This window comes from Ornithorhynchus anatinus, chromosome 12, assembly GCF_004115215.2.
Source record: "Ornithorhynchus anatinus isolate Pmale09 chromosome 12, mOrnAna1.pri.v4, whole genome shotgun sequence".
In the NCBI taxonomy this organism is placed as follows: domain Eukaryota; kingdom Metazoa; phylum Chordata; class Mammalia; order Monotremata; family Ornithorhynchidae; genus Ornithorhynchus; species Ornithorhynchus anatinus.
In genome coordinates this window covers 23,701,458-23,805,535 of record NC_041739.1, presented here as the reverse complement: position 1 = coordinate 23,805,535, position 104,078 = coordinate 23,701,458, and the positions used below count along the sequence as shown (strand labels likewise).

The window sequence follows — 104,078 nt, the reverse complement described above, 5'->3', positions numbered from 1 at the left end:
TCCCAGATGCTCTCTCTGCCTAGAAAAAGTATCTCAATATCTCTCCTGAACTTCTTTTCCCACCTCCATTTTTTTTCTCATATTTCCTTCTTTTCTTGGATTCTCTCAGTCTTTCCCCTAAGGTCTCTTCTCCCAATAACCATTCCTTCCCTCCTTACCTATAAAAGCCCCTACTTCCATTAAACTACCTCTCCCCCACAATTATCCCATTCCCAGAGACCTCTTCCTACCAGACCCCAACTCCCATAAGACCAATGCTCATGTACCAGTGATAGGTGAGTGTATGCGTGGATCTGTGAATTTCTGAGGACCTCAGTATGGGGGTGAGTGTGAATGACCAAGAAGTGGGGAAATTGAGTATGTGAAAAATGACATCATAATATAGACAAGGAAAGAGGAAAATTCAACCTGGTGAAAAACTGGGTATTTCTGTATTTATTTGATTTTAATATTAAGGAAAATGCCATAGCATTTATAATGATTTATAATGGTCTCTTCCCCGATGATGAGTGGTTCACAATTGCAATAGAGGCAATTCTCTCTTAATTGCTTCCCCAGACAGCAAACGAGACATTCCCACAAAAATAAATGTGAGTGGATTTTGCCTATTCCCACGGCAAGTCTTTAGAAGTTAATAAATGTTGGGAATGGCACATTTCAATGGGGTCCCGCTTCAACTTATCTAACAGCATCCACTTTGCCTTTGGAGTCAAGCTTTTTTAGTGCTACTTTTCAGACTAATAACAGAGTTGGCTACAGATTTCTGATACAGCATGATTCATTGCTAGGCCCAAATCTGAATGGAAACCCAAGAGTCCTAGTATTTGGGGCACAAAGAAGACTCTCAGATTGGTGTAACTCGGAAGGGATGGATGGGTGGGACTGTTGCGCTGTCCAACATTTGATGGCACAAAAATTTAAACAAGGTGACTGTAAAAGTACCAGAGTTTCAATATTTTAAAAAGTGTTACATTGAGTTGGTGGAATGTGCCCAATCCGGACTATCTGTACTGAAAATCTTTTCAGGGTTATCACGGGAAGCGTCAAATTTCAGAACCCCGTAACCATCTGACACAATGCTGACCTATTTGACGATCCTCTGCTAAATGTTTTCCCTTCCAGTGATGTGATTTGAACATATCTCCCCAGCTCTCCCAAGGCCACTGAATCAGGCAGCGGCTCCTGGCTGTGTCAGGAATATGCTGACGTGAGAATGTATTCTTTAGGAAGATGGGTGTCACCCTCTCCCACTGAATCACCTTAGCCTAACGTAACTGCTTAGCGACCAGCTTGACTCTCTAATCTTGCTACTGGTTGCTCGGAAGTGTAATTTTAAAGTATTGAAATCCTAAAGCAGACATGACAGGATGAAGACACTGTCCTACTCCCACAGGGACGCACCAAGCATTAATATCCAAAACTTTTTCCTTTCCCTCATAAGGGCTCTCCAAAGAAAGGATCCGGCTGGTTGTATTCTAGATCCACCCAGCCAGGACAGAGAGCAGATGGCAAACCTTAGGGCAGCCTGTGTGCTTATTTCTGTTCATTTTCATCTCCCTGGAATGCATATCTGTCTAGAGAGGGAATGAGAGAAAGAGCAAAAAGGCCAGCAAAGTCTGGTCTGTTAAGAAGTACAAATAGCATTTATTATAATATTTATTTAGGGCTTACAAGGTGCCTAACACAGGGATAAGTATACAAAATAATCAGGGAAGACAGTCCTTCCCCCAGTAGGTGCGCAGTTTAAGGTGGCAAGAGAGCAAGTGTTTCACAAGCACTTAGTACAGTGCTGTGCACATAGTAAGCACTCAATAAATACTATTGAATGAATCCCCTTTTACAAATGAGGAAACTGAGGCATGGAGAAGCGAAGTGACTTGCCCAGCATCACATAGCAGGAAAATGCAGAACCTAACTCTCAGTGATACATGGCTCACTGGAATCAAGAAAGGAGGACCTCTTTTGTAGGGAAACTTCACAAAGATCATGAGTTGGAGAGGTAAAAGTGGAAACAGTACCAGATGCTGGAAACAACAAACATGAAAACACACAAAGGTTGAGTACTTACTGTGTGCAGAACACTGTACTACCAGAGTGGATAGATACATTCCCCGCCCACAATGAGTTTACAGAAGGAGATACAGTTTGTATGTGCCCAATATGGTCAGGATTGGGGTTTTGCATTAGCCTTTTTAGTCACTCAGGCTTTCATCGCTGAATTTTACCATCAGTAGCATCTTCAAGTAGGAAAGAGAATTTTGTGGCAAATAAACGGATGAGAGGGCTTGGTTTAGTGGAGAATCCAAAAGGGAGTCAGGAGATCCTGGTTATAGCACCAGCTCTGCCACTGGCCTCCTGGGTAACTTCAGGTAAAAGTAACAACTTTCCTGGACCTCAGTTTTCTTATCTGTAAAATGGGGATAAATGACGAGCTCTCCCTCTCAGATTCTAAGACGAGGACTCGTGAACCATCTGATTATCTCTGTCTAGTGTTTAGCACTTAGTCTATGCTTAATAAATTCCATAGGTACAACAATTTTTTTAGTTATGATCATCTTTTGGTGTTGATGCTCCAATGTGATGTTGCCTTTTTTTTAAAATCAACTGAGAGTTGGGAAAATACGTGGCAGCCCAGTGGTAGATAATACCCGTACCCTGAAGTCAGTTCCATTTACCATCAGCCAGAGCCCAAGTTCCAGGAAACATTAGAACATGAGAGAGAAAGGGGGCTCTGCTGGATTGCCCGGGACAGAGTTCACATCGCTCCTTATTCTGCTTGAATTTAACTCGCTTGTGAGATCAGTGACTTGCCGGGCTGCCTAACTAGTGGAATCTCCAGGGTAAAAGGAGTCATCAAGTTCAAGAAGGATATTTTTATAGTCCCCTTTTTTAACTCAAAGATTCGGCTGAAACGTTGTAGACAGGAGGGAACGTGCCTCCAAACTGTGATATATTGTCCTCGCTCAAGTTCTTATTCATTCATTCATTCATTCATTCATTCATTCATTCAATCGTATTTATTGAGCGCTTACTGTGTGCAGAGCACTCTACTGAGTGCTTGGAAAGTACAATTCGGCAACAGATAGAGATAACCCCTATCCACCAGTGGGCTCACAGTCTAGAAGGGGGAGATAAACAAAACAAAACAAGTAGACAGGCATCTTAGTACAGTGCTCTGAACACAGTAGCACTCAAACATCATTATTGAAATGTATAGGGATCAATGAACACTAATAGCGAGTATTATTATAAGTAAAAAAAATAACTAGGCACGTCATGTTTGCAAGATTCTACCATCCATCTTCAATCCTCTCTACCCCTCCAAACCTCTCTTTCTTTCAGTCTGGAGGTCAGTTTTTCAAAACATGAAACACCAGATGCTGGGTACATCACTCCAGAGGGGTGCCTTGTGACTTTCTATTCAACATACTCCTCATTTGGTTAGTAATTAAGATTTTTTTTTAATTTCACCCTCTTAAACCAGTGTCCCATTCCCATATAAATCATAAGAATCATCCCAGAGTCCTGAAACCCTATTAAACTCAAGAAGTGTTTGATGAGATTTTTGATTTCTTGTTCCCAGTTTACATTGTCAACTAATCAAATAAAGCAAAACTCAAGAAGGACACCCAATCTACTTATTAGCTGTTCTCATATTTTTGTACAGGAATGTTCTCTGATGTTCCTTTCTTCACTGAACCTTTTGTGCTCTATAGGAATAATAACAATCCTAATGATATTTATTAATAATTATGGTCTTCAAAGTACTTCCTATGAGCCACAGCACAGTGCTTCTCCCCACAATAACTCGAGCTTCTGCCCCTTCCTCCCCATCCAAACTGTCCCCACTTTAATCCAAGCACTTGTCACATCCCTCCTTGACTGCTTGCTCACTTCCCTGCTTCCAGTCTTTCTCCATTCCAATTCACAGATAAACCAGAGACTTCAGTCTCCAAAGCCATTCATCTGATACATCTGGGAGCAATAAATGTGACTATGAAAATGAAGAAAAGTACATAAATAAAGTACATAAATAAGCAGAGTACATAAATAAAATGTACGATTTCTTTTGATTTACTTAAAACAAAAATATTTACTCATGGATAAAGTAAAATTGAGAATTTTTTTGAAAAAAGAGAAAAAGTCTCCATGCATGCAAAAGTAACTATTCAGGAAAAGGTCTTTCTGAAGAAATAACACGAGGGTCAGTTAGTCACCAGCCTGGAATTACACACAACGCTGAGGCGTGAGTGATATTGAGTGGTCAAAATAATCAATCCATTCATTCATTCATTCATTCAATCACTTTCAGTGAGCACTTATTATGTGTATGGCACTGTCCTAAGCATTTGGGAGAGTACAATACAACAAAATTAGCAGAAACGTCCCCTGCCCATAATGAGCTGACAGTCTAGAGTCAACAAAGATCAGTCTCTTCCAGCTCATTCCAGGGGATCTGCTCTTACAGGATACTTTTGTGGCTGGATTCCTTCCTAATCCAGGAAAAATCTGAAAGAACATTTTAACTCGGAGAAAGATGCAATGAGAAAGCCTTATTAAGTCACTTCTAAGCTGTTTCCGGTCATTTCTAGTGGTCAGTGAGGATGGGGACTTAAATGCCCACAGACAAAAGGAATACATGGTATCTGTAATTATGGGACATTCATCTGGGGAAGGGTTTTGTGGAGTTGTGTTACTTTTGCTTTCAAGAACTATAAGGAGGAAAGGAATATAACTAATTTGAGGCACCAGGCCAGCAACTGTGCAATCAGCATTAACAGCCACTCTTTGCTCTGATTCCAAATAGTTTCTGATGTAATTGCTCAGGAAATTTGGCCTAGAGGCCATCATCATTCTCCCCCTAGTTTAACGGAACAAATTACTTGAGGCCCCTCTAGACCCACCAAATTCTATCTTAAAAGAAAATCTCCCGAAGGAAAAAAGAGAATATGCTTTGAATGGTGTTTACTGAGTTTAGTAGGTTTGTCTCCCAAAGTGATGCTGGTGATGAGAAAAGGAAGCTGGAAATGGCAACAGAGCAGCTGTTTGCCCACAGGACTCCTTTATGAAATTTTGAGGCAGATCAGGTTGCCTTAGGATACACTCTTGATCTTATGTACTTGATGCACTTATGTACATAAGATCAGCACTTAACGCACACAACACATATACACAACTGTAATTTATTTATATTAATGTCTGTCACCCCTCTGTAAGACTGTATAAGACTGTATAAGACTGTATAAGACTGTATAAGACTGTAAGCTTATTGTGGGTAGGGAATGTCTGTCTACTGTTGTACTGTAAGCTCCCCAGCACTTAGTTCAGTGTTCTGCAGACGGTACGTGCTCAATAAATATGACTGACTGACAACACCTTCGGGTCCAATTGGATCTGGGACTCACTCATCTTCCCTTAGGCCAGTGAACAGATCCAACCCCAAGGAGATGGGGAGGAGCCCCCAGGACCAACCTGACTTCCCGCCTCCTTCCCATCAGCTCTAAGGATTCCCAAACTGGCCTGGACCCCAGAGTCTATTGCCTGGGGGCTGCTCTCTTCCAGAGGGAGCACCAGACCACATAGAACCCGAACCGCATTTGACTGGTGCTTTCCCTCTCCTGGTGGGAAAACAATTCAGAAGGGAGCATTTGTGGCCAAGACTGAAAGGGACAACATATTTTTAAAAATGATCTTTCCAGTGGAAAAATCTATTTTTGATTTGGATGTGCATGGGGCAAGCTTAACCCTCCATCCTGAGGGTTACCAGGGCTCGTGCCAAGCAGATAGGATAATGGATTTGCAGCCACATCGCCCTAGCTGCACCTAAGGCCTCTCCCTTGGGGTCAGCACATTTCTAACTGACGGATAATATTTCAGACTCTTCCACACACTCCCAGGGCCGTTACCTTACCCCACTGCCACCCTGAAAATCCTCTGGATAGTTTTGGAGTTTGTGCAGGCAGGTTCGCAGTGGGATAGGGTTTGGTAAAACTTTGGTCCTGGACAGCTAGATTGAGAGAAGGGAAGACTACAGGCTGGAGCACATTGCTCTAACTGCTACTTTGGCTTTGGCTTTTTGTTCGGGTACAAAAAAAGCGGGATTGCGGGGAGAGCTGTTCTTTTTGAGCATGAAGCTTCCCTTAGCGTTTTGCCCTCTCCCCGCAAAGGCTTGCAACAGAGACCAAAACTCTAAATCGAAAGTCCTGTACAGACTACAGTAAAAGGATCAGCAGTTGTCAAGCTTTCAGATGTTCCGGACAATCCGGAACTGTTCCAGAGGCATAATCTTGGAAAAAAAATATAGGAGCCAACCACCAGATGCCAGCTCTTCCTTTATAGCTTCACAAAAGAAGCATTATGGCAGTTGCGAATTTTTTTTTTAAAGGCATTTGTTTGTTGAAAATGGGACTGCAGATATTTGGCTTAATGGGAAACATGCAGATTCAGCAGTTAATTTTTAAACAATGATTTTATCCGTTGCCAACTGGACCCCTGGGTCTGATTCTGTCCGGCCTCAAACTCGACCATCACGCTGGTCAAAGAAAAGGGAAATGGGTGAGGCTAGGATTCATTCATTCATTCAATTGTATTGAGTGCTACCTGGGTGCAAAGTACTGTACTAAGCATTTGGAAGAGTGCCATGTATATCAGTGGGGTGTCCATCTACTTGGGTTTCACCCAAATGTTTAGGGAGTTTGGGAGGTCCTTAGAAGTACCCGTTATACAACATTAAGAACATGTCTGGTTGACCTGTTTTTGGCCACGGCGATTATTCAGGCCTCAAATCAGGACTACTCTGTGAGATATTAACTAGAACAAAAGTGGTGACCCAACTGCTATACATGTTACTTGCACACTCTTTTGAGGTGTGGGAGGGATGGAGCAAGCCCATCAAAGAAATCCCACGAGGAGGTGGGGAGAGAAAAGTCGTACAGTCCTAAGAGGGGGAAAAAAACTCTACTTATCTCCCCAAAACATTAGTAATTGCTAAACACCAAAGTCAGGACTTTTCTGAAAGCCAATTACATGATTTCTGAATTGTATTAAGGAGATTTACGCTTTTGGAAAATATTTTATTATCTATCAAGTCCACAAGGATTTTCTCAACCGAAAGAAATAAAGCACTAAGGCAATTTAAGAGGAAACCCTCAAAACATAACTACCGATTTCTGGAAAGACCTCAGGCAATTTCTGAAATGTAGGTAATTTAAGATCAAATATTCTTTTAATGGGAAATGCACCAGCCGGCACTCAGAGTTTGCTAGTTTTGTGGGAACGGAACAGTTTGGCAGGATCCCAGTCCATAAGGGCCTGAGAGTGGCGTGCCAGGAAACTCAGGAGGCTCGAAAAGCCGGCTTCGAATATTGAAGAGCTTTCTGTCTTGAGAGGCCCAGTTCAGGGGATTCTGTCTGTTCCACAGATTTTTCTCTGCTGAGAAGTTCAGGAGCAGATTCTGGGCAAACTACCACACTGCGACTATGTAAACTGGACCTACCTCAACAAGGGCTTTTCTTCTGCTGCTGCTTTCCATTCTCCATTAAACTCTCCTTTTAATTAGTAACCCCAAAGCACACTTGGAAATGTCTTCATTAGGCAATATTATCCTCTAGTGTTTCCTGGCATCAGTGTGTGTGTGTGTATGTGTGTGTCTCTGTGTTGCACGCACGTGACTTTGTCCTCATATGGCTTTGTGCTTTTCTATGCTTCTGTATCAAAAAATGGACTGCGAACTCTTTATAATTGTCTTCGGTGCTGACTGGCTTAGATTTAATCATACACACAAGCTGTTGCAATAATTTTAGCTAAATAAATCCATGTGTGGATAAAAGGAAAATCTCAGGCATGGTCAGAAAACAAAGGCCTTTGTATTTTTCTTGCCTTTGTTTCAGCAGTTCCTGGAGCCTGGGACAAGGAAAGTCTTAGGTTGAGAATCAGCCATGATTCCCTCAATGTGTATTCGTATTTTTCATCAGGCCTCCAAGCCCCGAAATTCCAGTGTTCCTATACGTACATTTACATGTATAGTCGGGGCTCATTAAGAGTCTCTCACGGGCGAAGAAGAGAAGCTGATTATTTCCCAACAGGCGGCAGGGCACTAATGCGGCAAGAAAGAAAGTAGAGTTAACCATTTTGATCAGAAATGTGGCACAGAATCAGCACAGTCTCATGAAGAAACTCTGAAGACTTTTAATAAAGGACCCTCACTCAGAAGGCTGCCTTAGATGTGTGTTTCTCGAAGGATGAAACTATGATTTAAAGCTGAACAAAAGTGGTGACCCAACTTCTATACAAGTTACTTGCACACTCTTTTTAGGTGTGAGAGGGATTGAGCTATCCCATCAAAGAAATCCCACGGCGGGGGTGGGGGCGGGGGAGGGAGAGAAAAGTCGTACAGTCCTAAGAGAGGGAAAAAACTCTACTTATCCCCCTAAAACATAGTAATTGCTAAACGCCAAAGCCAGGACTTCTTAACCTTCTTAGCATCTTTATTTCAAAGCTTCCCCTTTCCTCAACCCACTACACAGGGTGGGAAGCGAAGGGAGTGAGTGCTCTAGGCCGGGTCTCTCTCCGGTCCAAGGCAACCACAGCTGCCTGAAGACCTCCTCTCTACCCAGAGCGGTGTCTGTTCAGGGCCGCCACCATCTTCACACTGCCACTGCCCACGGAGGCCATTCCCAGATGGGCTAAGGTCAACGGGCGGCAGTGACCGAGACTTCTGCCCTCTACTCGGAGTGATCTGTGGAGCCACGGAGGTATGGAGTGAGGAGACGGCCCTACGCTTGGGCCGCAGGACGAGAGCCCCTGAAGTGGAGCCCACAGGCCAGGGCTGGGCCTCTGCTGGGGGTAAGGAGCCTGAGGCCTCCTCCAGGCCCAGAGCGGTGCCGCTAAACATCTCCACACCCCACCCTCTGTGCGGGCTTCTTTAGTGCTGGCCGGAGGCCGCAGCGACACCGTTTCAGGGGACCGTTGACTTCCCAACCTCCCATACCCATCCCAGGTCCTGCCCCTGTGCCCCGGAATCTGCAGTTTTGCCACTCAGCTTGGCCTTTGGGAAGCAGAGCGGTGGCTGTGGACTTGACATCTGAAAGACCGTAGGGACCGGTATGGAAAAGTGACAGGTTTTTACCCCCTCACATCCAGAGGCGTTTAATCTACACAAGTCTTCCTTCCTTTCTTTTTGGCTGAAGCTGCCCCGATTCCTGTATCGGTAGGCCTGCCAATCAAGTGTAGCTGCCTGAGTTGGGGGAAAGTAGAAAGAGGCCACACCCAGGTCCTGGGGGAATTAAGCAAAGCCTCTTCCCACAGATTCACATCTTTTCCCAGCTCTAGTTTTCACAATCTCTGGAGCCCTTTAACCATTTCCTCTGACTTCCCAGCAACTCTGCTTCTATTCCCTTACCACATAATGAGGAAAGATAGCCAGCTTGCATTCAGGAAATCCAAGGTTTTTATGGGTTCTTTATTACATTATTTTGATAAAGAAGCCTAATGTACTTTAAAAAAAAAATGTTTGAATAAATTTTGGTGAGAAATGAAACAAATATAGCTTAACGATGAAGCCCCAAACTCGATTTTACACGTACAGCCTAGGGCTGGGGTATTTAAGTAACTGAGCTTTAGCTAACTATTTATATATTCATTTTTTATAGTATTTGTGAAGCTCTGACTATGTATCAAACACTGTTTTAAGTGCTGTAAGAGAAAGGGAAATTTGAAGTCACTCGAGAAGCAGCGTGGCTCAGTGGAAAGAGCACGGGCTTTGGAGTCAGAGATCATGAGTTCGAATCCCAGCTCTGCCACTTGTCAGCTGTGTGACTGTGGGCAAGTCACGTCACTTCTCTGTGCCTCAGTTACCTCATCTGTAAAATGGGGATTAAGACTGTGAGCCCCACATGGGACAACCTGATTCCCCTATGTCTACCCCAGCGCTTAGAACAGTGCTCGGCACATAGTAAGCGCTTAACAAATACCAACATTATTATTCGCTGCATTTAACTAAGCCCCAGAAATGAATTTTTAAATTATTTTGTCATTATCTGTTCACCCCCCACAACAAACACATCTTCAACTTGCTCTTCATATTCTCTTTTCCCCTTCCTTTTAATTTTTTTCTCTTTCTAATTGTTAGCCATCCTCATGTCATATGATTTTGTTTTTTCAGAATGAAGAATAATTCTACAGCTTTTCCCATCATAATCTGTGAAATCATAAAAGTTAGCATGTACCCCACATTATACTTTAATGCCCCTACTGCCTCAAATAACAGAAAGACGGGGTTAAAATATCTTTACTTAAGGTCTCTTATGGGCTATAACACTAAGTAGTTGGATCCCAATTTTGTGTAAGGGGCAGTTTCATCAGTTTCTAAATCTGGTACCGAAACATCAATCTCATCCACACCCGTGTGACAACTGGACCATGGTTCTTTAAATTTTCTCTTTGTTCTAAGTTTCTGCTTGCACTCTCATTTTGTCATTTTGAAGTGCAGAGGTAAAAACAGGGTTTGGTTTTTATGAGGGGTGCTCGGTAGAGAAGGCCTGCTCCAAGGAGATTTTTTTAATGGTATCTGTTAAACGCTTACTATGTGCCAGGCACTGTTCTAAGCGCTAGAGTAGACAAAATAGCTAATGTCCCACCTGGGACTCACAGTCTTAATCCCTATTTTACATCTGAGGTAACTGTGTCACAGAGAAATGAAGTGAATTGCCCAAGGTCACACAGCAGACAAGTGGCAACGTCGGGATTAGAACCCAGGGCCTTCTGCCTCCCAGGCCCATGCTCTACCACTCAACCGTGCTCTTCTTTTTAGCCCCATTTGGAAACACTTGGCTCTTTTCAGCTCTGCCCACGTCTACTCAAGAGACCGGGATGAGCAAGGCTGAGCCAGGGCACAGGAGATGAAGCCTTGTGAAGTCGCCATCACAGAAGCCCCTCGGCTAGCAGTATAGTTTGGAGGACGCTTGCTCTTTCATTTCTCCCGTAACGCTGTCTCTTTTTTTTTTTACACCTACCAGGGATCGGCGTAACTTGGACCAATTGAGTTATTAAGACAATAATTCTTGGCTCCATATCCTATGAACTGTACACAGAACTTGGTTGAACTTCAAAGGGAGCATCCCGGGTGGGAGCAGAGGAAGAGCAAGAGAAATGGGCCTCACGAGCCAAACGTTGCCCCCGGGGTACTGACATTCAATTCTCACTGGGATTTGACGGGGCTGGTTTTGGCCCTCCGTGGCTCTAGGTAACATTTCCCATAACCCTTGATTCATAAATATTGACATTTGGACAAAAGAGAAAACAACTTTAGACCAAAGCTTTTTTTTTTAATGCGTTGAAATTTTTAGATCGCTACAGCAGACCGATAGGTATCCTGAGGGCATTGGTATACTTTTGCCTAGATTGTAGGAATTCTTTTGCCTAGATTGTAGGAGTTCTCGCTCTCTCTCTACCATAAAGGGCAGGAAACAAAATTTATTTTGCACTGACCTAGGGTGGTATGGGTGGCCTCTTATTTTGAAGGTCACGAAAAATACCGCCCACATCTAGATTTAGCTTCTGCTGGGAGTGACCTTCTCTCAAAATAAGCTTCAATCTGTAGCAGAATCGACGTTAATTAAAATCGTTTTTCTTTGGCCTGTGAATGTCTGAATTCTCTATTCCCTTTGAAAAGTATAAAGAAACGAGTTCGAAGAATACAGGGTTACCAGGACCGCCGAGAACCACACAGTGCATTCTGTGCATTTCGTTCCCACTTGTAGAACTTCAGTGCAACCAAGCGGTAGTAATTATTATTGCCACTCGGGCGTTGCTCTTGAAGAATCCATTCCTTGCATTAAATAGATCTGATTTACAGTTTCTCCCCTTTCTGCTGCTGGTCAAGGTGCAGCGAGGCCTAGTGGAAAGAGCACGGGCCTGGATGTCAGAGGGCCTGGCTTCATTCATTCATTCAATAGTATTTATTGAGCGCTTACTATGTGCAGAGCACTGGACTAAGCGTTTGGAATGGACAGTTCGGCAACAGACAGACCATCCCTGCCCACTGACGGGCTCACAGTCTAATCGGGGGACTCAGACGGACAAAAACAAGACCACTTAATCACGATAAATAGAGTCAAGGGGATGTACACCTCATTAACAAAATTAATAGGGTAATAAAAATATATACAAATGAGCACAGTGCTGTGGGGAGGGGAAGGGAGGGGGGAGGAGCAGAGGGAAAGGGGGGAAAGGGGGCTTAGCTGAGGGAAGGTGGAGGGGAGAAGGGGGAGGGAGAAGAGGAGATGCCAGCTCCGCTACCTGTCTAACGTTTGTGACTTTGGGCAAGCAGCGTGGCGCAGGGGATAGGCACGGGCCTGGGAGTAGGAAGGTCATGGGTTCTAATCCCGCCTCTGCCTCTGCCACCTGTCTGCTGTGTGACTGGGCAAGACCTCTGGGCCTCAGTTCCCTCAGCTGTAAAATGGGGATTGAGACTGTGAGCCCCACGTGGGACAGGGACTGTGCCCAACCCGATCTGCTAGTATCCACCCCAGCACATAGTACAGTGCCTGCACTTAGTTAAGCGTTGAACAAATACCATAATTATTTTTATTAAGTCATTTAACTTTTCTGTGCCTCAGCTTTCTCATCTGTAAAATGGGGATTCAATACCTGCTCTCCCTCCTACTTAGACTGTGAGCTCCACGTGGGCTAGGGATCGGGTCCGACCTAATTAATCCGTGTACGCGTTAATGCTGAGGGTGGATGGCAAGAGTCCGGGCTTGGGGATCAGAGGACGTGGGTTCTAATCCGCACTCTGCCACCTGTCTGCTGTGTGACCGTGGGCAGGTCACAACTTCTCTGTGTCTCAGCTGGGCATTCATAAAACACCACACTTCCAGACTGGCACGCAGAGCCGAGAAGGAGACTTTTGTGGTTTTACAAGGCTAAGAATCTCCTACCTAAATATGAAAAGAACTTCTAAGGTTCTTCATGAGGCCTAGAGGGTGAGGGAGGGAAGAGATAAGGCGAAGGACAGGCTGAGGGCGATGCCAGAGGAGACGGGGCAGGGAAGTACAGTCATGTGGACTCACTGATGGCAGCTCTGGCTCTGGGGCGGGCAAAGTAGGAGTGGTGCCAAGAGAAGAGGTTGGTGGACCCAAGGAGCCCTACAAATTGCAGGGATGGGACTGTTGTCCCACTTTTCTGGACCCTTAAGGACAACCTTAATTTCACCCTTTTCAGGACCCACTGACACTTTCAGTCGGTCCATCGGTCAATCAATCACATTTATTGAGCGCTTACTGTATGCAGCACGCTGTTCTAAGTATTTGGGAGACTACAATACAACAATATAACAGACACTTTCCCCGCCCATAACGATCTTACAGTCTAGAGGGGGAGACAGACATTAAAATAAATAAATTAATAAAATTACAGCTTTGCATTTAAGTACTGTGGGGCTGGGATGGGGGACGAATAGTAGGTCAAGGCAACGTAGAAGGGAGTGGGAGAAGAGGAAAGGAGGGTCAGGGAAGACCTCTTGGAGGAGATGTGCCTTCAATAAGGCTTTGAAGGTGGGGAGAGTCATTGTCTGTCAGATATGAAGAGGAAAGGCGTTCCAGGCCAGAGGCAGGATGTGAGCGAAGGGTTGGCGGTGAGATAGGTTCTACCCCCTTCCCCTCCTCATAACACTTGTGTATATTTGTATATATCATGTATTACTCTATCCATTTTATTAATGATGTGTATATAACTATGATTCTATTTATCTTGATGGGATTGATGCCTGACTACTCATTTTGTTTTGCTGTCTGTCTCCGCCTTTTAGACTGTGAGCCCGTCGTTGGGCAGGGATTGTCTCTATCTGTTGTCGAATTGTACATTCCAAGCGTTTAGTACAGTGCTCCGCGCACAGTAAGCGCTCAATAAATACTACTGAACGAATGGATGAATAGGTGAGATCTTGCCCCATCATTAGGAGGGAGGAGTTGCCATCCCATCGGGATTGAACTGGAGGGAATCTTGGCCAACTGGACTCTGTTCTAGTCTTAGCCATTATTTACTCTTCACTCTAAGGCTTTGGATGAGAAAAAAGGGGGGAAAATCCTAAATCCCAAAAGTAAATCTTTACATCCCGGGCCTATTTTACCACAGTTATTCGTTAAACAGACTGTCCACATGCCAAAGAGAGCAGAGAGCCTAGAAAGGTCAGCAGAGAGAGGTGTAGACTATCAGTCCTCAATGATAAGAGCTTAATTCCACTCCAGAGGTAAACATACATTCTAATAGTTTTTTCTGTTTCCCAACCTGCTCTTTCCCTTACCCGCTCTGATTAGAGTTTGAAAGCACATGGCCTTTACCCAAAAGATTAGCTGTGACACAGCCATCTATCGAGCAATTTAATTGCTATCAATGTTTTTCTTATTCTTTGAGTGTATTTTGACATTCATTATAGGATCCCCATCCTTTGTCACTTGGAAAATATGAGTTTTAAATGAAAATGTTTAACTACCTGGTATCTCATTAGTTAATAATAATGTTGGTATTTGTTAAGCGCTTACTAAGCGCTGTTCTAAGCGCTGGGGTAGATACAGGGTAATCAGGTTGTCCCATGTGAGGCTCACAGTCTTCATCCCCATTTTACAGAAGAGGTAACTGAGGCACAGAGAAGTGCAGTGACTTGTCCACAGTCACACAGCTGACAAGTGGCAGAGCAGGGACTCGAACCCATGACCTCCGACTCCCAAGTCCATGCTCTTTCCACTGAGCTACGCTGAATTCTCAATAACAATTGATGAAAATGATAATAATGATAGTTAATAAAAATAAAGCACCTCTTGAGAGAGTATTTATTATTCATTATGCTGATTCTCCACCTATCTTTGGCAGCGTGCCCTTCGATTGTGAAAGATAACCCACCTCTTAATTCAGTTAAGAAATGATACAGTCTGGAGTACTGGAAATAAGACAGAATTGACCATAAATCAGTTCCAGCAGAAGGAAAAGGTCCTCGAAGAGCCCCTGCCTGGCCCATCTGACGCCAACTCGAGGCTCTGGGTTTCCTCTGGAGGCCGGTCATACCATCGGCAAGGTGGAAGAGGATCAAAGAAGACTGAGCAGACCCCAGATTTCAAACTCCAGATGCAGGCTGAACAACCCCTTACCTTGTCTCCCACTCCTCTTGCTGCTGCTTGCTTCCCAGCATGGCGTCTTCGATAGAGCCCGGGCCTGGAAGTCAGAAGGTCGCGGGTTCGAATCCCCGGGCTCGTCCACTTGTCTGCTGTGTGACCTTGGGCAAGTCACTTTACTTCTTTGTGCCTCAGTGACCTCATCTGTAAAATGATGATTAAGACTGTGAGCCCCATGTGCGACAACCTGATTACCTTGTATCTATCCCAGCGCTCAGAACAGTGCTTGGCACATAGTAAGGGCTTAACAAATACCATAATAATCGTTATCATTCTCTGTGCCTCAGTTACCTCATCTGTAACACGGGGATTGAGACTGTGAGTCCATGTGGGATATGGACTGTCAAAAACAGCATTCTAAGCATAGCCGCTCCCATCTAAACGACTCTGTTTTTTGACTCAGGAAGTCCCCCATTTCAGGTGGGATGTACATCACATCCGCAAATTCCAAATTCCGGGGGACAGGAGATTGCTTCTTACCCAAAACAGATAAGGCCTGCTTGAAGAGTCTCTTTTGTCATTGAAGAAACCTCTCCTGCCTTCTCTCTTTCTACCGCCCACCCCGCACGCTCCGCTCCTCCGCCGCCCACCTCCTCACCGTCCCACGGTCTCGCCCATCCCGCCGTCGACCCCCGGGCCACGTCCTCCCGCGGTCCCGGAACGCCCTCCCTCCTCACCTCCGCCAAACCGATTCTCTTCCCCTCTTCAAAACCCTACTTACAGCTCACCTCCTCCAAGAGGCCTTCCCAGACTGAGCTCCCCTTCTTCCTCTACTCCCTCTACCGTCCCCCTTCACCTCTCCGCAGCTAAACCCTCTCTTCCCCCCCTTTCCCTCTGCTCCTCCCCCCTCCCTTCCCATCCCCTCAGCACTGTGCTCGTCCGTTCAACTGTATATATCTGCATTACCCTATTTATTTTAATGAAATGTACATCGCCTGGATTCTATTTATTTGCTATTGTTTTAATGAGATGTTCATCCCCTCGATTCTATTTATTGCCATCGTTCTCGTCTGTCCGTCTCCCCCGATTAGACCGTAAGCCCGTCAAAGGGCAGGGACTGTCTCTATCTGTTACCGATTTGTTCTTTCCCAGCGTTTGCACATAGTAAGCGCTCAATAAATACTACTGACTGAATGAATGAACTTGTCCTTTTCTTTTGTGATTGGCTAGTTCTCCTATATGTTGTAAATAAAGGCCCAGCGAAACTGGAGAGGGGGGCCGTTGTGTCACTGGTACCTCTCCGGAGGTGAACGGGCACGCGGCCATATTCCTGCCTTTTCTGATCTATCCAGCACTGTCTCCGAGTGTTACTTTTCCTGGCTCGCGTCACCACCTTGGGTTCGAATCCTCACTGCTTTTTTAGCTCCCTTCTCTTTTCGAGCACAGGGACTCAATTTGCTTGCACCCACCCCACTGCTTAGTACAGTGCCTGGCACATAGTAAGCGCTTAACAAAATAGCATTTTTATTCTCTGCACCTCAGTTATCTCCTCTGTAACACGGGGACTGAGACTGTGAGCCCCAAATGGGCCAGGGATCGTGTCCAACCCAATTTGCTTGCACCCACCCCACTGCTTAGTACAGTGCCTGGCACATAGTAAGCGCTTAACAAAATAGCATTTTTATTCTCTGCACCTCAGTTATCTCCTCTGTAACACGGGGACTGAGACTGTGAGCCCCAAATGGGCCAGGGATCGTGTCCAACCCAATTTGCTTGTACCCACCCCACTGCTTAGTACAGTGGCTGGCACATAGTAAGCGCTTAACAAATAGGATTTATTCTTCTTCTTCTCTGCGCCTCAGTTATCTCATGTGTAACACGGGGACTGAGACTGTGAGCCCCAAGTGGGCCAGGGATCGTGTCCAACCCAGTTTGCTTGTACCCACCCCATTGCTTAGTACAGTGCCTGGCACATAGTGAGCGCTTAACAAATACCATAATCATTATCCCCCGCTCCCGCATTTCTCATGGCCTTGGCTGACACCTAGTCCCTTCGCAGCTGCCAGCATCCCAGTTGGAAGTTTTGTTTTTTGTTGTTTTTTTTTTACTTTCCCCACTATGTAAGCATTTCCCAGTCTTAAACAGAGTAACGTCACTGAGAGGCCTCTCGGCAGGGCTCTGTTAAACCATTTCTGGCTGGGAGTCAGCATGCTCCCAGTCTTCCACAGCCTCCCACCCTACGCCCAGGCACCGAGTGCGAATGTCACAGAGAGGGGGAGTTTGCTCAATCATAGGAGAACTCCTACTGGGTGAAGAGCGCTGTACTAAGCGCCTGGGAGAGGACACTAGAACATCAGACACATTCCCCGCCCACGACGACCTCTCAGTCTTATTTTGTCCTTCTTGACTGAGGAAGGATAGTGGAAAAAAAACCCAATAACCTTACGAATCAATCAGTGGTATTTATTGAACGGTTACCGGGAGCGCTGTATTGAGTGCCCGGGAGAGTTCACTGTAACATCAGACCCATTCCCCGCCCAGAACGAGCTCACAGTCTTATTCTGTCATTCTTGAATGATAGAAAAACACCAAAACCTTACAGATCAATCAGTGGTGTTTATTGAGTGCTTACTGGGTGCAGAGCGCTGTACTGAGTGCCTGGGAGAGTACACTGTAACATCAGACACATTCCCTGCCCACAACGAGCTCACAGTCTAATTTTGTCCTTCCTGAATGAGGAAGGATAGCGGGGGGAAAAAACCAACACCTTACAAATCAATCAGTGGTATTTATTGAGCGTCTACTGGGTGCAAAGCGCTGTACTAAGCACCTGGGAGAGTACACTGTAACAGACACATTCCCCGCCCGTAATGAGCTCACAGTCTTATTTTGTCCTTCTTGAATGAGGAAGGTTAGCGGAAAAAAACCAATAACCTTACGAATCAATCAGTGGTATTTATTGAGCGGTTACCAGGAGCACTGTATTGAGTGCCTGGGAGAGTACACTGTAACATCAGACATTTTCCCCACCCAGAACGAGCTCACAGTCTTATTCTGTCATTCTTGAATGAGGAATGATAGAAAAAATCCAAAACCTTACGAATCAATCGGTGGTATTTATCGTGTGGTTACCGGGAGCGCTGTATCGAGTGCCCGGGAAGGCTCAGTGGAAACAGCCCGGGCTTTGGAGTCAGAGGTCATGGGTTCAAATTCTGCCTCTGCCACTTGTCAGCTGTGTGACTGTGGGCAAGTCACTTCACTTCTCTGTGCCTCAGTTCCCTCATCTGTAAAATGGGGATTAAGACTGTGAGCCCCACGTGGGACAACCCGATGACCCTGCATCTCCCCCAGCGCACAGAACAGTGCTCAGCACATAGTAAGCGCTTAACAAATACCAACATTCTTATTATTACTCTCTGGGCCTCAGTGACCTCATCTGAAAAATGGGCATGAAGACTGTGAGCCTCAAGTGGGATAACCTGATGACCCTGCATCTCCCCCAGTGCTTAGAACAGTGCTCTGCACCTAGTAAGCGCTTAACCAATACCAACATTCTTATTATTCTCTGGGCCTCAGTGCCCTCATCTGTCCAATGGGGATGAAGACTTGGAGCCTCACGGGGGACAACCTGATGACCCTGGATCTCCCCCAGTGCTTACAACAGTGCCCTGCACCTAGTAAGCGCTTAACAAATACCAACATTCTTCTTATTATTCTCTGGGCCTCAGTGCCCTCATTTGTCCAATGGGCATGAAGCCTGTGAGCCCCACGTGGGACAACCTGATGACCCTGCATCTCCCCCAGTGCTCAGAACAGTGCTCTGCACGTAGTAAGCGCTTAACCAATACCAACATGATTATTCTTATTATTCTCTGGGCCTCAGTGCCCTCATCTGTCCAATGGGGATGAAGATTTGGAGCCTCACGGGGGACAACCTGATGACCCTGCATCTCCCCCAGTGCTCAGAACAGTGCTCGGCACCTAGTAAGCCCTTAACCAATACCAACATTCTTCTTATTATTCTCTGGGCCCCAGTGCCTTCATCTGTCCAATGGGGATGAAGACTTGGAGCCTCACGGGGGACCACCTGATGACCCTGCATCTCCCCCAGCGCTCAGAACAGTGCTCTGCACCTAGTAAGCGCTTAACCAATACCAACATTCTCCTTATTATTCTCTGGGCCTCAGTGCCTTCATCTGTCCAATGGGGATGAAGACTTGGAGCCTCACGGGGCACCACCTGATGACCCTGCATCTCCCCCAGCGCTCAGAACAGTGCTCTGCACCTAGGAAGCGCTTAACCAATACCCACATGATTATTCTTATTCTCTGGGCCTCAGTGACCTCATCTGTGCAATGGGGATGAAGACTGGGACCCCGTCTCTCCCCCAGCGCTTAGAACAGTGCTCTGCACCTAGGAAGCGCTTAAGAAGTACCATCGCTATCCTTATGATCGCCTTGTAATAGTGGGTGGCACATCCTAAGGGCTAAACACCCGCCCAGACGAAGAGCCCGGGCTCGGTCAGGGCCAAACTGTCCTCTGGCAGCGCTTAGCACAGCGCGCCGCGCCCCCTAGCGCTCCCTAATGGTTGCAACGAGCGCATTCGAGGGCGGGAGGGCGGGCAGGGGGTGAGTGACGTGGCGACGGGCGAATCGGGATCGGCGGAGGCCGGAAGGGGCGGGGCCGGCGCGGCGGCGGCGGGCGGAAGCGGAAGTGGCGGCGGGAGCTTTTTGGCGCCGGGCCGGGCGCGATGAACCGTCCCGCCGCCCGCCCGCCCTGCAGCCGCCGCCGCCGCCGCCGCCGCCGGACCCGGACGGGGAGAAGAGGACCGGGACCAGGACGAGGAGGAGGAGGAAGCGGCCGCTGAGCGCCCGGGGGCTCCTCCTGCGCCCTGTGCACCGTGAGGGGCCTGCGTGCTGAGCGTTCTGCAGAGTGTCCTGTGCATCCTGAGGCTCCTGCGTGCTGAGCGTTCTGCTCAGTGTCCTGTGCATCCTGAGGGTCCTGCTGAGTATCCTGCACACCCTGTGCACCCTGAGGGACCTGCGTGCTGAGCGTTCTGCAGAGTGTCCTGTGCATCCTGAGGCTCCTGCGTGCTGAGCGTCCTGCTCAGTGTCCTGTGCATCCTGAGGGTCCTGCTGAGTATCCTGCACACCCTGTGCACCCTGAGGGACCTGCGTGCTGAGCGTTCTGCAGAGTGTCCTGTGCATCCTGAGGCTCCTGCGTGCTGAGCGTCCTGCTCAGTGTCCTGTGCATCCTGAGGGTCCTGCTGAGTATCCTGCACACCCTGTGCACCCTGAGGGACCTGCGTGCTGAGCGTTCTGCAGAGTGTCCTGTGCATCCTGAGGCTCCTGCGTGCTGAGCGTTCTGCTCAGTGTCCTGTGCACCCTGAGGGTCCTGCGTGCTGAGCGTTCTGCTCAGTGTCCTGTGCACCCTGAGGGTCCTGCGTGCTGAGCGTTCTGCTCAGTGTCCTGTGCACCGTAAGAGGCCTGCGTGCTGAGCGTTCTGCTCAGTGTCCTGTGCACCCTGAGGGACCTGCGTGCTGAGCGTTCTGCCCAGCGTCTTGTGCATCCTGAGGGTCCTGCGTGCTGAGCGTTCTGCTCAGTGTCCTGTGCACCCTGAGGGACCTGCGTGCTGAGTGTCCTGCTGAGTGTCCTGCTGCGCCCTGTGCCCTGAGTGTCCCGTGCCCCCTGTGCGCTGAGTGTTGTGTGTGTGCCCAGTGCCCTGTGTGCTGAGTGTTGTGTGCCCCGAGTGGCCTGCGCCCCCTGTGTGCTCAGCGCCCAGTGCGCCTCGAGTGCCCCGCGTGTCCTGTGCACCCCGTGTGCCCATTGCCCTGTGCGCGCAGAGTGCCCTGCGTGCCCCGTGCCCTGAGTGTCCTGTGGGCCCTTTATGCTCAGTGCCCCGTGCACCCTGTGTGCTGAGTGTCCTGTGTATCCCGAGTGCCCTGTCCCCCCCCGTGCCCCGAGTGTCCTGGGTGCCCCGTGCGCCCTGCGTGTCCTGGGCGCCCCGTGTGCCCTGTGATCTGTGTGCTGTACACCCTGGGAGCCCCAGGTGCCCCTTGCCCCGAGTGTCCTGGGTGCCCCATGCGCCCTGTGTCCCGAGCGTCCCCTGCGCGCCCTGTGCCCCGTGTGCCGTACGCCCCGTGCCCTGAGTGTCCCGTGCGCCCCGGGCGCCCTGCCTCGGCGGGCGGTCGGCCGCGGGCCAACATGCCTTGCACGTGCAGCAATTGGAGGCGGTGGATCCGGCCCCTGGTGGTGCTCCTCTACCTGCTCGTCCTGCTGGTGGCCGTGCCCCTCTGCGGGTGGGAGCTGCAGAAGTTAGAGGTGAGCCCGTCCCGGACCCGCCGCCTCCTCCTCTCCGAGGGGCCCGGGCCCCGTCCCCTGCTTCTCGTTCATTCGGGGGTGTCGACCGAGCGCCCGCTCCGCGCGGAGCGCCGCGCCGGGCGCTGGGGACGCACGGTTGGGCGACGGAGAGGGACGATCCCCGCCCCACGACGGGCTCCCGGTCTAGAAGGGGGTGACGGAAAACGAGAGAGAACGAGACCGTCGCGGGCGGCGTGGCTCGGTGGCAAGAGCCCGGGTTGGGGAGTCGGAGGTTGTGGGTCCCGATCCCGGCTCCGCCGCTCGTCTGGTGCGTCACCTGGGGCGAGCCGCTTCTCGGTGCCTCGGTGACCTCATCTGGAAAATGGGGAAAAAGACTGAGAGGCCCACGTGGGACCACCTCATTACCTTGGGATAATAATAATGTTGGTGTTTGTTAAGCGCTTACTATGAGCACTGTTCTAAGCGCTGGGGTAGACACGGGGGAATCAGGATGTCCCACGTGGGGCTCGCAGTCTTCATCCCCATTTTACAGATGAGGGAACTGAGGCCCAGAGAAGTGAAGTGACTCGCCCACAGTCACCCAGCTGACAAGGGGCAGAGCTGGGATTCGAACTCTTGACCTCTGACTCCAAAGCCCGCGCTCTTTCCACTGAGCCACGCTGCTTCTCCCAAGCCCGGCGCTTAGAACGGTGCTTGGCGCATAGTAAGGGCTTAGAATAGGGCGAGGCGCATAGTAAGTGCTTAATAAATACCAACGTTATCATTATTATTATAATCGTGTTGAGCGCTTACGGGGTGCAGAGCGCTGTATCGAGCGCCTGGGAGCGGACACTATAACATCGGACACATTCCCCGCCCACAGCGAGCTCACAGTCTTGTCCTTCTTGAATGAGGAATGATAGCAGGAAGAAACATAACCTTACGAATCAAGCAGCGGTATTTATTGAGCGCCTGCTGGGTGCAGAGCGCTGTACTAAGCGCTTGGGAGAGTACACTGTGGCATCAGACACATTCCCCTCCCACAACGAGCTCACAGTCTTATTTTGTCCTTCTTCAGTGAGGAGGGATAGCAGAAAAAAACAAAACCTTACGAATCAATCAGCGGTATCTATTGAGCGCTTACTGGGTAAAGAGCACCGTTCTAAGCGCCTAATAATCACAGTGGTATTTATTAAGCACTGATATGCTAGCATTGTACTCAGCGCTGGGGCAAATCCGAGATAATCGGGGCTCACGGGCGGAGTAGGAGGGAGGACAGATATTGGATCCCCATTTTGCTGGTGAGGGAACTGAGGCACAGAGAAGTCAAGTGACTTGCCCGGTGTCCCACTGCAGACGTGGCAGAAATGGGATTAGAACCCAGGTCTCTGACGCCCGGGCCCGTCCTCGCTCCAGTAAGACCGCGCTCCTTCTTTAGGAGAACGATGAAACAGTCGGTAGACACGCTCCCTGCCCACACCGAGCTTAGAATCGTATTTTCTTCTCAATTTCAGACTTCCTTTAAAAGTCAAGTGAACTCAGATCGGCAATTATTATCCGATTGTCAGGTTTCAGAAGTAGGAGGCTTGATGTGAGGTCATCTCATCCGAAAAGATGTAATAATAATATTAACGATGGCATTTGTTGAGCGCTTTCTGCGTGCCAAGCTCCGTTCTAAGCGCTGGGGAGGCTATAAGGTGATCAGGTTGTCCCACGTGGGGCTCACAGGCTTCATCCCCATTTGACAGTCGAGGGAACTGAGGCACAGAGAAGCGAAGCGACTCGCCCACAGTCACACAGCTGGCGAGCGGCGGAGCTGGGATTCGAACCCATGACCTCTGACTCCCAAGCCCGGGCCCTTTCCCCTGAGCCCCGCTGCTTCTATTTGTTAAGCGCTTACTATGTGCCAAGCACGATACTAAGCACTGGGGGAGGTACAAGGTAATCGGGTTGTCCCACACGGGGCTCACAGTTTAGTCCCCATTTTACAGATGAGGTAACGGAGGCACAGAGAAGTGGAGTGACTTGCCCAAGGTCACACAGCAGACAGATGGAGGTGGTCGTGCCCGCTGTTGTCGAGTTTCCACGTAGTGCGGTCCGCTGTAGTAGACGTTTGGGAAGTACACAGGAAAGAAGCGGCAAATTTCCCACCCTCAGAGAGCTTTCACGCTAATGGAAAAGATGCACGTAAAAGCGTTCGCGACAGGAGTGGGCAAAGCAAATGATTGAATAATTGCGTGGGTGCTGGGGATGGCGTTATTACATTAATAGTAATAATGTTGGTATTTGTTAAGCGCTTACTATGTGCCGAGCACTGTTCTAAGCGCTGGGGGAGATACAGGGTCATCAGGTGGTCCCACGTGGGGCTCACAGTGAATCCCCATTTTACAGATGAGGTCGCTGAGGCCCAGAGAAGTGAATAATAATAAGGTTGGTATCTAAGCGCTTACTATGTGCCGAGCACTGTTCTAAGCGCTGGGGTAGATACAGGGTCATCGGGTTGTCCCACGTGAGGCTCACGATCTTAATGCCCATTTTACAGATAAGGTCGCTGAGGCCCAGAGAAGTGAATAATAATAATGTTGGTATTTAAGCGCTTACTATATGCCGAGCACTGTTCTAAGCGCTGGGGTAGATACAGGGTCATCAGGTTGCCCCACGTGAGGCTCACAGTGAGTCCCCATTTTCCAGATGAGGTCGCTGAGGCCCAGAGAAGTGAAGTGACTTGCCCACAGTCACCCAGCTGACAAGGGGAAGAGTCGGGATTCGAACCCGTGACCTCTGACTCCCAAGCCCGGGCTCTCTCCACTGAGACTTGCCCACAGTCACCCAGCTGACAAGGGGCAGAGCCGGGATTCGAACCCGTGACCTCTGACTCCCAAGCCCGCGCTCTTTCCACTGAGCCACATTAGGAGGCATTACAGGTGACCAAAGGGCTGAGATGGCAAAGGAAGGATTGTTGGAGGTGGTGGGATTTTAGGATGGCTTTGAATGTGGGGGGAGAGAGAGAGAATCGCAAGCCAGGGGGACTGCGCGCGCGAGGGAATTCCTTCGGTCGTGTTTCTGGGGCGCTTCCCGTGTACCGGGCACTGTACGAAGACCTCGGGAAAGAACAATATAACGCTAAGCACCCGTTCCCTGCCCGCGGTGGGCTTACAGAGGGTGGGAACGGAGTCTGAAAGGGAGATAGAACATCGACTTGGAAAGATTGAGGGCAGCAGGTTGGGAAATAGCCGGGGGAGAGCGGACGGGTAAGGGGTCGTCAGACGGTAAAGAGCCTGGAAAGTCTCTTGGGAGGAGTTTGTCCTCGAGAGCAGGGATCGCGCTCGACGGGAGAGACACGGAAGCCGATAGAGGCTCTTGAGGAGGGGAGAGATGTGGGCGGGATGATCATAATAATAATAATGTTGGTATTTGTTAAGCGCTTACTATGTGCAGAGCACTGTTCTAAGCGCTGGGGAAGATACAGGGTCATCAGGTTGTCCCCCGTGAGGCTCCCAGTCTTCATCCCCATTTGACAGATGAGGGAACTGAGGCACAGAGAAGTGAATAATAATGTCGGTATTTAATGTTGGTATTTGTTAAGCGCTTACTATGTGCCGAGCACTGTTCTAAGCGCTGGGGTAGACATAGGGGAATCAGTTTGTCCCACGTGGGGCTCAGTCTTAATCCCCATTTTACAGATGACGGAACTGAGGCACAGAGAAGTGAAGTGACTCGCCCACAGTCACACAGCCGACAAGTGGCAGAGCTGGGATTCGAACTCATGAGCCCCGACTCCAAAGCCCATGCTCTTTCCACTTAGCCACGCATTTAAGCGCTTACTATGTGCCGAGCACTGTTCTAAGCGCTGGGGGAGATCCAGGCTCATCAGGTTGGCCCCCGTGAGGCTCACAGTTAATCCCCATTTTACAGATGAGGGAACTGAGGCACCGAGAAGTGAAGTGACTCGCCCACAGTCACGCAGCTGACAAGTGGCAGAGCTGGGAGTCGAACCCAAGACCTCTGACTCCGAAGCCCAGGCTCTTTCCACTGAGCCATGATCATCTGGATTGGCGTGTAATAAGAATGTTGGTATTTGTTAAGCGCTTACTATGTGCCGAGCACTGTTGTAAGCGCTGAGGGCGATACAGGATCATCAGGTTGTCCCCCGTGGGGCTCACGGTCTTCATCCCCATTGGACAGATGAAGTCACTGAGGCCCAGAGAATAATAATGTTGGTATTTGTTAAGCACTTACTATGTGCAGAGCACTGTTGTAAGCGCTGGGGGAGATCCAGGGTCATCAGGTTGTCCCCCGTGAGGCTCACGGTCTGCATCCCCATTTTACAGATGAGGTCACTGAAGCCCAGAGAAGTGAAGTGACTTGCCCGCAGTCACACAGCTGCCAAGTGGCAGAGCCGGGATTCGAGCCCATGACCTCTAGAGAGGCCGGGAGACCGGCGAGGAAGCTAATGCCATAATTTAGCCATTGCGAGTCCAGAGTTTGTACCAGGGTGGTCGCGGTGCGGGTGGAGCGGAAAGAGCGGGACCGGGAGGAGCTGTGCGGGAATTAATTGACGTCGGTATTTGTTAAGCGCTTACTACGTGCAGGGCACTGTTCTAAGCGCTGGGGGAGATACAGGGTCATCAGGTGAGGCTTACAGGTTTCATCCCCATTTGACAGATGAGGGAACTGAGGCACAGAGAAGTGAAGTGACTCGCCCACGGTCCCCCAGCTGACGAGCGGCAGAGCCGGGATTCGAACCCGTGACCTCCGACTCCCAAGCCGGGGCTCCTTCCCCCGAGCCACGCTGCTTCGTGGCAGGACTTGGCAGCGGACTGTGAAAGTTGAACGTGGTGAGGAGGCACCAAAACCGTGGACTTCTGAGGCAGGGAGGATCGCGACTTTATCCGCTGAGATAGGAGAGAGAAGGAGAGGGGCGAGTTGGTGGGGGGAGAGGCGAGGAGCCGTTTTAGGCAAGTTGAATTTGAGGTGCCGGCGGAGTGTCCAGGTGGAGAGGTGGTGGAAGTAAGAGAAGGGATCAAGGATTCCAGTTTGTAAGGAAGGTCAAGGCTAGAGAGAGAGATTTGGGAGTCATCCGTGGAACGCCCTCCCTCCTCACCTCCGCCAAACTCACTCTCTTCCCCTCTTCAAAGCCCTACTGAGAGCTCACCTCCTCCGAGAGGCCTTCCCACACTGACCTTCCCCTTTTCCCTCTGCTCCCTCCCTGCCCCCCACATCACCTCCCCTCAGCTAAGCCCCCTTTCCCTCCGCTCCTCTCCCTTCCCCTCAGCACTGTGCTCATTTCTATATATTATTCATTGTGCTCATTTGTATATATTATTACCCTATTTCTTTTGTTAATGAGGTGTCCATCCTCTTGATTCTATTTATCGTGATTCTGTTGTCTTGTTTTTGTCCATCTGCCTCCCCCGATTAGACCGGGAGCCCGTCATTGGGCGGGGATGGTCTCTATCTGTTGCCGAATCGTCCATTCCAAGCGCTTAGGCCAGTGCTCTGCACATAGTAAGCGCTCAGTAAATACTATTGAGTGAATGAGTGAATGAATACGCATTTAGGGGGGTGACCGAAGCCATGTGAGTGGACGAGGTCACGGAGAGAGGGGGAAATAGTGGATTTAGAGAAGCTTTGGGGAGGGGTCACATAGGAAGAGGATAATAATAATAATGTTGGTATTTGTTAAGCGCTTACTATGTGCAGAGCACTGTTCTGAGCGCTGGGGGAGATACAGGGTGAGGCAGATGAGCCAGTGACAAAAACGGAGAAGAAGCAATCGGAATGATAAGAGGGGTCGGCAGACGGACTCCTGATAATGTTTCGAGGAAGAGTGGTCCGCGGTATCGACAGCGGCAGAGGGGTCGGGGAGGGTCAGGGTGGAGTCGTGTCCTTTGGAGTTGGCCGTGACGAGGTCGTCGGAGACCTTGGAGAAAGCAGCCTCGGAGGAGCGAAGGACCTGACGGCCAAAATGCAAAGGGTCAAGAGGAGGTGTGTTGGAAGGGAAATTAAAGCAGTGGATGCACGTGGCCCATATGCAGAAGTAAATACCTCTTTTTTCTCGTAATCATCTGGTTTTGTTTCTACTTGACTAAGTGGTGAGATGAAAATTAAAATACCTTGCTCACGGTGCGAGGAGTTTTATTGCCGTTTCATTGTATTAAGGGATTTCAGCTGGTTTGTTTTTATTTTGTGCTCTTTTCCTTTGCACTTGCGATACGGAATGGTTTATTAGGCTCTAAGTATCCACGGGTGTGTTTTGCAGAAATTGCTCTGTGATCCTGTACAAGCTTTGATATCACCTTGCTATAAGAAACTACATGAACTTCTTAAAAATCAATTTTTTAAATGTAAAGTCAGGATCTTGTAATCCGGTCGTGGAGTAGTAACACTAAGCTTTCCAGATAATGGTGTTGAAGTTTACTTTAGCCTTAGTCAATATTTTTTGCATCAAGATCTGGACAAGAATGAAAATAGTGCAAAACACTACTATCATCAGCTTTATAATCAGTGATACTGAAAAGTCATTTAGAAACATCTGTAAGGCAGTAAATTTTTCACGTCTGTAGTGTTTCTATAATATGTGCCAAATATGCCTTATCAATGATACTGAAAAGTCATTTAGAAACACCTGTAAGACAAAACAGTAAATTTTTCACGTCTGTTGTGTTTCTATAATATGTGCCAAATATGCCTTATCAATGATACTGAAAAGTCATTTAGAAACACCTGTAAGACAAGACAGTAAATTTTTCACGTCGGTACAGTAAATTTTTCACGTCGGTAGTGTTTCTATAATATGTGCCAAATATGTCTTACTCTTCTGGGTCAGTAATGTTAAAGGTCATAATAGCAGTTATTTAAAAATCAAGATGGAAATCAAGGCAAGCAGGTATCGACTTTGTGGTAATTCAGTTGTATGGCCAGGTTATATATCGTTAGGAGAGTTTGAAGCCGTTACGTAAACGTGGCCCAACCAGTGCATCCGAACGTACTGGAATAAAATATGTTAGAGAATTTTGTTGATCACATTCGTTAGCGGAGCCTTGGTAGGTGGGAGATGATGGTATCTCGATTAGACAGAACAGAAGAGGTAGGAAAAGGTCCAACTGAATTCCAGGAGGCTAAGCAACAAATTGAAATTTGAAGTTCCTGGCGCAGCATTAGCTGAGGCCTGTTTTTCAACAGCTCTTTAATTATATGCTATAAATGATTTATATTGTCTTTGTACCTTTAGACTGTAAGCTCATTGTGGTTAGGAAATGTGTCTGCCAACTCATATCGTACTCTCCCAAGCGCTCAGTTTGGTGCTCTGCACATCGTAAGGACTCGAGAAATACCACCGACGATGATGATGATGAATTGCAGTGATAGAAATAACCCTCTTTCAGCCTACCTACTCCCATCCAGTAAGAAAGACACAAGGTGTGGGAATAGAATTCAGGTTTTACGGCTAGGAACAAGCTTACAGTATGAAAAGTAGATATCATTTGGCTTACAGAACTGTACACGAGCTAGGAGGTGTACTTTTGAAATATGCGTGAAAATTTGAAGCCACGTAATGATGTCTCATATATATGATGGCTGGGTAATGGTGCAAAATAATGGCGAAGCAGCACGGCCTAGCGGGTAAGAGCCCGGGCCTGGGAGTCAGAAGGGCCTGGGTTTTCACCCCAGCCCTGCCACTTGTCTCCTTTGTGACCTTGAGCAAGTCATTTCACTCTTGGTGCCTCAATTTCCTCATCTGTAAAATGGGGATTAAGACTTTGACCCCCGCCCCCAACCATGTGAGACGGGGACTGTGTCCTTCCTGGTTATCGTGTATCTACCCCAGTGCTCAGTAAAGTGTCTGTCACATAGTAAGCGCCTAACAAATGCTGCAGTTATTATTGTTGTTGCTATTATTATTCTCTGCCTCAGTTACCTCATCTGTAAAGTGAGGATCGTCTGAGAGCCCTACGGGGGATATGGACAGAGTCCCACCTGATTAACTTGTATTCACCCCAGTGCGTAGTAGAGTGCCTGACATAGTAAGCGCTTAATAAATACCATTAAAAAATGGTAAAGTCATTCCCGGCTCTATAAAACATATTGGACCGTACTGCGCCACTTGAAATTTTTATTCACCACTGAGAGTTTAAAGTTAAACCATGTAGGGAAAGACAAACGCTTGGCCCTTGCCGCCTTCCCTCCCTGACTGCCTCTTTCCCCACTGCCTTCAAACATGCCCACGTGTCCCCTCTCCTAAAAAGGAATTTTTAAAAAACTCCCCCTCTCTTGATCCCCCGGCTCCCTCCAGTTGTCGAGCCATCTCCCTCTACTTCAGTTTTCTCTCTGACCGCCTTCAGTTGGCCTCTCTAAGGCCTCCACTGATCTCCTCCTTAGGAAATCCAACAACGTCTACTCCGTCTTAATCCTCCACGCTGTCTTCTACATTACTGTCTTCTTGTTCTCCCATCTCTCTGGCTGCTCCATCTCAGTCTCTTTCACAGGCTCTTCATCTCCCTCCAACCTTCCAACTGTGGAGGTCCCTCAAGGCTCAGTTCAAGGTCTCCTTCTATTCCCCATCGATCCCCAGTCCCTTGAAGAACTCCTTGGCTCCCCGCAGCTTCGACTACCTTCTCTGTGTGGATGATTCCTGAATCTACCTCTCCCGTGGCTCAGTGGAAAGAGCCCGGGCTTCGGAGTCAGAGGTCATGGGTTCGACTCCCGGCTCTGCCACTTGTCAGCTGTGGGACTGTGGGCAAGTCACTTCTCTGTGCCTCAGTGACCTCATCTGTAAAATGGGGATTAACTGTGAGCCTCACGGGGGACGACCTGATGACTCTGTACCTACCCCAGCGCTTAGAGCAGTGCTGTGCACATAGTAAGCGCTTAACAAATACCAACATTATTATTATTATCATCCTGGACCTCTCTCCTTCATCTGCTGTCTCTCATTTCCTCCTGCCTATAGGATCTCTCTACTCAGCTGCCTCGTACTTAACGTGTCTCTCATCTGTCTCGCTGTGGACGCCTTGCCCATGTCCTTCCTCTGACCTGGAACTCTCTCCCCCTACGTACCTGACGACGACCCCTCTCCCGCCCCACCTTCAAGGCCTTATTAAAATCCCATCTCCTCCAAGAGCCTTCCCCTACTAAATTCTAATTCCCCTGCAGATTCTTGGATCTGTATCTTTGGGCACGTGAAATTTGCCCTGCGTGGCTCAGTGGAAAGAGCACGGGCTTTGGAGTCAGAGGTCATGGGTTCGAGTCCCGGCTCTGCCACTTGTCAGCTGTGTGACTGTGGGCGAGTCACTTAACTTCTCTGTGTCTCAGTTACCTCATCTGCAAAATGGGGATTAAGACTGTGAGGTCCATGTGGGACAACCTGATTCCCCTGTGTCTACCCCGGCGCTTAGAACAGTGCTGTGTACATAGTAAGCGTTTAACAAATACCAGCATTATTATTATATCCATTATCTATACTTTCAGTGTCTCTATCCTCCTTAAACGGTAAGGTCCTTGAAGGCAGGGATCATGACTATCCATCGCTAGTGTTTTTTGAGCGTTTATCTTGGGCTGAGGACTGTACTACGACTATCGACTCGATATCGTACTCTCCCAAGCGCTTAGAACAGTGCTCTGCTCACAGTAAGTGCTCAATAAATACTTTGGATTGACTAGTGTTCTGAATTTGGAGGTCTGATTGATATTGGACTAGTATTTGCACTAAGTTGCTCCTTTACATTTTAAGGTTGGAGTGCACACCAAGGCATGGTTTATTGCTGGGATCTTTTTGCTGATGACAGTACCAATATCTCTCTGGGGGATATTACAACACTTAGTGCATTATACACAACCTGAGCTACAAAAACCAATAATAAGGTAATGCCACTTCTGTTCTATCCGGTAATTCCCTGACGATTTTTCCCAGGCGCGGAAAGCGATGTTTTAATGTATTGCTCTGCTTTCCAAATAGGATACTGTGGATGGTGCCGATATACAGTTTAGATAGCGTAAGTAAATCTCCTTCTCGTATTTGTTTGTCTAATAATTTCTGTATTGTAATCCTAACTGCTTAGGTTGCTCCAGGGTAATCTAAATCTCAATACATAATATGCTCTGGTTGACTTAGCACTAAGGCAAGGTTAGTACGTGTGTTATTAACCCAATGTTTTGTATTGCATTGGTCTCGATCGTAGATATGGCTTGGTTTTCATGAAAATTAACCACGGACCGAATTGTAACTGCAGTGAAGTTAACCCCAATTTGCTAGTTAAAATGCGTGACTTTATTGTTTCTCTTTTGTTAATCGATTGCAGTGAACAAGATAAGTGGTACGCTAAAATTTTTCCAAGACGCAGTTAATTATTTTCCTTTAAAATAGGGAAAAAAATTCTTACTAATTCAGGTCGGAAAGCTGCAGGCACAAGTGGTCCTATGCCTTATATAGTGAACTGGAATGATATTCCCTGTTAGCTGGAGTCTTTGAGCCCTTTTCAGTTCTATTAAAAAAGTGTCCTATTTTGACCATTCTGCTCTAACTCCCTTTCTCCCCCAGTCCCTCATTACTGTGAAATCAAAATAGGCCATGATAGACCAAATAACAGATTAACCATAAATTTAATAATGGGGAAGTTTTATGACCTCCCTTTAAGGTCTGAGAGTTTAAAAGGCTCATATTTTAGGATGCTTGATTTACTCTCATGTATGTATTTAATCTTAAATAGTACTCAAGATGTAATGGAAAATAGCAGATGCAGAGTAAAATGCAATTTAAATGACAGAGTATTGATTAGAATATCAGTGACAACAATCGTTCCGATAACATATACTGGACTGAACATTGATGTTGTAAGCTCTTCTGTACCCATTTAATATACTAGGGCACATTAGGGTTTTAAAGAAGATGGAATTTTAAAATTTCTCCACTGATTTGAGGCCCAGGCGATAATTCTACTTTCAAGGAATGCAGGCCTATAAAGGTGAAATCCATGGATCAAACCCAGGGAAAACAACATCAACCTGTTGGCTAATCTGTGTTGGGTGTAAACGAGGGGAAATTGAAATTTAACTTCGGATGAATTCACTTGCAGTAGCTGGGATGTTTTTAAAAAGTTGAAAGGAGGGGTGGAATAAACAGAGCTGACTCAAATCTCAAGCATATGTATTCATTTTTGTCATACCTCTTTCTGTTCCCTAAATTTCGTAGCACAGTGAGGACCGAAATAGTATTTTTTAATGCCAAGAGACATACTACTAAAAACAAAATGCCGAATTTTTTCTCCCTTCGTCCCCACTCATTCATTACAACCCGTCAGTTCATCTATTCTGATTTCTGTGCTTCACTTAAGTGAATTTCTGTGCAGCACCGTTCAGTTCATCTTTGGGTATTTTAAGGCAGTTTGTAATAGTAATGTGGTCAATATGTGAATGGGCAAGACACAACGGAGCAGGCTTGTTGGCCGCGGTAACTTTGATATTTGTCTTTCATTGTAGTGGGTAGCTCTGAAATATCCCAGCATTGCAATATATGTGGATACTTGCAGAGAGTGCTATGAAGCATATGTCATATACAATTTTATGGTGTTCCTTTCTAATTATTTAACAAACCGATATCCAAATCTGGTATTAATCATCGAGGCCAAAGACCAGCAGAGACATTTACCTCCGTTTTGCTGTTGTCCGTCATGGGCTATGGGAGAGTAAGTATGTTCATTCTTATTGTTTAATGCCAGGTACTTTCATAAAAGGCAGGGCTTTACAAAACCAATCTAAAATTTTAAACTGTAAGTCATGTCAAAATTGTTTTTCTAGTCACCAGAAAATGACCGGTGATCTTTGTATTCATATGATTGTATTCCACTTAATGTATTTGCATAGTCTCCTTAATCCTTATAATTATCCATGAATGATACCAAGGGCTCAAATAATATTCACATTTTACAAATGGGAGGGTGGAGGCAGAAAGTTAAAAAGCTAAATTTCCTGAATCATCAGTTTTACAAATGTCAGTCAATAGTATTCCTAAGAATAAGAATAATTGTTGTATTAATAATAATAATAATAATGTTGGTATTTGTTAAGCGCTTACTATGTGCAGAGCACTCTTCTAAGCGCTGGGGTAGATACAGGGTGATCAGGTTTTCCCACGTGGGGCTCACAGTTTTAATCCCCATTTTACAGATGAGGTAACTGAGGCACAGAGAAGTTAAGTGACTTGCCCACAGTCACACAGCTGACAAGTGGCAGAGCTGGGATTCGAACCCATGATCTCTGACTCCCAAGCCCGTGCTCTTTCCACTGAGCCATGCTGCAGTGTGCCAAGCACTGTACTAATCACTGGAGTAGGTACAAGGGTAATCAGATCGGATACGGCCACGTGGATGTCTGTTTGGTGCAGGAAAATCAGTGGTTGAGAAATAGTCAGAAGGTCATGTGTTCTACTCTTGGCCCCACCACAGGTCTGCTGTGTGACCTAGGACAAGCCGCTTCACTTCTCTGTGCCTCAGTTGCCTCATCTGTAAAATGGAGATTGAGACTGTGAGCCCCAACAGGGGACCGGGACTGTGTCCAGCCTGATGTGCTCGTATCCACCCCAGTGCTTAGTACAATGTTTGGCACGTAGTAAGCACTTAAATTCTAAGTGGTGGTTTTAGTAAGAATTAGGAAACTTGAGAAATGTGTGCAGATTAATAATAATAATGTCAGATTAATAATAATAATGTCAGTATTTGTTAAGCGCTTACTATGTGCAGAGCACTGTTCTAAGCGCTGGGGTAGACGCAGGGTAATCAGGTTGTCCCCCACGAGGCTTACAGTCTTAATCCCCATTTTACAGATGAGGGAACTGAGGCACAGAGAAATGAAGTGACCTGCCCACAATCACACAGCTGACAAGTGGCAGAGCCGGGATTTGAACCCATGACCTCTGACTCCCAAGCCCGGGCTCTTGCCACTGAGCCACGCTGCTTCCCCATTAGTTTTCAGTAATTAAAAGCCAACATCTTTGCATTTCTTTTGCAGAGTATTGTTGTTTAGGTGCAAACTAGGTGTTCTGCAGTACACGGTTGTCAGGCCATTCACCACTATCATTGCTCTGTAAGTATGCTAACTTAGGTTCTTTATTTTGATTTTATCTCTGTTGGAAAAGTTTAAGGCATTGCCATGTTTCTGTTTCTAGAGTCTTACAGAGGCAGAATCCGTCCCATTTTCTCAATTTTTATGGTGCAACTGGTATTAACAGACCACCCAAAGAATGCTCACCTTTGGTTCGGATCCATTTTCTCCGGGGCTACGGATTCCTTTCAGACAAATGAGGCCTTGGTTAAGCGATAGAAATTTCCAAAAAGCCAGCTTCCCAAGTCTCACAGAGCATTAAATACTAGAAGATGCATTTCACGCTAGGTAGCGTTCGTCCATCACAGTCAACTAGAAGACGTAACCGACACCCTGTGCGCTGTGGGAGCAGACCAGACGCTCCAAGAGGAATCTGTCCTGCCCGCTTGCGTGTTAACCACATTGGTGCCATTTCCCTTCCTTGGCACGGCTCTGTCCTCCAGATTCCAGGACTCTCTTTACTCCTGCTTGTTGCTCCTGGTGGTTTTGTGAAGTTCTTAACTTTTACCCCCTTGAGGCTCTTTGCATTTTACTCTGCCGTGGGTTTGGAAGTCATCAGAGCATCGGGTATATAACGGAATGCGTAAGCTTGGAATTCCTGTTATTAATTTACATTAACTAGACTTCCACATTTTTGAATGAATTGGTTTCTAAAATAGCTTTTCTTTTGACATTTAGTCATATCGAGTGCTTATTTCATAATTCACAGACAAAACTTTCCCTTTTTAAGTTACCTTCTAAAAAAACAAATTATTTACCATTATCGATGCTTGTGTATTTTTACTTTACAGGTTGGGTTCGTATAAATGAGATTTTCTTCGTATTATGCGTTTTTAATTTTGACGCTTACATTTTGAGTCAGTTATTAAAGGCCAGATGCAGAATCTGTGCAGAGCCTCATAGACTGTTCAGTATTTGCTTAAACTGAATTTCATGGGAAGTAGGTTAGCCGCCTAGCCATTTCTGTGGTAAAGTACATTCTATGCTGATTTGCTAAAACTCTTTTTAACCCTCTAGAATCTGTGAGCTGGTTGGTGTATACGACGAAGGAAACTTTAGCTTTAAAAATGCTTGGACTTACTTGGTTATATTCAACAATGTGTCACAGCTGGTAAGTAAAATAACGATGTTATTTGTGTAATGGTAATGCTAGCTTTAAAAATGGATTCTGATTCAAGATCCTGAATTTAGTCTTGTTGATGAAAATTTCTGATTTGAAATAAAGGTTCCACTGTGTCTTATCTCAAGAGATTAACTTTTAAATTGCTTACTGGATGTGGAATCTTGGTTTTCTACCTTTGAATGGTACTGCCCTTCCCAGTGCCAATTCAGGTGGTTTGAATCCAAGAAAAGCCATATTTGGCTTGTGAGCCACAGGTTCTGGTCCCCAAACTGGAGCTTTCTCACCCAGTGAGTGACCGTAGGTGTTTCAAGCTGAAATATTAAAACTTGGTGCTCAGGATGGTTCTCATGAGAACCTTAAGATGTGGTTTACTTTTGTGAAGAACTGTGCAATCGTAAATGGTTGCAAATCAGAATTAGAGTATTTAAGGCGGTCGAGACAACCCAGGAAAAGTTTTGCCGAAGCATCTGTATTTGCTAGTCCTGTTCCGCAATCCCGTAGTTCAAGTTTATAGCTGAAGATGTTCCCTATTAACCCAAATTTGTCATGTGGGGTGTTAAACATATTGAACAGGTGGTAAAATTTAGGGAAATGCATGTGATGGCTTGTGAAGGTTTAAAATGCTCTTTATTTCCCCTAGTTTGCTATGTATTGCCTAGTGTTGTTCTATAAAGTTCTGAGAGAAGAACTGAACCCTATCCAACCCGTTGGCAAGTTTCTTTGTGTTAAGATGGTCGTCTTTGTTTCCTTCTGGTAAGTTGTACTTTTCTTGCAAAACCCAGTCACGCGCAGCTTCCAATATATAGGCTGCTTCAATCTAAAGTTTAAATATTCAGCATCTAAAGCTAAGAAACTGTCTCTGCAGTTGGCCCTCCGCTCACTTCCCAGTTGTATAAACTGCCCAGCCCTGCCGTGTCCACAAACGTTTGTTGTTCGTGGTGATCCGTTCGGTCGCGGGCCCATGCAGGGAATATAAGGAAGACAAGCGTAGGGACAGAATAGTTTTCAAAAATGATTAGCACTGTGCTCAAATCTGACACATTTTAGTGAGGATGACCAGTAACATTAACACAAATTAGTATTACCTGTGAAACAAAGCTCCTGAAAATGTATTTTCCAGAACAGTCCCTGCGATACAAACAGGATTGTGGAGTCACTTGGCAGCCAGTTCTCCCTCCTGCTTAGACTGTGAGCCCAATGGGACTGGGTCCAACCGGATTGACCGGTATTCAATAGTATTTATTGAGCACTTACTATGCACAGAGCACTGTACTAAGCGCTTGGAGTGTACAATTCAGCAACAGATAGGAGGCAATCCCTGCCCAGTAATGGGCTCACAGCCTAAACCGGTATCTACCCCAGCGTTTAGAACAGTGCTTGACAAATAGTATGAGCTTAACGGATACCGTAACGACGGATGATAATTATTTGATTAAATGGTCTGTGTTGGGGAGGTATGAGGAAGTCCAAGCTGGACTGCTTCATACTTTGGGCTAATCCGGGGTTGGCGTGGACACGTGGACAGGGTCATGGGAACAGCTGGCTCCATGGGCTGCAGAGATGGGACTGGGCTTCTGCCGATGGAGCCGGGGATCACCCTGCATAGAGCAGTGGAGGGAGACAGGAAGTCTTATCAGCCCTTCCCTCCCCTACCTATCAGTTGAGGCGGGTTCTTTCGTGAACACTAGGGCATTGGAAAATTAAAAAATTGATTGAGCCTCTCAGCACAGTGGTGGTTAGCACCAATATTTCACGTAGATTGAATTCAAACTAAGAGGGGACCTCCAGCCATTACGTTTTGTAAAACTTAAAATTTTACAGAAGGTAATTTACTTTGAAGTGCAATTTGCCTATCGGGTAGACGAAGACACGAAGTAATTTCGAAAGTTCCGTCTTCAGAAGCAACTCTAGCAACCCAGAGTGGTGGACGGTGTTTACCTCAAGGTGGATTCCAAGCCCTGGAAGTGACATTACCGAATTATATTAGCTAGGATTCCAGGGATATTCCTATTGGACTTTTCCTAACGTGTTGTTTTTGCAGGCAAGCGGTACTTATCGCCTTACTGGTGAAAGTTGGCATTATTTCTGAAAAGCACACATGGGATTGGCAGACCGTGGAAGCAGTAGCTACAGGCCTACAGGTAAACTGAACTGGTTTTTACAATCGTAGACCGATTGTGGAAAGATCATTTTAGGTAATGACTCTTGGAACAGATGATACAATTTGGCCTTTATAGAACTGACTCCGTATTACTGGCAGCTGTCACACTCCATTCTTCTGTAATGTAGGGGTTACATTCTTGATGAACCCCATGTGAGGGAAAGCTCATGTTGTCATTGTAATATCTTGGCCATGCTACTTCTGCATTGTTAGAAAAATGCTCCCTAATGTCCTAATTGGTTGCAATCCAAAAATGAACCGTAAAAATGCATAATGTGAGAACCGAATGTGTTGCTAATTCTCTTGCGTGCTTTAAATCGATTCATTTCTTGAAAACACTGTTTTCAAGTGAATTGAATTGAATTTCAAGAGAAGTGAATTGCCTCAGAGCAACACTACTTGGGATTGATTCTCCTAAATTTGGAGAGAATTTAGGGATCTGCCGTTGGATAAGAAACTCCTAAGTTAGGAACGCAAGCGATAACTGTGCTATAGCTAGCTATGCCTCTGCCCCATGTGGTTCTGGGGCAATGAATATACTCTCCTTTTAAAATAGTGCTAAGTTCCCTTAGTGGAGGTGTGATAAAGAAATGTGCATCAGAAGTCGGAGAATGAGCTTTCAATATTGAGTAAATCAAAGTCCAAGTTCACAGGAATCTTTCCAACGGAAATTTTGAAACTTTAATCTCGGAGTCCAGACACTGTAGGAGGCCGCAGTGAACCCTCCTGTGGATGGAATTGCTGCTGAGAAGTTCAAGTCAGGACCATCCCTCCCTCTCCAAACCCAAACCCCTGGGGAGAGACCAGAAGTCAATTTGCCTTCCCAGGACCTTTCTTGATGACCAGAAAGAGTTCAAGGCTAGAGACCCTCTGGGCTAGATTGGGTAACCCGGACCTGTAGAGGGTGGCCCAGAGGGCACTAGTTTACTGATGTCACCCAAAATGAATATTTGCCAGAAAGTTCTGATCGCCATTGCCAAGTTCGGATGTCCAGTGTCAACCGAAGGAAAGGTTTTAGAGGGATGGGCTTTCCCTCCTGTTGCACAGAGGTGTTTGGGAGGGGAGGGGGAGATGGCGCAAGGCATTTTTATGGTTAGTTTTCCATCTTTGTGTATTTAAAGCTCACAAGAAATTCCTCGAAAGAGAGGAGGTGATGAAATCAGGGCGATGGAATGAGAATTTTAGATCCACCTTTCCTGCACATGTAGCTCGATCTAGTCGATATGTCATCGGTATCCTCACTCTTGTATTGCAGGATTTTATTATCTGTATTGAGATGTTCTTGGCAGCAATTGCTCATCACTACAGTTTTTCCTACAAACCTTATGTACAAGAAGCAGAGGAGGGATCCTGCTTTGATTCCTTCCTTGCCATGTGGGACATTTCAGATATTAGAGCAGATATATCTGAGCAAGTAAGGAATGTCGGTAAGTTTGACCCATACACTTGTGCCCTTCTAAGTTCCTGCGGATGAAAAGTTACTTTCTGTATAACTGATTACCTTAGTACCCTCTTGAACTGCAACGAAACAAAAAGGTGCCTTGATTTATTTCGCTTTCATGTTTTTAATAAAGGGAGGACAGTATTGGGCCGACCCAGGAAGATGTTTTTTGCGGAGGACCATGAGCAGAATGAACACACGAGTTTATTATCATCTTCCACTCAAGATCTGCTATCTGAAGCTTCTTCCATGCCACCTTCACCCATGGGGCACTATCAAGGGTTTGGGCACACCGTGACTCCTCAGACTACGCCCACTGCTGCTGGGATGCCCGCTGGGATTTATAGCAGCGCTGCAGAAGAAAATGGGGATTCTTTTGTCCCAGAACCCTTCTCTCCCGAGGAGCTTTCAGATACACGGAAACCTGTGGTCTCCTGAATGGGGGTGTACATTCCCGCCAGGTTCTTATCTTACCTTGGGACCAAACGATCGAGGATCTCTTGCCTGGGACAAAAATCGTGAAAGGGAAAATTTCGGCAGATGGATGGTAGGTAGAAGCTGGGACTACCCAGCTGACGTCAAAAGCGAAGCGGGAGCGTTCGGTGAAACTCGAACGATTGGTCTCCGTTCTCCGTTTCCTGACAGTCGATTGCTTAATGCCAGATCGTGTGCTTCTCCTCCAGCGGGAGAAAATAACTGGAACTGTGTTACACTGAAATCCAACTGTTTATGTAGCGCATAGACTTTGAAATCCACCTGCTCTCTACTAGTGTTGCATGGAATATAGCACTGCTGCATTAACAGAGTGCAGTGGAAAAGCAAATAAGGTATCACAGCGTCTGTTCCTATCTAAAAATTAATGGTTTCCCGTGGATGAACCTTAAACTTACTAATATTCCACCGGATGGATGCCTTTCAATAAACCAGAAAGAATTGAGCCTGTCTCAATGTCTGCGGCTTTGTGTACCTCTGCCTCGCAAGCTCTTTAAAATAGAGTATGTGCTCATTAACCGTATTTGAAAAGGGTTGGAGAGGATTCGAAAACACTTGACGAAGAAGAGCGTGGAAGAAGAGTTAGGGCAAAGGTTAATAATGCCTTGTAGGTTTTCCAGACCATCAGATGGTAAGCTTCTAGAGGCCAGCTGTGGGTGTTCATTTCTGTTGTTTGCTGTCGAGCGCTTTAAAGCTGCTCATCACCCAGTAAGTGTTCAATAAATGCCGATCTGCAAAGCAAAGGCTCCTCCTATCCTGGTGCCACATTCCTCACCTCCACATCCGTTAGCCCATAACTGTGGTAAGATAAAGAGAGTGAACTGGGTTGAGAGCCTTAAGTGTTTGAACTCTCCTTGGTTTTAAAACAGAACAAAACCCCCAAAGAACTTCAATTTTATACAGATGTGCATCATTTGATAATGTGCCTTTTTCTAAAAACAGGAACTTCTCCTTTAATAAAGATGTTGTGCACATTTTCATTATGCACTTAGCTAAGCAGAAGTAAACAAAGATGGCCTGTCATTAGGCAGAGGCGTGTTAAGGCTCCAAAAAAAAAGATGTACCAAGGAACACAGGATTTAGGGAGCTCTTCCCCCCAGTTCCTTTCAACTTCAGTGAGCATCATCGTTAGGCTCCATTTACTTTATATTGACAGTCACTTAACCCCAGTGCTCTGAAGTGAGACTTTAAAAAAGGAGGATGGGCTGTGAGGAGACGCAATGTGAATTTTAAGGATAAGGCTGGTAGTGTGAGGATGGCTTTTTACTTCAAGCAGTATTGCGAACTGCCTCATCTTGGGTTTTGTACATAAGATTCTTAACGAACGTGGGCCTGACCATGCACCTGCTGCACTTCTACCCTGGCAGGAACTTGACTGGCAGCGAGTGCCGGTGACGTTGCGTAAACCACGCTTACCTGTCCATCGAAAGGGTTCTCAGGACCAGTCTGTGGGACTGAACCAAGGTTTACCTGTAGTTGAGGGGAGATATTCTCATCTTAAATAGTAACAGCAAAGTAACTTGCTTTGATAATCTGTTATTTTGCAAGCTAAATCCCTGTGTAGACAAGAAGTTTAAGTGGCTGAAAACCAACTTCTACAAATGAGTTCACCATCCCCATCTGAAGTGCTCTGGCAACTCCCGCATGTAAATATTTAGCCGCAGGTGGCGGGATGCATATTTTTACCGAAAGCTCGGGCGTATGGCCTCGGTAGGGAAGGGAGTACATTGTGCCACCTTTCTCTAAAGTTTAAAGTAAATGTGCTGAATTTTAAAGTTGTTCTTTAGTTCCGTCATAACTTAAGTGATTTTTCCCCAAAGATGACCACAGCTGTACCCGCTACTGTATCCATGGGTCAAGCACCCTCTGGGAACACCTCCTCTGCCTCACCTACTTCCCTCCTGGATTGGCCAGGGTTTTAAAAAAGCACTGGTAATGTCTGCTACAGTGCTGAGGGTGGCTGTTAAAGCTTCAGTGAAATGCAGACCTGGGAAAAAATACAAACACGTTGGAGGATGGGGATCAACTCAATTTAGAATGAGTAGTTGACTCCTTTGAACCTCTGGAGCTCCAATACTTCATTTAGTTAGCGAAGCAGCATGGCTCAGTGGAAAGAGCCCGGGCTTGGGAGTCAGAGGTCGTGGGTTCTAATCCCGGTTCTGCCACTTGTCAGCTGTGTGACTGTGGGCAAGTCACTTCACTTCTCTGTGCCTCAGTTCCCTCATCTGTAAAATGGGGATGAAGACTGTGAGCCCCACGTGGGACAACCTGATTCCCCTGTGTCTACCCCAGCGCTTAGAACAGTGCTCGGCACATAGTAAGCGCTTAACAAATACCAACATTATTATTTAGCTGTGAAAACTACTCTCAGATATTCTTATTTTTATCATCAGCATGCACCGTAACAGAAAACTAATGAGTTTGGGCAATGGTAATTAGTCTCCTGTAAAGCAAGAGTTTAAGATCCTGACATATGATTTACCAACCGTGATGAGTGAGGGTGGGTCAGGAAGCCAGAGCCGGCAGTGATTGAATATAGAGTTGATGTTAGCTTGGAATCCGGAGGACCGTTAAAATTCAAACTTGTTTTAGCCATTTAAATAACACACTTAACCCCTTTTTTCGCTCAAGGAATTTTATAAAAACTCATACATGCAAATGCCTGCCATTAATTCAGGGGGTTATAGGATTTCGGCTCTGGATGGTCCCCTGCTGTCTTCACTGCTTTACCGTGATGCTGACGTTGCTTTTGTGGTGTTGAATGCTAAGTTCAAGTTCCTCTCCCACTTGAACGGGGATGGGGTTGTCTAAAACAACTGCAGCTTGTTTCCAGTGGGATGACTCACATGACGTATCCAGTTTAATCTCTTCATCAAGACAGATATGATACCAGAATGGAATAGCTGTCACTTGTCCAGACTTACTGATTTGTACCTAAGAGAATTAAAGCTGATTTTAGTCACTCTAGAAATAACAGTGATCGAGGCCTTTAAAGATTTATTTCTACTTCGGTTGAAAAGTCTTAGGGAAGGACTCTGTCTTTTCTACAAACGGTAAGAATAAAGTACCTGTGATTCACATTACACTGTATCAAGCAGTGGTATTTACGGAGCATTTAATATATGTAAAATATGCGCAGAGCACTACTAAGATCTTGGGAAAGCCCAATACAACAGAATTAGCAGACAGGTTCCCTGCACGAAACGAGCTTAATTTATCGGGACTGTAGACTAAACTTATTGGGGGCCGGAAACCTGTCTACCAATTCTGTTGCACTGCACTCTCCCAAGCACTTAATACAGTGTTCTGCACACAATAAGCACTTAAATACCACTGACTGATGGAGAAAACAGCACGGCCCAGTGGAAAGAGCACAAACCTGGGAGTCAGAGGACCTGGATTCTAATCTCAACTCTCACTGCTTGCTGTGTGATCCTGAATAAGTTACTTAACTTCCCTCTGCCTCAGTTTCCTCAAATGTAAAATGGGGATTCAATACTTGTTCTCCCTCCTACTGTGACTGTGAGCCCCAAGTGCGACGGAGACCGTGTCCAACCTGATTAACCTTTATCTACCCCGGCGTTTAGAACAGTGCATCCATATTACATATATTCTGTACAGTAATATTACATGAGACTATGTTCCTACCCAAAGGTGAAAAGCAGCATAGGTACCGAAGGTACGTGAGGAAGTACGAAAGTGAACATCCCGGTCTGGACAAGGGGTGATGTGATTTGAACGTTTTGTCCTCACCTTCACTTCTCTGTTGGAGCTGTTCAAATACGGATTCATCAAATCCAGCCTCAGCAGTTCTACTGGCTTGCTTAAAGGCACACACGGTAAAGTAGAAAGATCTAAAAACACCCGGACAGGCACCTAGGAGACGAATGAGAAGTAACAGCTTTTCAGCTAAAATACAATAGCAAGAAGAAGTCACAGTGGACACTGACAGACCATGGCTGTTGCCAGAAACACTTCCCTTCCTTCTTGTCTGAATTTAATCATCCTTTGCTCAAAGCGTGAGGCACACAAGTGGTAACACTTGCACAATCTGGGCAAAGTTGCCTCACATCCCCTGCCCAGTCCAAATGTTTCAGGTTTGAAAACCAAGATGTGATAATTACTAAAAACTCTGTGCAAGGCGAGTAGTTGGCGATACCTCAGAAAAGGGGTTTATTGGTTGTAAGCTTTTTTTTATTGAATGACTTTCGTATGAAAACAAGCTTTTAGATGTGGTAGCCAGTTGCTGAAAAATATATGAGACATAAAAAAATACTGTCAGTGAGCCAGGACAATGCACCATTCATCCCAGGACTCTGTCTCCCAACAGGGGCATCAAAGGGGCCTTGGAGGAACCCATAAGGATGAACCATGTAACATCTTTAACACCTTACTCTGAACCATTTATCCATAGATTTACCCAGAAACAGTGCTCAATTTTTCTTCCTAGGCTGGCCTCAATAACCAGTTAGATCTCTCAAATAATTCTAGAGGTAAAGAGCTAGTAGTAATTTCAATTTTTTAAAAAAGTTAATTTTACTTCATTCTTTGTGATTCCTTCCCAAATAGTCACCTAAAGGAACAGAGTCCTTTATCCAAAAATTGATCATCAGACTCTAGTTGGTAGTTCCAGTCTTAAGAAAAGTCTCCCATCATGTAACTCAGCCCCCTTGGTTACACTAGGGAAACACGTGACTAATTCCTGCAATTTCTCTTCCTTTCACACATGCACCTTATGTTCTTTATCAGGAAGGAGAGATCTGAACAGTGTTCTGATTGAGAATAGCATGGCTCCTACCTGAAACTGGTTGATGAAAGGTGCTATATTCAAGCCAAGAGTGGGTTCTGTCCCTTGAACTGCACTCTCTTCTACCAGCGTTTGGGATTCCACAAGCATTCCCATCACCAGCACATGCTGTGGAAATATCTTGCCTCCGGACTGCAACAAACATCTAAAAAGGGATATTTTTTAAATATATGTTATTCTCCAGATACATGCAAGCAGAGGTACCGGCTCCACGGGAGACATGAGGGATTTCTGAGCCGGACTCTCAGCCTCCCTCTGCAAAAGACCTGGGTTAAGACTTGAAGATTTCTAATCAGGCCTGGAAATGGCAGATTTCTGGCTTAACTCAACTCTTTGAAGTCTGCCTCCTTTGAGTTCCCTGCCCCCTTTTGCCCCTCAACTCAAAATGAAAATTACTGAATTATAATAACTGCCCCTGTAAAGAGAATCCAGCATGAGTACACATATGCACAACTGTACCCCCAGCTAGAATTAACTGGATCCTTGAAAAGAGTGATAAGCAAAAGTACAACGAAGTACCATTTCCCCTACAAAATAAGAGAAAACATTAAAGAATTCCAAAGATCAGAAACTAAAACATAGCAAATCCATAAAGGAATAATTTAATATGATTAAAAACACTATAGTTACAGAACCAAATAGCAATGGAAAGAAGAACTGGTAAAAGTGTTCCATTACAAGTTTTTATCGCTACATTTCAATAATTTTCAGTGTTATCTTTTACAACAGTTGACGGCTATGCCGTAATCCAATATAAAGCAGGTTAGGGAAGGTGTGTTTTGCTTTTCTTGTTTTCTCCCAAGTGCTTAGAGTACTTTGCACTCAGGCACTCAAATACGAATGATTGGAAGATCTTCAAAAATAGGACTGCACCGTCACCGTGTGCATTTGAGGTGACTATGGGCACCTATTTAGAGCTCTCACCTATGTCTAGCTTCATTCACAAGCTCTGGAGCTGCAGAGCCTCAGGTAGTAGCACACTACCTCTCTTTTCCAGGGTCAGCAGATTCTGGAAAAACAATCCAGTCAGTGCCCTTCGAAAAAGAAAAGTGAGGCCCAAAGAACAGCAACCCTAGGGACCCAGGGTTGCCATCAGACATAGGCGGTTGGGTTTGCTATTGCCCAAGGACAGAGATGGTAGAGACAGGAGATCTTGGGGGCAAGTAACCCATTTCTGGCACTGGCCACCAACTAATCTGGGCACTGATGACTGAGACGGCAACATGCATTACTGAAGGCAAACTATGACACCATGGCAATCCTGTCACAATCAATTCTGCGGATTCATGGTGCTGGACAGTACTTCTACTCAGAGCCAAAAGCACAGGGACAAACAACCCCGTCTTTTTAATAGTCACTTTGCCTTTTTTTTGCCTAATTTTAGATGGTAACAGAGAAGAGGAAGGATATAGTAAGGAAAAAGCAGCCTTCCAGGAAAACTTTCAGTGTTGCAAGTAAAAACTAACAGGCTTACATTTCCAAACTGATACCATTTCAACTTTACAAAATATTGGATTCCACTATACGGTCCTCGTATCTTTACGGCATGAGTTCCAGGAGTATAGATAGGGTGGGAAATGTAGGTGCAATCTTATAAGTAGTGATGGGGAAAGAGGAAAAGGAAAGAAGGTGTAAAAAATGGTAGGGGAGCATGGGGTAGTTACCTGCCTGCCAAGGAGTCAGTGACCAGGGAGGGATGATGTGTTTCCTTTACTGCTGATGAGGTAAAAGTACCCAACCCTACTGTGGAACCTTTCTGACCCATTAAAAATGCTAATGCTGTATTACTCATTTATGATTCACTGAGTACACAATTCTGGGTAATTTGGGTAAAAAGAGAGTATCTCAACCTGGTTCAGGAACCCATTCCCCCATTTAAAACATTTTTCCACAGGGAAAATTAGTCCCTGCTAACAATTCTTCATAAGGCCCAGGAACCAAATTGGGTCATAAGTCTGAGGATTGCCGTGGCTCACTGGGAAGAGCCCGGGCTTGGGAGTCAGAGGTCATGGGTTCTAATCCCGGCTCTGCCACTTGTCAGCTATGTGACTATGGGCAAGTCACTTAACTTCTCTGTGCCTCAGTTACCTCATCTGTACAATGGGGATTAACTGTGAGCCTCACGTGGGACAACCTGATTACCCTGAATCTACCCCAGGGCTTAGAACAGTGCTTTGCACATAGTAAGCGCTTAACAAATACCAACACTTTTATTATTATTATTGTCTGTTAGCAAAGGTATCTGATTAAGGATTTGTTCTCTCCCGACCACTTAGTACAGGGCTCTCCACACAGTAAGTGCTCAGTAAATACCATTGATTGATGGACTTCTTACTGAATGTAATCACTGTTATGCACTTACTGTGTTTCAAGCCCCACGCCAAGTGCTGGGGTGATACAAGATAGTCTCTGGCCCACATGGGGCTTCCCAATATGAGGCAAGAAGAACAATATTTTATTCCCATTTCAGAAATGAGGAAACAGACACAGAGAAGTTAAGTGACTTGCCCAAGATCACACAGCAGGCAAGTGGTAGAGCTGGGATTACAGTGCAGGTCCAAACCCTTTTCCCTAAAAATTGAGTTATATAGAGATGTACTTTTTCAGCTAAACTGAGGTTTGATAAGAATTACAGTAAATTTCATTGGATTGTAAGGATCTTCGAGGAAGGGGCCGTGCTTTTACTTCTACTGTGTGTCCCACCTACCTAATAAGGTGTTCTGTACACATAGTAAGTGCTTAATAAATGCTCTTGGTGATGAAGGTGGCTTATTCTCATTTTGCTAACTGGTAGCAGCAGAAGAGACAAACAACCTGTTACTTAGGGACTAGTAAGCTTAGCTTAACATGGTCCAACCCTGAGCAGTCCCTTTCATTCATTCAATTGTATTAATTGAGCGCTTACTGAGTATAAAGCACTGTACAACACAACAGACACAGTCCCCACCCATACCTCCACTCCCTCCACAGTTCTGCATGCTTTCCAGGCAGCTAAAAATAGGGCTGGGGGCATGGACACTGCTTTCATTTCCCCTGCACATAATAATACTGTTGGTATTTGTTAAGCACTTACTATGTACAGAGCACTGTTCTAAGCGCTGGGGTAGATACAGGGTAATCAGGTTGTCCCACACGAGGCTCACAGTCTTAATCTCCATTTTACAGATGAGGTAACTGAGGCACAGAGAAGTTAAGTGACTTGCCCACAGTCACACAGCTGACAAGCGGTGGAGCCGGGATCTGAACCCATGACCTATGATTCCCAAGCCCAGACTCTTTCCACTGAGCCACGCTGCTTCTAGCATCAGCATCACATCAGCAGGCACACGCTTCCGGTGCCACTGGGAAAAAAAAAAATGATGCCTGGAGGTTTGAGAGTTGAGTGTGGCGGCGGCAGGGGCGGTGAGTGGAGGCTATCATCCTGAGGGAGCTGATGAACACCTACAGGCCAGAACGGTGCCCGGCAAACGTCCGGAAACCAATCGCTCACCATTCTGGAACAATTTCCAGCGCCACTGATCCCAAACCTCTGGTGCCTGCACTTATTCCTTGGAAGTAAGTTAGGCATTTTGGAAGGGACATTCGGGGACTCTTTCAGACCCCTCTGGGACTAGTACATTGCTGCATTTATTGTGCATAAACTTGCAGCCGACTGCCAGATCCTGAGGAGCGGGACATAGACTGAAAGCTTATTGAGCCCTGTCTTCTTGTACTGTACCTTCCCAAGCACTGAGTGCTTGATATATATGACCTGGGCAGATAGCCTGAAAATGACGGTAACCATTTTCTAGAAGAACCACCCTGCAAACGATCTTGTGCCCAGATTTAATTCATTAATTTTAGTAGATAAAAAGAGACAGGCCAGGTAAAATTTTTTGAATGGATCTACACTGTTGGCAAATCGACATTCTGACCCCTTTAGGTATTGGACTGATGGGGGGAGTGCCTGGAAATGGAAGACCCACCCTAGGGATAGTATACATCCTAAAAGGCCTATAAGATCTGCATTTCCCAAAGCCACCAGAATGGGATTCAAAAATCCCAGAGTCAGAGCAAGCCAGTGAGAAAAATAAAGAAACTGGTCTGTGACTATATGGGAAAGGACTGTCGATGCCCCCTTCGAAAAAGGACGCACTTCCATAAATCATTTCTTGTTTTGTGCATTTCAGGAATTTGTACAAATATGTACTTCCTCAGTTTGTGTTTAATGTTTTATGTAACCCTTTGCCAAACTGGATGTATTCAATTGCAGGATCAAATTAAAACAGGACAGGATCTTTTTCTTCGAAGGGATGTGTCCGTAGTAGTAGGCAGAGCTCCTGTCTTCCTATGCAGGGCTCAGGGTGGAGGTTAATAACCTCATAAGCCTTGAAAGGCTAAATCCATATATTAGAGGAACTTGTGGTTCCCCTCTACTTCCCCTTGCAGAATGCATATATCTGATATTTACTTCTCCCCTAAAACCACACTCAGTGCATCAAGCATAGACAAACCTAGTGCAGTTAACCATTGTGATGTACAGTTAACCATTACAAAAAGGTATGACTTTTAATAGGCAATTCTGAAGAAGCTGAACCATAAGACTGTTACATTACAATCCCTCAACAGTTTATAGCAGGACCACCTACCTTCTCCTCGTTTTAAGTATTCTTTCCTCCCCATTCCCCTTCCTACCAAAGAGGGTGCCTCTTTTAATACACAACACTGAAGAAGCTGAACCATAAGACCAAATGTTAAGTTAAAATCCACCAAATCCTTATAGCAGGACCATCTTGACAACACAACCTAAATATTCAGAAGGGTTTATATATTTATATATATAGCAGGGTGGATCAGAAAATAAGCTAACACCTGTGATTTATATTTCTTTGTTATCAGTAGGCTGTATATTTGTGTTTGTAAAAAAAACCCACACTACTATTTACCAGGTTTTACAGTGCCAGTAAAAAGATGCATTTTACTTTTAACACTCTTTTAAGTGAACATGATATTGTGAATTGTATTCCAACCCCAGTGTTCAGTCTCCCCCATCACCTACCACTCACATCCATGACCGTGGATGATAATAACTGCGGTATTTGTTAAGTGCCAAGCACTGTACTCAACGTTGGGACAGATACAAGATCATCATGTCCCCCACGGGGCCCAGAGTCTAAGTAGAAGGGATGAGATCACATGGGATGAGTTACACCCTGGGGTCTCGAAATCCAAGCCCCACAATATAAGTGCTTTGCACATAGTAAGCGCTTAACAAATGCCATCATTATTATTATTATGTTTTAACGTTGCCACCAGAGGGTGCCCTATTAAAACATATTCAGAAGTTTTCCAAAAAAAAACACCCCAAAACAAAAAACCCCAACAATGATTAATCCATTACCCTAGTTCCCACAAAGAAATGTTGTGTGCGCAAAACAGCAGACTGAACATATCTGATGACTCCGGTCACATCAGCCCAATAGCCACCTTCAGCACTGAAGTATTTTGTTCTTGTCCTCAGCACTTAGAGATGTATATTTTTTCTGTACCATCTATAATTGTATTTAACTACTTTATATTACTTACTCTTATAATCTTATTCTTCCTCCTCACTCTGTAAATATTTTTTATCCACCTGCCCCCCAATACAGTTTTGAGGTTCTTGAGGGCAGGAAATGTGCATCTTGCTGCTAATATATGCTCCAAAGCGCATAATTTAGTGCAGGACTTCAACACACCGTAGTTCCTCAGTAAATACAGTGGTTCCTCTATTTCTTTTCTTCTGCTTTTCCCTCTTATCCCCATCCCTTTTTCTTCATCTTTATATTAATGCTTGCCTCCCCTTTTAGACTGTAAGCTGATGGTGGGCAGGGAATGTATCTGCTACTCTGCACTGTACTCTCCCGAGTACTTAATACAATGCTCTACACATAGTAAACACTCAATAAACACAACTGATTGACTGATTCTCCTCTCCACTTTCCCCCTGCCTTCTCCCTCTCCTCTCCTTTTCCTCCCCACTTCCCTCCCTGTTCCCCCCACTCCTCATTCTAACCTCTTCTCCTGCCCCTGGGTCAGTTGGGCTGGGGAAGAGAAGAGCCTGGGGGCTGCCCCTTGTGTTCCGGGGCAGGTAGGGAGGGGCAAAGGAGGGACGGTGGCTTCTCATCAATTTCTAGTTGCCCCTAATGTCCCTCTCCCTTCACCTGGTTGTGCAGGCCTGGAGGACTCTACCCCTGGTAGGTGGACCTTGTTAGAGGCTAAATAAATACCACAACTGATATCCAATACACTCTTATGCCTTACATATTCTCTTGAAATCTTACATGTTGTAAAATTATATCAGTAAAAAATCTGAAAGTCATTACTATTTTTTTTCCATACTGACTGTCAATCACTCTCAGCAGGTGACCGACAATCTTGTTCTTCTGTCACTGATACAGAGCCAAGAAAGCAGTCTTATTTCTGTTCAGGGTAGGGGGTAAGAGCCTTCCTTCTCTGCTCCGGGTTGCTGGCACATTATTAAGAGGATTTTGTTGTTGGCTCCATCCAGATCCCTCCCAGATCCTTTAAAGGAATCCTTAGCAAAGCCAAATTGTTGCTTCAGGGCCAGCTGCAGCTCCACTGGCAAAAGATATGTTCCAGCTCAAAAGCCTAACCATAAATGGCAACAATTCTGCATAGGGGTTAGTTTATAATTTTTTTTTTAAAAAAAGGAATTGGCTTAAATTTTACTTTTCAGTTAAAAATGGACTAAGTTTTTCACACAAATTCACTGTATTACTATTGAAATCTAAAAGTAAACTCCCTAGCAGGAATCCTAAGGCACTTGGAAAGTAGCCTCAAGTGACCTCATTTTTCATGATTTCTTTTTTAACTTCTTTGTCCCTGATTAACTCCCTATCTGGTTAAGTTTCACCTTCAAGCCATTCTCAGGCTAATCGGCACATAACAATTGCTACAGTCTATCTTTCCATTGCTGTCATCCCCTCTCGCTTTACTTAGAAAACAAATTCATTCCCATCGCCATGCTTCCCAGCTGGGCAAGACGTACTTTCCTCAAATTCTTAATACAGCCTTGCTCTCTCCCTCATCCCCAGTAACACTAAAGATTAAAAGTGAGAAGAGCTGAATAAGAGAACGCAGCTGCAGCCCCGAAGAGAAGCAATCGTTCACGTTGTGGGTGTGACAAAGTGCAATGAGAAAACCTTTTCCCAGCTGAAATGTGAAAAAATGAACAGCAAGACACACTAACTGTTTGTTCAAAACTAGCACATCACTTTTTTTCAAAAAATACACCAGAGGAGTACGCCTCTCAAAACCTTACCCATCATGTTACCTCATGTTTTCACAAATACATTCTCTACAAGCCAGAAGGGACTGGGAGACTTCAGACTACAAGATTATGAACCTTACTGGATCTAATGTTTTTAGGGCCAGTTCTTGATTTGATTCGTCTTTTGCTGCCCAAGCTACAGCTCCATTCTTTTCTTCACAATACCCCCCAACATTTCTAGGCTGTTTAATTTTAATTTCCTTTGCTTTAATTTCAATTTCACCCCGTAATTGGTTATTGCTTTCACGGGCATCCTTTATTTTAAATTTTTATCCTGTCCCTGTCCATGTATTTGGATCCATGCATATCATTTCCACTCTAATAGTGTGTGGGTATCCTTCCAGGAGCTGTTCTGGGTCTCCTACTCTCACTTTGCACTCACTCTCCCCTCATTCCCTCAGGGAACTAATTCGCTCCCGTGACTTCAACTCTCACCTCCACGCAGATGATGACCAAATCTATCTTGCTAGCCCCCAAATCTTATAACTTTACACCTGCTCTCGCCTCCAGGATGTAATTCATTCCCACTGAGAATTCACTGAGAAGCAACGTGGCTCAGTGGAAAGAGCCCGGGCTTGGGAGACAGAGGTTATGGGTTCGAATCCCCGCTCTGCCACTTGTCAGCTGTGTGACTGTGGGCAAGTCACTTAACTTCTCTGTGCCTCAGTTCCCTCATCTGTAAAATGGGGATTAAGACTGTGAGCCTCATGTGGGACAACGGGATTACCCTATATCTCCCCCAGCACTTAGAACAGTGCTCTGCACATTGTAAGCGCTTAAATACCAACATTAATGATAATAATAATAATAAAGTTGTGTTTCCTATATGCCAACCACCGTGCTAAGCATTGGGGAATGTATCTACCAACTCTGTTGTACTCCCCAAGTACAGTGCTTAATAACTACTTTTCATCGATTGAAGCAAGAGTATCAGGTTGGACACAATCTCTGTCCCTCATGGGACTCAGTAGGAGAGAGTAGGATTTAATTCCCATTTTACAGTGAGGTAACTGAGACACAGAGAAGTTAGGGTCACAAAGCAGACACGTGGTGGAGCTGGGCTTAGGACCCAGATCCTCTGACACCCAGGCCAGTGCTCTTTCCATTAAGACACACTGCTTCTCACGGCTGACCAGCCAGCACTTCAAGCTCAACGGCTTTAGGATGCCCATGAAAGCAATAACCAATTACGGGGTGAAATTGGTGAAATTAAAGCAAAGGAAATTAAAATTAAAATTAAACAGCCTAGAAATGTTGGGGGGAATTGTGAAGAAAAGAATGGAGCTGTAGCTTGGGCAGCAAAAGACAAATCAAATCAAGAACTGGCCCTAAAAACATTAGATCCAGTAAGGTTCATCATCTTGTAGTCTGAAGTCTCCCCAGCCCTTCTGGCTTGCCCAAAACTAAACTCACCTTCCCTCCCAGATCTACTCTTCCACCTTACTTTCCCATCACAGCTGACAACCCTGCCATCAACCTCCCTACCCAGAAGTAGTCCCAGTTCAAAATCTGCAGACCTAAGATCACCCCATCTTCAGAGCCCTTCTCAAGTCCCACTTCCTTTGGGAGGCTTTTCCTTCACTAATGTTTCTTCTCCTCCTCAGGTCACCTCCTCCCAGTTACCAACTTTTTCAGGCTCGACCCCCTCATAACAATTGTATATACGCACTAACATACTCTATTATTTAAGCACTTAGTTTTCCGCATGAACTATCTTCCCAGTCTTTACTTCCTCTTAGGGGTAAATGATTTTGAGATCGCCTCCCCTGGTTGAGTGACAACTGTTTGAGGGCAAGGCACTGTCTCTTCTTCCTCCATTGTACTCTCCCAAATGTTTAGTGCCAACTTTTCACTTTGAGGACAAAGGTGGGGAGACAGGAATTTTAGGGAGGATGCTGACTGGGCGAGGGAAGGCTTCACGGATCAAATTGGCCAAAAAACTACCATTTGGGTCTTTTCAGCCTTAACCGGAAAACTCTCAGGTCTTGTCAGATGCACAAGTCTGGAAGCCTCGGTCAAAAACCCGCTTACTCCACAAACGGTAGACCTCAGCCAAAACTACTGCTGCACTGTTCCTTTCAGGTGTAAGGCAAGCGGCCAACAGTCTGACCCTTACGGATGTATGCTTTCGGTGCTGACTTCAAGGGACAAATTTGTTTCAAGCAACCTCAGCAGTGAGACACGAAACAAATATTGAACAGCATACAGAAGATCACGGACTCAGGTGTTTCTGCATGCCTCAACAACTGAAGGAAAATTAAACTAAGATCTTTAGCTAGTCGGAAATCCTCTCCCAGGCTCATTCTCTAACAAACACACTGTTGTCCGGCTGGCTTTTCCAACCAAGTATTACCTGAGGAAAGCCGTCTGGGGTTGGTTAGAAGAGAAAAGAAGAAATGAGCATACGAGGGGCTAGTCCAAGTTAATATTCCCTCTAAGGTGCACAACTGTGAGAAAAGCGTTGTACATCAGCACCCCTGGGCCACATACCCAGCCTTTACTTTGAGGCAGAATGCTGCAACTGTGCCATGGATACATGGTAGTAAAGGAGGTTTCCATGTCCAAACCACCCCCGCCCAACGGAGCAGAGAATCAGCTACGAGCTACTAAATTCACTTGGGGGGAACACTGCTTCAGAGGCTCTTGCATGTGCTATTTATGACTACAGAACCCGTTGGGGCCTTTAAGGACTGTGGGTGTAAATGTGAGGAGTGCTGTACGTACTGTTCTTCAGAGTTTTAGCGCTGGGACTCTTACTGATCGACGTTGAACGGTACCTGGATATTGCTGCTTTTTCCATCACTTCCTGTTGGATGAGGCCGGAAGTCTCAATGACATCCAAGATGATAATACTCCACAGCTTGTCCGATTTTGGTCTCTGTAACACCGCACACTCATCTTCAACGTGGCTCAGCCAAAACTCTAACGTTTCTCGAGGAAAGCGGTTGGCTTCCGAAATCAGGTCAAGGGCCACTCGATGTTGTTCTTTCTCCACTGAGCTGTAAGCTTTCACTAGCCCCAATCTGCCTGCAATTAAAGGCAGAATGGAAAAGCCCTCGGAAACGTCTAGCACAAACAAAGGTTCAGGGGTGGCACGTGGAGAATTGGGATTCTGGTCGCCTCCGGAGGTCACTTCTCCACCGCGACCTTCGACGTCCATTGGCTGCGACGACCTGTCTGGAGTCAGTGATGACAATACTTTGTCCATGGCTGCTTTGAAAGCTTCGTGATACGGCCTGTTGTTGAGCAGAGCAATTTCTGTAGACTCCAAAGTACACTTCTGTCCTAGTGCATCCGATTTGCTGGTTTGAAGGCTGGCCAAGGCATTACAGAGTTCGGCCTCATTGCCCAAAGGCAGAGTTCCACTCTCGCTGGAACTCCTCTCAACATCCATCATCTTCTCAGAGTTTAAGATATGAATATTCTGGATTCTCAGGTAACAGTCCTGGCAGGACACTTCCATCACCACCTGATCTCCAGGTCTCACAGAATAATCTGCATTTCGCCATGCAAACAAGCACAGAAGGCACTTAAATTATTATTTTTCTAATCCCTAGTGCTCAGTAAGGTGCCCCGCACATGGTAAGTGCTTACTAATTACTATTATTTCTACTATGACTATTAATTTAAGAAATAGCCCTCTACCTCAATAAGGACCCAACTTCATTCACATACAACAACAGACAATTTGGCCTCAGGTTCTAACGGGGAAACAAATCACGGAGATGACAATTTAGAACACAATTTATCAACTTGGTTGCTCCAGGAATGATAAAAGTCTGGGGATTCCTTAAACCAATACCTCCAGATACTGAAGGGGTCTAAAGGTGTCTTGCAAATTTTGCTTCAGCTATTACCAAAGTCTCAAAAACAGTAGAAAATACAAAACTCAGTCTGCTCTCGATTTACCCTTGAAATGGAGGATAGGGAGAGTCATCCCAAAACACTCTTAGCTTCAAACTTCTCCCCTCAAAACTTTCACTAAGCAGCGCTAACCCACAGGAAATATAACTGATCTGAGTTAACTCTTTAAGTAGTGCCGATACCATGGGATGGATAAGGCAAGGGGAGAACCTGACCAGACAGGGTGGAAGAGAGCAAAGGGACTGGATAAATTCACACTTGATACTCAGTCCCTTAAAAAAAAAAGTGAGTTTCTACATTACTGAACACAGATAATGATAAATTAAGTCAAAACAAAATTTATTTTGGAATGCAAAATTTAGAACTATTAGTGATATCAGCACTATTCTTGCCCAATTAAAAGAGCACAGCTGTGGGAATTAAGAGTTTAGTGGATAGAACATGGTCCTGGGAGTCAGGAGGACCTGGGTTCTAATCCCAGTTTGCCACCTGTCTGCTGTGTGACCTTGGGCAAGTCACTTCAATTCTCTGTGCCTCAGTGACCTCATCTGAAAACGGGGATTAAGACTGTGAGTCCCCTGTGGGGTGTGGACTGTGTCCAACCTGATGAGCTTGTATCTACCCCAGCACTTACCTAGTACAGTGCCTGGCACGTAGTTAAGAGCTTAACAAATACCATTAAAAGAAGAGAGCGAGACCACGGTTCCAGGCCTAATCCTACCTGTAATTTGTTAACTAACTTGGGCAGTGGCCACACCTGCAGCTGGCAGTGCACTACGCCCCTGCCAGCCCACTAGCTTTTCACCCTCTCTGAGGGATCGTGACTGGCAGAGATGAGAGAACGTGAGGGTGAAACCTCTGTACAGGCTCTCGGTCCTGAGGTCTCAGGATGAAGCAGCAGAGCAGAGCAGATGAATGCTCATCTGGAAGTCAGAGGACCCGGATTCGAGTTTTACCTCCGTCACCAGCCTGCCACGTGACTCTTGACAAAAATCGCTTAACCTCTCCGTATCTCAGTTTCCTCATCTACAAAATGGGGTTTCTACCGGATTGTTGTGAGGACAGAAGTGACATGAGTAATGTGAGAGTGCTTTGGGAACAAAAACACTATATAAAACCAAGCTGTTATTCCTGACTGGAGACTCCACCATTAGGGGGGCATTAACTCCTTTAGTGCTGACAATCGGAAATGGCTTAAAGTGGCAAATGAAACGATAATTCTCCAAATTCTCTACAATGGATTACAATCATTCCTGAAAAAGAAACCTTGCCGGTATCGTTCCATGATACCGGAAGGGCTATCCAAATATTTGTACTAGAATATCGAACTTATGCAGCATCGGGAAACATGTGCAGGCACTACACCACAAAGTTTCCCTTCTCCACTTGAAATTACTGTATTTCAGGAAACACATAGTTTCCCATTTACCACTCACTGGCACCTTCCTCCATTAGAAAGTTGGGGAAAAGGTATCCCACCTACACATAACTAGTTACTTTGTGCTACACAGCAACAAGCATCATAAGGAGTCCCAGAGTCCTGTTCCCACGGGGCCATCCACAGGGACTTTGCCACTGCAAACGCAGAAGTTCTGACTCACGGAGCTAAGCCCTTCCCAGATCAAACAAAAGAAAGTCATCATCAGGCTTGACATGGGCCTACGGATTCAGTCAAGGCAGGAGTCACACAGTCTGGCAGCCTGCTTCAGGTGAACCTTTGCTCTCAACCCAGAGTGTTCCAGAAATGTACAGAGCAGGGCAGTTTCCTGCTATTTTATCACTCTAAGAATTTTTCCTAAATGAAAAGATGTGCTGTCCAACTCCTACGCATCCCTGGAGACGGGATTCAATATAGTGGCGAAAGGAATTTGAGTCACCCACCATGTGATAATTATGTTGTAGGCCCTCCTTTCTCTATCAAGATTAGGAGAAGAGAGAGCCGATAGCCCCCACACCCAAACTGTACAGATGATGCGGCTGAGGCCCCTCGTCACCTGGAGACCGCGGGTACGCACGTGACAACTTCCCTACGGTGTAGGAGCCTTATCGAGTCTCACCAATTCAATCATTCTCCCTTAAATATCTATGGCAGCTTTGCAGGTGTAGCTCCACCATAATCTTTGGGTGCGTGAGACCTAGGTTAAAGAACCCAACCGGTTAGAGAACCCAATTGTTTACCGAGGTGGCCATCCCATTTTCCAATTTTAAAGACTAAACTTAATCCTATTCAACTACAAGTACATATTTAATGGTATAATCATATTTTAATTGCATAAACACTGTTTTTATAGTGTAGTGCTCGTTGCTGTTTGTTTTATAAATTGTGCCTGGGAATACTTATTATTCATGCATTTATTTAGCCCATATATTAGTGTTAATAATTAGTAACATATTTACTTTAATCCTCCTTTATCCCGATGATTGATCATTCTTTAGGCAGGGCCTTAATCTAGGGGGAAAGATTAAATAAGCAATGATCTTTTCTCAAATACAACCGCCTGGATAAACATTGGACACTGGAGAATACTTTCCAACTTCATAAAATTATTAACATAAATACAAGAGGGAGGCTTAATGGCAATAATAATAAAACTGAAATAAACTCATGCATAAAAACTAACATCTTTAAACTTTCCCAGTCTTATTCCAGTCATGTCTCCTTAAGGCCTGCCTTTAGGGGCAAGTTCTTTTCAATCGAAACTGCTGCGAGGACCAGGAAAGCTAACTGGAGGCAAATCTTTTAACAGCAGTACTTTCCTCTTGAAGCACTCACATTAGTTCAAAATTCTACCTTCTGAAGGGCCAAAGACAGGTTGCTCATTCAAAGATTAATCCCGTTCCCTCTTTCTCTGTACTATACTAAAGCTATAATTCTACTCCCCTTAAACAAAGAGGTGGCTAGATATCCAAACTCCTTTTCCTTTACTATTTTTTACAATTTAAGCCTTTCTTCACCAACCCAAAAGGACAAAGGCATTAATGGTATTTTCTCTGGGGGTTTAAAACATATGTCTGAACACTAAATGGTATACATTCAGTAAAGGAAAATGAATTTTAAAATAATCATAGTATTCCTTCCCCAGTTTTTAAATCCTTCTTTCCCTAAAGTAAAACGTGGAGCCTAGGTCTTTCAACAAGGGGTAACAGGGATGGAAAGTGATTGCTCACATCAGAGTCCCTGAGAAATAAATGGATCTAAGTGTCATATAAGCCCTGGTGAATAATCTGCCTCTTCAAACCACCACCACCACAGCTTTAGGAGAGAGAGAAAACAGGTAACCAAAATAGATCCTGAGCTTGCCGAATCTCTTTTGCTCGGGCAGGATGGCATGCAGAAGACAGAAATGTCCTTGAATGTGCTAAACCTGTTTGGCAAAGAGCTTCAACTCTACAAATCCCAAATGAACCCTGCTTTCCAACCTTCTCCACACCACTCTGATTTGCTGGCATGCTTTAAGACAAGTTACAGCAAAACCAGTCTATGCTGTCTTTGAAGTCAAGATCCTTATCCTACTGTAATCAAGAACACCATGACTAGTTTAGTCCTCATATATGTGAGGGACAGCTCCTTACCTCAGGGTAGCAGGGTAATATTAAGCCTTATGGAAGAAGCAATTAAGTAAACCTTACCTTTGACCTTTGAAAGAGACAATAAAGCCCAGTTGGCTCATATAAGCAACCTGAACAAAATCAATATCAAATCAAACTAAAGGTTTTTACCTGGAAGGTCCTGCACTGGGTAAACAGCTTGTTCCCAACATGTCTCTTCACTAGGGCTTGTGGAGAGACTGTGTTCATCATCAAGTTGGAGAACAAACCAGATCACAATAGCATCCAAGACTCCTGCCCTGGTGACTGGCACATTAATCTTAACAGGCTTTTTAATAACCAGGCTTTTCAGTTCCTGAAACAAAAAAGGAAAAAGAGCGAGAAATATAGGATTAGAATGGTATGGGTATAAATATTTTATGTGAGTACACACGTATACACACGCAACTCATTTTCCTCAAACTCATTATGTTCTAAGCTAAAAAAATACCAAAGGTTTTTCAGTTTTCGACTTCAGAAATTTAATTCCTACTGTACTTCAGTGGAAAAAGGAGAGACCAGTCAATGGTTTTTATTGACCGCTTGCTGGGTGCAGAGCACTGTACTAAGCACTTGGAAGAGTATAATACAACAGAGTTGGTAGACATGTTCCCAGCCCTTAAGAACCGTACAGTCTAGATGGGGACTAGACATTAAAATAAATTATGGATATGTACGGAAGTGCTATGTGGCTGAGGGTGGAATGAATAGCAAGTGCTAAAAAGGTACATATCCAAGTGCAGAGGGGAGAGGGAGAAGGGAAATGAGGGCTTAGTTGGAAAAGACCTCTTGGAGAAGGGTGATTTTGAAGGTGAAGAGAGTGGTGGTCTGCCAGATATGAAGGTGGAGGGAGTTTTCCAGGGCTGAAGAAGGAAATGGTAAGGAGTCAATGAAGGCCCCTTGGATGAGATGTACCTTCAATAAGCCTTTCAAGGCGGGGAGAGTAATTGTCTGTTGGATATGAAGAGGGAGAGCGCTCCAGGCCAGAGGCAAGACATGGACGAGAGGTTGGTGGCGAGATAGACAAGGTTGAGGTTCGGTGAGTAAGTTGGCACTAAAGGAGCGATGTGTGCAGGCTGGGTTGTAGGAGCAGAGTAGCAAGGTGAGGTAGAAAAGGGCAAGGTAATTGAGCGCTTTAAAACCGAGGTTTGCATAATGTAGGAACATTTTCAGTTTTCAACTCTCCCTCAGCGGTTTTAAATATCAATCTGTAAATGTCAGTTACAGCAGCTCTTGGCTGGCATTCTTTCCAATCAGTAATTACTAATAAACCCTTGACTTCAGACACTAGACTGTAAGCTCTGTGTGGATCGGGAACGTATCTACCAATTCTCTGCATTGTTCTCTCCCAAGTGCTCAGTACAATGGTCTGCACAGAGGAAGCGCTCACTATCACTGATGATGACGACGACGATGACTCTGGCCATTATTCTGTTTGGAAAAGTCGTTCAGCCACGATTACGGGGGACTCTTCAGAGTTAGCAAATGTATCTTGGCCAACATCTGTAAACCCTCTTTCCCACTCAATTGCTGTGAATAAAGGGGACCCTTGTTGCTAATTAATTTTGTTTTTAATTAATGTTATTTTTAATCCTTGTTCAGTGACGTACAGTTAAATGACCCAATCTCCTGAACCTGATTCTGAAACTGGTAACTATTATCAAACTAGTGTATTTTTTGGGTGCCAATAGTTACTAGGTAAAACTATGTACAGTTTATTGTATTTATGGGTTGTGTGTTTAATATTACTGCTTCACAGTGCAATGGTCTATAGGTTTAAACACCACCATTATTTTTAAAGGGGCATTTACTCCCAAATTTCTGGCGTAATTTTTTTTTCAAAGAGATATCAACTGACATGTTATTTTTTTTTTCCCTCTAAACCCAATCCTTTCCCATATCACAGGGCTTTTGGAGAGAGGAAAAGTAGATTCTAGGGGTCCTAAAAGTAAAATATTTTTGAAAGGGGCAAATGATGCCGCACTCCCCACTCTCCCCAGACAAAACCCAACTAAGATTCCCACCACTAGACCACAGACTTCCTGAATCTCTACACAGAATGCAAACAGGGGCACGTTTTCTTTGTGGGTCCCCATGGGATAATGTTGCTATAGCCCGATTAACTGGATTAGAAGACGGACTGGAATCCTGATGACGAGGGGGACATTCTGCCAGTCTCTTTTCTGTAACTCCTCTGGTGGGTCTGTTACCTAGCAGCTTCTGCTCCTAATCCATTAATCAATCGATCAATCAATCAACCAACAGATGGCATTTATTGAATGTTTACTTTGTCCAGAGCACCATACTAAGCACTTGGGAGAATACAAGTGCTTTATTTATACTAATGTCTTCTTCCCTCTCTAGGCTGTAAACTCCCTATGGGTAGAGAACATGTCTACCAACTCTATTGCACTGTACACTCCCAAGCACGTAGTATAGTGCTCTGCACACGGTAAGTGCTCAGTCAATGCCACTGATTGACTACTACAGAGTTGAGAAACCCATTCCCTGCCTACAAGGAGCGTAATTACAATACAGAGGGGGAGACAGACTTTAAAATCAATTACAGATATCTACATAAGTGCTGTGGGGCTGAGAGTGGGGTGACTATCAAGGGCTTAGAGGATACAGATGCAAAAGCACAGAAGGGAGAGGGAGTATAGGAAATGAGGGCTTAGTTGGGAAAGGCCTCATGGAGATGTGGTTTTAATAAGGCTTTGAAGGTGGGGAGAGTGGGGGTCTGTTACATATGAAAGGGGGACAGAATTCCAGGCCAGAGGGAGGACATCGTCAAGGGGCTGGGGGTGAGACCCATGAGACTGAGGTAGAGTGAGTAGGTGAGCATTATAATAAAGAAGTGTGCAGATTGAGATGTAGTAGGAAATCAACAAGGTAAGATAGGAAGGGCAGAGCTGATTGAGTGCCTTAGAGCCAATGGTAAGGAATTTCTGTTTGATTCAGAGTTAGATGGGCAACCCTGGAGGTGCTTGAGGAGTGGGGAGATCTGAATTGAATGTTTTTTTAAGAAAAATGATCGGTCAGCGGAGTGAAGTAAGGCCTGACGCGGGAAGAGATAAGAGGAAGGGAGATCAGCAATAAGCTGATAGAGTAGTCAAGATGGACTATGACAAGGGCTTGGATCAGCATAGAAGCAGTTTGGATAGAGAGGGAAGGGTAAATTTTAGTGATGTGAAAGTAGAATCGACAAGATGTGGTATAGACTGAATATGTGGATTGAACTGGAGAGGTGATTCCGTAACAGCTCTGCCCGAAGCCAGGAATTGGGGAAGGAGACTAAAACGGGAAGAGTTTTAAAACGGGTAAGCTCTGTTTGGTAAGCAGGAAACTTAAAAAAAATTATTTTTACACGTAAGAATGCAATATATACAAAACCACTGGTCTTGATTCTACAAGTAAATTACGCTCATGTCCATTGAAAAGCAGCACCACAGCCCACCTAAGCAATAACTCACTAAACTAACAAGTAGATATCTTAAGGCAATTTCATTAGCTGTAATTCAAGACTTGCCTTACTGAAGTTAGCGACTTACTTTCAGTAAGTTTCACAGAGACTCAAAAAAGTGCACCAGTTAATAAATAACATTATGATGGTGGGAAAGGAAAATCAGATATTTTGGACTGAAAAATTGTAGTTGATGGCCACATCACTTCTCAGTTATTTAGTGTGCAGATCTCTTTCCAAACACTTAATCGTTTTAATTTCAACTATGAAAAAGGTTCTGCTTTTAATTTATCATTAAGGCTTTTTAAAGTTATGTGAAAGGAAGCTAAGAAGGCCAAATTACTAAAACAAAGAGACCACTTCTCCCTTTTCTCTAGGGTCTCTTAATCACTGTGCAATTGTCAGTCACGCTGCAGGAAATGATCGTTCAGAGTGTGAACTCCCCACAGGCTTCCTGCTGAGTCAACTATCAAGTATCAGCTCTTTCGGGAGATTCTATATTTGACAAAAGAAGAAATGCTAAAAAAAGAGATGCTTGGAAAAACTCTCCCATAACACGGACATTTGAAACCTACAGTTTCACATCATGTTGTTTGTGTCCTTCTTCTCCCCTTCTGGTTTCCTTCCACTTATTTAGTTTAATCTGAATCGAAAAGATGTGAAACACTCACAGACCAGACAAGAAATAAAGTTCGAGATCACAGCTCAATACTCAGATGGCAAACGCCATGCTGCTGAGTTCCTGTCCCTGATTTCCTCCAGCTAGGTATAACTTAAAGCAATGGTTTATCTTAAACCATTCTGTGGATTTCTAAATTTTTTCAGGAATGGAAATAACACAATTGCTTCAGGGTTGTGTCTACGAAGCTCTGGACTGGCCTCTTTAGGAGCCTCTGCTTTACTAGAGCCTCTTACTCTCCAAGTAAACCAAAACATATTTGGCAATTCTAAAGTGCATCCTTTTTTTCCCTTTACTAACACACTGCAACATCACCTAATGTATGGATTCAAGATTGTCTCTCTGATCAGAGATTATTTGCCAAAGGATCTACTGGAAAGAAGCCGTTGTGCTCAAAAGCGCTGCAGCTGTTGGGGTGGGTAGCTCCTTGCCTTGGCTCCCTCTGCCTCCTGTTAGAAATAATGCATTTAAAAATAATAATGTTGGTATCTGTTAAGCGCTTACTATGTGCCGAGCACTGTTCTAAGTGCTGGGGTAGATATACGGTAATCAAGTTGTCTTTTCCCATGTGAGGCTCACAATCTTAATCCCCATTTTACAGATGAGGGAACTGAGGCACCGAGAAGTTAAGTGACTTGCCCAAAGTCACACAGCTGACAGTCGGCGGAGACGGGATTAGAACCCCTGACCTCTGACTCCTAAGCATGGGCTCTTTCCACTGAGCCATGCCGCTTCTCTAAAAGCAGCGTGGCGTAGTGGATAGAGCACTGGCCTGGGAGTCAGAAGGTCACAGGGTCTAATGTCGGCTCCTCCCCTTGTCTGCTGTGTGACCTTGGGCAAGTCACTTCACTTCTCGGTGCCTCAGTTCCCGGTGGGACAGGAACCCAGTTTGCTTGGATCCACCCCAGCACTTAGTACCGTGCCTGGCACAAAGTAAGTGCTTAACCAATACCATGATCGTCATTATTATTAATAAAGCATTTTTCTCCAATGGGTGAATGTCATATTACCAATATTACATGATGGATCTTCATCATCGCCTCAGGAAGGTCAGTCAAAACAGGTCTAATGCCCCTGTTTCACAGATGGAGGAATGTAATTGATATGCAGAAATCACAAACTGCAGTGTACAGCAACCCTCCTGAATATCAAACCAGATTATTAGATCACGGACTATTCTGAGTTAGTGACACCAGGTCAGACAACACTTCTAAAAGAACCCTAATCCTTTATATTCAAACATCCATAGATGTTTGAGGGCTAATAATGAAACTGATCAAAATAATTCATTTTAGGGCTTTTATCTCCCATTCACTGTCTGGGGAAACAGGAAAAGAAAACACCCCAGTGCAGAACCATTCATCTCAAACTAAGTGATTTACATAGTCCATTAACAAAGAGCAGTTCTTGTCTTTTAAATGGTCATCTTTTTCAACAGGCTGCCTTGTATCGTGAAGGATGCTGCAATCTAGAATGTTTTTAGAATTCGAATTTAACTTCCTGACACAGGAGAAAAAATTAACGGTAACAAATCCGTACCTGAAGATTGTTGAAATCAACTGTCAGTGCCTCAAAGGATTTGGTCAGGGGCAAGTAACCCCCAGGAACTCTACTCATTTTCTCAGTTGTGTACGGTTCAATTGCTTCTTCAGAATCCCCAGAAGAATGGGCTGGACTACGGAATTGTAGAGTTTCTGGTAAATGGATGCCAGCAACATCTTGAACACCCACCCTAAAGGGAAAATGAAAATATTTCAGCTTTCATAATCAGGAAGTAAATCCCAGCTGCCTGGGAAAATCAACTCCTGCTCCCAGTGCTTAAAAGAATGTAGATTCAGTTCCACCCTAACATGTGTTTCACTACGTATTTGAATTAAGAGACTGTTAGGAAATTAAGGAGTGTTCTTCTGGCAACAGAATCTGTTTGGATAGAGCACACCGCAGTGTCTGGAAAAAAAACAGACTGTGCGCACCTGCATGGTGTCAGATCCAGCGAGTATTACAATGTGGGTTTTTCTTAGAGTGGGTTTTGGTACCCACATTATGGGGCAATTTAGGTGTACCACAGTTTTCAGATTTCCTACAGCATCACTTAGGGGAAGAAAGGGACCTTTCAACAATGGTGACACAGCTTGAGTCGATCTTTCTAGAACTGTTATCTTTCCTAATCTAATTACATGCAAGCATTTATGCAGGATTCTACACCTTACAAGGCCTTCAGAGTAATAAGTAGCAGCATTTATTGAGCACCCACTTTGTGCGGTCCACTGAGAAGTACAGAATAATGAAGTGACACTTTCCCTGCCCAAAAGGAGCTAACACTCTAAGGGAGGAGGGAATACTCAAAAAATATAGTAATACCTAGTTTAAAGTAACATAAGTATTACAAAGTTGGACAATGAGAAAAATAGCAAATTTAACTCATGCCCATAAAGCTATCACACCTCACCTACCATTTCACATAAAAACATAACATACATATTTTCCAACAAAAATGAGATATATCAATCATTGTGAAATTCCTGCAAAAAACAAACTTGACATTTCCCGATCTTGTAGTAGCTAAAAAAAAAAAAAATCTCATAGTGGCTCATTAGCTCTTCCACCTGGATGGAACAAAATGATTTACTCTTAGCAGGCACTGTCATGACAGGGAGGTTCTTCTTTACCCCACTTTCAAAGAATGCATACTGCCTGAAAACAGTATACTCACTAGTCATGTGATAATGCAACTGTTATACAGACACTAAATATGCCTCGAGCTTACTCTGCTCACCTAGGATTTCTGTTTCCGTACCAGCTAAAGCCCAAGACTGATACTTTTAAAATGAGAGAAGCGAAGCACAAGAAGTGCCCGTTGTGGGCAAGGACCGTCTCTCTTTATTGCTGCATATTGTACTTTCCAAGCGCTTAGTACAAGTGCTCTGTACACGGTAAATGCTCAATAAATATAAGTGAGTGAATGAACGAATGAATAACACAACAAATGGGTCAAAAATTGAAAAACAGCCCAGGTTTCCCCAATACTCATTCATGGCTTTCAAAGCTCTTTAAAGAGCCCATAAACTAATCAAAAAAAAAAAAAAGCCAAACAAAATCCTTAGAAAGCACTAGAAGTAACTGTAAACTGCATAGTTAACAAAAGATTCCAAATAAATAACTTCTACATGGGCTTTTCAAAGCTTTTCCTGAAAAACAACACCCACCTGTGATGCCTGCGTATCTCCGCACATTCTACCGCCATCCCAAATACAGCAGCTCCTGCTGGTATAACTTGTCCATATTCTTCACAATTACCAAATTGACCTTTGGGCTGCAGATTTAAAGTTAGTTTGAACTACCAAATTAGGACAAATGGATCTCAACGAAGTGAATCAATCCCTCATCAGTGGCATTTGTTGAGCGCTTACTAGGTACAGAGCACTGTACTAAGCGCTTGGGAGAGTACGATACAACAGAATTAGTGGATACGTTTCCCTGCCCAAAATGAGCTGAGAGTTAAACAGTAACTCATTATTTACTCTCTCAAAAAGATTTTCTATTTGCTTCCTAATTTTTAACTACATATTGTTCAATGAAAAGATGCCATTTATCAGTAAAACTTGAGGAAACTTTAGAGGCCAACTGTAATTATTTTGCTTCTACTGTTTTCACACTTCCTGCATTCATCTCTCAGTGCCTATTGTATGTTTTTTTCACTTTTTCTTAAACTTTACATCCCAGCAAGCTCTCAAACTAATTTCATGTGATGTCTGTCACTGTAGTTCGTACTGGATCTCTCCCGTTAGACATCTGTGCAATTATTTTCTTTGACTGGAATGATTACATTTTAATCGGCAACCGTCTAAAGTTTTTTAAGCCTTAACAGAACAACTGCTGAATACAAACCACGACTGTACTGGTCGGTAAGCCACAGAGCAGATAAGAAATTATTAACATTAATGCATTAACATTAACATTATCATTACTAATGATAACAGTAAAAATGTATTTGTTAAGTGCTTACTGTGTGCCAGGCACTGTTCTAAGCACTGAGGTAGAAACAAGCTGATCAGGTTGGATACAGTCCCTTGTCCCACATAGGGCTCACAGTCCCATTTTACAGATGAGGGAACTGAGGCAAAGTGAAATGACTTGCCCAAGGTCACACAGTAGACAAGCGGTGGAGCCAGGATTTGAACCTAGGTCCTTTCTGACTCCCAGGTCCGTGCTCTTAACCGCTAGGCCATGTTAGGGGAAAGGGAGATGCACAACCATCAGAGTTGGGTATTTTAGCAGACAGCTTAGTCTAGGTGTTATTTTCCTACTAAATTTGAAATGTGTGTCTATCTTCAATCTCTTATTCATGGATAAAAACTAGGCTACAAATCAATATACCCGTAAAACTGCAAAGCCACTTTAATTTTTAACACTAGAGGGCACGTGCTTACATCTGAAACAGAAATAAAAATGACATAAAAAGACCTTAGAAGGGCTTTGGAGAGAATAAAACAACAGCAGCAAAACCCCCTAGTTTGCCACTACGTAAGACCACAGTGAAAACAGAATTACAAAGTGGTTATGAGATGGAATAGTTGACAGTGGTTATGAACAGTGGCGACCCAGCCATATGTAAATAGACTCCTTCCTACCTTTGGCTTCAAAAGCAAATTCTCCCAAGCATGGATCAAGCTCTCCACAATTCCTTCTCCAAATAAACCTGCATCGACAGTTTCTGTTACAACAAGGGAAACCCTATATAAGGAGAGGGGAGAAAAAGTCAACGATCCTGGTACACTTTGAAAAATCTGCCTTTAATCAGAACTCCTTTCTTACAGCCTGAAATAATTGCAATCCAACCTGTGATTATCATGAAAATTGCTTTGGAGCAATAATCAACCTCTTTGGTGCAACACTAAAATCATATTTTATGATGGATATGTCTCATCGCCTCTTGGTTTGAAAAAACAAAAATTTTAAAGCAATAATTATTGGGTTTAACGAACACTTTAGATAATGCAATACCTTAAATATGATTGAATATTAACAATTATTAAGGAACCAGCCAAAGTCTTCCCGTACCACATATGTCGCTAGTATTAGAAGATGATGCTACTGACAATGATCAGTACAAGCACGCTGAAGAAAGAGGGGCAATTGAGAAACCAGAGGAAACTGAGGGAACTTAAGAAAATTAATGAAAGCAGTCTGGTTAAAAAACAAAACAAATCTAGGATCCCAAATTACTACACTGTTCCTGGAAGGTATTAGTAATAGCAATTATAATAACAATTTTCATGCTGGTTAAGCACTGACTATTGGCCAAGCACTGGGGAAGATACAAGATCAGCAGGTCCCAAAAGACTAAGCAAGAGGGAGAACAGATACTGAATCCCCATTGTGTCAGGGAGGAAATTGAGGCACAGAAGTTATGTGATTTGCCCAAGGTCACACAACATGTAAGCTGTGGAGACAGAATTAGAATCCAGGTCCTCTGTCTCCCAAGCCCATGCTCTATCAAACAGGCCGTGCTGCTTGTATAACGCCACTTGACATTTAACACAATAGCTCTCTAGTTTTGGCTTAGATTCTACATGGACCTAAAAAGGAACACATCTAGAATTTCTTGATTTTTGCCTTTTGAAAGACTCAGAAACTAATAAAACAAATACTTTGATCGACCCTGTATATATCGCTAAGATGATGTCTCTTTTATTCACTGTTCCCATTGGTGAGAAGACAAGGATTATGGTGGCTAAATTTCCTAGATCTCAGGAGATGTGGGGTCAGGTGGCTTTGCCACGGTCATAACCACAGTAAAAGACCTCAGAAGTTCTCCAGGCAAACTAAGTTGGATTCGGATAAGTACGGCAAGATGATAAGTACGGCCGGAGTATTTATGCCTTTAAAAATCACATTGGCTAGTTTAAATAACCTGGTTACAAGAGAGGCCTTTCAAATATACGATTTGCCTACAGTCTTATGATTTCATTTCCATGCTAAAAATCCCCTATGACATTTTTCTCATTTAAGATTGGCAGATAGCCCCTTTTTGGGGTATTTGTTAAGCACTTACTATGTGCCAAGCACTGTTCTAAGTGCTGAGGTAGATATAAGGTAGTCAGGTTGCTCTCGGTCTTAATCCCCACTTAACCGATGAGGTAACTGAGGCACAGAGAAAAATCAAAATAATTTGTCTACCAAATTCAAGAATAACTGTAGCACTTAACTTTTATAGAATTCAAAGAAAAATCAAGTACATGAACACAGGACTAATTTTCAATCAACTAAGATCATCATATTAAAAAAATAAGTTGGCAAACACTACATCCAGATCTATCCAATTTTAGCTCTTATGTTAATTTCTATGTATCACAGAGTTATTAAAAATGAAAGGGCAAATATAGGCTAGTTCCCTTTACTATTACTGCTACAGAAAACTGGTCTCTGTAATGATTCTCTGATCTTCTTTCTGATTGAGGTCACGGTAATTGCCATTTATTTATGGTATCGGCTATCTGCGTAAAACAACCCTGCTCTCATATTTAGTCTTTTTGCTAAAAATGGGAAGAGATCAGGAAATGTAGAATCAGAAAACCACGTGCAAGCGGAAGGAATTAATTTAGGATTAGAGTGCCCTGCAGCTGGTCATTTTTCCTAGATATTATATATTCCCTCAGTAATTGGCAAATGGGATAAAAATGCCAAAGAGCAGCTTATGAAAAAATTTTAAAACTTATCATCATGGCCGGATGAAAGCAGAAGGCAAGATAGGCCAAAGCAGGCATCCTCTAGGCAAGCTTTTCAGTTTTAACTTGATTTTTAAAAATTATTATCATCTTGAAAAAAGGAGAGGGCCCTGCCTGGGGACTTAGGATTTATTAAGGATGGGCAGAAGGTCTCAATTCTCTCTTTTATCTCCCCCCAAGGGGGAAGTAACAGCAGCAAGGTAAAGTAGGGTTTTGAAAAAAGAGACCGGATGGTAAGGCCCAAAATGAAGTGTGGGAGCCTGATGTCAAATTCTGCTCCCAATTCCCACTTTCAGCAGGTGGCGGAAAAGAGAAGCCGTGTGGCTCAGTGGATAGAGCATGGGCGGGAGTCATAAGGACTTGAGTTCTAATCCTGGCTCTGCCACTTGTCTGCTGTGTGTGGGCCCTTGGGTAAGTCACAACTTCTCTGCCTCAGTTACTTCATCTGCAAAATGGGATTTAAGACTGTGGGCCCCATGTGGGACATGCACTGTGTCCAACCTGATTAGCCTGTATCTACCCCAGCATTTAGTAGAGTACCTGCTACGTAGTAAGCACTTAACAAATACCTTAAAAGAAAAAAAAAGGAACATACATGGCAGAAGTAGCACAGGTTATATGAAGGCTGGGGTGAGCCAACATTAAAAATCCAATGTCCGCGTGGTTAATTTCAAGACACTGAGGTCTCCAGGTCAGGAAACAAACAGAGCAATCACTTCCTCTCCTTCTGATGCAACTATTTCATTCATGGAAAGTTACCGCAGGTCAAGGGCTGATTTTATTTTTAGATACACGGAGAAGCACGCATTACAAATGCCTACATTCTAAGAAAACAGATCATGTTTCTAATCAATCAAAAGCACACGAAGAAGAATTTCCTTCCTCAATACCGATAAAGAGTAACCCTATTCCAGTTTCAACAGACGGCTGAAACTTTGTCACTTCAGTAAAATTAACAAAACCGTAACAAAATGCTAGCACTGAAAATACCTCTCAGGAAGGTGTTTTGGAACCTCTATATCAAGGGACTTCATATGGAGGAGTTTTATTTCCGTTGCCATGTTGTTGGCTGCTACGACATCACAAGCAAGTTCATACATGGTCTTTGACAATTCGCAGGCATAGACAGAGGGTGCACCAGCCTTCTTGGCAAACATGCTTTGGAAAAAAAAGTTTTGTCAGAAAAATTTGGCAAACTATTTGAATACTTATGTTCAAACCTGAAATACAGGAATTATTTACTATACATCCAGTCTTTGCTTCCAATTGTCAAACGTGTAGTCCTTAAAGGGAAATACGATGAATCAGCTAACCACATTTTGGAGGTCCTCTACGTTAATTGATACGATTGTTTCCACTTTTAAAAACTTGATTTTTAGGCCCTACAATTTAATTAAATTATTAACAGGGCTGAACAAGAGTTGACTGAAATTCACCAGTTAAACAAAAATACTACTCATAAAGTATCTTGGTCTCTTTATATTTTTTTTGGTTTTGAACTGTTTTGGGTTTTTTATTTTTTGATATGGTGCATCAGAACTTCTCTACCTCTTTATCTGCTAACTACACATCTCTGTCATTTCACTTCCAAAAGAAATATGTTGAGCTCTGATTAACAGTCTTGTCTAAGGAGCATTCCTAAAATGCAACTCTAACAAACCTCAGTATTCCAGTTCCAGTGCCGATGTCCAGAACGGTTTTGCATCCCAAGCTCACCACCTTCTGGATCGCTGCCTGATAAGCCATATTTCTTTTGATGTCATTAAGCATGATAAAATGCCAGCGTTCAACAAGCCAGTTTGCAACACGGTAAAAATTCTCCTTTGCGTCGGCGAAGTCGGGATTTAGCTTCACTGCTTTGTGAAAATAACCAGCTGCTTCATCTCTAAAGCCCATTCTACCAATAAAACAAACAAAAAAAAAGACAGAAAATATGCGCCTATCTTCCAAAAAGCTATAATGTACAAAATATTAAAGGAGGATGGGGGAAAACAATTACCAAGAATTCAAGTGCTTATCCCGAGTCTATAAAAATGGCTTTTAACACTAGCTATATTTATGATATTGATAATGACTTCATTTCTTCATATTTCAAAAGGAAAGGCTTGAAAATTTTCCAAATAGTATGTCAGATACTTAACCCGTAATTTAAATCAACATGGGAAACAGCACTTGAGTAATCACTGGACATTATACAAATGCTCTGTCGGTAACAAAATGTGGATTTCCTACCAGTGGTCACTCTTCGGGCTAAGAGTCAAAGAGTGATGTGATCGGGGAGAGAAGCGTAATTTGTTCTGCCGAGTAGAGATGCGAAGAGATATTGATTATGACACGTTTAGTCTTGTTACACAATCATATGCCCAAAACTTACTGAAGCTGAAAACTCAAGAATTAGTAATATAGTAGTAAAAGTTTGGAGGTGCTCCTAATGACACACAAAAAAGGTCCAACTTCCGAAAAGATTAATGGCCCACCTCTGTAATGTTTCCAAAATAAAAATAACTCCGAATGCAGATCTTCCTCTACAACCTAGTACAGAAATAAGGAATTGTTCTTTTAAAGAGCTGACTGCATAGAAAAACACTCTCACTGGAGCAGAAATATCAAGTCACATAAAAGCTATGCCCACACATGTTTAAACTGTCTACAGAATTACACAATAGTAGGGTACACTACAAGAGAACTCTCAGAAAGAACTATTTTCCATTCTGTTTGGAAAGAAGGAAAATATTCTCGGCAAGACCCACGTACAGATGGACGATGACTCATCTAGTTTCAGTGAAAGTGTGTTTGTTTATACATTTAGAGTGCCTTGGTTAGCAGCATCGTATTATTATAATATAGCACAGATGCATTAGAGTGGAATTAACTCATAAAGCGTCACTCTTTATGCATGGAAAGAATTACCTATCGCCTGATGGAATATATTTTGCTCTTGATGGAAAATCTCTATTAAAAAACTCTATTTTAGAATTATTTCCTCACTATGGCATGCCTAGATGATTATACACTCTATTTTGGGATTCAATTGCACAATTGGTATAACTTCTTAAAAGCAGCGCTTTTAAGGTTGGAGAGGAAGATTTGCATTCGGAGTTATTTTTATTTTGGAAACATTACAGAGGTGGGCCATTAATCTTTTCGGAAGTTCATCCTTTTTTTGTGTCATCAGGACCACCTCCAAACTTTCACTAGTGTATTACAAGTTTCCAATCTAAATGTACTCTAAATGCACTCTAAACGTATAAACAAGCACACTTTCACCGAAACTATATGAGTCGTCATTCATCTGTACGTGGGTCTTGGTGAGAATATTTTCCTTCTTTCCAATCTCAACTACAGTGCTCATCTTGCCCCAGCCCTTACAGAAGAAAATGAGAGGCTGGATGGTGCATGAGAGAAGCAGCATGGCCTAAGAGCACGGGCCTGGAAATCAGAGGACCTGAGTTCTAATCCAAGCGCCGCCACTTACCCGTTGTGTAATAATAATAATAATGTTGGTATTTGTTAAGCACTTACTATGTGCCGAGCACTGTTCTAAGTGCTGGGGTAGACATAGGGGAATCAGGTTGTCCCACGTGGGGCTCACAGTCTTAATCCCCATTTTACAGATGAGGGAACTGAGGCACAGAGAAGTTAAGTGACTTGCCCACAGTCACACAGCCGACCAGTGGCAGAGCTGGGATTCGAACTCATGAGCCCTGACTCCAAAGCCCGTGCTCTTTCCACTGAGCCACGCTGCTTCCTGTGTGACCTTGGGGAAGTCACTTAACTTTTCTGGGCCAGCGTGGCTTAGTGGAAAGAGCCCGGGCTTGGAAGTCAGAGGTCATGAGTTCTAATCCCTGCTCCGCCACTTGTCTGCTGTGTGACCCTGGGCAAGTCGCTTCACTTCTATGGGCCTCAGTTACCTCATCTGTAAAATGGGGATTAATTCTGTGAGCCCGACGTGGGACAACCTGATTACCCTGTATCTACCCCAGCACTTAGAACAGTGCTTGGCACATAGTAAGCGCTTAACAAACACCAGTATTATCACCATTAGTATTCCCTCAACTGCAAAATGGGGATTCAATGCCTGTTCTCCCTCCTTTTTGGACTGTGAGCCCCATGTGGGACCTGATTCTCAGGTACCTACCCCAGGCTTCATACACTGTAAGCGTTTAAGAAAAAAACACAGTTAGGAAGAAACAATCTGTAATGGCTTTTCTCTGAAGGTAAGTAGCATCTTCATTGATACTAATACTAATGATGGCATTTGTTAAGTGCTTACTATGTGCAAAGCACTGTTTTAAGCGCTGGGGGATACAAGGTGATCAGGTTGGGGCTCACAGGCTTAAACCCCATTTTACAGATGAGGTAACTGAGGCACAGAGAAGTTAAGTGACTTACCCAAAGTCACACAGCTGACAAGTGGCGGAGCCGGGATTAGAACCCATGACCTCTGGCTCTCAAGCCCGGGCTCTTTCCATTGAGCCACACTGCTTCTCCCATTAACAGTGGGATGGTCTCCTGATCAGCATGAACTCTACCTTTTCAAGCTTCTGAACTGGCCTGGAGTCAGTGATGTGGGAAGGTGGTTTCCGGGGAAGTAACTGGCCCTAAGCCCTCTTCTCTCTTTCAAGGCCTCAATCAATCAATCAGTCAATCGATCAATATTATGTATTGAGTGTTTTCTGAGGGCAGAGCACTGTATTTTGCTTGGGGGAGTACAGTAACACCAGAGTTGGTAAACAAGTTCCTTGTCCACAAGGGGCTTACGGTCTAGAGGGGGGAGCAGACATTAAAAGAAATTACGGATATGAACATAAGTGCTGTGGGGCTGAGGGTGTGGTGAATGTAAAGTGCTTAAAGGGTACAAATCCAAGTATAAGGGTGACGCAGAAGGGGAGAGGGAGTACGGGAAATGAGGGCTTAGTCGGGGAAGGCCTCTTGGAGGAGAGGGGATTTTAATAAGGCTAGGAAGGTGGGGAGAGTGGTGATCTGTTAGATACGAAAGGAGGGAGGAAGGAGAGGGAGTTCCGGGCCAGAGGGAAGATGTGGGCAAGGGGTCGGCAGCAAGATTGACAAGATCGAGATGCAGTTAGGAGGTTGGCGTTAGAGAAGCAAAGTGAGTGGGTTGGGTCGCCTCGGGAACTCAGCCAGGTAAAATAGGAGGGGCCGAGGCAACTGATTGCTTTAAAGCCGATGATAAGGAGTTTCCATTTAACACGGAGGGGATGGACAGTCACTGGAGGTTCTTGAAGACTGGGGAAACACGGATTGAACTTTTTTTTTTAAAAAAAAAAAAAAGATCTGTGTAGCCCTCCTCTTGGCTTTGACGACGATGGAGTCTCTGATCTCAAACGACGGTCGGTCCTCCAACCGGGCCCAGTGACATCAAATCCGAGCCGATGTGGTGATGCTGTGCTATTGGCTGCACACGCACTCATCCCTGCAAAGACGTGTTCCCGTTGGGGTAGTACGTATAGCGAGCAAGGAGGTGAGAAATACTACTGCCGAGATGGTCGCTGCGCGTTCCCCAGGCTGCCGAGGGACAGGTAGGCGGGTTTCGCCATTTGGCACGGAGACCGACTGAGGGGGGGCTGTCGGGGACTTGGGAGAGTGAGTATAACAGAAGCCATGGGACACATTCCCTGCCCTCAAGGAGCTCACAGGAATCCAGCCTTGTCCATTTCAGGAAGAAAGGGAAGGCCAGAGAGGCCAGTCCCTCCATTTTGGATAAATGGGCACATCTGAAGCAAGCCAGGCACTAGTGAAAAAGGAAAGTTTTCCTGGGGAGGAAAGCTGTGAGGACTGTCCTTAAGAGCGTAGACAGTGAGCTCCCTAAGATAAGAGATCTCATCTATTAATTTTCATCGATCGTCACCCCAAGGCATCTGCAGCTTAAGGCTATAGTACAGTACAAGTCCGTAAGACTGTGGGACCAAGTTAATTCTCTTCAGTTGTGAAATAAAGCAGCATTGAAAGGGGAAAAAACCAAAAAGCCGTCGAGCCAAAGTAGGCCACATGCCAAAGTACACAGTCATAGCCAGGGAAAGAACGTGTAGCCTGAGGGAAGCCACAGCTTAAGCAAAAGGAAAATAAAAAAGTTACAATCGGAGCAAAGTCAAATTGTGCCCGTACGCCACGATGCCAACCGCGTAAGAGTTATAAAGGCATATACAAACCAGTTAGAGTGTCACCTTGCCTCCTCCTACCTCTCCTCCCTTCTCTCTTTCCACCGCCCACCCCGCACGCTCCGCTCCTCTGCCGCCCACCTGCTCGCGGTCCCCCATTCTCGCCTATCCCGCCGTCGACCCCTGGGCCACATCCTCCCGCGGTCCCGGAACGCCCTCCCCCCTCACCTCCGCCAAACTAATTCTCTTCCCCTTTTCAAAGCCCTACTTAGAGCTCACCTCCTCCAAGAGGCCTTCCCAGACTGAGCTTCCCCTTTTCCCTCTGCTCCCTCTGCTGCCCCTCCACGCCCCCTTCACCTCCCCTCAGCTAAGTGGCGTGGCTCAGTGGAAAGAGCCCAGGCTTTGGAGTCAGAGGTCATGAGTTCGAATCCCGGCTCTGCCACTTGGCAGCTGTGTGACTTTGGGCAAGTCACTTCACTTCTCTGTGCCTCCGTTACCTCATCTGTAAAATGGGGATTAACTGTGAGCCTCACGTGGGCCAACCCGATGACCCTGTATCTACCCCAGCGCTTAGAACAGTGCTCTGCACATAGTAAGCGCTTAACAAATACCAACATTAAGTCCCCTTCCCCCCCTTTCCCTCTGCTCCTCCCCGTCTCCCTTCCCCTCAGCACTGTACTCGTCCACTCAATTTTATATATTTTTTATTACCCTATTTATTTTAATGAGGTGCACATCACCTTGATTCTATTTATTGCTATTGTTTTAATGAGATGTCCATCCCCTTGATTCTATTTATTGCTATTGCTCTTGTCTGTCTGTCTCCCCGGATTAGACTGTCAGCCCGTCAATGGGCAGGGATTGTCTCTATCTGTTGCCGATTTGTACATTCCAAGCGCTTAGTCCAGTGCTCGGCACATAGTAAGCGCTCAATAAATACTATTGAATGAATGAAAGGAGATGACTACAGAGAGAGTAAAATAAACTAAGTTAACGTTACAAGCGCATGGGTCAGATCCACACTGAGAGCTAATCCCAGGGGGACTCATAGGCTTGTAAAAGTACATTTCGGTACAAATGCCAACTACGGAGGGCATTCCTATGTTACTCTATGCTGCTGTGTGGCCAAATAATGCATGCAAGTACTACAAATTGTTATCTGTTCAAACTCTAAGAGTCCATCCAAAATGTGGAAAAGCAAGCAAAGAGGGGAGACAGATAGCAATGCTCTTTATTAAATACTGTGTACAGAGCACTGTAGTAAGCGCTGGGAAAACATATACAGGTGGGAATTACGCCTAGGCCGTGCCTCTTGTGGGGCTCAAAAATCTAAAAGTATCACTAGGGAGAATCAACGTCTGGAATGTGTCTAGACTGTAAGCTCGCTGTGGGCAGGGAATGTGTCTTTTTATTGTTATATTGTACTCTCCCAAGCACTCAGTACAGTGCTTTGCGCACAGTAAGCGTTCAATAAATACCACCGAATGAAGGAATGATTCCAAGTGCACAGCACAGTGCCCTGCACACAGTAAGCGCACAATAAATACCATTGATTGATCAATAGTAGAAATGTACACGCATTCATGAGTACTTCCAATGTTAGGGCCAGAAATACTCAACAGGACTCTTTCAGGAAAAAAAACCTAGGTCAGGTTGGGAAAAATCACACCAGAGACTATAGTAGGAGCTTCAGAGACAATAAATGGAGGTGTTAAAAGGGAAAAGGGTTTTTACACCTGTCTCTCTGAACCAACAACCAGCTTAAAGTCACTATCACATGGAGTTGATTCTACATTTCGGATCTATCGAAATGCACTGCATACTGACCACTAGGAGTTAATACCTGCAAAAATCCTACATGGTTTAAAAAAAAAAACACAAAACCAGGACATGATCAGAGATCAGCAGTTACAATAGGAACATTTATCAATCCTCAAGCATTCGATTTTAGAGAAAGTCAGTTTGAAGAAGCGAAACAGATGAGAAAAGGGGTAGGGTTTATTCATTCATTCAATCAGTCATATTTATCGAGTGCTTACTGTATGCTGAGCATTGTACTAAGCGCTTGGGAGAGTACAACAATAAACACACATATTCCCTGCCCACAACAAAGTTACAGTGAAGGGGGGAGGATGTTACATTGTTAGATGGCGGGGCGGGAGGAGATGTTGGAGCATGAATGGATGATCTTCACAAAGATTGTTTGAAGGCCATCTCCTATGCTCCCAACTACTCTATTTGAACTGAAAACCATCCTAAAAGCTATTTAATTTTGTCTTCCTCTCACGGCATAAGTGGCTGAAAAGCAAGTGGGAACAAGAATGAGGGAACAAGAGGCAGGAAAAGAATAAGAAGATGAAACAGATGAGGAAGCGCAGTTAAAATTTAGCATTACTTTAGATTTCCCCCACCCCCCTCCCAATATAGTACCGAAACAATTGACTACCCACCTGAAGAGATGCTCCCCCATACTGTTACATATTACTTCATCATCAGGAAACAGTTCCAAAGCTTGTTCATAGCATCCAAACAAGTCGGGTATTCGACTGAGTGCGTCCAGTTCTTCTGCCCATCTGAAGAGTGTGTACTGAAAGGTTTCCTTAAAAAAATTTAAATAATTTAAAAAAATCAACCGATCAACAGTATTTACAGAGTACCTATTGCAAACAGGAAACTGTACTAAATGCTTAATAATCATTGTGGTATTTGGTAGGCATCTAATACGTACCAGGCACTGTGCTAAGCTCTGGGGTAGGTGCGAGATAATCAGGTCCCACATGGGGCTCACAGTCTGAGTAGGACGGAGAACGGCTACTGAATCCCCATTTTGCAGAAGAGGGAACCGAGGCCCGAGAAGTTAAGACTTGCCCGAGGACATACAGCAGGTAAGTGGCAGAGACAGGATTAGAACCCAGGTCTTCTACCCCTAGGCCGTTGCCCTTTTGCCTAGGCCACGCTGCTTTCCCGCTTATGGGTCCAACAGATTAGCCAATGTGACCTCTGACTTCGAGGAGCTTACAAAAAACCGCAAGAGAAGCAGTAATTGAGTATCAAAATTGTACTTAAGCGCTACAAGGAGGTGTGAGTTCTCAAGTGCTTAAGAGATGCAGAAGAAGCAGCATGGCTCAGTGGAAAGAGCACGGGCTTTGGAGTCAGAGGTCATGGGTTCGAATCCAGGCTCGGCCACTTGTCAGCTGTGTGACTGTGGGCAAGTCACTTAACTTCTCGGTGCCTCAGTTCCCTCATCTGTAAAATGGGGATTAAGACTGTGAGCCCCAGGTGGGACAACCTGACCCCTGTGTCTACCCCAGCGCTTAGAACAGTGCTCGGCACATAGTAAGCGCTTCACAAATAGCAACATTATTAGAAGAAGCCGCGTGGCTCAGTGGAAGGAGGCTTGGGAGCCAAGGTCATGGGTTCGAATCCCGGCTCTGCCACTTGTCAGTTGCGTGACTGTGGGCAAGTCACTTCACTTCTCTGTGCCTCAGTTACCTCATCTGTAAAATGGGGATTAAGACTGTGAGCCTCACGTGGGACAATCTGATTATCATGTATCTACCCCAGCGCTTAGAACAGTGCTCGGCACATAGTAAGCGCTTAACAAATACCAACATTATTATTATGCAAGGACAAATCAGGTCCGCAAGTGGTATCTGACGACAAAGGATGGTGATCCTCCCCGGATTAGACTGTGAGCCCGTCACTGGGCAGAGATTATCTCTATCTTTTAGCGAATTGTCCATTCCAAGCACTTAGTACAGTGCTCTGCACATAGTAAGGGCTCAATAAATACTATTGAATGAATGAATGAGATAGGAAGAGTGGTCTGGCCTATAAATATGGTAGGGGAAGGAGTTCTAAGCCGGAGGGACGACAAGGGAAGGGGGTCGGGGTTCAGATTTACGAGATGTTCCTCCCCTTGACTCTATTTATTGCCATTGTTCTCGTCTGTCCGTCTCCCCCGATTAGACTGTGCGCCCGTCAAACGGCAGGGACTGTCTCTATCTATGGCCGACTTGTTCATCCCAAGCGCTTAGTACAGTGCTCTGCACATAGTAAGCGCTCAATAAATACTATTGAATGAATGAATGAATGAATGAATCAGATAGACAAGATCATGGCATATGACCAAGCACTTAGTACAGTGCTCTGCACATAGTAAGCGCTCAATAAATACTACTGAATGAATGAATGAGATAGGAAGAGTAGTCTGGCCTGTATGTATGGCTGGGGAGGGAGTTCTAAGCCGGAGGGATGACGAGGGAAAGGGGTCGGGGTTCAGATAGAAGAGATCATGGCGTACGACCAAGCGCTTAGTACAGTGCTCTGCATATAGTAAGTGCTCAATAAATACCATTGACTGAATGAATGAGATAGGAAGAGTGGTCTGGCCTGTATGTATGACTGGGGAGGGAGTTCTAAGCCGGAGGAATGACAAGGGAAAGGGGTTGGGGTTCAGATAGATCATGGCGTACGACCAAGCACTTAGTACAGTGCTCTGCATATAGTAAGTGCTCAATAAATACTATTGACTGAATGAATGAGATAGGAAGAGTGGTCTGGCCTGTATATATGACTGGGGAGGGAGTTCTAAGCCGGAGGGATGACAAGGGAAAGGGGTCGGGGTTCAGATAGAAGAGATCATGGCGTACGACCAAGCGCTTAGTACAGTGCTCTGCATATAGTAAGTGCTCAATAAATACCATTGACTGAATGAATGAGATAGGAAGAGTGGTCTGGCCTGTATGTATGATTGGGGAGGGAGTTCTAAGCCGAAGGGATGACAAGGGAAAGGGGTGGGGGTTCAGATAGATGAGATCGTGGCGTACGACCAAGCGCTTAGTACAGTGCTCTGCACATAGTAAGCGCTCGATAAATACTATTGAATGAATGAATGAATAAATATCTTTCCTGTAACGGTAACTCTGTCCCATCCTCAAATGAAGCAAAGAAAAATTGTCCTTATATCTTCTTTGGGATTCAATGAACACAAACACCGTAAATGGTAAAATTATTTATTCCTTCTCACAGAGAGGCACTGTGGCTTAGGGGAAAGAGCAAAGGCCTGGGAGTTTTTAGATCTGCGTTTCTAATCGCGGCTTTGCCGCTCGCCTGCTCTGCGACCTTAGGCGAGACCCAACTCCTCTGTGCCTCAGTTTCCTCATCTCTGAAATAGGAATTAAGCGTTCTCTCTACCCTCTAGAATGTGAGCCCCGTTTGGGACAGGAATTTTGTCACACCTGATTACCTGGTATCTCTCCCAGTGCTTAGTTCGGTGATTACTTGGCACAGATTACTATTTTTGTTGTCCTCGTTATTCTCATCGTTGCATTCTGTGCTATTTCGGTCTTTTCTTCCCGCTTATACAGCGCTACATCTAAGGTGTCCACGGCGATATCATTTGCTTTTCTACGTCAGTATTTGCGAGTAATTTTCCTGATTAGTAGATTATCTAGCTGAGCATCAATCATATGAAGGGCCCTAACATATCACAAGTCTGCACTAGTTGCTGCTGCAGGCAACAATAGGAAGTCTGTTTGCCCCACTCGAGAAAGGGAGCTCATTGTGGGTGGGGAATGTCACCGTTTATTGTTGTATTGTGCTTTCTCAGTGCTAAGTACAGTGCTCTGCACACAGTAAGCACTCAATAAACAGGACAATGAGTGAATGAATGTATAGGACAACCAACCAAAGACATTCTTTGTGTGTGCAAAATGGAATCAAGACTGTGGACTTTGGATTGCCCTTTTCAGTTACACACCTACTGACAGATTACTTTTAGCATTTATTATTAATATTATTAAACTACGCCCCCCCCCACTTCTCCTCTGCTCCTCCTCATCGCCCCGACTCCCTCCCTCTGCCCCCTTCTCCGCCCCACAGCGCTTGTGTATATATGTATATATTTATTATTCTATGTATTGTACTAATGATATGGGTATATCATAATTCCATTTATACTGATGCTATTGATGCCTGTTTACTTGTTTTGTTGTCTGTCTCACCTCTTCTAGGCTGTGAGCCTGTTGTTGGGTAGGGATTGTCTCTGTTGCTGAACTGTACTTTCCAAGCGCTTAGTACAGTGCTCTGCAAACAGTAAGCGCTCAATAAATACGATTGAATGAATGAATTTAAGCACTTACTATATATCAAGCACTGTCTTAAGCTCTGGGTAGATAAAAGTTAGTCAAGTCAGACAAAAATGTCTCACGAGGGTCTCACAGTCAGTGTAGGAAGAACAGGTTTTCCCATTTCACAGATGAGGAAACTGAGGCACAGACAGTTAATGACTTGCCCAGGGTCACACAGCAAGCATCAGGCAGCGCTAGAATTAGAACCCAGATCTTCCGACTCCCAGAACTGTGCTCTTTCAACCAGGCCACTCGGCGCATACTGATGATGCAAATGGAAGAAGGATGATGCTTGATTTCCCATCTATTTTATCATAATAAACGTGACCAGTAAGTTTTGCTTCCAGAAAAGTCTGTACTTTTAAAGAGAAAAAATATTGTGCTTCAGATCCAACTATTTAGGATGTGTTTAAGCAAGGGGAAAATAAAACTAACACCACCATTACTATTACAACAACATCGGGCATTAATTCAAGTGACTGGGATGGAAATCGGGACTCACTTTTCACAGGCTGACAAAAAAGCAGTCTATAAACAGGACAGTAATCCAACCCTGTCTACGTGAATAATTCCAAGGAAAATACACTTTGAAATTTGAAAGTGGGGTTTTAGTTTGAAAGTATTTGAAATCTCTTCCCCCGAAAATCTAAATTTGCTGATCTGTTCCGGTTAATGCTCTCATTTGTTAAGGTAAAACTCATTTTTCTTGTTTAGCTGACAGTCGGACTTTATCAGGGGCCAAAATAGAGATCCTGGCTTAATTTGTAAAAACAATTTAAAAGTATTCAGGGATCTGAACTTCAAACAAAACCTTAAAATAGGTTTGAATGAATGATTAAAGGTGAAGCCTTGTTTTCTCTCAGACATCTGAGCAGCAGTCAGTCCTCAAGAAAGGAATTAAAACATAATAGGATCTCAACTACTATAATCTGTTTATCGCTGCTTCTTCCTCCTCCATCTTCTGCCACTAATTGTGATGCTTTAATTCTGGGGATCTTATCACTAATAAATAAAAGCTGGTGCAGGCCTGAAACAAAGTTCTGACTATAAAGAAAATTTAGAGCAACTTCCTAAGCAACCTGATTAACGAAGACCTGCTCTGCACCGGGAAGCTGCAGGCCTAGTGGAAAGCAGAGGGGCCTGGGAGTCGGATGCCCTGGGTTCATTCATTCAACAGTATTTATTGAGCGCTTACTATGTGCAGAGCACCGTACTAAGCGCTTGGAATGTACAAATCGGTAACAGATAGGGACAGTCCCTGCCCTTCGACGGGCTTACGGTCTCATCGGGGGAGAGGGACAGACAAGAACAATAGCAAGAAATAGAATCGCGGGGATGAACATCTCATTAAAACATTAGCAAATAAATAGAATCAAGGCGATGTACATCTCATTAACAAAATAAATAGGGTAAGGCAAATATATACAGTTAGCGGACGAGTACAGTGCTGAGGGGAAGGGAGAGGGGGAGGAGGAGAGGGAAAGGGGGGAGAAGAGGGTTTAGCTGCGGAGAGGTGAAGGGGGGGGTAGAGGGAGCCGAGGGAGAAGGGGAGCTCAGTCTGGGAAGGCCTCTTGGAGGAGGTGAGCTGTAAGTAGGGATTCGAAGAGGGGAAGAGAATCAGTTTGGCGGAGGTGAGGAGGGAGGGCGTTCCGGGACCGCGGGAGGACGTGACCCAGGGGTCGACGGCGGGATGGGCGAGACCGAGGGACGGTGAGGAGGTGGGCGGCAGAGGAGCGGAGCGTGCGGGGTGGGCGGTAGAAAGAGAGAAGGCAGGAGAGGTAGGAGGGGGCAAGGGGATGGAGAGCCTTGAAGCCTGGGTTCTAATCCCAGCTCTGCCAATCGCTTGCCGTGTGACCTTGGGCAAGTCACTTAACTTCTCTGGGCCTCAGTTTCCTCAAAGGCAAAAAATGAGGGGTCAATACCTGTTCTCCCTCAGACTGGGGGCCACTCCCGGCCCCAAAGCACTTATTTATGTACATATCTGTAATTTTATTGACCCCTTCGCACTCCCTCCCAGCCCCAAAGCCCTTATGTATATATTGACGTATTTATTTATACTGATGTCTGTCTTCCCCTCTCTAGGCTGTGAGCTCGCTTTGGGCAGGGAATGCCACTGTTTATTGTTGTGCTGCACTTTCCCGAGCGTTCAGTACAGTGCTCTTCACACAGTAAGCGCTCAACAACTACTACTAATGAACAAATATGGGACAGGGATCTTGTCTGACCTGAAATAACTTCAATCTACCCCAGCGTATTGCACTTTCCCAAGCGTTTAGTAGGGAAGCAGCGTGGCTCAGTGGAAAGAGCATGATCTTGGGAGTCGGAGGTCATGGGTTCGACTCCCGCTCTGCCACTTGTCAGCTGTGTGACTGTGGGCAAGTCACTTCACTTCGCTGTGCCTCAGTGACCTCATCTGGAAAATGGGGATTAACTGTGAGCCTCACGGGGGACAACCTGATTACCCTGTATCTACCCCAGCGCTTAGAACAGTGCTCTGCACATAGTAAGCGCTTAAATACCAACATTATTATTATTATTACAGTGCTCTTCACACAGTAAGCGCTCAAACAACTACTGCTGAATGAACAAATGGGGGACAGTGATCTTGTCTGACAAGAAATAACTTCAATCTACCCCAGTGTTTGGAACAGTTCTTGACACGTAGTAAGCGCTTAACACGTGGCTTAATGGAAAGAGTCCGGGCTTGGGAGTCGGCGGTCGCGGGTTCTAATCCGGACCACCACTTGCCTGCTGTGTGACTTGGGGCAAGTCACTTCACTTCTCTGGGCCTGAGTTCCCTCATCTGTAAAATGGGGATTAGGACTGTGAGCCCCACGTGGGACAACCTGGTTACCTTATATCTACCCCAGTGCTTAGAACAGTGCTTGGCACAAAGTAAGCACTTAACAAATACCATCATTATTATTATTATTATTAAATACCACAATAATAATACTGCAAGTACAGTACAGTAACTTGCACCCCCAGAAGTGTTGCTGTTCTGCTCCCCCTCAAAGTCGGGCTTGTTGTGGGCAGGAATTGTCTCTACTTGCTGTATTGCACTTTCCCAAGCGCTTAGTACAGTGCTCCGCAGCTAGTAAGCGCTCAATATCTGTTGCTGAACTGCACTTTCCAAGCGCTTAGTACAGTGGTCTGCAGACAGTAAGCGCTCAATAAATTCGACTGAATGAATGAAATGCGATCGAATGACTAGTAAGCGCTCAATAATATCTGTTGCTGAACTGTACTTTCCAAGCGCTTAGTGCAGTGCTCTGCACATAGTAAGCACTCAATACGATTGAATGAATGAAATGCGATTGAATGAATGAATAGTAAGCGCTCAATAAATATAATAATAATAACGTTGGTATTTGTTAAGCGCTTACTATGTGCCAAGCACTGTTCTAAGCGCTAGGGTAGACACGGGAATCAGGTTCTCCCACGTGGGGCTCCCAGTCTTAATCCCCATTTTACAGATGAGGTCACTGAGGCACCGAGAAGTGAAGTGACTTGCCCAAAGTCACACAGCTGACAAGTGGCCGAGCCGGGATTCGAACCCATGACCTCTGACTCCAAAGCCCCGACTCTTTCCACTGAGCCACGCTGCTTCTGTGGGTGAATGACTGAAATACGATTGAATGGATAGTAAGCGCTCAATAAATATGATTGGACGGACGAATGAAATGGGATTGGATGAATGAAATACGATTGAATGAATAGTAAGCACGCAATAAATATGACTGAAGAGTAAGCGCTCAATAAATACGACTGGGTGATGACCGAATGAAGAGTAAGCGCTCAATAAATCCGATTGAATGAATGACTAGTAAGTGCTCAATAAATACAATTGGATGAATGAATGAAGAGTAAGCGCTCAACAAATACAATTGGATGACTGAAGAGTAGGCGCTCAGTAAATACGACTGGGTGATGGAATGAATGAATGAATGAAGAGTAGGCGCTCAGTAAATACGACTGGGTGATGGAATGGATGAATGAATGAAGAGGAGCTCAGTAAATACGACTGGGTGATTGATTGATTGATTGATTGAATGAATGAATGAATGAAGAGGAGGCGCTCAGTAAATACGACTGGGTGATGGAATGGATGAATGAATGAAGAGGAGCTCAGTAAATACGACTGGGTGATTGATTGATTGATTGATTGAATGAATGAATGAAGAGGAGGCGCTCAGTAAATACGACTGGGTGATGGAATGAATGAATGAAGAGTTGGCGCTCAGTAAATACGACTGGGTGACGGAATGAATGCATGAATGAATGAATGAAGAGTTGGCGCTCAGTAAATACGACTGGGTGACGGAATGAATGCATGAATGAATGAATGAAGAGGAGGCGCTCAGTATATACGACTGGGTGATGGAATGACTGAATGAAGAGTAGGCGCTCAGTAAATACAACTGGGTGATGGAATGGATGAATGAATGAAGAGGAGCTCAGTAAATACGACTGGGTGATTGATTGATTGAATGAATGAATGAAGAGTAGGCGCTCAGTAAATACGACTGGGTGATGGAATGAATGAATGAAGAGGAGGCGCTCAGTAAATACGACTGGGTGATGGAATGAATGAATGAATGAAGAGGAGGCGCTCAGTAAATACGACTGGGTGATGGAATGAACGCATGAATGAATGAATGAAGAGGAGGCGCTCAGTAAATGCGACTGGGTGATGGAATGAGTGCATGAATGAATGAATGAAGAGGAGGCGCTCAGTAAATACGACTGGGTGATGGAATGAATGCATGAATGAATGAATGAAGAGGAGGAGCTCAGTAAATGCGACGTTCCGGCTGAGTCGGCGGGGAGGGGCGGGGGAAGAGAAAGGGCGGCGCACACTTCCGGTTGGCGTGGCGCCACTTCCGGTCCCCCTGGGCGGCGCGCGGCGGGGGGGGACGACGGGACGGGACGGGAGACCCTTGTCGCTCGGCCGCCACCCCCTCCTTCCCCGCCCTGTGCTGTCTGCGGACAGAAAGGGCCGCCGGGAGGGGCGGGGAGGGGACGGAGAGGCCGCTCACCTTGACGTCTCCCTTCAGCTCGGGCGCTAGGTTGAGCACGAGGAGGTAGTGCGCGTAGGCGGTGCCGAAGTCCCGGCTGTCGAGGCAGTGCTGCGCGCTGTGCAGCGAGCGGGACACCAGCTCCCGCCGCCCGCCGCCCCGCCGCAGCCGGGAGTTGGCCATCGCCGCGCCGCCGAGGGAGGTGGGGGGGGGAGGGGGAGAACGAGGTGGGCCGGGGGAAGGGCGGAAGAAGGGCAGCGGCGGCGCGTCGACGTGGCGTGCGTGGGGGGGGGGGCGGCCCCGCCTCTCCGCCAATCGGGAGCCGCGGTCCGGGCGGCCGGGGGCGGGACTTCCGGTCTCCGCGGGCGGCCGCGGCCCGCTCACCTGCGCGGCGCGGAGGATGCCGGGAGAGCTAGGCCGGACGGTCCTTGGGAGCCTTTAATTAAGAGGATAAGAAGAAGAAGAATAATGTTGGTATTTGTTAAGCGCTTACTGTGTGCAGAGCACTGTTCTAAGCGTTGGGGGAGATCCAGGGTCATCGGCTGGTCCCATTGGACAGATGAGGTCACTGAGGCCCAGAGAAGTGAAGTGACTTGCCCAAGGCCACACAGCTTTGGCATTTCTGCATAATAATAATAATATAATGTTGGTATTTGTTAAGCGCTTACTATGTGCAGAGCACTGTTCTAAGCTCTGGGGAGAGACAGGGTCATCAGGTTGTCCCACGCGAGGCTCCCAGCCTTCATGCCCATTGGACAGATGAGGTCACTGAGGCCCAGAGAATAATAATAATAATAATGTCGGTATTAAGCGCTTACTGTGTGCAGAGCACTGTTCTAAGCGCTGGGGGAGATACAGGGTCATCAGCTGGTCCCACGTGGGGCTCCCAGGCTTCATGCCCATTGGACAGATGAGGTCACTGAGGCCCAGAAAAGTGAAGTGACTTGCCCAAAGCCACACAGCTTTGGCATTTCTGCATAATAATAACAATGTTGGTATTCATTAAGCGCTTACTGTGTGCAGAGCACTGTTCTAAGCGCTGGGGGAGACACAGGGTCATCAGGTGGTCCCACGCGAGGCTCACAGTCTTCATCCCCATTTGACAGATGAGGGAACTGAGGCCCAGAGAAGGGAAGTGACTTGCCCATGGTCACACAGCTGACAAGTGGCAGAGCCGGGAGTCGAACCCATGGCCTCTGACTCCCAAGCCCAGGCTCTTTAATGATGGCATTTGTTAAGCGCTTACTGTGTGCAGAGCACTGTTGTAAGCGCTGGGGGAGATCCAGGGTCAGGTTGTCCCACGTGGGGCTCACAGTCTTCATACCCATTGGACAGATGAGGGCACTGAGCCCCAGAGAAGAAGAAGAAGAATAATGTTGGTATTAAGCGCTTACTCTGTGCAGAGCACTGCTCTAAGCGCTGGGGGAGATACAGGGTCATCAGGTGGTCCCACATGAGGCTCACAGCTAATCCCCATTTTACAGATGAGGGAACTGAGGCCCAGAGAAGGGAAGTGATTGGCCCACAGTCACATAGCTGACAGGTGGCAGAGCCGGGATTCGAACCCATGACCTCTGACTCCCAAGCCCGGGCTCTTTAATGATGGCATTTGTTAAGCGCTTACTATGTGCACAGCACTGTTCTAAGCGCATTTGTTCTAAGATGCATTTGGGAACCCTCAAGAGGATAGTAATAATAATGATGGCATTTGTTCAGCCCTCACTGTGTGCCAAGCACTGTTCTAAGCCGCATTTGGGAGCCCTTAATTAAGAGGATAATAATAATAATGATGGCATTTGTTCAGCCCTCACTGTGTGCCAAGCACTGTTCTAAGCCGCATTTGGGAGCCCTCAATTAAGAGGACAGTAATAATAATAACGATGGGATTTGTACAGCGCTTACTATGTGTCAAGCACTGTTCTAAGCTGCATTTCGGAACCCTCAATTAAGAGGATAATAATAATAATAATAGTGATGGCATTTGTTCAGTGCTTACTATGTGCCAAGCACTGTTCTAAGCTGCATTTCGGAGCCCTCAATTAAGAGGACAGTAATAATAATAACGATGGTATTTGTTCAGCGCTTACTATGTGTCAAGCACTGTACTAAGTCGCATTTGGGAGCCCTCAATTAAGAGGATAATAATAATAATAGTGATGGCATTTGTTCAGCGCTTACTATGTGCCAAGCACTGTTCTAAGCTGCATTTCGGAACCCTCAATTAAGAGGATAATAATAATAATAATAGTGATGGCGTTTGTTCAGCGCTTACTATGTGCCAAGCACTGTTCTAAGCTGCATTTTGGAGCCCTCAAGAGAATAATAATAATGATGGCATTTGTTAAGCGCTTACTATGTGCCAAGCACTGTTCTAAGCCACATTTGGGAGCCCTCAATTAAGAGGATAATAATAATAATAGTGATGGCATTTGTTCAGTGCTTACTATGTGCCAAGCATTGTTCGAAGCCACATTTGGGAGCCCTCAATTAAGAGGATAATAATAATGATGGCATCTGTTAAGCGCTTACTATGTGCCAAGCACTGTTCTAAGTGCATTTGTTCTAAGCCGTATTTGGGAGCCCTCAATTAAGAGGCTAATAATAATAATGATGGCATTTGTTCAGCGTTTACCATGTGCAGAGCACTGTTCTAAGCACTGGGGAGGATAGAAGGTGATGAGGTTGTCCCCCGTGGGGCTCAAAGTCTTCATCCCCATTTGACACTTGAGGGACCTGAGGCCCAGAGAATAATAATAATGTTGGTATTCGTTAAGCGCTTACTATGTGCAGAGCACTGTTCTAAGCACTGGGGAGGATAGAAGGTGATGAGGTTGTCCCCCGTGGGGCTCAAAGTCTTCATCCCCATTTGACACTTGAGGGCACTGAGGCCCAGAGAATAATAATAATGTTGGTATTCGTTAAGCGCTTACTATGTGCAGAGCACTCTTCTAAGCGCTGGGGGAGATACAGGGTCATCAGGTTGTCCCACGTGAGGCTCCCAGTCTTCATCCCCATTTGACAGATGAGGGAACTGAGGCCCAGAGAAGTGAAGTGACTTGCCCACAGTCACCCAGCTGACAGGTGGCAGAGCCGGAAATCGAACCCATGACCTCTGATTCCCAAGCCCGGGCTCTTTCCACTGAGCAAAGTGATTTGCCCAAAGTCATCCAGCTGAGCAGCGGTGGAGCTGGGATTTGAACCCATGACCACTGAGCCCCCAGCCCGGGCTCTTGCCACTGAGCCACGCTTAATAATAATAAAACGTTGGTCATTGTTAAGCTTTTACTGTGTGCCTAGCGCTCTTCTAAGCGCTGGGGGAGATACAGGGTCACCAGGCGGCCCCACGTGGGGCTCACGGTCTTCACCCCCATTTTACGGTTGAGGCAACTGAGGCCCGGAGAAGTGAAGTGACTTGCTCAAAGTCACCCAGCCGACAAGTGGCGGGGTCGCGGGATTAGAACCCACGACCTCTGGCTCCGAAGCCCAGGCGCTTTCCACTGAGCCACGCTGCTTCCCCTGCTGTGCAAACTCCCTGTGCTTCTCTGATGCCTCCAACTTTGTCTTGTTTTGTCTTAGGGTGTCAGGTGGTCTCCGATCCATAGAGACTCCAGGGATTCATCTCTGGCAGAACGCCCCGCCTCCACCGGAAACCGTTCCGAGAGAGGATCCAAAGAGTTCGCTTGGTGAAAATCCACCTTCTTCCGGGCAGTAAACCCATTGTTTTCTTCCACGCGCTAAACCTGAGTCTCCGCCGTCGACTCTCTCCCGGGCCGCTGCTGCCCAGCATGGGTGAGTTTTGATTTGTAGCAGATTTGTAGCCACTGGCCAAGCGAGGAATGGAACGGACAGGCCCCTGCCGGACTCTCTCCCTCCCGTAGCCAAGACTGGGAGAGTCCCGGAAACTCCCTTGAGGCGATCCCGAGAGCGGATTGTCTTGCAGGTTATCAAAGCCATGTCGTAGAAATACATTTTTCATGTCACACTTCAATAACAGCACCTTAGCATAAATTGCCTAAGCAGGATAAAGATATAGGGAAGGCAATAGAGAGCCCGGTGCCCTGTGACCTCATAATAGGAAGATGCTGGCGGCGGGAAGGGAAGCGAAAGTGTGAACAGCAGCAACAGAGAAGATTAGTAGGTACATAGTAAGCACTCAGTAAAGAATAGAGAATAGAATAAACAGTAGAATAGAGAAGCAGTGTTGCTCGGTGGAAAGAGCCCGGGCTTGGGAGTCAGAGTTCATGGGTTCGATTCCCGGCTCTGCCACTTGTCAGCTGGGTGACTGTGGGCAAGTCACTTCTCTGTGCCTCAGTTCCCTCATCTGTCAAATGGGGATGAAGACTGTGAGCCTCACGTGGGGCAATCTGATCACCTGTAGCTATCCCAGCGCTTAGAACAGTGCTCGGCACATAGTAAGCGCTCAACAAATACCAACATTATTATTAAAGACTGAAGTGGGTAGAGACAGGAGGCAGCACGGTCAGAGAGAAGGAGGTGTAAGTTTTTCAAAGCCCATAATCAGCTTTTCCCCCAAGACTCTTATTTGGTGATAGTGTTTTTATGTTCCAGAATGAAATGGCTTGGCTCTTGTGCTCTCAGTCTTGCCAATGAAGTCGTATTAAAATGATTATGCTCCCACCATTATGCCTGTGGGTTTCTAATGGCAAGGTCAGTGGCCTGTGGCAAAACTAAGCAGTAGAGGAAAGGAACGTGCTTGAAAATAGAAATGCTTCACCATGTCTTCTATATACTTTAGGTTTCTTGTTTTCTGGAAAACGACTGCTGTTACAGTACATTTAGGCTGGGGGACCTCATTTACACTCTTTCAGGTAGCCCTGAACAGTGAATCTTCTTCTCAGAGAATTTTCTTCCCTGTGCAGTGTTACTTTTGTTATTTAAGTGGAGGATAAAAAGCTGCAGATTTCTTGGTTCATAATCACACCGATGATCTTTGCTGGCAGATAAGGCTTAAAGTGTGTGGAGGGGATATAGGAAGGCAATGCCATTTTCTAAGAGGTTTTTTCCTCCCTTGGAGAAAAAGAAAATTAAAATTTGAAAGATTGGAATGCGAAGAGAAAATAATTTCAAGTTCAAGAAAAGGGGTAATTCAAAAACAATACCAAACTTCTCCCTTGGTTGCATTTATCGGCATCTCTTCAGGCAATTTAAACATCGATAGGAAGATTTGAGAGAATTATTTTGCGGTCACTGCATAATCGACCTAATATAGTAATGTCACAAAAGGTCCAAATTCTTAAAAAAAAACTATGGGATCATTTCATTCTTTAAAATAAAATGTGTAAGAAATTATTTTTAAAAAATCAGTTATAATTATTTTGTAACTATAAGATATACTCTAAGCGTAATAAAATAAATCAACTTATAGTCAAGCATACATCTGAAAACTGAGTCAACTCAATGGATGAAATTACAGAATATTGTAAAGACCAGTGATTAAAAGCTTCCAATCCCTGTTGCTGATCAGCAATTTAAGCTAGCTCTTAATAAAATAAACCAATAGTACAAGCATACATCTGAAAACTGAGTCAACTCAATAGGTGAAATTACAGAATAAAGTCCAGTGATTAGAAACTTCCAATCCCTGTTGCTGATGGGCAATTTAAGCTAAATCTTAATAAAATAAACCGACTAATAGTGCAAGCATACATCTGAAAACTGAGTCAACTCAGTGGGTGAAATTACAGAATATTGTAAAGTCCAGTGATTAGAAGCTTCTAATCACTGTTGCTGATCCGCAATTTAGCTCTTAATAAAATAAACCAACTAAGAGTGCAAGCATACATCGGAAAACTGAGTCAACTCAATAGGTGAAATTACAGAATATTGTGAAGTCCAGTGATTAGAAGCGTCCAATCCCTGTTGCTGATCAGCAATTTAAGCTAGCTCTTAATAAAATAAACCAACTAAGAGTGCAAGCATACATCTGAAAACTGCATCAACTCAATAGATGAAATTACAGAATATTGTAAAGTCCAGTGATTAGAAGCTTCCAATCCCTGTTGCTGATCAGCAATTTAAGATAGCTCTTAATAAAATAAACCAACTAATAGTGCAAGCACACATATGAAAACTGAGTCAACTCAATAGGTGAAATTACAGAATATTGTAAAGTCCAGTGATTGGAAGCTTCCAATCCTTGTTGCTGATCAGTAATCTAAGCTAGCTCTCCAAATAAACCGACTAAGAGTGCAAGCATACATCTGAAAACTGCGTCAACTCAATAGATGAAATTACAGAATATTGTAACGTCCAGTGATTAGAAGCTTCCAATCCCTGTTGCTGATCAGCAATTTAAGCTAGCTCTTAATAAAATAAACCAACTAATAGTGCAAGCATACATCTGAAAACTGCATCAACTCAATAGATGAAATTACAGAATATTGTAACGTCCAGTGATTAGAAGCTTCCAATCCCTGTTGCTGATCAGCAATTTAAGCTAGCTCTTAATAAAATAAGCCAACTAATAGTGCAAGCATACATCTGAAAACTGCGTCAACTCAATACATGAAATTGCAGAATATTGTAACGTCCAGTGATTAGAAGCTTCCAATCCCTGTTGCTGATCAGCAGTTTAAGCTAGCTCTTCTACAAGGTCTTAGCTGTGGTTCAACATCTTGCTCACGATGCTGCTATTTTGGCTCACTGAGTTGCAACTTGGCTGCTGAAAATAGATGTGCGTCGGGTCTCCAGATGGTAGCTATCGGGGAAGCCAGACTACCTAGTGAGAGAAAAAGTGTGTTAAGCAGAGCGCTCCCAGGTCTGCTGATTCTCTCTCTTGGCTCCTTCTAACTGGGAAATGGAAGTTTGGTGATGCAGTAAACTCTTGTTTCACGGGCAGGTATTCTCCATGCTCCCAACTGCCTGTGGCCTTCTTGCTCCGAGTGGAAGGGGGAGCAGCGGCTTGCCTGAGCTGGAAGGTTTCCAGCCTTTGTGGCATTATTCATTCATTCAATAGACTTTATGGAGCGCTTACTATGTGCAGAGCACTGTACTAAGCGCTTGGAATGGACAATTCGGCAACAGATAGAGACCATCCCCGCCCACTAATCGGGGGAGACAGACGGACAAAAACAAGACAACATAATCACGATAAGTAGAATCAAGGGGATGTACACCTCATTAAAATAAATAGGGTAGTAAAAAATACATACAAATGAGCACAGTGCTGAGGGAAGGGGAAGGAGCAGAGGGAAAGGGAGCTTTAAACAAGGGTCAAACTGTGAGAAGGGTTTTGGATGTTCAGCTCAGCTCAACACAACGCACAAGCTGTGTCATGAAGCCTGGGAGTTGTTTACTCAGGCCCGTCAGCTGTTCATGTGGTGCGAAGGAGCGGCTTTTGTGTCACAGTGACCCGTAGGCACACCTTCCAAATTGCCGATGGACTGTTGTACCTGAAAACCCAACAACATTAGCTGTGGTTTTTTGCTTTCCAGCCTTTTTGGTTTTCCGATTCACCAGAACCAAAAGTTGACTAGAAAATTGCAGCGTTCATTCATTCCATCGTATTCACTGAGCGCTTGCTGTGTGCAGAGCACTGTATAATAAATAAATAGGGTAATACAAATATATACAAATGAGCAGGCGCTTAATACAGTGCCTGCTCGTTTGCATATATATTTTATCACCCTATTTATTTTATTAATGAGGTGTCCATCCCCTAGATTCTATTCATCGTGACTTTGTTGTCTTGTTTTTGTCCGTCTGTCTCCCCCGATTAGACTGTAAGCCCATCATTGGGCAGGGGGTATCTCTATCTGTTGCCCGAATTGTACATTCCAAGTGCTGATTCCAGTGCTCTGCCATAGTAAGCGCTCAATAAATACGATTGAATGAATGTAAAATTGAGCAACAGATAGAGACGATCCCTGCCCGACAACGGGCTCACAGTCGAAAAGGGGGAGACAGATGGCAAAACAAAACAAGTAGACAGGCATCAATACCATCAAAGTAGATAAAGAGAATCATAGGTAGGTACACATCATTAATAAAATAGAGTAATAAATAATATATACAAATATACAGAAGCGCTGTGGGGAGGGGAAGGGGGTAGAGCAGAGGGAGGGAGTCGGGGCAATGGGGAGGGGAGGAGGGGCAGAGGGAAAGGGAGGGCCCAGTCTGGGAAGGCCTCCTGGAGGAGGTGAGATCTCACTAGCTTTCCATTTAGCAAAAAGCCTCCTGTTACCTCTAAATATTTAAAAAATTAAGTCCGGGGCAGTATTTTCCAACTGCGTCGGAGTTGCTTGCTTACCTTTAACGGAGTTGAATTTGGGAGATCCAGGCAGCGTTTGTTTTTGTTTTTGTTTTCATTCCTCGTATTTCAGACATCACCGAATCTCAAATTTATGTGACTGGTCTAAACACAGACACGACTCATCATTTTAGTTTGCCTCATTCTGAAAAGTTTGAGGAAAGATATTAACCAGTCTGAAAGCTAGTCAACAGGATTTATTAAAACAGCCGATACATTAGGTGGAAAGCGGAAGGTTAGATATTCCAATTTGGCGAGAAGCAGCACGGTCTAGTGGATGGAGCACAGGCCTGGGAGTCAGAAGGCCCGGCCACTTGTCTGCTGTGTGACCTTGAGCGGGTCACTTCACTTCTCTGTGCCTCAGTTACGTCATCTGTAAAATGGGGATTAAGACTGTGAGCCCCACGTGGGGACGGGGACTGCGTCCAACCTAATTACCTTGTATCTACGCCAGTGCTTAGAACGGTGCCTGGCACAGAGTAAGAGCTTAAAAAAACCTTAAAAAAAAGTGGTTGCTATATGAAATGTCAAGGTGACCCCATCCAAAAGTCTCTAGATATTTCCCCCTCAGGGTAAACTACCTCTCTTCCCCTCTTCAAAGCCCTACTGAGAGCTCACCTCCTCCAAGAGGCCTTCCCAGACTGAGCCCCCCCTTTCCCTCTGCTCGCCCTCCCCCCTCTGTTCCTCCCCCTCCCCTTCCCCTCAGCACCGTGCTCATTTGTATATATCATTTATTACCCTATTTATTTTGTTAACCAGGTGTCCATCCCCTTGATTCTATTTATCTTGATGACGTTGGCTTGTTTTGTTCCCTTTTGCTCCGCTGTCGCTCTCCCCCGTTTAGACTGGGAGCCCGTCATTGGGCAGGGACGGTCTCGATCCGTTGCCGCATTGTCCATTCCAAGCGCTTAGTCCAGTGCTCTGCACGTAGTAAGCGCTCAATAAATACTGTTGAATAATAATAATAATGTTGGTATTTGTTAAGCGCTTACTATGTGCAGAGCACTGTTCTAAGCGCTGGGGTAGACACAGGGGAATCAGGTTGTCCCACGTGGGGCTCACAGTCTTAATCCCCATTTTACAGATGAGGGAACTGAGGCACAGAGAAGTTAAGTGACTTGCCCACAGTCACACAGCTGACAAGTGGCAGAGCTGGGATTCGAACTCATGAGCCCTGACTCCAAAGCCCGTGCTCTTTCCACTGCGCCACGCTGCTTCTCTATGAATGGATGAGTAAACATTGCCTGGGGAGGCAGAAAGAGAGCCACCACAAGGCATCTCTGGGGTTATCCCATCAAGGTGTTTAAATGGGTTAACCCCATACCGTTGAGAACGTGTCGAAGATTGACAGCCTACTGTTCCCACTCTGGGGAGAGTGGAGATTGGGTGGGCGGGAGGCATTTGCGACCATCTTCTGGATGTGTGTGGGCTCTTCCCCTTACCACCACCCTTATGGATTCATTCAATAGTATTTATTGAGCGCTTACTATGTGCAGAGCACTGTACTAAGCGCTTAGGATGTACAAATCGGTAACAGAGACCATCCCTGCCCTTTGACGGGCTTACGGTCTAATCGGGGGAGACGGACGGACAAAAACAATAGCAAGACATAGAATCAAGGGGATGAACATCTCCTTGAAACAATAGCAACTAAATAGAATCAAGGTGATGTAGATCTCATTAACAAAATAAATAGGGTAATGAAAATATATACAGTTGAGCGGGCGAGTACGGTGCTGAGGGGAGGGGAAGGGAGAGGGGAGGAGCAGAGGGAAGGGGGGAAAGAGGGCTTAGCTGAGGGGAGGTGAAGGGGGATAGAGGGGGAGCAGAGGGAGCAAAGGGAAAAGGGGGAGCTCAGCCTGGAAGTCCCCCCGGAGGAGGTGAGCTCTAAGCAGGGTCCTCAAGCTAAGGGAAATCCTTTGTTCCAGACTGTGTAGGTAAGACATCATCTAGGTAACGTCACTGACATAAATGATACATTTTAACCGAAAATCAATTATCCAAGCTTCTCGAGACCAAGGTAGTTCAAATAACTGACAGTTCAGAAAACTGAATATATTTAAATTGTACTATCTCAGACAGGCATTTGATCTATTTTGCTATTTTTCGACCCTGCTGGGTCAAGCAGTTGTCCGGATAAGCAGCGTGGCTCAGTGGAAAGAGCATGGGCTTTGGAGTCAGAGGTCATGAGTTCAAATCCCACCTCTGCCACTTGTCAGCAAGTCACTTAACTTCTCTGGGCCTCAGTTACCTCATCTGGAAAATGGGGATTAAGACTCTGAGCCCCACGTGGGACAACCTGATGCCCCTGTGTCTACCCCAGCACTTAGAACAGTGCTCTGCACATAGTAAGCGCTTAACAAATGCCAACATTATTATAAACAAAATTTTGGATAACTGGTTTTTCGCCCTATAGAGATGTTAATATTAGCCATTCCGTAAGCACTCTATCCTGTCCGAAAAGAGAGAGGGCAGGACCTCTCATTTTCCCAAAAGAATTGCGGGGTGGAGGGGTCCTCAAACTCCCACAGGATAAAAAAAGTCAACAATAAACTGGTAAGGTACTGGTGCTGCTGGGTCTCTGGTAAATCTCATTGTTCTCCTGTGGCTTCTGATCGAAATCTGTTTTAGGGGTGGGCTAAAAAGTCATCCAGGAAAACGAGTTTTAAGAGGAAAAGTCCAGAGGGAAACGTCTGTAATTCAGAGATTCTAGGAGAGTTTTAAAGAGCACAACTACTTCACCAGCAAGTAGTTGTGGTCTTTAAAATCTCCGTTCTTTATTTCCAGAAGCAGCTCCAATCCAAGGCCAGAAATGGGGGCCCGAATTTGAGTGGTCTAATGGGGTCACTAAATGTTTAATGCAGGCCCTGATCCTGATACAGACTCAGGAGCCTCTTTGCACTCATACTTGCCTTCTTTATTTTGTACCTGTGTCTTTGGGCAGCAGCCATCATCCGGTGAGGACTGCCCGGATTTGCAGAGCTCCACCAACCAAGACATTTTTACTGATTTGTGTCCCAGTCCTCACAAAAGAGAGCCCTGAGGAGAAAGTTCTGTGAGGGGATGCCTGGGGTCTTTTTCTTTTTTTAAAGAGCAAGATTGTGCTCTCGTGTTCTAGAGTTTGTGGTGATGGGCAACATCCATATCATGTGACTAGTCACTCGCCATATCTGCCTACCTAACCTGCACGGTGTTTTTCATTTCTGAATCCTTTTAAAAATCAACATATGTTTTTATTCTATGTCAGGCAAACTACTTTTAGTGCATTTGGCTAACCACGTATGTTAGTGTTCAGATGACTATCCTACCAGATGTCTGCTTTGAAGGGGTAATGGATCATCGATAGCATATGATGGTCACATTTATTTATTCCTGTGGGCTCTCAGAGCTTTCTGACCTTTTTCTCTCTGTCACCAGATTATTTTTCTCTTCAGTCAGCTAAACGTCCGTATTCCCACCCGCACTCAAAAGAGATACAGGCATACCCCAGTTTCAAAAGACCACAAAACATAAAACCCAGAGATATGTCATGCGCTAATTGACATAATCAAATGGAACCTACTGATGACATGTAAGCCTGTGGAAAAAGTACCCCGAGATACCACCACTCAAGATACATCCACATTTTGCAGGGACAAACTACAGATCTCCCTTGGGGTAGGTTTCTCTCCGTTTTCGGTTTGTGAGGTCCCGTTGATTTAAGCAATCCTAATAACTTCTTTTTTTGACTCACTTGCAACCTTTCTTGATATATTTGAGATCAGTAAGGCTCTTGTCGTCATGGTTGCTCCAGATTTTCCAAACCCCAAAACTATAAAGCTGAACAATTAACCCCAGAACAGGTCAGAGGTAGAATTTCGGTAAAATGAAAATTGCCAGTACAGGTGTTTGGGTAGAAAAACGAATTCCCTGCTATGATGTTGGGCTAAAGAGTGCCGTGGCTCCAGCCCTCACCCGCTTGGGCAGGCCAGGGAGGGGAGGCAGCAACCACCCCCGGGGTCCCCGGCCTACTCAGTCAATTCATTCGATCGTATTTAATGAACGCTTACTGTGTGCAAAATACTGTACTAAGCCCTTGAGAGAGTATGATACCGCAACAGACAGACACATTCCCTGCCCACAACGAGCTCACAGCCTGGAGCGGGGAGACAGACATGGATATGAATAAATAAGTTACAGCGAGTGCTCATGCAAACTCTCAGCCCACCAGCGTTTGGTTTTCTGTTCCAGATTTGGTACCTTCTTCCTGAACCTCAACAAGGCCTGGCTGAGCAAATATTGCCGAAAGGAGAGGCCTAAAGAATAGGTAGAGGTGGAACACCCTCTTCACCAGCATTTTTTCCATAACCCAGGACCGTACGGAGCGTGTGATAACTTGAGCACGTCGTTACAGCGGCTTAAATCCCAGTAAAGAAGGGAGTGTGGGAGGTGGGGAGAGCAAGACAGTGTCACAACTCCCTGGCTATCATCTACAGGGCTTGAGCGTGGAGTTTGGCAATGTGGACTAGAGAAAAAAAGCAGAGTCCTGGGAGTCAGGGGATCTGTGTTCTAATCCCCACTTTGCTCTGTGACCTCAGGGTCAAAGTTAACTTCTGTGTGCATCAGTTTCCGCGTCTGTAGAAAGGGGGATATGTGCCCCATATGCATATAGTGTCAATCTATCAGTGATACTTATTGAACACTAACTGCGTGCAGAGCACTGAACTAAGTATTTGAAAGTAAGAACAGAGTTGGTAGAAACAAGCCCTGCCCCCAAAGAGCTTACAGTCGAGAGACAGGGGAAATGGCAGAGTGAAAGGATGGTAGGGGGCGTGTCTGTTGTACCCACCCAAGACCTTAGCATAGTGCTCTGCCCAAAGTTAGCGCTCAATAAATACCATTGATGATGGTGATATGTACCTAAGTGCCGCGGGCGGGTGAATATCAAGTAGTACAGTGCTGGGCCCACGGCGACTGCTTTTAACAATTGCTCCAACTATTATTATTATTTATCGGGTGGGTGTGAGAGGAATAGGGAGAAAGGGAATAGGGAACGAGTCCGAAAAGCAGAACTATTTGTTGCTGAGGTACTTTCCTTCCTTAACTCATCCCTTCCCAGCGTGGTGCCTGACTCTTCAACTCCTACCGCTTCGCCTCCACTGCCCCTGCCCAACTAGGAAGAGGGTAGGAGCAGGAAGAGCAAGAGAGGAGAAGTGAAGCAGAGGGTGGGGTGGACCCTTCTCCCCTGGTCACCGACAAAGATGCACAGTTGGGTAACAATGGCAAGGATAAATGGCGAGGAGGGGGGGAAGGGGCGGGTCAAGGGTCAGGAATTGTAAACAGATGCAAAAATAGGCCTAGCACGCCCTTCTCTCTGTGAAGCTCCCATCAAATGAGTTGGCAATTTCCTCCCCACCCATTCCACTCACACCCTTCTCGGCACAAATTTGTGAAAACAAAATGCTCGTTTCTGGAGCACATGTTTATTTCTTGATTTTGGGCTTGGCTCTTGCGGTTGTGTCACATCTTGGAATGTTGTACTGCTCTACGGAAACACCCTCCCAGGCCAGGCTTGAATCTTACCACGTCTGTGATAGGATTATTTCCTTAGGTATCCCCTTCTTCTCCAATTTTCTTTCTCCATCCCCTACTTACCCCATCATTTTATTTCTCCTTTCTCTCCCTCATCTCGATGTCTGCCCCTTCCCTGTAAAAATCAGTTTCCCATACGGGGCAAACTGCTCTATGGAAACACCCTCCCAGGCCGAGCTTAAATCTTACCACGTCTGTTATAGGATTATTTCCTTAGGTATCCCCTTCTCCAATTTTCCTTCTCCATCCCCTACTTACCCCATCATTTTATTTCTCCCGTCTCTCCCTCATCTCGATGCCTGCCCCTTCCCTGTAAAAATCAGTTTCCCAAACGGTGCAAATTCACACGCTACATCTACAAAGCAAATACCTTTGAAAACTCCCCAAACATAAATGAACATATACTGCAGGGTCACACAAAGGAATATCATGCATGAAGCGAATGGTTCAAACTTGCTCTTTCTCTTGTGTTCACGGCACTTAGTTCCACAGTGCTCTTCCTCCTCCTCCTCCCTCCTCCCGTTGCTACCTGCATCCCCCGTCCTACAGTGCTCCCCATTTTGCCGAATCCAGCAGCCTCCCGGTCTCTAAGGGGCAAAATTTCCGGTGTCCGGCCTGGCCCAAATCGAACAGGAGAAGTGTGGAACTGTGACAAGCCTGAAGTGTGTATCAGGGCACACCGCCGTTTCTGGGTCGTCGCTAGGACTGCGGACATCACGTGCATGAGATGGTTAATGACCGGATCTTTGTGGGCCGGGGCTTCGTCATAGAGTAGTTCCAGAAACTCAGAGTGAGAAGCCGATCGCTTGCTTGGGCTCAGAACATCTGGCGTATTTGGATTTCCACACATTTCTGGAAAGTTGATGGATGGGGACGGCAGAGAATCTGTGCCCTGCTCTCGTCCCCTTGGTGCGGTCGTATTTATTAAGCGCTTCCTGGGGGTGCAGTAAGTGCTTACTTTCAGTATCCTAGGCAACCAACTACTTCACATGCCCTTTAGGTGGTCAATATAAGGACACCCGGGGAAACTGTTGGGAGAGGGAATGTGTCTACCGACTCCGTTGTTCTGTAGCCTCCCAAACGCTTAGGACAGTTCTCTGCACAAAGTGAGTGCTCAACAAATACCATCGATTGATTAATCGATTGACTTGGGACAGCCCTACCAAACCAGCGAAGGGCCTGAAAATTGTTTTTAGACTCTAAAGTATGGCCGCTGTTATTAATGTTGTCTATGGTTTCTTTTTTGCTGCGTTTATCATGTGATTCTTGCCTTGTGTCAATCGTTCATTTCCTTTTAAGACTGTGAGCCTCTTTACTACGGCCAGAGATTTTGTCTGAGTTGTTATCCTTGAACCTTTTCCCCAAGACAATACGGCGATATGCCTAAAGTGCCTATAAATGCAATAAATAATACCAGCGATAATGTGAATCCAATTTGGGGTCAGGCGGTATAAATGATGGAAACAATCGATGGAACCGAAGTTCATAGCCCTTGGTCCGCCCCTAGTTGAATCAGTCCTTTCTAGTCAGCTGAAAGTTATGCAGAGTTCCTGCCACTGATCAATTATTGCAGTATTAAAATACTTTTCGTCCTGTCCCTTAATGGGGCCCGATCTGTAGGATTAATCATCGACTGGCTGACCCGATTATTTAAAAGAAATGAGGATGTTTATGGGCAGGGCTTCAAGAGCTGAGGCTTCAAAAAAAATCTGTTTTACAACCCAGGAATGCATCTACGGGAATGCACTCCCTCTTGTACACATCCTCGGAATTCGCAACGGTCTCAAGACGGCTTCGGTTTCCTCAGGTCACAACCGCGGCTGGGGTTCGTGGCTGTGGGGAGTCAGGGAATCACTCGCCAGTCCTGTTTCCACCCTCGAGTGGCCTCGAGTTTCCCGTGTTCTTCCTTTCGCCCTCCTCTCCCCGTCACCCAGAATCCTTCCCAAAATTCGAAATGGGTCCCAGGAGTCACCGAGCTTCCCTGCAGGGATGCACCATTCTAAAACGGTTTCGTTGCCTTTTTTCTACCTTTGTATTTTTGTCCCCGATTTACCCGCAAACTCCCCGAGGAAAGGAACCGTATTCTCTTATCAAGACCGTCGCCTACGTACCCATTCATCAGGTTGGGGAGGAAGTAGAAAATCTGAGGCGTAAGGGTACGCTTGAGGTAAACAGGAAAAGTCAGTCTTTCCAAGGACCTCCAGTCCCTGCCCCACAGTCCCAGATCCTCCTTGCTCCCTCCTCCCACCCTGGGGCCTCCATAACCTTTGTTCCCAATGTTCCCAGTGCCCATCCCCCTGCTTTACGGGGTGGGCACGGGTGGGTAGAAGCGCATCAGACACTTTTAGATCCATAGGCGTATGGAAAGACCATGGGACCGAGCCTAAGTAAACCCTGATTCTAGTCCTACCTCCTTTAGTTGCCTGCTGTGTGACCTCGGTAAGGTCATTACCCGGCTCTGCCACTCGTCAGCTGTGTGACTGTGGGCAAGTCACTTCACTTCTCTGTGCCTCGGTTCCCTCATCTGGAAAATGGGGATCAACTGTGAGCCTCCCCTGGGACAACCTGATTACCCTGTATCTACCGCAGCACTTAGAACAGTGCTCTGCACATAACAAATACCAACATTATTATTATCATTATCACCCCCCCCTCTGGGCCTCAGTTTCCTCATTGGTAAAATGGTGGGGAAAATACCTGCTCTTCCTTTCATTCATTCGGTAGTATTTATTGAGCGCTTACTATGGGCAGATCACTGGACTAAGCGCTTGGAATGGACAATTGGGCAACAGATAAGAGACCATCCCT

The 104,078-nt window shown here is 45.2% G+C and overlaps 2 protein-coding genes and 2 long non-coding RNA genes across 10 annotated transcripts; 2 read left to right on the top strand and 2 right to left on the bottom strand.

Annotated features, from left to right (window-relative positions):
* Positions 1–19,907: 19,907 nt before the first annotated feature.
* On the top strand, positions 19,908–40,173 carry TMEM184C (transmembrane protein 184C). Its single transcript, XM_001510714.6, has 10 exons — positions 19,908–21,427; positions 31,140–31,270; positions 31,365–31,401; positions 32,885–33,090; positions 34,412–34,486; positions 35,522–35,615; positions 36,268–36,380; positions 37,669–37,768; positions 39,044–39,215; positions 39,363–40,173. Exons 1-10 carry the CDS (start codon positions 21,188–21,190, stop codon positions 39,665–39,667), a joined length of 1,473 nt encoding a protein of 490 aa, XP_001510764.3. The 5' UTR covers positions 19,908–21,187; the 3' UTR covers positions 39,668–40,173.
* A 2,165-nt stretch (positions 40,174–42,338) lies between these two features.
* On the bottom strand, positions 42,339–87,577 carry PRMT9 (protein arginine methyltransferase 9). Of its 3 annotated transcripts, none has more exons than XM_029077116.1 (12): positions 87,452–87,577; positions 78,732–78,880; positions 71,823–72,059; positions 71,153–71,320; positions 68,066–68,168; positions 66,641–66,747; positions 64,974–65,166; positions 59,425–59,608; positions 54,618–55,335; positions 44,520–44,673; positions 43,475–43,597; positions 42,339–42,655 (listed from the first exon to the last, which is right to left on the bottom strand). In XM_029077116.1, exons 2-12 carry the CDS (start codon positions 78,749–78,751, stop codon positions 42,440–42,442), a joined length of 2,223 nt encoding a protein of 740 aa, XP_028932949.1. In that variant the 5' UTR covers positions 78,752–78,880; positions 87,452–87,577; the 3' UTR covers positions 42,339–42,439. The 3 variants fall into 3 exon arrangements, 2 of the variants coding, with proteins under 2 accessions (XP_028932949.1, XP_028932950.1); XM_029077117.1 differs by lacking the exon at positions 87,452–87,577 and adding an exon at positions 72,640–72,694 and having other exon boundaries at positions 78,732–78,812; XR_003763437.1 differs by lacking the exon at positions 42,339–42,655 and having other exon boundaries at positions 43,469–43,597; positions 54,565–55,335; positions 87,452–87,534.
* On the top strand, positions 87,414–102,704 carry LOC114815642. Of its 5 annotated transcripts, none has more exons than XR_005660652.1 (5): positions 87,414–87,496; positions 91,007–91,219; positions 98,647–99,356; positions 99,930–100,005; positions 100,798–102,704. It is a non-coding gene; the product is annotated as an uncharacterized LOC114815642 (long non-coding RNA). The 5 variants fall into 5 exon arrangements; XR_005660651.1 differs by lacking the exon at positions 87,414–87,496 and adding an exon at positions 87,556–87,632 and having other exon boundaries at positions 99,117–99,356; XR_003763439.2 differs by lacking the exon at positions 87,414–87,496 and adding an exon at positions 87,556–87,632.
* Positions 92,738–96,597, bottom strand: LOC114815643. The gene is made up of 3 exons (XR_005660654.1): positions 96,438–96,597; positions 95,700–95,844; positions 92,738–94,169 (listed from the first exon to the last, which is right to left on the bottom strand). It is a non-coding gene; the product is annotated as an uncharacterized LOC114815643 (long non-coding RNA).
* Positions 102,705–104,078: the final 1,374 nt, after the last annotated feature.

Coding starts and splice junctions, on each gene's coding strand:
- TMEM184C (XM_001510714.6), top strand. CDS start 21,188: ATGCGCCCTGTGTCCCGAGCGTCCCCTGCGCGCCCTGTGCCCCGTGTG. Junction 31,271..31,364: donor CTACAAAAACCAATAATAAG/GTAATGCCACTT, acceptor CTTTCCAAATAG/GATACTGTGGATGGTGCCGA. Junction 34,487..35,521: donor TTCACCACTATCATTGCTCT/GTAAGTATGCTA, acceptor TTAACCCTCTAG/AATCTGTGAGCTGGTTGGTG.
- PRMT9 (XM_029077116.1), bottom strand. CDS start 78,751: ATGGGGGAGCATCTCTTCAG. Junction 44,674..54,617: donor GAAAAAGCAGCAATATCCAG/GTACCGTTCAAC, acceptor ATCCCTTTTTAG/ATGTTTGTTGCAGTCCGGAG. Junction 43,598..44,519: donor CTTTCATCAACCAGTTTCAG/GTAGGAGCCATG, acceptor TTCGTCTCCTAG/GTGCCTGTCCGGGTGTTTTT.